Here is a 144,179-nt window from a genome sequence, read left to right on the forward strand (position 1 = left end):
CCCTAGCCCATTTCCACAGTTGGTAAACAGCTAAATCCCTCTCCCAATCAATGCAGCCTATTAACTTGCAGCTATTGACTCGGCTGCCTCTCAACAGACTTGAGAGGCTGAAAAAAATACAAACAAATTAGACGGGTGAGAAAGAACAACAGAAATGGTGGCACAGACTATGAAAAGTCACATTTTCAATAATGAGCTTTTGGCAGCAGGAGGGAACAAAGTGACAGAGTGGAGGCGAAGGAAGCGAAGGAGAGTAAGAAGCGAGGGAAAACAGAGGAGGAATCGATCGATACGAACAGATAATCACCAGGCTTTTGTCCCAATGTGTAAAGAGTGTGACATTGCAGTGGTGGGCACAGCAGGGAAGAGATCAATGGGCTGCTTTCTGTTGATCCGTAATCCTTAACTATCTATAAGTAATTAACCTTCAGAGGAGAATGCAGGGAAGAAATAAATGGAGAAATTAGAGGGGGAATAGCAATGAGCAGAAGTAAAAAACAGAAGCTACCTTGCACTCACCAGATAACAGCACAGGAAACCAAATTAATAGTTGTCTCCAGTGCTGCCTCTGCAGTTTGCAGCATCTGATTTGGTTTTGTTTCTGTCAGACTGCATTGGCTGCAAGTGACTGCGTCTCCCTGTGGTCTTCAGACAATGATTTAAAAAAATAAAATAAAATAAAATGGCTGCTTTTAGAAACGGAGAATCTAATCTCGATTTGAAAGCACATGCTTGAAAACCTAGTATTTTTTTTCCTGTTTTTGTTCTGGTTTAGGGAAGGATCTAGTGTGGTCTTATCCTCTCCGGCCTGATGAGTGAATCCTCTGCCAAAGCCTGTCTCCTAAAGAAGATGGAGGGGAGTGATCCTATTAGGAGTCAGAGTGCCCTCTGTCGGTGCTAGAAAAACAAAGACAGTGGCACCTCTTCTGAAATAAATAAATAAATATGTACGACACATTTTCATTTGGAGACCGAACATACTATTTTCCCATCATTTCTGCTCTACTTGATAGCAGGAAATGGGAAAGGCGAGGAAAACACATGCAGCAAAGTGTCTGGAAGGTTGGATTCAAACCCCAGACTCTGCAATACGTCTCAGCGCTGATACATGGCACGCTCTCTACCGGACGCCCTTACCCCTAGCTACTTTTAAACTGCTGTAGGTGTGACAATCTCAGTTTCATGAGCAATCGGTACAGTTCAATGAACACAGCACAGTCACAGTGGTATCTATTCAGGGTTTAATGGCACACGAAACTCAGTACATTGCAGTCCACTCAAATCAAATGAAATCAAATTCTTACTGATTTCTGCTCATCAGAAACCCCTTAAGAATGTTTAAGTTAGTAAAAGGCATATCATGTTGCTGAAATTTGTCACATTCATACACAATGATACAACAGACTGGTGGCTTTATGAGAAGAAAGCAGTATGTGGAGTAATAATCATTAGTGATTACAATATGGCCACTGTAGAAAGCTTTTAGTGAGTAAATATAATGGTAAAAATTACAAATTACAAGGTCATTATGAGCAATGACTGCAAAATTTGGTAAATTATGATAATCGGGTAAAAACAAAGCACTAAAGGTACTTTCTAATAAACGTAAATGGCAAACCATACAATTATACAACAACAAAGAAATCAAAACACAAAAAAAGAGGAAAAACTTTGTTTAGGCTCTGCAGTGTGGCTTGAGGACACATTCCAGTGGATACCAATCTGAGCTGAGAGCTCCTACTTCATCTATCAGTGTGCGAGAGAGTCAAGGGTAAATCCTGGCTGGAGGAGACGCTTCTTCACCAAAAGGGACACCTTAACATTTGGAGGAGAAAAGAAAATGTCAAATTAAAAGAAGAGAAAGAAAAAGAGATCAACCTGTGGCACAGTAATTGCATTTAAAACTGCCCAAGATAACTTTTCTGCTACAATCTTCACACATTCAAAGTCATGACTTCAGTTTGATTTAAGGTGGATTCCTGCAGCCAGGCAACACTGCTCCTGACTAACCCTGAAGCTGGAAAATGCAAGGCATACTGACCATCCGATGTAGCACTGGCACAGATTTTCATGTGAGGTGGCTTGTTTGATGAGGAGCTCTACTTGTGTCGGCACATCCAGCGTCTCTTCATTAGAGAAGTCACGACCTATAGGGAACAAACTGGTCACAGATCTGCTCCGGCAAAATCACTCTGCAAACACGGCTCAACTTTGTTCAGACAACCCAAAGGTGCTTTAGGATAGTGCAAGATCTGAAAGACCTCTTGTCTCTGTTATGTTCCTTTTGTTATTAAAGCTCTGCTGAGCTCATTTTTGATCAGACATTAATTGGAAATGTATGCGAGGGACTTGGGACTGGGTTTGGTTTTAGGAGGATGCTGATGGGCTGCAATTCCCTGCTTATCCAAGAAATTTAACTTTAAGTATTATGTTTTGTACCTCCAGTACAATGTGTTTAAATTAAAAATATTATTCATAAATCTTTATCATTTACTTTACTAGACGGGAGAGTGAAAGGTGCAGTAAAAAATGTCCCACTTACCTGTAAGTTTGTCTCGCACTCTGTTAATAATCTGAATAGGCCTTCTTGTTGATGTGCTCAGGTTGTACCCAAGCCATCTCCAACTAAAACACACACACACACACACCACACACCACACACACACACACACACACACACACACACAACACACACACACACACACACACACACACACACACAAATACTAGCATCAACAAACTATTGGCAGCTTTAAAAACAAATGATGCTGTGTCTATACCGAACCTGTTCGCAGCTAAAGGAAATCAAAGCAGATTTGTGTCCTGCCTTACCATAGCGCAGTGACTTGCAGCAATCATTATGACAGCAAGTGCTCAGTATTTTGATGGCAAAATAAGCAGAGCAGACCTAAAAAGCTGTAATACAACAAAATAAACTCACTGAAGGAGTGAATCGACTCGGGCACAGTGGTCCCTGCTTTCTTGTGCGTGGTCTCTCCAAGGTCAATTCCCTCAAGAGCCTCTGTAGATGATGCCACATAGTCAGAGATTAAAAAAATCAATTTTCCTTTATTAAATAGAAAATGAAACTAGTTATGGTTACAGCTTGTGTGGAAACTGACCCACTGACTGCCCCGGCAGTGTACGAGTCGGTCTGGTGCGGGAGCGTTTGGTTCCTTTTGTGTTTGCTGTGGGCGACCCGGGAAAAGTGTGCATTTAAAAACATACACAAACTCCTCTGTAGCATATTTCATTTGCCTCATTCACCACCTCTCTGACTGCTTTAAAGACAGAAACTCGGGTTTCTTCCACAGTTATGTGTACTATTCATTAAAAGTGGTCAGATTATAGGAAAGGCCTCTCTCTTTATGTTGTCCCCCAGATTTATTCTACCCATCTGTGACCTGAAAGTCATGTTTCCTGCTCCTTTGCATTAAATGGGTCCGGTTTGCGCTGGTGGCTATTCAGTAAATGGCTATAGTAACACACACTGTAGAGAATACACTAATGAGCGTTTAACTAATGCAGCTGTAAGTCCCTGTAAGGAGAAAGCGGTTTTATGCACAGATCCCTGGCTGCTTCTTATTTCTTAAACATACTAACCCCAAAATGCTGAACTCCTTTATAATCAAAGTGACATATTCCACTTTTTTTGATTAAATGTCTTGCTAAAGGCAACCATAACAGTATTAGTAGAGAAGGTGCCACAGAGATTTATTCACTGTGTACACTTGAGTTTAACCAGCGACCTTTAGATGTCTGAAGCACTTCATTAACCGTTTCTCTCGAAAACACAAGCTAAGCAGAAGTCCAGTTCAGCTTGATGCGAGTAGATTTAACGCTCCCCACTCTTCACCGCCACAAAAAGAAGTCTTTCAGCTTGAACAAGTGTAATCTGCTTTGACTTTAACCAAACTGTTACCGGTCTGAGCTGGTAAGCTGCTGTGGTTATGTGAGGCTGTAATATGTTGATCTAACATCTGTACTCAATTTAAACAGCTGGCATTTCCTTACTGTCCATAAGCCTCCAGTTGAGCAGTGGGTCATAGACGAAGGCCTCTAGCACAGCCATGACGCTGTCCCGGTGCTCCCTCAGCACCTCCATCACTGTGTGGCACGTGATCCTGTAGTTACCATCCAAGCCCGTCACCTGACACACATGACATTTGGGAATTAGGTTTCCATTCTGCGTGTGCACGTTACAGAAATATCAGTATACTTAGAACATGTTATTGGATCATTGTTTATGAGTTTAGTAGTAGAACAGCCTCTCTGTTTGTATTTAGAAGGCTGAAAATATATTTTAAGAAGATTTCATGTCAACAAACAAACAAAAAAAACAAAACAAAAAAAACCCCAACGTCCAAAAAACTTTTGCAGTAGCTTAAAAGGCAAAACTTAAACCTCTTACAATGCAGAATTTTATTTCTTGATGCTTTCATTTTTAATTCCTTTTCTTCCTTTGCTCATTAAATTCAAGGCACAGTGAGTCACAGCTTCTGATAAAACTCTGCACAGTCACAGAAGACTAATTATTATTTGGAATGAAATAAAGAAGACAAAGAAGAAGCAGCTCAGGCAGGATTCACTTCAGTAGAGGAATACTTGTCGTGTTTAAGGGTGGGGGCCTTTGACACCAGAATAAAATGAATGTACTAGAAAGACTTTTCTGTTGCAGAGTCTCCGACTGTCTAACCTAATTAAACGGGACTATAACTGCTTTAAGCTAGGCCATAGGGAGGAGTGAAAGAGGGATTTGGCAGGTGGGGAAACCCTAAGATCAGCCATAGCGGTGCAGCAGAGAAAAATGACTTGCCTTAAAATAACTCTGACACTGATTTGAACTGTGAGCTCTGGCAAATTTTTCTTTGTGCCCACAAAAGCTTTGATCAGCTGACCAAAGCCAATTCTCTTGGCTCTCAAGTTTAAGTCTTTGTGTTTAAGTCAACTACATGATTTTGCATCACGACTGCTTTCAAACCCCTGGCCACAATGAAGCTAGTATAAAGGTGGATGTTGCTAAGTGAAACGAATGAGCATCATGATCCTAAATTCAAACTTAGAAAGTAATCAATGACCTAACCTAACCGTGATAATGGACAAAACAGCAGCACCAGGCCAACACGGTCTGTGGCTAAAATTTACCACAAATACAGAATTACATTTTTTGTGGTCGTTCCTCTGCAAGCAGGAGAGATACTTAACCAGCTTTATTAATATCCGCCTGTGCGAACAAATGACAAGGAAAAGGTAAGAGCAGGGGTGACGCTGCTCTGTACTGTTGAGCAAATATCTCCATGACACCAGGCACAAGAAATGCCAATCTGTAGCACCTGGAAAATGAACTTTCTTCACAATATTATGTATTGAACTACCTATCATCTTGAATGACTCATGACCCCACATGGTGTTACCGTGAGCACACTTTACCACACTTCATAGAGTTTGTCACACGCCAGCATAGTCGTATACCTCCATAGCATTGGTTAGCATCCTAGTCAGTCGGAAGGGAATCTTTTCAGGGAACTTTTCTCTGGTCATGGCCACCTGTTAGAAATGTATACGAGGGTAAGTTTAACAAAACATATATATATATCAGAAAAGTTTGTAATATATTTAATACAAAATCTCTTCCCACCTCAAAACAGTCTCCAAAGTCGATGTGTAGGATCTTGCCGCTTAACCGGTCTAACATCAAATTGGATGGATGCCTAGAGAACAGAAACATCATCTCCTCAATAATGTTTTACCATTTTCTTTGTGGCCATTCTAACACTTTTTTACATTAATATAGGGTTTTTAGTGTTTTGTTTGAGAAGCTCACCTGTCACCCAGTCCGAGGATGTAGCCCACCATGGACATCACAGCCAGGGATCGAGTGTAGTTCGTCCTCCTGTCGAACCACACCTGTAGGAGAAATAACATTTGTGTTCTGAGTGCTCCTCTAGGTCATAATAAAAAAATATTGTGGGAAATGAAACAGAAATCTCTGGCAGGCTGCTGAACACATCTTTTCAGACACTTAAACACATGGAGCATCAGGTACACAGGGTACTAAAACTGATTCAATTTGATGGTCTCTTAGTGAAATCCTGCAGAGTCAGTGCTTTAAAAGTAGGACAGATAACCCAGAAAACACATTCTTTAGGGAAAACAACCATTTTATTTCACTACACCTGTATCCCCGCAGTAATCAGAAAAATGAGAAACTACAAAGACCTACTTTGCTTGGTCTGCATCCAATGAAAACCTTTCCCAAAGGAAGACCAGTTTTGAGGTGACGCGGTATTTTATTGAGGAAGAGATGTTAATTCAAGAAGTTATTGGATCTATAATTAGACTCTCTTGACATTTTATCCAAGGACCACTGAATACATAAAGATAGACAGTGAAAAGATCAAGTCCCCTCCTCTGCACTGCTGACAGAGTAAAGAAGTGAAGCATTTTACCTCAGAGCTGGGACTCTTGAGCCACAAGAGCTTGGCCAGGTCGTCTCCGGCTGTGTTATTGACAGCATGTTCAAACACCTCCACCTTCTCCATCAGCGTCAGGTGGTCGTAGTCTGGAGCCATCTGGAGTGAGAGTTGAAAGTCTTTAAAGTCTTTTGCTATTCAGTATTTACAAATTCAAACAATTAGCAAGAAGCACAGGTGATCGACAGAACATAGATATTCATAAAACTTGAGTTGTCACCCCCATGGTGTTCGATTGTGTTCAAAATGTAACTGCTCACCAGTATAAGGAAAGACATTTACAAGTGTTAATCAAATACTTTTGGAAATAAACCGCTGTTCTTCAATATCTGATATTTGGTTTCTTACTGTTTTTATTCAGACCACCGACAGACTGGGGGCCTGCAAGAAGCAGCTAGCATAGGCTGTTAATATGTTTAAAAGGGAAAAAAGTCAGGTTAATCTGACTGAAAATCATAAACTGGATGCAAATTGTGCAAATCTTTTTCTGGTTTTAAGGCCTTGTAAACGTCACACTATAAGCCACATTCACCCATTTGCTGTTTCTATCACAGACACACTCACACACAGCTGAAGTGAAGTGTTTGTCCTTCATGATTTTGCCCCAACGACATTTTGGCATGAAGACTGAAGGAGCCAGGCATCAAACCACTGACCTTCCCCCCTGATCCTGGTATTGGGTCAAGAGCTTTTACTTTCTGCAGTGATGTTTTAGCAAAGAAAATTATTCATTTTGTTGTTCTCCTTTGACTAATTAGGAATTCCGGGGGGGATCTGCAGTTAATTTGTGACAATTAAAAATCTGTAAATGTGTTTTCACAAAGAGTGATTGGTATTCATCAATATAATCACTGGAAACAGATGCTTCCTCAGCTCTGATGAATCTATTTAGTGTGTAGTTTTATATGAAAATGACAATTTCATAAACGAATGGGACCAGCTTGTTGGCACGAAACATAAACAACATGTGAGTACGTTCAGCCAATAACACATTAAAATGTATTTAGTAAGACAGGAAGTTAATTCATCGTGTGAATGCGTTTTTTGTGATATGCTAAAGTTCCAAAGGAAGCTAACTGGCTGAAAAAGTAACTAATGGGATCAAACAACGTAAATAAGCACACAGTTGGAGAGAAAACATCCTGAAACTGTTGTCACTTATTCAGACAGTGGAAATAGAAGCAGTTCCTCACCCTGAGCATGATGCGATGTTCAATGTTGAGCAAAATCTTTTTCTTCTCTCTGTAGTCTCTGATGAGGGCATGCAGGGTATCACAGTGGGGCACCCAGCCAATCAGGCCCGAGTTGGTGGACAGGGGGATCACTGCGTAGCGCTGAATGCTGATGAACACAACACACAGCCGGGATGAGCACAAACAACTTTGTCAGGTATGTGCCAGGTGAGTAAAACACAACTGTCTCTTGGAATTTGTGTGTGTGTGGTGACGCCAGAGTGTGTGTCTACCTGAGGTTCTTGCGCAAGGACGCAGGGTCGTTTGCCAGAAGCGTGTTAACCAGACCGAACAGCTGCATGACTCGCTCATCCTGCCTCAAGTCCTCATGGCCCTTCAACAGGAACATGAACTCGTGGCCATTACTACCTGCAGATGGGGCAATAAAATACAACAATGATGGACTGCTTGAACAATGGAAAGAAATGCATAAATAAACTCTTAATGGTTGGAAATGGCAGCGCTCGGTATTTTTGCAAGGGTCAACTCAGACTCCTCTGAGTATGAGAACAAATGAGAACAAAATTATCAGCTCACCCCCCATGACATTTGAAGCTTTGTCAAAAATTCTCCAGGAGTTTGTAAAATTAAGCTTAAACTGAGGTTTATCTTCCAATTTACACGCAGTAGAAAAACTTCGGCGAGTGAAATCATCGTGCCACGAACTAAAGAAATCAGTTTAGACTTGAGAAAAAGATTTGTTGATGCTCACAAAGTAGGAGATGGATACACAAAGTTGTCAAAGTGTTTCCAAAGTGTCAAGAACTGGAGTGAGAAGTATCGTCAAGAATTTTAAAGTGAGCCTAACAGTACAGAACAAGCCTGGCAGAGGTTTGAAGTTATGGAGAGATATTTACCTCAAAAGGGTTCCAAATGCCTACGATAACATCCACAGGCCTTTCCTAACATGCAAAATGATTTGTGTGCAACTTTTGAGGACTCACGTGGTCATACTTGTTTTAAAACCACGATCTAAAACATACGTTGCTCGTGGTGAAGAACTACCTCCGGGATATCAGAGTGACTGTTACTGTCTGGCCTGCACAAAGCCCTGACTTGAATCCCTTTGAAAATCTGTGGAGTGAACTAAAGACCAAGGTCCATGCCAGAAGACCATCAAATCTGGAGGAGCAATCCCATCGTATAATTGCTCAGCAGATGTGTGAGGGACTTGTTGAAAACCACAACAAATTCCAGCAAAAAGGATTCACAACTGACTATTAGCATCAGGACGCGAATAATTTTGACCAAATAAACAGCAGATATGCAATAAAGGATTAAAAAGACTCTACATAAATAAAGCCTATGATGCTTATGAAGTACCACGATACTTTCAGTATGTTAATAGCTGCTGGATGAACTATGATATTGACTCAGTCCTCTTGAGCAGAATGAAGTTTTCAGCATGACAGACAGGAAAACATATTTCACTTATCTGAATTACAGACGATGACACTTATCTAATTGCTCCACTATTTCACCAACACTGTACTACCTTTAATGGAGTAAACTGAAGCTTCCAGTGGAAAATAATGCCCCTGTTCTATCCCGAGTCTGCTTCTAATGACAACCCCAGTAAGTACATTGTACCAGATGAAGGAGCATCGAAAGTAAATCTAGGTTGCCTGCAGTGGCTGACAGGTCTTAATCTGAAGTCTTGCTCCAGAGGTCAGTTGATTTATTAGCCATCATCTTTTACAGAGTGTCTTATATAACACTGATGGAATACATCAGAAAAAAGTGCAGTAATGTCCAGAGAAGTAGAATTACCGCCTTGCAGTTGTAACCTCTCCCCAGCAGTAAAGCTGCAGCTGTCTGTGCAGACTTTGAAAGAATTAAACTAGGTCAATAACGCTGATTCTGAAGTCCTGTGATGACGGTTCAAACAGGGATGTCGCCCTGCGCTACAAATTCTAAATCATGTATGCTTCACACACACTATCAGCCCTGCTGCACAAAAAAAAAAAATCTATCACTGTAGTTTCAAGGTGGAAACCACACCTCAGTGTCACCAATTCAATATCCGACTACACGTGAAATATGGTCACAATCTCCCCTTGTGCTTCTGAGGTATGGTGTTGAATAATGGCCAGAAAAGTTTCTTTTGCAGAAAATTATGTCGTCACACTGAAGTCAAACTTTGACCTTTAGCCTACATTATCTCATCAATTTAGCATTTTTGATTATTAGACACGCATTATTATTATTATTATTATATCTTATATTATAGCTTATTAATTCAGTCCACCGAGACCTAGTGGATGTTTGTGGCAAAATGTCCCTGAAGGGCAATGAATCCCTACGATATCGTGACAATCAGATTTACCGACAGTGGGGTAGGACAACCCAAAAACATATTGCCTCCGGTCACGGCTGGCGCTGGTACAGGGGCATAAAATGTGTGAAGCAGAGTGAACAGTTTATGATTGATAATGTGTGGATTTGGCTTCAAGACAATGTGATATTACAGTGCTTTGCCATTTTAGAAGCACTTCGCTGTCATATTTCATATCACAAAACGGAGCAGAGGCAAGCATGTCAAAGTTATTTATTTCAGTATTCAATTTAATAACAAAGAACAGTGTTGGGAGGGTTTGTGACAAACCGTGGTGTGCCCCCGTATGTTCAATTGGAAGAGACTGGGAAAAAACCAAGACTCTTTTGGTAGAAAGTTAAATAGCCATCGAGTCTGGTCCACGTGTGGTGAGTGGAATTCATATTTGCTTATCACTTGTTTGATCTTGCTTCTGGTGGTATGAACGTTTTCTACGGTCATATTCTAGCCACACCACATGCCATGACCGATGAATTCAAAATAAACTGTGCCCTTGGAGCTGTTTATCGTTGGATTCGATTAATATTGAATTTTCTCTAATGTGACGGCCCATGCCTGCTGAAAGCATATGACTAGAAATATTCTTTAATCCATTTTCCTAATATAATGGGTTCAGAGCCACAAGGGCTGTGCAATTTTCTCCTAATCTTACCCATGATGGTGAGTTTGCGTGGGCGCTGCTTGGAGGTGATGACCTGCAGGGAGGGGGCGATGGACTGGATGCGAATGATAGGCTGGTTGGGGTCATAAGTGCCGGGTACAGCAAGCTCCAGGTCTCGACACATCAGCAGCTTCGGAGAAACATATTGGAGCTCCAGGGAGGTCAGCTGTGAGGAAAGTTGATGAGGTGGGGTGTAGCACAGGAAGAGACAATTAGTTTTAAGTCTTTTGTACAAAAACTTCACTGACAAAGCAGTGCCTGCCAAGCCAACAGTGCCTAAAGCAATATGCATATTGTAGCAGACACTGGCTCATATCCAAGTTAAAAGGCTTTATCCAGAGAAACTTGTTTATACGCAGCTTTTTATAAATCATCTGGAACATTTCACTTTCTTAATGCATTTGCTGCTTGTCTGCAACCATCAGTCATTTACACTGCATCAAATCTGAATGTGGCACACTATTTAAAGGCCTTTATGGTTCATTTCTGAATGCTGATGTATGGTTACTGTCCCGCCCTGCGCTGGAACTGCCGTTTGGATGCATTCTGGGAAGGGTTTATCTCTATGTTAATGCCCTGTGGGGGAATATTTGCACTGCTCCCAGCATGTCGTAATGCTGCAGTGTATTTCATGCTGCGTACTGTAATGTCACAGCAGGGTGCATCCTTGAGAGCAGGGCCATGCTACAGTGTCAAATAGCATCGCCATCTTCATTTATTATGTGCAGTACAAGCTGCTGACAGAACTATTTTTAATGTCACTCTTCAACAATGTGATGATAGCTGCTAGGAATGGCTTCTATCAATTCAATTTCATCTCTTCTCCTATAGCAACAAGCCCTGCTTTCTATTGAAGCATCTACCCATTATGTTGTACCAAAGTGGCTACAACAATCTGACAGATGCTGATAGTTAAAACCAAACAATTGACCACAGAAAATAAACTACCTGCAACTTGTAAAACATATCTCGAAAAATATTCTGCCTCTTGTGAAATTTTACATTAGGATATTATGCAATAATTTAATAGACAGAGTGGCGCCTGAGGGCGTGACAATAAAATGAGCAATGCTATCCACTGATGCTGTGCCATTCCTCTTCCTACATCATCACTCTCATCACCATCCTGCCGTCTTTCAACATCTTGCAACATTAGTTTTTTTTTCTTCCTGCTCAATGACTTTAAACAGAGATGGGGGAATGAAAGAAGTCGCTATCATTAGCTCCCATTCAGTGTTGTTTCTAATGTTGGTATGCTGGCAAAAAACACACAGGAGCCATTAGTGTTTTATGTCATATTACACGACTAAGAGACATTTACCATCTTAAGATCAAAGAATGAGTCAGGGCATGAAATGCAAAATCTATAATCTGATGAAACACTGGAATGGACACAGACGTGGTGAGATGTCAGCTCAGATTTTTCCAGGAGGCACAAAAGACGTACTCTGACGTACCATATGACACAGTACAAAAATGCTAATACTGTACATACACTACATATACTGTTGAATATTACCACATGAGGCACACTGCAGTGATCATTAGGATGGTGATTTATATATTATTAACAAAAAAAGTAGTGTAACTGTCTGACTGTAGGCTTCATATTTTCAATCACCTGTGGCAGCTGCTTGGAGATGCGTCTGAACACGTGGTAGTAGAGGTCCCAGGCCTGAGTCAGGTCTTTAACGTTTCCAGAGCGCATGTACTTCCTGCACCAGTCTTGTGCCTCCATCAGGTCCCTCCCATAAGCCTGTAGCATGAAGTAAGAGAAACACAAGTGTTTTCTTTTTATGTCCAATTTCTTTTCTCTCCTGAAAGCTATTCAATTTTTAATTTGGCTTATGATAAATCTATATTGTGCGGGATGGTATACATTTTAGATTTGTGGAAGCTAGGAAATATTTCTACCACTGCTGTTGCTGATGAGGATCCAAATAAAAAGTATATATATAATATGCACAGGCCACCAAGGCCCCTCTATAAGGTAGAATGATTTAACTTCAATTTTCTATCTTCCAGCCTCCATATCAGAACACATTTTGTTTTCAACAGTTTAGATGAAGCATGAATAGAATGTTTAATCATTAATCTTTAAGCCTTTTTTGACAGAAATGTAATAAAATAATGTGAAAGTCATCATTTAGATTTAGGAATAGAATCAGAAGCTAGTGCACACATGCTTGAGTACTGTTTCCAGTCCCTGTCATCATTGCTTGCACCGCGACAACAAATCAAACCGAGAAGATTCAAACCTGATTGAAAGAGGTCTCTTTGAGGGTCTGTGGTCCCCTCTCCATCATGGCATGTAGGGGTTCCAGTACAGCAAACATGCCCTTGACGTTGCGCTCACCGAAGTACAGACGTGATGCCTCTTCAAGGCCCTCGTGCCACATCTCATGCCACAAGATGGCCACTCGGATGAGCTCCTCACTCACCTGGATAAAGGAAAACGAAAGGAAAAGGTCAGTCTGTAGCATAATGAGGACCTGTTTTCACAGGTAAAATCTGGACAATTTAAAATTGTTTTATACAGAAAATATAAATTGCAAATATTTTAAAGAAAAAAGGAAATGCAAAGTTCACCTTCATCAAGCTTTTTCCTTTTACAGGGTGATGTACATTACAATTCAATTACGATTAGAAATGTTCACAATCACAACAAAAAAGGCTGAATTTCCTCCTCTGCTGCTAATTAGCCTTTCCCATTTAATTTTAAATGATACAACAAGTCATAACAAGAACCAGAAAACCTTATCTACATTGCTATAACTCATATTTGGAAATTAAATATTTTGTTAATTATATATATATATAGAAGAAGCTACTGTCAGCTCTGCTCCCTCATTAATATGGACTCGCCACAGCAGTTAGCTCTGTTTGACTTGGCAGGTTTAGTCTTAATTCATTTATTTAAATGCTGGATGTCCTTACGCAACCCCATAAAAACCTTGTGTCTTCTCCCGGGTTCAAACCAGGATCATCCACTTTTTAGCCAAATCTTTAGACCACTAGACTATAAAGTTCACATTTAACTCAATGGAACAAACCCACAACTTTTTACTATGCAATTTATAAAGATGTTTTAATTCAGTAGTGCAACAGAGATGTTTTACCATCATAGCTTGCTGAACTAAGGTGTTGCAGTGTTCACACATGTTCTTCAGGATCTTGTTGGCAGCATTGTGGCGGGCGGTAGTGGTGGACTTTGAAGCCACAGTCAGTGGGTAGATCAAAGCCTGCATGTGAACACAGAACAACCGCTGATCACTGAGGGTACAGCTTTTAACTTTTCATAAAAGAAATGTGGCTGTTCTGTGTTCTAAAATGTAGCCTCCAGTAGAATAAGCAGACTTACCTGGGGATGATATCGTCCAATGTCGGTTAGCAGCTGGTGGATCAGACGGCCCACCAGGGCTCGAGGGGTGTCGATTCGAGCTATAAGCTGCGGGATGACCTGCAAATATAAAAACATTGCACTATAAGTATGCACTCAAATCAGCCTTTTCTCTCACCCAAAAAATTTTTTTTCATATGATTTTATTTCTAGGCTAAAGCCTCTTTAAATTTGTATCTCTACATATATATTACCTGCAGCCAGGTGTCTATTGAATGGTCTTGATGCCTTCCACCAGAGCTTCATTCACTTCGGGCCAATGACCATAATCAAACCACAGAGTCAAACCCTGAGCAGTAGAAAACAAAATAAACTAGACTCTCTTTTCCTTTTTGACCATTGTGAATCAATCACAGTCATCACTAGAGGGACTCCTGTACTCACATAGCATGTATGGGTGCTCTTTGGGCTACTTGTCCAGTGTGTGTGTGTTACAGTCGGACACAAACTCACCTAAGTTGTGTCCTGCAAGTTATTTCCTCTGGACAGGGAAATGGAGCGGAAAAAACCTTGCACAGCAGGAACTGTGTACAGGAAGCAACGTCTTTGAGAGGTCCTAAAGCGAGAGAGTATAAAAATATGCTTTTCATGATTAAAAAACAACAGTCAGATGACAACCTGAACAAGTCAAGCTGCAGTTTTCAGCCATGTCAATCTTGACTTTTGACCATTTTGATGTAAATATTGCAGTTTTAGATTTATGTGGTGTATTATCAGTTGAACCTGAATTCTTATATGTTTAATGTGTTTTAGATGACAGTGAGACATTATAAAGATTCAGCACATACTGAACTATAGATGATGTCTCTTTGTGGGCATGCTAAGATATGGAGAGCCACTCCAGTTGAGAGTTTAGAAAAAGAAATAGGAAAACTGAGAGATTTTTACAAAGCTCTGTATAAACAGAGTGCAATAAGAAGATCATTTTAGGTTTTTGAGATGATTTTGTATAGGAAACAAAAATGCCCAAAAATATGCTTTTTGAGCAAGTATGTGCAGAGAGATCTCGACTGATGAGCAGTTTTGAAACATTTGGCGAAAATATGTGTATAAGGCTTACACACCAAGTCAGGTATGTTAAGTATCATAAAGCACTAGCTGAATTTAGACTCCTGCACACCGAATGCTCAGTGTTATTTCCGTAACTCACCTCATTGACCTTCTTCTGACCTGGTGAGGCACAGGTACTGGGATCAAGTGCTGTCAACCTCACTGTCGCTGTTGCTGGCTTCACTATTAGCACTGGCACCACTGGCGTGCCGCAGCTTCTTCTTTTCATCTCGCCCTTGGTTTTGGTGTTTGTAGTGCAGCACTGCCTCAAAATTCATCACAGCCCAGGCGTGCCAAGCCTGCCGAAAGATGGTTCAAACTGAGTGAAACTGGTGTTCGGAGCTATTAACTGGAAATAACTTCCACGTTTGTTCATGATGTCATTTTCCAGTTTGCTATGGGACAGATATCTCCCAGGGCGCTGTAATTTCTCTCATACAAACATATGAGTTTGATGTTTGCACTGTTATGCAACCTGCTATTAAAGGTTGAAGCTGAAGCGAGTTGGTGAAGATGGATGGGAGAGAGTCTGTAGAGACGTCTCTGTAGCCTGCAGCACAGGCAGAAAAAGCAGAGATGCTTTCAGCTCTTCCATCACCACATATCTTTGATGTGATGGAGCGCAGAAAACAATTGGAGAGTATCTACTGAGCAAAATAATAAGGGCGCAGGAATGGAGGTCTAAGGTTTTCGTAGTGGCATAACAGGGCTGAGACGTTTACTTACTGACACAGCTTTATTGCATTTTATTGCAGCCAGAGAGAGAAGTTAAATGTTAAAGGTCAGAGTTAAAAGAGAGGAGCTGACCTTGTACCAGTTGCGGTCATGCTCAGTTGAATTGCTATAATACTGCAGAACTTTGGGGATGGTGCTCTCATTGATGCCCTGCAGACTGAGCTGCCACTCCCCCAGCTTCAAGAAACACCTGAATGGAGAAAGAGAGAAGAGGAAAATTCACTCTAACATTAGTACTTAAATCACATGTAAATATACCATTTTGACTGGCAGAAAGAAGTTATTTGGTGCACCATATATTATAAGTCAGATTTAAGCCCTTGATATTTCTGGCATTAAGAATAAAAACCTCTTTTAGACCATGAGAAGGTAATAAAGATCAGCGCCATTAAGAGAAGCTCTGCAGAAGAAGATAATTCAGTGACTACATTAGTGACAAGGAAACAAATGTACTCCAGGGACAAGCCAAAAAGAAATATCTTCATGAGTTTATAAGCATGCTTATGTTGTCATTGCTTATAAAGACTTGGCAGTCACATTCAGGAAATCCAAGGGCAGTTTATATAAAAAGGTCCGATAATGATGCACAGCTTGGAAGTCTCATAGGCATATATCAAAAGTAGTAATACGTGAGGCAACAGTTCATTTATCTACTGAAAGGCTGGAGATTTTCAATTATCCAAACCAATTTTCCCCTAATTTAACCCAACGGTGAGCTTTGTGGCATCCCAGGAGGACTTTGCTCAATCCATCATCCAAAAAAACACAGATGCTTACAGGCAAAAGTCAAACTAGTTGTGCTTGGCAGGGCCAAGACACATAATTCAGATAAAACTACTCTAAACTGAGAAACTGGCAAGCACTGCTTTGTCAAACCATCTATCAGTACTGTGGATATGTCAGAGCCCCTCCAATAAATTGCCTTTTGGATTACATAATTTCGTACGAGTTCTTTTCCATGCAGATGTACAGCTCAAGTTCAGCATCTGTGCGGAACTGTGTCCGTAAACTGTTGACAGGTTCAACTTTTACTGAAGGAAGGAGTTAAGACGAGGCATCCAGTGACATTGGAACATGTTTCTTCTGGCTGCAGACCCCAGAGTTATTGATTAGTATCAGTGGAATTATACAGGATAGTTTGGGGGTGGAGGTGTCTATATTACTGTGTATATGTGAGTGTCTGAGCAGTCCAGGTGTTCTCCATACCATGTAGTCAGGCTGTATTAAGTGTGTCAGAATGTCTAGAGAGAACCCGTCCTGACTGACAGCGTACAGGTGTTTTTCCCCGTCATGCTTTTTTTTTTTTTTTACACAACCAGTCTGTGGAAGATGCAAAAGTGAGTGGAAAAAGCCCCTTCTACCCACGTTCACACTTATGTGTTGTCACGTTTGATTTATGAGATGGGAGGGTACACATGACTGCTCTGTGCACATGGCCAAATGACACTGTGTGATTTACTGTACATGGGATTATACCTGTTCCCATGCAACACCTCTTGCTTATTTTGACTTATTTGAGAGACAATGCAGCACATCCAAATTCTTAAAAAAGTAATCAGTCTCTTCTGCACAAAGAAAAGCAGCTAAACCATAAAAGAAGGAAGTCTTGGATATCTCTCCCAAATATTTTGATGAGCCCACAAGAGCGTGCATCTTTTTTAACAGTCTGAAGTCTTTCCCAGTCATTTTTGGGAACATGAAACCTTCCATTTTCTCAGCCAAAAAAGAAAAAAAATCACAATCTAAAACCACACAACAGCTACTGGAATGTAGAGTTTTCAAAAGACTTTACTGCATCTTTCTTCCACTGTGAGGTGAGGTGATGATAGGGTAAAGGTGCAAAACCAATGTGCCAGGACTATCAAATGAACAGCACAGCGCCTACTGGAAAAGGTGCAAACTAACAGCACTGTGGTGGTGATACCCATCAGCATGGTGCCACATTTCCTGCCAAAAGGATTTGTTTATTGAAAGCTTTGAGCCTTGGAAGAACAGAAAAACTAAAATCACACAGGATGCCAGTGGATTTGTAAAAGGTGCTATGCCAGAATGGGTCACGCTCGTGGAAATAAAACTGCACTGGACATGACCCTACGTGTTTAGAGCATGAGGGAGGAAATACATGAGGTTACTTTTTCCTTGCCTCAGCATGTTGCTTTGGGTTTTCTCTGCCATGCCAGAGTGGGTATACAGAGACTGGCAAAGGGGAATAAATTCTCAGCTTCTTAAATGATTTCTTTAAAACTAAAGCTACAACATTGCAGTTCTGAAAGTCCACTTCTATTTTTCCATCTTTAAAGAAAAAGGTCAGACCTGGCCATCAGCTTGTAGAGCTCCTGCTTCCGCTGATGGTCCTCAGCTGCAACGGCGTGTTGAGCTTGCTGTTGCACTCCTTGCACAAAATGCTGCATGTGCTGGAAAGCGTCGATCTGGAGAGATGCAAATAGCAATAGCAAATAAACTTTAGCATGACTTTAAAATATATTTGTGTACGGTTTGCATCCTAATAAAATCAGTTAAGTCAAACTACACAAACTGCACATTTATGATTAGTTTTTTATTTCTGGTTTGACAGGTTTGTGAGTGTTTTATCAACGCTGATCACTTTTTCAATTCGTGCATTCACGACAACCAACAGCAAACACTGTTTTCTGAACATATCAGTGTCGGTGGACTTACTGTTGGTTCTACAGGGGAAAACCTGCTACTCTGTTTTGCTAGCACACCTCTGCAGTCAAGGTTTTTGTTAGTCAAGCTGGTTAAGACCTCTATGACGTGATCTTAAAGCAAAGAAAAGTGTCCTATACACTATTCATCATCCCCAGATTTGCAATGCTGACCAGTAATCTGCATCTTTTTCACCTGATCATCTGCATGAATGCATATATATGAATGACTTTAAGATCACAATTTGAAACATGAGAAAACAGATAAAGCCATTATTTCAAAAACCATTGCCTTTAATGCTAATTTGACTATTACTGGTAGATGCCTTACTACTGTGTGATTCAGTCATCAGTGACAGGGCTAATGTCCCTAAACATTTTAAAACCCAGAAGCAGTAGGGTCCTGCCCCTGCTCTTGCTCTCTGTTTTTATATTATTTGTCAGTTGAGCAGAGCAGCTAGTCCTGGCAACAGCAGTGCTCACACTCACACTTACCTAAGTCCCCTAATGAGAATGCAGCCTGGAGCCACATATGCTATTTAACACCTAGAAATAAATCTGGACATGTTTAAGTGTGTTTGGGGGGGGGGGGGGGGGGGTGTATACTGTTTACGAATGGGTGCAAGTGTGCTTGCGTGTGTAAAATGGCACAGGGCAGGGCAGTTCAATCCCATGCTGCTCGGGTTGACACACACATTGAAACCTTGAGTCACTGCCGCCAGTAGTTGGCAGTTTGACCTGTGTTACTGTGCTGAATGCTGGAACACAGAAAGAACAAGTGTTTCTGAAGAAGTACTAACATTTATTAGCACTTTTTCCATTGTTGCCATGGATATTTAAGATTAATAACAACATTCATGTAAATGTAACAGCTGGGTTGTTTTACTGATCAATTCAGAGGCTCTGCTCTTTAAAAATTATATGAGACTGAGCTCCATTAGTCACTCGCTACAGGAACTGTAATTATTAAGGCCAATCCAATCAAACTCTTTAATATTTTCCATTTTCTGAAATATTGTAATTCTGTCAAATCTGCCACGTATCACAGCACTCTGGAAAATTATATATTTCCATCCACAGTTGCTGCTGGAAGCCCAAATTAAGTAAAAACTGAATAAAACTTCATTCGCAATTGAACAATATTGCATTGCAAATATGTTAACAATGGCTTTTTTTTTTCAATCCCCCAAAATGCTCTTCCAAATTGTATTTCAGGAAAAAAAAATCCCCTACCTCATACCTGTGATTATAATTATGGAGCCTGCTGAGGAAAGATTTACAGACGTATCTGAAGACAAGATTGCATAACAGATTTTTCCTCTGGCTGTCACTGACTGCCTGCACTGACTATTAGTGATACATGCCAATTAATGTAAGAACCAGTGCTCACTACATTGTTTAAACTTGTGGGCAGCAGACACAAGCACTGATGTCTCATCATGTATTAATTTAAAATGGTGAGTCTTCTGTCAGAATTACATATCCAGCAATAAATAAACAAGCAATTAACATTTTTCACATTATTTATGTTATTTCTGGCTCATTTAAACCTTTCAAAAGAATAAATCGGCTGTTTATGAAATTACTGTATGGTGACTAATATAAGCACTCCCTTTCTAGCCTCCACAAAACTTTGATGATTATTTCATTTATTCTCAAAACACGCATACAAGAGAGATAATTAGATCTCTAGTCATTTAGGAAACATTCATTTTGAACCTACAAAAACATTGTTGATGGTCCTACCTTGCGGCCGCTCTTCCACATGTACTTCATGTAAGCATAGGTAACGTGAGGGTGGGTTGTAGGCAATGGGTGATCAAGTTGCTTGGAGGGGTCAACACCTAGGAGGAGGACCAGGGTCTTATGGGCCAGTGCCTAGAGGGAGAAAGTAGCCAAGAAAAAGTACCCGAGTCAGAAGACTCACAGTTCAAAAAGAATTTGGAAGATGAAATCACAGATATTACCCCTGACTTTTAGGGACTTGCAAAACTACAGAAACATCAACCTGTATTTGTCTTTAGTTGAAAACAGGTTTTCAGAAAAGAGGAAGACAGATTAAGACATTAAGATGGTCTACTTTTAATGTTACAGTGAGTTATTTGAGATCCTGCTATCTTTTGTGTGCACTTAAATATAATAAGAGCAGATATGGAAAAATCTACCATCAATTATAAAAACGTTCAGGTCAAGGACAGAAAATTGCACAAATTTAATAGAGAAGATATGAACGATCAGGTTTCTAAACAGTGCTGATTGAAGGTGTGCAGCTGTTCTACTTTCATCAGTGCCAGCTAAAAACATTTCAAATGAAATATCATTTCATTTCAGGAGTTCATAGTTGCACTTTACTTTGTTAGAAATGACCTTCCTTTTTTCTTCCTGGAAAAACTGATCAGAATCAGCTCTGATTTTGTTCTGAGTGCTGTGTGACTAGAATTCATCTGTAGAATCATTTTCCTTGTACAAACATGTCACTGTACTCACCAGGCGTCCGCTCTTGCCACAAAGACTGGCATATTTCAACCAGGTCCTCATGTCTTCATGGGGGCTGATGACCAGAGATCTGACCATTAGGATCCTCTGCCAATCCTCTACAATGCGCTGGCAGCCCTGAAGGAAAACACATATTGTTGTTATGTTACATCGTTCAGAGAGAGAGGTGCCTACTAGTGAACCTTGAGAGAACAAACACACGTGAGGGAGATGTATGCTTCAATGACTTCACTATTATTTGTTTAAAATGCCCACAGTGAGTACAGGCTCACATGGCAGAAAAAGATACATATACAGGTCTCATATTTATATTTGCAAGACCACTGCCTCTATTAAACAAACATTTAACCTTTAGCAGTACAACAAATCATCTACAAAGATAATCATATCTTGAAGGAATTCTTTAATTTAATGTTTATGTTAACTGTATTTCCTTAAATGGTTAAACTATAATGGGACCTTTCAGTAAGCTGAAATGTTAGGGTAAAGTTCAACACTACATTTTTTGTAGTAAGCTTAACATGATGGGATAAAGAGCTACGTGCAGGTCACATCTGGCTTGAACTATGCTCAGTAACTATAATAGCTAACACAGTTTAGTTTGGATTAAACCACAAGAAATCATTGGCATTGTGCTTATGAGGTATGAAGCCACATTATCCAATTCATCCACGTTGACTGAAGGGAACAAATGCACCTGAATGTGCATCATGGTGGACAGATGGTCTTAAACGACATCGCTGCAGTGATGTAGCTGTCCTTCGAGACACAAGAATAAACCCATTTCATTTATTTAACTGAAATAAAAAATTCCAATATGTTTTAAAATATTATGGTTTTGATTGAAAATGAACTGTGAGCTGAAACAGCTGAAGAATGCAAGTAAACAACAAAGAGCTTTTATTGAGAGGCAATCTGCCTGAATTTGCCAAAAGAATCTGTTATATAAACGAGTTGGAAAAGGCTTAAAAATATCCCCTACAAAGACTGGAGGGGTGAGCTGTTTTAAAATATGTGAACAGAAGTACAGAGAAATACACAAATCCTGAAATCCTCAACCTTTTCTTAGAGGGATATTAAAATGTTTCACGACTTGCATTTGTTTGAGAAACAGAACACAAAAAAGGGGGGGGGGAAAGGACTGATCCTTTAACAGACACTTGGCCTTAGTCCGTGACTGAAACTGGGGTTTAAATGGACAGAAGTGCATGAAATCAATCTGATACACCGATGAACAAACATCAGGGGGCTGTGTTTTCTTGCACCTTTACCATACCTGCAAAACTTTGATGAGGGATAAGCTGTTTAAGGGAAAAAGCACTTAACAGCAGGACACTAACTCGTGGACAGATGTGTGGACTGTGTCAAATGACAAATACACAGTTTGATCCCCAACACAAGGTAAGATGACTGGGAAATATTATTTTATAAACTCGTGTGCAACGTTGAGTAGAAAAAGAGTCACAAGTGTTCTGTAATCAAGGGGGGAAATCTCCGAAACATAAAGCCAACTGGAAGTAGAGGAAACTGCCGTTACTCTACTTCCCAGTTGAGGCTGCTCCAACAGAGAGTAAATCTCCAGAGACTTCAACATTAAAATTAACACATTTAGAACATTCAGAAGCATATTCACAGCGTGGTACAATAACCATTTCAACCTCTGTCCAGAAACCCACTGTGAGTGGGGTCAGTTTGTTTTTTTGTTTTTTGTTATAACCTGGATAACTGAGTTAAACGCATTGCTGTGCTAAACAACTGCTGTGTGTTAGGCCTCGCTTCTATTTCTTCATGTCATTAACTTGGACCTCTTCACTGTTTGTGTGTGCTGTTGGTTGCCTTTTTCAGCAACTTTAATGGATTAACTACGGTGATACAGACAAACTGGCTGTGATTCAGCACATTTGTGCGTCAGTTTTGGTGAACGAAATACTAATGTTTTATTAGTCTGTCTTTTTTTTTGTTTCAGCAGATTAACTAGCATTTGCACTTGTGTCTTGAACCAATACAGTTAATGAATGTAACTAGATAATCAAACTTGCTATAAGTAGCCGATAACTAATTTTTTTCCCCATATAGGATAACTTCTAGCTCTAAATCCCACCCCCCCAAAAAAATGCAGAGTCCAGAACCAGTGTGTGACGATAGCAGCTTTTATACTGTCTGTGGATCTGATACTTTGGTTTAACAAAAGTGATAAAAATACAACAATCCAAAAATCACATATCACCCATATTGTTCATACACTCCACGTATTTCGGTTTTTGTTTTTGTTCAATCAAAGCCAGTGTCCTTTGTTGTATCTCGGGACACTACTGTGACCTTCTGGAGTGGGAGGAAAGTGATCCAATTGCATTAAGTGCTTGCATTTCCACGTCAGACTGTCCAAAAAAACCTAAAAAACAACATACTAAAAAAATCTGGGCAGGGACACAGTGTCTTCAGATGAGTACACGGTTCCTGGCACGTGGTAAAGGTGAAGGATGACACAGGTTTTTGCATTTCAATTCCGAAAATTTTCCAGAGCAGTGTCCGTAACATCTGAGCAGAAGAAGAGAAGCAGGAACTCCAAAAAGGGCTGATCTTAAGCCATATAATTAATGCTGCATTAGAACAACTAGACTGATATGATTTAAAGTGTGAGGAATGGTGCATCACAGATCAAAATTTTAACAGTCTTTCTCTCTGACTTAATATTCCTCCCCTCAGCGTGCACATAAAGGGGCGAAACACAGTTAATTAAGATGTCACGCAAAATGGAAAGGATGTACTTGAACTTCATTATTTTACACTGGATGACATTCGGCTCAAATACCAAAGACTTGGCAGGCTGTAAATATTTCCCAACCACTTGTGGAGTCAAGGTTGTTCCAAACATCCTTGTATTTCATTAACAACATATACAACACTGAAATTCACAATTAATAATGATTATAATCAGTCAAATGAGGAGTTAACAGTGTGGATTACATCAAACGAGCCACCCTTTTCATTCTGAAAATAAACTTTTTTTTCATGACACTAATGGTACGCAAAGCCACTATATGATCAAAATTAATCTTCTTTTCTTTATTAGTCTGTGCACATGTTTGAGGAGGTTAATTTACTCTAAAAAAAATATACGACTTATATCTGTGAATTGTTCCTTTAGGGCACGGGTAGGCAACACAGGCCTCGAGTGCCTGTGTCTTACAGGTTTTAGATGTGTCCTTGATGCAACACAGCTGATTCAAATGGCTAAATTACCTCCTCAACATGTCTTGAAGATCTCCAGAGGCTGGTAATGAACTAATCATTGATTTCAAGTGTGTTGACCCAGGGCAAGAGTACGTCAATTAAAAAGTAGAAGGCAGACAGTTTACGTCAACTTCCACAGGCCGGGGGTGACATGTGAATGGATGGGTGATGCGGTGCATTCACTGGGCATTTGGAACTGGAATACTACAGAGTAGGCACTGCGCTACAGTATCATATTTATTAAATAAACATCATAAAATAATATTGTGTGTGTTTGTGTCCACATATCGTGTGCTATTACCTGAAGCCTCTCCCACCATGTTTCCCTGATGATTTCCCTTCTCTCTGGCACCAGCTTATACTGGATTACCTCCTCTAGTTCTGACAACATCTGGCAAGACACCATGGCCTGAGAAAGAAAAAAAAAAAACATACTCATTTATTCTTACACAGATACTGAGTATAACAGTTGATTATAGCAGTTACATTGCTAAGATGGAGCTTCTGTGAATCATTAAAAGATCATAACAGCTTTTAAAATGCTCAGAAATTGCAAACAAATGCATTCATTAACCCACTGGACCCAACTGTGCAGCTTCAGTAAACATTGGTTATACCAATATCAATAGTTTGTTTTTTTCCCCATATCTACCATGTTACTGCTGCACTATGGATCAAAATCTACTATGATCAGATTTCATATTATGTTTTCTAGTTTCCGCTGTTAATGTGTTTGGATAATACCATTTAGATACACAATGAAACAGACACAGCTGTGGCATGACATTTAGGGTTTGAAACTTGGAAGTCAAATGAAAATTCAATTTTATAGCTGTTACGCAAGCTCACTGCATATGAATGCTATGAAAAAAAAATGGTAACATTTACCCCGTAGGCTCGACTGTAGCTCTCTCCCGCCATGGCAGTCAGCTCAGCATCCAGGAGGTCTCTTGCTTTGTCAATGCACTGCATTAAAAGCACATTCAAAGTATAGTGTTACATTTGAAACATCCATAGTTTATCACCACACATAAATGTAAATATGCTACATTCTCCCCCCCCCCCCCCCCCCCCCCCCCTTGTTTTCAAAAAACTTTCCTGAATACTCCAACTATTAGTTAGCAAACGAGGCCTTGAATTCTCTCTAAATACACCAGTGGTACTACTGGTTGCAGAGGGCATTTCCTCAAGCTTGGCCCCTGAATGTACCATAGCACAATGTCACACTCTCCTAAAAATTCCCTGCGTCAGGACTGGCTAGGTTTGGGTAACACTAGGAAATAAAAACACTTGGTATAAAAGCACAAAGTCATGCTACAGCCTCCGGTTCAAACCTTTCTTACTTAAGAGCTGCCAACAGTGACACATTAATGCAATTAGGACTAGAATGCCTGCTTGTATAGGAAAATGATCTGATGCACTGCTGAGTGCCAAACATTTTATAAGGACAAGTAAATGAACTGTTGAGAGCAACAGTACAAAAGTTATGTAACCACGCTTAAGGTTGTCAAATGTGTCTTAAAAATAACGTCAATTTTTACACAATTACAAAAAAAGAGGGTAAATGCAGGCTGACAAAGAACTCACATTGGAAGCTCTTAGTCAAGGTTCCTGCTATGAACAGAATACAAAAACCTTTTCTTTTCCATTCACTCTCCTCCCTCTTCCACTACATTTGGAGTTTTGGAGTGTATCACACACTCAGCAAGTCTCCAACTTTCCCTGTGAGACTTCTCCAAATTTAAGGATGCTGCAAACATTCCATTTCCGGTGAATGCGTACCCCGAGGGGCAGAAATACCGTAACTGAGACAAAGACCCGATCCAGAGTAGCTAAAGGGACAAACAAGGACACACGTATTCTAGCTGGAAGTCTGCTGACTTTTGAGCTTGTACAGTCAATGTTTTTGGGAACTGTTATTAGAGGGAAGGTAAAATGAGAGGATTACTGAGGAAGCGTCTAAGACCAGGACACACAGCTGTTTCAGACCAACTCCCACCAATTATTTTTTGTGGGGAGGGAAAGGAGCAACTGCATGCCAAAACAACTCCTCAGGCACGCACAACAAGATGGTGGTGGGGATGAGGTGACAATGAGGCTGCTTCTTTATAGTCTTCACTCTGTTATGGTCCTGTTTACTCCTGAATTACCACGCTGGGGCCTCATTGGAAATGTGCAGTCCAGACGACTCCTGATAAATGCAGTGTCTGGCTCCTGGCAGCACAACCAACCATCACCCAATGATTCTGTTCTTTTATGACAAGGTTGCATTTACGGTTTAAGTTCAGTGATATTAGCTTATGATTGCAGTTTAGTATAACAGCCTGTGTATGACTGTTTAGGCCCAAATAGGCCACTGCAGAAGAAAACACAAACAAAAAACATAACTAGGCCTTAAAACAACACTGAGATGTCAAAAAGAGGGATGTGACTTGTACAAATGTACAAATCAAACGCATTCAGAGAGCAGACGTATCATAAATCTTGTGCAAGTAGCATGACTAGTGTCTACACATCATCAGTTCAACAGACCAAACAGTGGGCTTTATAAAGCAAAGCAACCTGAAACCATTCACACAGATGCCGTCCAAGTTTCACGGAGCACATGTCTGGTTGTTGGGGGTATAGAGGAAAGAAAGCGTCAGCCAGCCTCTCAAGTGCGAGGATTACCAACGGCATCCGGAAAACTAGACTGAGCTCATGTCGATGTTCGAGCTTACTCCCTCTCTCCATCTGCTTCTCATTCCTCCTCTTTCATTGTGAGTGGCTTCTTGTCAGCAAAAAGTCAAAACTTCCCTTATTCTGAAGAATCCTGTGGGCCACACCTGGACCCAATCTCTAAATTGTGTGTGGTGTGGGAGGGCTGTGAAGGAAAAGAGAGGTCAGAGGAAGCAAGTCTCCAGGGCTTTTGATGGTGAGAAGGGGACACGGAGGATGAGTGGAAGGTAGCTGAAGAAGCAGGTGAGGCATGTGTGCGTGAGACGTTCCTCCATCCAGTTTGAACAAATGCATCTCCAGGGACCATGAACTCATCTACAATCTTCAAACGCGATCAGATGAGGAAAACACAAGCCACCTGACCTCCACCAGACCTTGTCAACATGCAGACAGGAGGACTAATAGACTCTTTATTTGTTTGAGGATAAATGCCGTAATGATTTCCAATTTGGGGAGTTACATAACATTTCCACACCAAGGAGGTACCACATCATAAAAGAAAAGAAAATACCCAAACCTTGTGTATTTTACTAGTTTTAATGAACAGCCGCAGCTGATGGGAGGAATTTGATCCCTTTTGGAGCTGTAAAACAATTTTATGTTTCTTTACAATGTTTGGTTTTTGGTGATTTGAACGTCTCATGCTTTGCTATAAAGACTAGGGAAAATTCCAGACGACATAAGACGGGGTAATTTCAAGTGAAGCATGTCTTTATGAGAGTGTATCTAAAAATACACACTTTAGTGTATTTGTATGAGCCGGGCCCATTTGTGAATGACGACTTAACCCACCTGTTGGGCCAATGAGAAGAGGTCCTGATGAAGGGCTAGCACTGCTCTATAAAAAGCCCCATCGTGCGTGTCTCTAGGGATCATACACGTGTACTCTTCCATGCTGTCCCAGTGTCCTGGACAACAATAACGCCACAAAAAAAGAAAAAAGACAGGAGTTACGCAAGAACTTTGTCATAATGAGTAAATATTTAAATGTGGTATCTACATATTACTTAGTGTGCAGTCACAGCTACTTTGATCAACGCTCCACCGCAGCGTAAATAACGATAACCTCGACATTATGTTTTTCAACATCATCTTCAGAAAGACAAGCCTGCCAGTTGGGTGTCACATCTGGTTTTACCACTTAGTTAGGAAAGTCAAAGCAACAGACCAGAAACCTCTGGGGTTGCTTTAGCAGTGTGTTCCCTGCTTTTCTCCACCATTGCACATTACGATATGTCAATGTTGTGACTGGATACTATTCCCATCTGGTTATGCGAGCAGGACTTGGCAAGAGCTGGTACTGTTTTCACTGCTGCATTATTTTACTGAGTCAGGCAGACAGTGGCTTAAGTGCCCAGCGATGGTATTTTCTGTACCCTGACTGCTAAATATATATATATATATATATATACATACATATACATATATATATATATATATATATATATATATATATATATATATATATATATATATATATATATATTCACATTTTCACCCCATTGACTATTTTGAATGAATATTTGCAGTCTCATATTAAGTATTTGAGCGATTACCTAGACCCCAGGCAGCAGCAGCAGCCATGCGCGCCATCTTGGCCTGCGTTTCTTCACTGACAAGTGTCCATTCTTCACAACACTGCTGGTGCAACTGGCCCCTGGAAAACATTAACAAAACAAACAAATGTATTTATTTATTTATTTTTTGCCTGTTGGTTCTTTAGCCGTCAGAATTGTTGTCTGAAGACCAACAAGGATACCCAATGGATTTACTTTGCCAAATGGATCATCACAGCCTTGCCGTATTGGTCCATTTGATCGACCTTTGTTGTTATTATTTATTTTATTTTATTTTCAGTTGTTACAGACAGGACAGACATGACTGAGGATAGGAAAGGGAGAAAGAAAGACCGACAAGAAAGCAGGACCGACAGCGCACAATGTGCTTGGAAGTAGCAGCCAATAAAGGTGTAGTTTGTGTCTGTGAACAGTGAACACCCGTGTGCACACCTCTGTGGATCAGCGCGCTTGTATTCAAAAGGTTTCCCCATGTAACGGTCACCCCATGTTGGGGTGAAGGGAGCGCCATGCATCGCAAAGGCCATAGTCGCTCATATACTGTTTGATTATATTTGTGGACTGCCAATTGCGCTAAGTTCCTCTTGTGTTGAACCTATCCATTTCTTCATTTAGTCCAAGGTTGAGGTCACCTCCAAGAATAAGTGTGCAATCAAGGTGTTCAGAGAGTGCACTAAAAAATCCGTGGAAGAATGAGGGTTCATCAACATTTGGACCATATATACTTACAATACATAGCTTTTTGTTAAATATTGATAATTTAATAATAAGGAATGGACCCCCTGGATCTATAACTGTATCGAGTACTGTAAAATTAACATTTTTATCTATTAAAATTGCTACTCCCCTTTGTCTAGAATTATAACAGGCTGCAAACACATTAGGAAACTCAGGTGTTTTAAGTTCGTTTAAACCTGTGAGAGGCCTGTGAGTTTCTTGTAATAAAACAACATCTGCCTGTAGTTTTTTAAGCTGGTTAAATATCTTTAACCTTTTTTCTCTGGTGCCAGCTCCATTTACATTCCATGTGACAAACCTTAGTGTGCCCATAATTGTGTGCGTATGTCTAAGGATGTACGCTGGGTGTTTCGTTTAGATGGGTGAAGAGAATGTGGAAACATCACTTGTTTGTAAATAGAAAGAGAGAAAAAATATGTGGTGAGAGGCTCCATAAGTCTGACTATGTGTGTGTATATTCACTAATATGAACAAGCGTGGCTTGCGTGTGTGTCCTATAAGTCTGTGTGCGCTGTGAGGCTGTTGTAAATGTGCTGCCGTTGAGCGCACGTGTTTGCGTGATCGTGGTGTGTGAATATGCAGAAATAGAGGGTGTTGTTTGTAGGTGAGTGGGGAAGTAGGTGATCACAGCAGTGAAAGAAAAGAGAAAGAAAAAAACACGAGAACGGTGAGCAACAACAACAAAAAAAGAAAAAAAAAGAAAGAAACTGAAACTGAAACATTCCAATTAAAGCAAACAAATTTAAAGTACTGGAGTGAGATCAACCCCACAGTATGTACAGCATTGAGGTGAAAAAACTGAACTTAACATGTCTTGTTAATCAGGTAACAAATAGAACTGAATACTAGAACGTTAAATAGACGGCCAAGATGACACTGAACTACAAAAGTCAAAGTAAGATGATGCACGGGAATGTTTTTTCATTGAACAGATACTGATTTGCATATCAGAGGTGTCTAATGAGGAAATTATGGTCCAAAAGTGGTAGCGTGTTTGCTTCTGACTGCTTATCTACCTTTAGACAGTATCTGTTGTCAAAGGGAGCAGTTTCAAAAATGTGTGGTACAACTGGTCTGTGGGTACTCTTCCTTGTGCTGCTGCTGGTCAATCAGCCACCGGCAGATAAGACAGAAATTACAATGTACAAACTTAGATGAAACTCAGTGTTAAAAACAGTGACAAGTGTCCACTGTAGTCACAGCCTGTATTTTTCATACTGTATATTGTTTAGTCTTTAATGGTTTTTTTCATATTTATCTTATCTTAACAGGTTTGACATTCAAAAACATTTAAATTAACTACGAGAAACTGTTTTAACTGGTACTTTTAAAGTATTGTAATATTATACTGGTCTTTCCTCACCACATATCAAAAGGATCTTCTCATTCTAATGACATCTCACACAAAATTACTTTCCTGCCAAGCACATCTGGACAAAATGAAAAGGAAACTGACCAAAGATAATGTTTCTGTGACATCTGCAATTATTTATACATTCATTTGTTCTTACAGATGAACATCATCAGTGTACTGTTCCATAACAATCTGATAACAGCGAGTATCCCACCAAACAGATGGATATTCCTGTTAGGGTCAGGTGCATCCAACCAAGACTGATTCTGCATTAACAACAATCAAAGAAATGTCCAGAAGGAAGTCAAACCAACCGCAGGTGCTTTAATGGCAGGGTGTTGGAAGAAGCTTAGATGAGAAAGAGAGGAAGGATAGGCAGAGAAAATGAGAGAGACGGGGCTGGATGGGGGTCAGTGAAATGAAGTTGTTTTCCATCTGCCTGGATATCACATAACAATGAAGGCAACAGGTACAACCTCAAGTAAACTAGCACATGTGTCTACAGTAGACAAATAGAAGTATATTTTGGCACTGTAAAATACTTTTAAAGGTGAAAACCAAATGAAATGAAAATGTGCACATGAAAAGTATGCCTAAAATTTGATAACTGGCTTTATTAGACAGGCAGACCTCTCCAAGAGGAACACATTCAGTGCCTTATATAGCTTTAAGTTCCAATTAACAATGAAAGCCACCTTAAAGCAGAGAAACAACATGCTAAAATGACTCTATATACACAGATTATTTGCTCGTGTTGCATTCAGTCATCCTGAAATAACAGACTTTCGCAAAACTGACTAATGTCTACAGAACACAGAAGGACTCATTACTGCAAAATTATGGCAGCAAGACTTTCCTAATCCTAAAGGCTCCTTCCTTCAAACTTTCTAGACTAAACATTTGCTTAAAAGGTGTCCAACTCTCTAATAAGACTGTCAAAAGCATGAACTGCGCAATCTTAAATCACTTTTTGATTAGTACTGAGACCTTCACAATGTCATTGTGTAACAAAACCTAACATTGGTCAACTGTTATATCATCTCTAAGCCCTACCCTGCCACACACAAACACAAATCTCTATTTCAGCTGAATCATTCTCTTGTGGAAAGAATCATAGTGTGCACCATAATGACAGCAGGTTATATAAGCTAATTAACATCTGCTTTGCTTTTTGAGCTCTGTGATGATCAACATATTTCTATCCATCTTGTGATTTTTTCCCCTAAGTATGTTCTATCAAAGTGGGCGGCTATTATGGCGCTGAGGCTTTGCTTCAATGGTGTAGCAACACCTCTGGCTTGTCCTGGGTGACTGTTCATGTGTTTTCTCGTAAAATGTCTTTAGTCAACTCAGAGGTATCAAATGAGAGACTTAATGCCAGGTCTCATTAGGAATATGGCTTCCTATGTACGTATGTGACCCAAGATAAAAAAAAAAAACAAAGACTAATAACATACCATTCTCCCAGAGCCTCTAAGCAGCGCATTCGCCCCAGGATGAGCTCTGGATCCTCTTTGTTCATGTCGATCTTCTTGTCATATGCTACCAAGGCATCTTCCCACTCATGTAGCTTCTCATACCAGGTGGCTTGGATTTCCTAAAAGATGAAAAAATACAGTAGGATAGCGATTACAGAAGACATATCAAACTATAACACTGTATCATAATATTTTTGGGTTATGTGGGTTTTTTCATGACCATTGGACAATGTAATAAAGAGTTTTGGAAGAGCAATCCTTTTTCCATCTACAGTACCTCACTGTGCTGTATGGCTGACATTTTCTACTTCAACAAGCAATCCTGGACCTGTTACATCTACCAATGATTTCCAGGACTTCTTTAGGGAGCCATGCATGAATGATTAAGCACACACTTTACTGTGAGGGTTCCTGAAGTGTATACTAATCAGGAAAACATTGCATTCTCCCACGGTAAAGCTTTCCACATGGTCAGCACATTAACAAAGGTCCAGAGTGAAACTCTTCTCACTGAGTCTTTACCAAGTTTTCACAGAGAAACAGAAAATCTGCTCTCTAAGGCATGGAAAAGTCATTTTATATACAAATCAGGGAGGGCTGGTATCTAGTGAGTGGTAGTGTGTTGATTAGTTATAAAATCAGGTGTGAATTCTTACAGGAGAGAAGACAGAGAAGCTGGGAGAAAGCGCAGTGAGAGGAAACGCACTCAGTGATCTCAAGTCAGAGTCTATCCCTAACCTCTGCATTAGCCTATGGTTCACCTGCTTAACTCACTGAGCTATACCGGCTGCCATTGTAATTTTAAATTTATACCAATATACATTGAAGTGACAGTTGTATGAATATAGGCTTAAAGCCCAGACTCTAAGCTTTGGTTTGAGGGCTTGAACAAAAATATTGCATTATGACTGAGCAATGGCAATACTTATATATAGATCGACTTTGATCAGTCTTGTCTTCATGTCCAAGTTAGTTTATTTTAGCGTAATTAATTATTGAAGTTTCTATTGTTTTCTCTTGGCGTGGAGATACTCATTCCCATTTATGATTTATGATGCTGCAAATATCCAATGACCTCAAAGGAAATATGATTTTGGGGACAGCGGATGCCAAGAAACTAATGTCAAATTACTCTAATGGGGGGAAAAAGGCTTATTATAAATTTTTGGTTATTTTGGAGACAGTTTCAGACTCTGTCCATGTTCACAACTGTTGCAATTAGTATAAATGAATGAGTAAATCATATCCCTCCAAAAAAAATAAAAAAATAAATCCAAAATAAAAACAGAATAACACCAGTCTACTCAACTGATTGTCAATGTACCTCAAGTGCCTGTCTGGCACATTCATTCGAGGAAAAAGGAAAAACCACAGTTAGTTAATGACGTAACTTTGGTAAAAGGGAGGGAGACCAATCCAAATAACCAAATGCTCTTTTCCTGTTATGTAACTTGTGTGGAAAATCAGTGTAATCATAGCCAAAGCATGTCCACTCTGAGTTATTTCATATATGGATCGAGTCCATGTACGGAGAACATGAAACAACAGAGTTTCTAGTAACATTTAGGAGGTGTGGTGCTCAATGTGAACAGAAAAAAATCTGAAAAACAAAACCAATATTTTTCTACAATGGTAGAGTGAAAACAAAAGAATACAAAGCAGTTCATTGAACTTTTATAATGACTCATCCCACACAGGAAAAGCTCGTCATTAAGAGAGAAATATTGCTCCTTTTTTGTTTAGATGAAAAATGACATTATTTTGCATCATAAAAAGGGCCCAGTGGGCCCAAGAGTCATGTACACCAGACAGACAAAGCAAGTAAAAATTTAAGAACATGCAAACCTCATCTTAATTAGACAAATGAGTCCATAATTCTGTCTCTTGCTGTAAACCCCTGATAAGTGTAGCAGATGGCTTTTCCATATGCAGCACATTAAGATCATGGTGTTCTGTGGATATCTGCCTCAAACAACCATCACCCCCACATTAAAATAAGGAAAGGAAGACGTGCAGACAGAATTCCTAATACAATGTAACTCACTAAAGACATATTCAGTCCAAAACTGCTTGAAGAAATAAAAGGGTCTGAGTGTATGTGAATACTGGCCAGTATGGTCCAATTGATTATCCAAGAATTCTTTAGACTTACCAGATGTAAAGAAAGCAGTGGAGTTTATAGCAAATCAAGGCATGGGTTTACATCTCTTATTATCGGAAAACCTGGGACACATTTTCCTTCTTTTTTCTTTTTTTTCTGGTTGGAAAATGGAAAAAGTACTCACCAGCTCACCAAAATGTTTCATGGCATATTCCAGAACCCCAGATGCTGCTTCTGGCTGCTGCAGTTTATTGTTGATGCTGAAAGAAATGACAAAACTGTTAGGCCAATCTGAACACAAAACAGGGGCTTTCAGAGCTTTACTGTTAAGCATGAAGACAACATGTAGATGCAGGTATTATCTAAAAAGAAAGACAAGGCAAAGGGACACCGTTTGGAAAACATGACATGGATGTATAAATCCCAATCACAGGAAGTGCCAGCAAAGACTTCTATGCTGCTTAATGAAGCTAATCAACACACTACCTCTCACTAAATCCCAGCTATCCTTAACACTGCTTCATCCATGATCCTAGAAGAAAAGCAGCTCACACAATGATGAGGCACTCTTATCCCAGCCAGCCATCAATGCATCCTTTCTCAATGCATTTTGGAAACGTTAAATAAATGTTTGATACTTTAATCAAAGTTGTTTATGCTTGTTTGACAAAGGATGATTTCCTGTCAAGACGTCACAATTCCCGTTTGTGCGCCCACCGCTGACCCGCACTGCCATCACATCTGGAAACACTCATATGAACCACGAGTCTATTATACTTCCTCAACTGTGAAACCTGTGTGCAGTCACAGCCAATACATCTGTAAAATGTAGCTTTCAAAAAGTGCTGGTATGCAGCGAAATTCCTGAGGACAGCAAGCAAAAGCTGATGACAGGCATTAGAGCATGCATGTCAGAAATCTCCTTAGACGAAGGGTAAAGGCCAGAAACTGTGATGAAACCGCACTGCGAGGGGTCATGCTAAAGCTTGAAAGGACCCGTTAGTGCAGACCTGTGTGATGATGGGTACAATTTTTAAAATAAATAAATAAATAAATAAATGTAGTAATCTGTTGCAGAAAATTACACTGATTGGATTTTAATGCACAACATTAATAAAACATTTCACTAAAAATGTTCATAAACATACCATAAGCATTGCATTATTAGATAATGAAGACCTGGCATTTATATGAAACATGTACAACAAGAACTGTAGTTTTAGCAAGTACTCGTCCTGTGTGATTCCGATTTATATTTTTTTTTCCTGACACTTGCAGCTGGGTTTGCAGTGAAACAGTGAAGGTCTCCCTTAGCATTAGTGCCTGCGCGGCAGTGATGAAGGCTGAGAGGTAACAGTTCTCTTTTATATAGCAAGCCTGCGTTTGTAGGTTGAAGAACTGCCACAAGACTAAAGCACAAGTTTGTCAGTCATGAGACTGCTGTTTATGTCACTTCTAGGGGCTTTGTACGCTATTCACTTTGACTTTAAGGTACCAAAAAGCCACTTGGATAACCCTGCACAATGAAAAATTATGCCTATTCTGTACATTTAAATGCATCACCAAGGGCATCTTCACAAGTGTCCATATTTCAAGGAATCAAGACCACAGGATAATTTATCCATATTTGTGACAAGCCAGGAACTTTGAGCAAACATCAGTTAAATCCCCCAGTAAATGAGAACAGGCTGGATTTAGAGAGGTAGGTCTATCACGAATCAAACCAAGCAATCCCAGCGATCTTGTAGAACAGTGATTATTGTTCTTTGACAGACATTAGCATTTTGGTGGTGTAATCAGATGACACAGGGAAGAAGAATTAATGACCTCAAGAAAATCCCATTAGACTATGATTGCATAATATGAAAATAAGCTTCTTTTAAGTAAATAACCGTTTGTCTGTGACTCTCACGGAGCTTGATAGGGTGCCAGGCACTGTTGCAGTATCCCACACTCTTAATTAGGCACAACTACCACCCAGTATTCTGAAGAATCCTGACATTATCACACAGGTATGTTGTATATACTTGTTGATTTTAAACCAAACCAAAAAATTACTTCTTCTGTTGTTAGTAATTTACTCTTAAACTCAAAATGAACAAAAAAAAACCCTCAAGTCTCCATGTCCTACCTAACAGAAACAGATATGTTAAAACTGCCCAGATGTGCCTTTATCTGGTATGGCAAATCAGAAGGAGGGCTTTCACTCCTGCAGACCCTGGAGATTTCACTGTCCCTCAGTTAAAGCCATATGGCTACCAGCTCCAAGCACATGCAGTCTAAATACATCCAGATGACAATGCTCACATAACATTCCTCTCAAGTAAAAAAAAAACTTATTAGCAAGCAGAAAATGTACTGATATCACTGTCAAACCCTCTCATGTGTGCAGGGCCCCAAGTACCACTTCCTAACGTTTTACACATTGCACCTTTGGTATATGGAGAGGTCACCAAAAAGTGCATGTGCTGAGGTTTGAGACTGTAAAGCTGTCAATATATTACATCTCACCAAGAAATTTTACCAATCTGGTGTGTAAAAATGAACAAGAAAGAAAGCTGATTGAAACTGTTGTTGTGTTGCTCTTCCACAAAAATGTACAAAGACATGTAAAACTAAGAATATACACCTACATCAAAGCCAAAAAGAGGTGCAAGTAATGAAAAAGATATTTTAAAAGAATCAAAGGATTATCATACAATCACTAAACACCAAGTAGTCCCATCTTAAATCACATGAAATACAGTTTTATTTTTGTCCAATCACAGATTCACTCATTTATGTTGGTACAATAACAAACATGTAAAAACAGTGGAGCCTGGCAGTTTGCAAGATGATAATGATTCTCTTCTTTCATATATCAGGACTGAAGAAAAGCAGTACCAACAGTTCTGCCGTTACGCCCACATGATGATTAGGAATTTTCAAAACCACTTGACTGTAAACAACAGAGCACTGTACCACCGCTAGAAATCTGGATAGCTAATATTAAAAATAAAGTGTCTCATGGTTTGGCTGATATGCTGACCAGATCTTTTCTTGGAGTTCATTTAATAAGTTAATCCAGTTATTAAAAACAATCTTTCTGATTATTAATATTGTCCAATTATTATTGAGCCTACAGTGGCTTTCAAAAGTATTCGGCCCCCTTGAACTTTCCCACATTTTTTCACATTACAGCCACAAACATGAATCAATTTTATTGGAATTCCATGTGAAAGACCAATACAAAGTGGTGCACACGTGAGAAGTGGAACAAAAATCATAGATGATTCCAAACATTTTTTACAAATAAATAACTGAAAAGTGGGGTGTGCGTAATTATTCAGCCCCCTGAGTCAATACTTTGTAGAACCACCTTTTGCTGCAGTTACAGCTGCCAGTCTATTAGGGATTGTCTCTACCAGCTTTGCACATCTAGAGACTGAAATCCTTGCCCATTCTTCTTTGCAAAACAGCTCCAGCTCACTCAGATTAGATGGGCAGCGTTTGTGAACAGCAGTTTTCAGATCTTGCCACAGATTCTCGATTGGATTTAGATCTGGACTTTGACTGGGCCATTCTAACACATGGATATGTTTTATTTTAAACCATTCAATTGTTGCCCTGGCTTTATGTTTAGGGTCGTTGTCCTGTTGGAAGGTGAACCGCTGTCCCAGTCTCAAGTCTTTTGCAGACTCCAAGAGGTTTTCTTCCAAGACTGCCCTGTATTTGGCTCCATCCATCTTCCCATCAACTCTGACCAGCTTCCCTGTAGCTTCCCTTTTAGTATTCAAATTGTATCAATTTAAAAGTCCTAGGTGACTTCCTTCTCGAGTTATCGCATTCACAAAGCTGGCCTGTTCAGGCTGCCACCCACCCAGCAGGGTGACGACAATATCCTATCAGCCTTTTTGGCTGAGGGGTAACAAAAAAAAAAATAATAATTTAACTCTAAAGTGGCCTGGCTTTTTGGTGATGAGAGAGAGAGCACGATCCTTGAATAAATTAATAAGTCTAAAAACACTGAAAACAAAGAGGACATTATTATGTAGTATTTGATTTAAAAATACTTTGTCTTTTACTTCTCTATTTAAAAAGTCTAACACATTCAGAACATTCAGCTTGGCTTGTTTGTTTGCTCATTTTCATTTTGACTACCACGTCTTCAAACAAAGGTCTTTGTCAAGAGAATGACAATTAAATAGGCCATTAAAGAGGACATAGAATTAGACCACCGACCAGTTTTGGTTGGGTTTAAAATGTTGAAGCATATTAAATATTTGAATCCTTCATGTGACTGATGCTAGCCAAACCAACAACTGCTACCACGACATGCACTGATGGAAAATGATACTGACTGACGGAGACTTTGTCTTGCCTTTGCGTCCAAACAACTGTTCATTTGTGGGGCAGCCAAAATGCAATCAATGCTCCCTGAAAGAAAGACCCTAACTATCGAGCATTATTGGTTGTGTTTTGGGGGGTTTCTCCATTGTGCAGATGAGAACACTACTTAAAAAATAAACATTTCCCATACAAAGGACATTTGAAAAATTAAATGGATATAAACAACCAAGATGAGCTAATTTCCTAAGAAAATGTGTCAGACAGTAGGCAATGCTGTGTAAAGCCTAAACTGAAAACAGGAAACAAAAGTAATTTCTGTATTAAGATGTACTAAGAAAGAAAAATATGAATATAAAGCACTTGCAAATGGCACAGTAGTTAACACTTGAAACCATAAAAGTTTGGAATTCAAGCCACACCTACAATGTTTATTGTCAGATCAAATACCTGCCCTTTATAAAAGTAGAATATTTAACAGGGCCATCCTAATAGTAGAAAATACTATTAACATGGCCAAACTTTGGACCATGAACTAATTTGTTTGTTTTGTCTTTCTACAAACCAACAGTCCCATTCACAGACCAGCCACAGGAAAACATGAAATGATTGACACTGAAAGCTATTTTTACAACTCTACATTTTTTATAGCAACATGATTGAATGTCAGAAAAAAAACTAACATTGTACTACTGAATCTTGACATCAGATGTTGACAAAGACAAGGGAAGAGGGCTTGTCTGAATAGCCACTTAGAAAAAGAACGACCCGTTACAAATGAAATATTCAAATAAACAGCGGGGAGGGAAAAAAGGGATTTGAAGGACGGCGTAGACCTCATTAGTCTGACTTCAAAGCCAAACAATAACACTACTATTGATAATATTTTGATAGACAATATAGAAACTGAAAGTCAAACTTGTAATACATACAGAATATAAATCTTTGAGCATTGCACAATGGAAGTGATGACCAGCATGGCAAAATTAAACAAAGGTCTTCTCATTCTCTGTGTTTGTTAAGCACCAGTGGTTGAGGTAAGCAAGGACGCAAACAAAGTGATTACATCATTCGCCAGTTTTTTGTTGTTGTTGTACATGTCCTGAGACATGTATACTTCAACTCATCCTTGACACCATCTGACTAGCCTATTGTCTCTGTTGTTTCTCCAAAAACATCAGGACAAAAGGGCGGTTGTTCCATCACCAAGCAGATGTTGCACCATAGGGAAACACTTAGTGTCCCTTGACTTTGAAACAATTTATCTGAAAAGACAAAATTCTGCTCTATCGCTGTAAAACTGAGGAGAAAGTTCAGGGCTCTGGAATGCAGCACTTAAAAAGAGGAAAGAAATATTTAATACTGGTTATTTAACAAATGCATAGCTTTAGATGACATCTGAATGTTGTTTTTCTCTCTCCCAAAGCAAGTTAGGCGTGTGAGGGGGTCACTGAGGCATCGCCCAGAGAAACCATTGCGCATATGTTTACGCCACATTATCACTACATTGGGACAATGATGCAGTATGCCTTCTCCTGGGTTTCTCACCTTCAGGTCAAAAGGCCAACAGAACGAGGCGTCTCCGGTGGCCCAAAACAGGCAAAAAAAAAAAAAAAAAAGCCTGACAGTTACCTCATTGGAATGCTGCTGTTGCTATGTAGACAAAGAGATTTGTAAACATTGATTTCTGCTGAACTACAAATTAAATTTTAATATATTTCCAATTAAATAAGCCAGGTCTTCTTCTACTTCTTTCTGTTCAGTTCAACTGAAACCAACTCATGCTGTAATTGATTTTTGTCCTAAACAATGAAAACAAGCATCGGGGGACAGTGATCTCATTTAAAGAGAAGGATTACACAACTTCTAAACAGCTAACTATTTATATACTTCATATGTACGCAAGTATGTACACAAAATCAGTACACGTTTAAGTAAGGAATCTATTATGAATAACAGATATGGTATTAATTATAGCCTATATAGCAAGTGACATTTTTGGCTTTTTTTTTTTTTTTTTTTTTTTTTTTACTCACTTGTATACCCAAAAGCCAAAAACACATAATAATTGGCAAAAGATGAAAGAAGGGAATCTCTATACATTGGCACAAGTGGTTTTTGTTTTCTGACCTGCGCCACAACTGTTTTACATTCCAGTGTCATGAAATGCTTCTCTGAAGCAATGCCACAAGGCCAACTGTGCATACACAAAGTACTATTCTTCCTAATCCAGCTTCGATCCCTCCAGTACTGTTTATCCTAGCTACTGGTTTTTGGGGTGGATGAGCAGACAGCCACTGCCTGGTCTGCATCCGCTGTATGACAACAGACTCCACCTGGTAGCCATCACTGGCTTAAGGCAGGGACCTCTTGATGGTCTGCCAGGGAATGAAGTCTGCCACTCTCAGAGCTGGAGGATACCCTGGTGCATACAGTGCCGCTCATTATGGAAAATATGGAAGAGTTTATTTTACTCCTATACGTGACCGGAGTTGGAGATCATTATCCACTGCATTATTTTGAAATTCAAATCTAGCTATAGCTCAGCTGCTTGCATTAGGTGTCCAGACATACCATTCATCTCATGATTTTATAGCAGCTGCACTGTCAGAGTTGTCATTTCAATTTCTTTGCCATTTTTAGATTGTACTACTAATTAAAGTAGACTGTAAGGAAACACTAAGAAGTACTAAATATTAATAAAAGAGTGAAGAAAAAGTACTATTAAAGCAAATTGAACCTGCACTGGTGGATCTTAAAAGCTAAGATCAGAAATTATTTTTAGGGCATGTCTAAAGATTGTTTTGTTAAAGACAACCTAGAGTGTGGAGCATACCCTGACTCTTATGATTTTCTCGACTCTCTGTGTTAACCTCCTAATCTATGCTTTCAGCTGTATACCAAGGCCTCAGCTATGAAGCATCAATATGAAGTCTGTTTTCAAATCTATAAATTTGGTCACAGACCCTACATTGATTAAACGTTTGTGGGGTTAAAACAAAGATATGATCCACTACAATATTTCAACATAATAAAAAAAAAATTTTAAAAAGTTTTTAAAAACCTATTTTGACAGGAACATTTGAGTATCTCAAGCAAATCAAATACTTTCAAAATGGACCAAACTCAAATCAAAATGTGGAGCTTCTGTGCTGACAGAGCCGACAAGTGGAAGGGGTTACTGTTCGTAAAGATTATGCAATTCAAAGTTTTGAGATAGACGCTCTGGAATCCACTGGCTCGTGCTTTCACCTCCTGCCTTTCCTGTAACTGAACACAGAGTGCTCTGCTGACAGCTTGGACCCTCTGGTCAATGTTTAACTGCAAACTGTTCTTCCAGTGTATGTAGGGACACAAAAAGCATCTGTGAGCATGTTATGACACCCACGTACTTCTCACTCATCAAAGTCAGATCACTGCTGCAATTAGCACAGCAGGGTGTCCAACGCTTCTTAAACACCAAAGGGAAAATATCTGCTTGACGGAATAGACGGGCTTCCCACAGTAGTTATATAAAGTGAACAGCTCTAATAGAGTAGAGGCTAAGAGGCTTGCATTTTTTACATAGACCCTAGAGAGACATGGTTAAAGGGGAAGTGTTAGAAAAGGGTAAATGTTAAAAAAAGAAGAAGAAGAAAGAAAGAAACAAAAGCCTCCAGCTGGATTTTCATTACTAACCCTGAATGACAAAGTCCAGGACCGAAGGAAAGTGATGCACTGCTGGAGTGAGAAATGACTCATGGAGCAGTTAGGGCAATGAGAAAATACAGGAAGGCAAATTATCCTAATTTTTCCAAAAGAGACTGACGCACATAAGTGTCTTAAGGTTAAAATTTACATGGAGGTCAAGAGGCACTATGCATCATCAAATGCCATACTAGAAAGAAAAACAGAAACAGAGCCACAGTGTTGCATTTAAAACAAATTGAATTTAACTATATAACTACAGCACAAGTATGTGGTAGCTCAATTTAACCACAATGTTCTAATATCTAACTATGTTGACCATTTTATACTGAAAGCAATTAGTGAAACAAGTGACTGATATACAAAAAATCTGGGCTGACTACAAAAATAATAGTTACAGAAAGTCGCTATTATTTATAAATGGGTGAAATTAAGAGAAAGATCATGTCTAGCATCTAATGAGTTCAGAATTTATGCAAAATTTTAAAACGTGCAGCAACTAAACATGAAGGCAATCTAATAACTCATTACTCTTCTATAAAGTGCCTTATTGCTCCCACGTGTTCCTTAAAAATCAAAGAAAGGCAGCAAACTAAAAGCACAAGTCGATATTCAACAGCAACATTGGGAGAATAGAAAAGAACAACCTAAAGAGAAAAATGCAAAGTTTTCTAAATAGCAGACAAAAAATACTGAGGTAAGAGAATGCCTGGGAAAAATAGTCAAAAAACATACATCACCCTTTGACACGTGAGAGCAACAGATGATTGCCTGACAATTATATCATATTTTGGAATTGGAAGAAAGGTTTTAAAAAAATTTATTTGTGGTCCAAACCACAGTCCGGCGTGATAACAAAGTTGACGATGAGCAGAACGAGCTAAACTGTTTCCTTATTTGATCGTCTGACCAAGTGAGAACTGGGAAAGGACACACGCCAAACATTTGGAGGCTTTCTCTGTCCCTCCTGAAGCAAGAAACGTTTTCAGTGTGGTGGTGCAAGATTATGTAATAAAACCTCGAACGCCACAAAGTGTCACATCTCATTTTAGCTCCATGTTTGTAATATTCCATTCACTCTATCTGCACCACAATTTGCAGCTTTATGCTTCTAGACTTTACAATTTATAAAATATGAATTGGTCTTTGGTATCAAGTAAATCTTCTGCCTGTCTGCGCTCTGTTTGCAATGCTAACGTCCAGACATGGAGACAGCATTAAGTCTGGGATCCCTAAACTTTGCTTTCCCCAATATATAGGTATGTTCTTCATTTACATGAAAATGAAAATAAAATAAAATCAACAGACCATCATTCTTAAGCATCATTGAGTCAAATAGTAGCACTTCAGCACTGATTTATTGCAGCACTCTACTTAGAGGTAGATGCCCAGATAATAAAATTATAATTTCCCTTTATAATAAAATTTAAGGCAAACACAAGGGTCCTTAGATGTACAAAAATTGTACTTTAACATTGGTAAAGTTCAAAGTAAGAACTCTCAGAATTGTCTCAGTTATTACAGCTCCTTCTATTTCAGCATAAAATACTTAATCTCTTTTGCCTGGTAATTATCATACATAACTATCACAGAAGGCATGCCTCATATACTATCTTAATGCCATACGATCTGGCACCTCAAGAAACCCCACAAATACTCTTGAGGCTGCTTCCCAACACCTGTGTGTCCTGTAGGTTGGCAGGGATGGCAGCACATCAGGGAAGAAAGAGAAATTCCACAGAAACGGGACATAAAAGCGCCTCCCTGAGAGGCATTATTTTCAGCCCCATCCAGTGACTGGAATGTTAGAAATTTTAAAAGACAAACCAGAAGCAGGATTTTGCGAACACTGTTATTAAGTCAGGCAAACACACCTCATTCAGCAGCAGGCTGTATCTAGTGGTTCAACCCGCAAAGCATGGGCAAGACTCGCTGAGTAAAGAGTTTGTACCTTCCACAAATGCACTGAAAATCCAACTCCCAACTGTAATGCTCATGTTAAGGTGTGTAATACTGTGACATCATCACAACCCAAAACTCGTTATACTCACGCATGATGCATTCAACTTGTCTTCAACAACAGGTATCAAAGAAAAAAATCAAAAGGAAAAAAAGAAATAAATCACTCTTTCCTGAAGAACTGATAACGACAAGCATAAACTGTAATCCTCCACTCATCCCTGGCAAGTCGCAACACATGGCTGCCTCTCCCTAAGCCCTGTTCTGCCAGAGGTTTCTTCCTGTTAAAAGGAGGTTTTTCCCTCCCACTGTTGCCAAGTGCTTATTCTTAGAGGCTCATCTTATTGTCTGGGTTTTCTCTCTATTATTGTAAAGATAAAGCACCTTGAGGCGACCATCGTAGTGATTTGGCGCTACATAAATAAAATTTAATTCAACTAAATTAATCCCTTAGGTAATTAACCCACATGCTACACTGTATGCATCTACATCTACCAGACTTTAACTGAGCTGAAATATGCTTTTAATTATTGTTTCTAATTTAATACAGAAACCTAATCCAGACTGCATGTTTGACTGATTGTAATGTTTCCTGTACTTTCTAATGCTTGATGAGTTTCCATATCTACAAGTTGAAAACATACCTAAAGGCATGGAATTGATTAGTGAAGTGAAAACACAAGCATGCTGCCCCTTCTGCTGATAATAAAAGCCATAACAGTATGACTTCATTTTTTTGTTCTGTTGTTCTTTAGTGGGTACACCATCTAAACTTATTTAAGAAATACGCTGCCTATGTGATGGCAAAATGTTAAGCATTTACACATGTAGAGACAAAATACTCCCACTAGTCCACCTGCCTTATCCTAAACATTTCTTCCAGCTTTTACTACAAACTGTATTTGATCAGATTTTATCCTGAAGGTTTTCCCCTGTATTAACACGCCTTTGAAATCTGACACTGAAACCCACTTGGCATTAACATCTGCCATGTGCCAAAAAGGGTAGCACGAACAGAACACTTAACCTACAATTAAGAATGCTTAGTGACTTCAACCCTCAAGGATATCGTAAAAACTGTCATTAACGTAAAGTGTTTTAAATGTGGGGAAGAAATTACCTACAGATGTACTAACGTTTAGAACAAGTATTCAAATGTTTTAATCTCATTAGTGTATATAGCTGAATAAATTAAAATCAAATGTAGTTAAATCTTTTAAACAGTCTGCATTTCCAGTTAAGCGCCGCAGGTTCAGACAGTAGCGTTGTTTGTTTGCCCAGGTCCTTATGTGGTTCTTCCAGGCAAAGGGAATAAAAAAATGACTTCCCAGAAACATTCAACACCTGACAAAGCAAGTAAAAATGTGGCAAAGCTTCCCCAGTATGAGTGAAAGTAAGATGAGGGGTGAAGTAGAAGGGTGCAGGGGGGAGGAGGAACGTGAAAGGTCCTCCACCCTGAAGGTTGGAGAGGGTCAGTGGAAGGGGGGAGAGGGGGAGGACCCATACAATATTTAAGATGCTCAAGCAGAGGAGGGCTTCACTGAGGTAATAAGACAGCCTGAGTGAGCAAGTGGTCAAAGGAGAGCTCCAACTCAACTAGACAAAACTTCAGATAGCTGCAGTGAGCTTGCATCTTTTTCGTATTCCAAGAGAGAACCATCTACAGAGAGAGATTCCTTTTTAACAGCAACCAATCAAAACACCCAGAGGCTGCAAGAAGATCCAAAACTTTGACTTTTAAAAATGGCAAAAATCAATTTGAGTATAGTTGTTTTAGAGGTTGCGCTGCTCTTGCTTGCAGAGACATGGGCTCAAAATCTCAGGAAGAGACAGGCGCTTCCAAAGCCTTCCAAGGGTCAGTGCTGCGACGAGGTACGCTCTCTCAAAGTTCAAGTGGCCAATCTCACCAGCCTCTTTGAGGAGCTGAGTCGCAAGCAGGAGACAGACATGAAGAAACTTGTGAAGCAAATACTAGATCTGGACCAGCAGACCCGACAGCAAGACGTCCGAGTCACAGAGGCAGAGAGCAAGTACTCTGAGATCAACAACCGTGTGGAGATCATGCAGCTGCAAACCGCACAGTCGGCTCCTAAGACTTCATCAGGTGAGTATTAACACTCCATCATCTGGAGAGTTTGACCATACTGTCTCTATACCCTAAAACAGATGCTATGAAAACGCTCATTCTTGCTCTTACTTCTTGTTTCAAACACCAAATTTTAAACAGACACCTTTCACCTCTCAACATTTCCAGACAGTATAAGTTTGGTTTTGAATAGTTTAGTATCATTTTAATATATCATAAAAGCTTCTTTTTATTGGGAAAGGTGCTCATATTTAAAAGTAGACAAAACAAAGTCACTTCACTATAAACTATTCTGCACACATTATCATCATGTATTTATTTTTGCTGCAAAACACTATAATCAGCCTTTCAGGATCTTAGACACCTGCTGTGAATTAGTCGTGAGGGAAATTACAGTGCCGCACTTCTCTGAGCTGCCCCACAGTACTAAAAACCAATCATTTAGAGCTGCGCAATCCCATCTGCAGGGTTGTCAGTAATGAGCTCCATCAAAGCCACATCATATCCACTGTTCAATTCGACTTCAACACACCACTAATCAGCACTGGCTGCCGCGGAGCGGTTAACCAGGCATTACGTCGTTTATTATTTCACGTTTTACTGTGTGGTCTAAAGGGACCGCATTCATGTCATTGGCAGAGAGAACACACAGACCTTTGTAAAGTAAATTAAACAAGAGAAACAAGAGAACAGAACAGGAAGGGCTGCAGTGATTAGAAGTGGAAGGTTTCCATATCTTTAAGTTTTGGCTTCTTTGCTCCACCGTAATCTTAAAGGCATCACTATACTGGGACAGGAGTAAAAGGTGCAGCTATGGAAAACTCTCAGCATGTTGTGCATGTCTCATTCTTCTTTGATCTATTTTTCTTTTGGGGCGAAAAAGAAAAGTCTCTTTTTTTCTCTGTCCAATTCCTCAGATACCCTGAAAACTGTAATTTATAGGTATCACATGTTTTTAAAACTATGAAAGCTCATGGATCTGCATATGGTTTTAGCATAACTTGGGATATTCCTTTTTCCAGAAGCCATATATGACTGTGCGTCACTCTACAGCAAGAACTACAAGATCTCTGGCGAGTACAAGCTGCCTAAAGATGAGTTTCTGGGAACACCTGAATTCACCGTAAGTTTCAGCACTCTTGCATGTGGGTTGTTTTTTCTTTTTCTTTTTTTTTTTTGGAGGGGGGGGGGGTTATCAGAGGCTTTTTTCAGCTTTTTGAAAAGCCAGCTAATTTACAGGCTTTGTTTTTTCCCAGCTCTTCTGTGATATGGAGACAAATGGAGGTGGCTGGACTGTGATTCAGAGGCGAAGTGTTGGCCTCACATCCTTTAACCGTGACTGGAAGCAGTACAAACAAGGATTTGGATCCATCCGTGGAGACTTCTGGCTGGGCAATGACAACATCTTCCGCCTAACAAGGCAGCCAAGTTCACTTAGGATTGATATGGAGGTAAGTGTTGGGACCATCACGCAGGAGAGCAAGAATACATAAACCATGTAAAAGCCACTTCATGGCTAAAAGCAAGAGGGCTTAAAAATCACTTTACACCATACTTGAACTAGCAATAAATCAAACTGATTCGAAAAGACATTAGGCAGACCACAAAAGCAAATATTCTGTTTCTGTAACTGTCATTCTCTAAATCGTGTTATATGTTTTCCAATGCAGGACTGGGAAGGAGAAAAACGCTATGCCGAGTATGGCTTTTTCACAGTCAGTAATGAGCTCAACAGCTACAAGCTCTTCCTTGCCAACTACAGTGGAAATGCTGGAGACTCTCTGCGGTACCACAACAACACCAACTTCAGCACCATGAACAAAGACAATGACAAATGTTTGGACGACTGTGCAGCCCGGCGCAAAGGTAAGACATATGAGAAAATCTTACAAAACCAATCCAGTCGTCTACAGCAGATAAGAAAGGCTGTTATGTGCTGCCATTAATCCAGTTCTTACTTCCAGGTGGGTACTGGTACAACTGCTGCACTGACTCAAATTTGAACGGTGTTTTTTATCGCTACGGTAACCACATAAAGAACCAAGATAAGAACCAAGATGGGATCACTTGGTACAGCTGGCATGGACCCACCTACTCCCTCAAGAAGGTGGAGATGAAGGTCCGACCAGTTAATTTTTAGTCATAAGTGTTTCGGCTGTTTTTTCTGGATCGAGATCATACGCATGAATAAAGAGAGCTCTCAATAATACCCGTTTAACTGTTCTACCAAACTGTGGCTTTTTCTGGACTGCGAACGAAGTGATAAGGTTGTTTGTAATGGTTTGGCTCAATTTCAGTCAGATGAATGTGTAATGTTTTTCTCGTGTTTTGATTGTAAATTGTAGTTAATTGTGTGTATTTATCAGATATAAGATATTTTATTTTTTAAAAGCTTTCCTAGATGCCTTTTCAACACTCTCCCCTGTGGGTAACTGGAATTTTATTCTTTCAGTCATTTGTCTTGAATGCACTTGGGATGTATTTTCAGTTATAACAAGCAAGGACCATTGGAAACTTCTAATTCATCTAAAAATCTTTAAAAACTGCCAGACTACCATTTCTTTGTGAGCTGTTGCGAGGGATCGGTCCTATCAATGATGCTCCATTTCTTTTTCTTCATTCACTTCAAACAATAAACTTTCATGATGGAAATGTGTGATTTGTAAAATGTGTACAGTTCTGTAATTATGTTCTTTTATGTGGTAGAAAATAAAAAATATTTTTTAAACATAGAATTCCATGTCAGCCTATTCATTCCTTCACTCAACAAACAGCATAGGTATTCTGACAAACTCGAAAAAGTCTCGGAACGAGTCATGGTCTTATGTCCACTCGTGTCCAATAATGGCTACATATTTGCCTTGAGCCACCGACCTCTGACATCCCAGCCAGAGGTCCCGTGCCACCTAACCCAAACAGATGAAAGAAGACTACACAACCACACACCCACGCTCCATTTAGTTAAATGCCTTTAGCTTTGTTACCATGACAACAATAACATCATTTGGTTAGGATAACAAAGATTTTTTTAGATTACACCGACTGAGAGCTAGCACGGCCTACACAAGCTCAGTCTTGTGATTACTCAGAATCACAACAATGGCATGACAGATTCCTTTAACAAGGTGAAATATTCGTCAGGGTAAACATCTAATTAAACCTGGACATTTATCTTTTCCCTTCAAATGAAATGGCCATACTAGAATAAAGGTCGCTTAAAACAAACAAGGTCTATCTATATTAAGGGTTAGATTGTGTTTAAGCATTTGGCTCCACCACAAAAGATAACCTCAAACAGTGGTTAACTATACCACAATAAGAGGCCAGTTACTATTGACATAAACATTGTTGCTCTTGGAGGAATTCTAATGTTTAGCACGTTCTATTTAAGAAAGTCGCTTCAATAAATAGATTTTTTTTTTCTATTTTCCTAGGGGATTTAAACTTCAGTGACAGGTCTGCCAAAAGTGTTGTTTAATATTTAGCGAAGACAGCTCCTTCAGCAAGATTTCACTCGATTTTTTTTTTTTTTTTTTTACCTGAAATGCAGATTTTATGTTAAGGTAGAACTACAGGCATTTCATTGTGTACTTCTCAATTGAAATATAGGGATTGTGCAATAAATACTACCTTTGGAAAAGCTGTGTTTTCATCTTTTGAATGTGATGGCAGTAAAACGTCTCAAAAATTTGGGCACAGCTATGTTTACCACTGTGTAAAATCCCTTTTCTTTTAACCAGTCAAGTTTATGGACTCTTAGGCGAGACATGTAGTCTCACTCATGTCTGATATAGGACTCAAGCTGCTCAACGGTCCTGGATCTTCTTTGGGGGATTTTTTTTAAATATCATCACACTCCAAACTGTTTGTAATTGGTGAAAGGTGTGGACTGCAGTCAGGCCAGTTCAGCACTTGGACTTCAACTATGAAGCCATACTATTGTAGGATCTCCTGTATGTGGTTCAGCATTGTCTTGCTGAAATATATATATATAAGGTCTTCCCTGAAAAATCTGTTGTCTGGATGGGAGCATATGTTGCTCTAAATCCTGTATGTACCTCTCAGTGTTGATTTGCTTTCCAAATGTGCAAGTTGCCAGTTTCCTAAACATTATTGCGCTCCCATATCATCAGAGATGCAGGCTTTTGAATTCTAAATGAGCTTTGACCCAGAGCAGACATAATTTCTGGATCATGTTCACATATGGTTTCTTTTCTTCATTATTGCAGCTTTAACCTGCATTTGTGGATGAGGTGAACTGTGATCACAGAGAATGATTCCTGGGCCTGAGCCCATACAGTGATTTCCATCACAGAATATTGATTTTCAGTTTTGTCCCTTGTGCACAGTTTTCTCTATCTTCTCTGGATCATTTCTAATGGAAATGATGAGATTGGTCTTTACAATTTCACATCAAGGAAGACAAATCTCAAATTGTTCTATAATTTGTAGAAACTGTTTGTTTTTTGCAGATTGTTAAACCTCTGCCCATCTTTAATTCTGAGGAACTTTGCCTCTCCAAGATTCATGCTACTGACCTGTTACCAATTAAACTCATTAGCTGCAAAATATTCCCCCAGCTCTTTTGCTCTAGTAACTCTTACTTTTCCAGCCTGTTGTTGCTCCCATCACAACTTTGAGACATGTTTATCAAATTAAAAACAAGCTAAGATTTTTAATCAAACAGTAAAATGTCTCAAAAGATTTGATATGTTTTCTATGTTCCATTACAAATAAAATAAGGGTTTGTGAGATTTGCAACTCACAGCATTCTGTTTTCGTGAGACTTTACATAGAATTCCGACATTCTGGAATTGGGGTTGTGCATTATACTCCATACTTTTATTATCGCCTTGGTTGGACCAGAACCCTAGAGGGTGAAAGCGCAGGGAGAGACAAGACAGGTAGATTAAAAGTTACCAACCTGAGATGATGACGACATCTCTTTATCCTAATCCATCAAAACTTCCCAGTGGAAGAAAAAAAAACTAGACCATCTTGCAGGGGGATCAAATGCATTGTCCCTGTCAATATTCCTGACTCAGGAATGTAATGCAGTACCATCTACAATATGACAATTATTTAAGAATTACTTCATTGTTACATGAGTATTTATTGCTCAAGAGTCAGCCCAAATGTATTTGTAAACTAACTATTATGCTGACACAATCTGTCTACAGAAATCCGGACAGACAAACATACCGTATAAACACCTGTCAAAGTACTCTAAACCAGTGTCATGGTTGTACCCCCTATAAGATACATGATACGCACGCAGACTCACAAGGTAAAAACAAACCCAGCTAAGCTAAGCTACTGCAGCTGGTATTAACAAACAAAAGCCACACTGGCTGGGTAGCATAAGATGATATTTTACCCAACATCGTGCAGTCTTTTGTGCATCTCAACAACATGCTACGTTTTATTCAAGACTCAATTTCCAAGCATTTCCATGGTACCCATAACACTAAGGCTACAGAAAAATTACCAACATATGGTTTAGATGCAAAAATGCCTGGCCTCTACTGTTACAACTATGACAGATCAACCAAATGTATATGTATTAGCACTTATTAAGCACTTATCTCCAAGATACACAGCTTTCTTTTACCCCATTCTACCAAATAATGACAAATTCAATATTTTTTAATACATAATATTAACAAATCCGAACCAAAGACTATCACATGATTCACATATATTAACACTGCATGATAGACTTCTACAAATAAATGCAAATTGCTAAATTAGCAGCATTCCTCTCCTGTTAGGAATAAAGGGGAAAATGTGACAAGTTTCCTGGCTATATTTGATACTTCTGTGCCTACTAAGAACATAGTCAAACCACAAATTAATTCGGTGGATTTTCTAAAAATCCCTCACACATCATTTGTAGCGGTCACAGATGTATTACCATAAACTAACTATTTTTTTTTTTTTTTTTTTTTTTTTTTTTTTTCCCCGCCTGTCCCATTTGGTTCTTTAGCCGTCAGAATTGTTGTCTGAAGACCAACAAGGATACCCAATGGATTTATTTTGCCAAATGGATCATCATGGCATTGCCGTATTGGTCCATTTGATCGACCTTTGTTTTTATTATTTATTTTATTTTCAGTTGTTACAGACGGGACAGACATGAGTGAGGGATAGGAAAGGGAGAAAGAAAGAGGAAGGAAAAGAAAAACAGAAGGGGAGAGGGACAGTGAGAAAGGGGGGAAGAAAAAATATCTCCGGGATCACCTGTTGAGAGAAAAAGAATAGAAAACAAGCAAAAAAAAACAAAAAAAAACAATGCAACATACTATACACAACACCATCGCATTAATCTAGCTAAGTGAAAACAGCAGTAAATACTAAATATTGAATGTTGTTGTGCAGCACGCAGGACAGACAGCGCACAATGTGCTTTGAAGTAGCAGCCAAGAAAGGTGTGATTTAAGTCTACGAATAGTGAACACCCATGTGCACACCTGTGTGGATCGGCGCGCTTGTATTCAAATGGTTTCCCCATGTAATGGTCTGCTAGAGGATGTAGAGAGCCATAGCCCCGTCCCCCAGGGCATGAAGCAGGCATGGAGGAGATCCAGGCCCCAGACATCCAGAGGCCCCAGAGTGCAAGAGCCCAAGGAGGACCACCGGAGGGGCATCCGTGCCACCTTCATGGGAAGGGCTGAGGATCCCCAGATGAGGGGTCACCCAGTAGCCACCGGGCAGAAGCTAGAGGGGGCTGCACCGGCGTGCCCGCCGGCTCTGCCGGCAGCCAGCTGTGCCAGAGTGAACCGAGCCGCAGGCACAGAGGCCGGAGGCCCGAGGGCCCCCCGGAAGAGGCCTGACCGAGCAGCAGGCGCCAGGCCCCGCCAAGTAGTCACCGGGAGTGAGCTGGTACATACCTGAGCGCCCAGCCCCGGACACCAAGAACCACCAACGCACCGACCCCTGAGGGCATCAGTCACCGGCAGGGAGTGTGGTGAGGGGAGATAGGCCTCCACACTTTGGAGGGCCTTGGAGTTCCCAGAGAGGTGAAGTCTAAGACCCGACCTGACATATAGACACAGACAAACAGGCACACACAGACACAGACATGCATTCCCACCCTCATGCACACATATACAAACACTCAGCACTCACCCAACGCAGGAATAAACGTAAATGGACATGTACACACAATCACACTCCCCAAACATACTCTATATCCCGGGTCCAGGTATCCTCACCCCCAGAGATGGAAACGGCACCCAGACCCAAGAGATGTTACCCTTCCCTCCGGGGTGGAGGCAAGCAGACCGCCCCAGGCTCCGCAGCAGCAGGGAGGCCAATCGGACAGCCAGCATCTCTTCCCAGCCCCCCCGCCCCGATGGCTAGCAGAGAACAGGGGTGTGTTAAGACCCCATACCTCCCTCCTCCCGCTCAAGTGTAGTGTTGCTGCGTGTTGCTCTAAAGTGTATTTAAAACAAGGGAGAGCATGGTGCTGCTGCCAGAGAGCAGCAGGTGTTAGCACGGCCCCTCCCGAGAACCCTCAATGTCTACATGGATTTAAAATTGAGAGGTGGGCACCGGCGCCAGAGGCAGGTTTGAATACACAGACCGTCTACTGGACGCCGTTAACGTGCCCACCCTCAAGGCCCTATATATATATATATGTGTGTGTTATGAGAGTGTAAGTAATGTGGATGTCTAAGTTGTGAGATAAAATTGAGGCACAGGTGGCCAGAAGAGGACAGAGGGGGGGGGGGAATGTCTCCCCTGCACCCTGGTGACACACCCGCACCCCAAAGCCCTACCTGTGTGGGTGGGTGTGGTGGAGCGTGAAGAGGGAGGCAGCCGGGGATGGGGAGGAAAAGAAGGGAGGGGAGGGTGTCCCTCCCTAGGGCCAGCTCCCCCGCTGACCCCAATATGCACCCCCGTCCCCTGGTATCCACCAAGGCAAGGGAGCCCAGGCCCATCCAGACCGGGGCCTACGGCAGCAACACCGCCAAGCCCCACAGGACCCGGGGCAGCCCACTCTACCCCACCGCAGAGGAAACTGTACCCACCCCAACATTCAATCATCTCCCAGACTACACAAGACACAGACACCCAGGTTAAGTTTATTCTCCACCTCTCCTATGTCTCTCCCCCACCTGCAGAGTGGACTCCTGCAAAGATGGAACAACCTCCCTGCCAGTTCAAGAGCCCCCCGGTTAGGCCGATGCACAAGAGGCCCCCTGCGCCAGGGCTGAGCCCCCGTGCACCCACCCGCCCACAACCTCGGCGACACACCGACGAGGACCGAAGCCCCCAAGGCCCAGCCAGAGCCCCAGCACGGAGGCGAAGCACCCCCGAACCCCAAACCCCCACGCCCGCCCCGGATCCACTCAGGGGCAGCCAGGCCACCAGGCCAGTAACCTACGTCCGCCAGCACAGACCATCCTCCAGCCCCGCTGCACGCGGCCACGAGGAGAACAACCTCTGAGAGCGACCAGAGCCACTAACCAGGTTATGAACACAACCCCCGGGTTAAGCCCTCCAGGGATAACGTCTCTAGGGGTCCTCCAGGTGCCCTAAGCCCATCCCAACCTCCACATCAACCACAATAGCCAAGGCGGGACCAAACCACGACCCCCCACCCCCGCTAGGTGATGGAGCCGATCAAAGGAGCCCAGAGGGATTGATCTAATGTGGTGGCAGAGGCTATATCGAGACTAATGTGATCTATTAGATAGTTTCTGTATTGGCTAGAATTAAGATTATTTTTATTTTTCCAGTTCATGAGGACCGTTTTCTTGGCGATGCATAGGGCAATAAAAACCATGTGGACTGTATTAATTTCTGTAGTGACATCATCCAAATTTCCCAACAAGCATACTAAAGGGGAGGTTGGAATTTTACATTTCAGACACTTTGATAAGTCCTCACATATCTCGTGCCAAAACTTCTGCACTGGTGGACAGAACCAAAGAGCGTGGATGTAACTGTCTGGTGTATTGCCTTGACAGTGTGAGCAGTTGTTGGCGGATGTAAAGCCCATCTTAAACATTCGATGACCTGTATAGTGCACTCTATGCAGTATTTTGTATTGTATTAATTGCAGATTGGGATTTTTAATAAATTTAAAGGTTTTTAAGCAAATCTGAGACCAGACGTTTTGGTCTAAGCTGACTGATAAATCTGCTTCCCACTTTGCAATAGGAAGGGATATTGATTCATCTATTTTAGAAAGTGTTCTGTATATTTTAGATAATAGTTTGGGGGATTTAAGAGTAAGAAATTGAACCACACTTGGTGGTGTTTGTAATTCAACTTGACTGAGGTTAAATTTCTTTTTTACTATGGATTTAATTTGTTGATATTCTAAAAATCTTTTCTTGTTGATCCCATATTGTGTAACTAGTCTGTCAAATGGAATAAATTCTGTTCCCTCTAATATATGTTCTAAGTATTTAATTCCTTTACAACTCCATTCTGGGAAATTAATCATATTTTTGTTTTGTAATATGTCAGGGTTATTCCAGATAGGTGTACGTTTGCATGGGATTAATGAAGACTCCGTTATTTTTAGAAACTCCCACCATGCTGACAGAGAAAAGCTGATGTTGATGCTTTTAAAGCATTCATGTCTTTTGATGTTTGAGCTAATAAATGGTAGGTCTGAAATCTCTAGATCATTGCATAGTGCCTGTTCAACATCTAGCCAGGGCTCATCTAAGAGGGTACATTTTAACCATTCTGAGATGAACTGAAGCCTGTTGGCTAAGAAGTATTGGTGAAAATTAGGCAGATCTAGTCCTCCTCTATCCTTGGTTCTTTGTAGCGTTTTTAAGCTGATGCGCGGGGGTTTATCTTTCCAAAGGAATTTAGAAATATGTGAATCCAGAGATCTGAACCAATCTTGTGATGGTTTGTTAGGGATCATTAAAAATAAGTAATTTATTTTTGGCAAGATCATCATTTTTATAGTGGCGACCCTTCCCATGAGTGATATGGGTAGAGATTTCCATCTAGTCAGATCGCCTTCTACTTTCTTTAGAAGTGGGATGTGGTTTAATTTAATTAAGTCTGAAAGCTTAGGAGAAACAATAATACCTAAATATTTAATATTTCCAGATTGTAGTGGGGCAGAAGATGAATTGTGGAAGGAGCAGTTAATGGGAAGAACTGTAGATTTTGGCCAGTTAATTGAATAGTCTGAAACTCTTGAAAACCAGTTTATTAGAGTAATTACCTCAGAGAGGTTGATTTGTGAGTTTTGCAGAAAAAGCAACACATCATCTGCATAGAGACTGATTTTATGTTCTACGTTATTACATTTTATGCCCTTAATTGTTGTAGCCTGTCTAAGTGCTGCTGCTAGAGGTTCGATAAAAATTGCAAAAAGTGAAGGGGAGAGTGGGCATCCCTGTCTGGTGCCCCTCAGGAGACAAAAGCTGGAGGATGTCTGGTCATTTGTTCTGATACGAGCTGTTGGGGAATTGTATAATATTCTTATCCAATTTATGAAAGAGTTTCCAAAACCAAATTTGTGTAAAGTTGCAAATAAAAATTTCCAGTTAACTCTGTCAAATGCTTTTTCTGCATCTAGAGATAATATTATGGTTTCAATGTTTTTATTGTATGAGTAGTCTATTAAATTAAGAAATCTACGAGTATTTGTTGAGGAGTGCCGACCTTTTATGAAACCAGTTTGGTCAGGATGAATTAAGAGGGGGGTTATTTTCTCTAATCTCTTTGAGAGAGCTTTGCAGATTATTTTAAGGTCTACATTTATAAGGGATATTGGACGATAACTTGAGGGAAATAAAGGGTCTTTTCCTGGTTTTAGCAGGAAAAAACTAACTATTTTAACTGAATATCCATATGAAAGAATGAAATGATCAGTTCCAATGTCACTTACAAACACAATGACTCAGGCACCGAAACGGCTATGACAAAACTCCTTGTCATCAAAAAGTGTGCATCAGATATGAAACATATTTTTCCCCTAATACAGCCGCGACTCAGTAAAAAGAGGTTTTCGCAGTGCTTTCTGCACACTAGCGTCTAGATCTTTTATGGGAAATCCTGGAGAGGTGAGAACCAGATGGGGATATTGAAAACACCAGAGTGCCGGCTTCCATCATTCATCATGATCAAGGCTTCTGAGAAATTGAAAACAGGCCCCAGAGAAACACAAGTCCAGACACTCACAGATGAAAAGGAGGCAAGCTTCCAATTAGATGCCTGCAAAACAGATTTTTCCATGCAATGCCAAAGGCGTAGAAATAAAGAAAGATGAGAAAAGGGGATGGAAAAGTTGACAGAAGATATCAAAGGCTTGTGGGAGAGGAGGATATGCTTAATATATTTTTTCTTTATTTATTAAATTGAAAAACTGACTCCTTGGGGGTGGTGTAATGTTTGTTCTAAGCGATAACCTACACTGCAGTAACTGGGCTGAGGACCTGTTAAATTACACAAATTAAAACAAGAAAGTTAAGTGGACCATGACATGCTTTTTTAATTACCCTATTCAGGTAAGCTGTGGCTGTTATTCATAAAAATAACACATTCACTTCTGAGCTTTTTCACACCTCCTACCTGATAAGAGACTCCAGGATAAGGGGGGTTGGTCCCTTCTGAAACTCCAGCTCTTTGTAATGCAGTGCCTTGGCATAGGCACGGCATTTGGCAGCTCTCTCACCGAGCAGCACAATGCCGTTATCGTCTCTGAGGGGCAGAGGGCCCTGGAAAAGGAAATTGTATATAATAAATAACTCTAAATGACAATCATTCCACTGGCTCTGATTATCCAACTATGAAGAATACCATCATTCTTCGACGGTGGGCTCGTTGCCGAGGAGCATATTGAAACTGAAATCACAGCCCAACCATAACATTCACAGTCCTTAATGTAACAGCATCATTATTATTATGCAAAGTCTAAAGTTCCTATTTTATCAAAAGGTTAACACATTTCCGTGTTTCTGGAGTTAATCTTTTTCTTACTGTTAATATAATGCTGCATGTGACTGTGCAAATAAGTAGATGAACAAATAACAGCAAATGAGTATCACGTCTCTACATCTATATCTGCTGTAGTTCTTGTCTTTTCTGGAAGAGACATAAACTGATAAAAAGCGAATTAAATTTTGTGATGTTGATGGCAGAAATAATTAAGTGAACCAAATAAAATATCTGTATTATTTTCACAAAGAAAATTAAGTTCTAAAAGGCTGTGAGAAGAATATTATCTCAACATCATAAACACGTGCAGTGGGACTGCAAAAGCATTTATTTTTTACACTTTGTGTTGTGGATTAATTTAAAACAGATGAATTTCCATTTATACTTCGCAATTTAGACCGATATACACTGACGCTATAAACATTTAAAATCAAATTAAGAATACGACTAATTATTTGAGCGAGAGTTAAAAACATTAAACCTATTTTGATTTTTGAGAGACATTTTTATTACAATCTTTAACAAAGCAAAACTTGATTGATGTAGAAAAAAATACTCTGGCTAATATAAAAATTTTGAGGATTAGAATTTAATTTTGAAAATGCTGTTTGAGAGTCAGTTCACATCTGCAAGGACCCTAAAACATGTATGTCTAAACAATAGCACAGCTATTAGTTTAATTAGGTTATCAGGTCACTGCTAACCTTATCGCTGTGCTCCATGAACTCTGCCAAGTTGAGCAAAGTCTGTGTGACCTCAGCAATGTCTTGAGATGTGAGCGCTAACTCAATGCTGCGGATCAGCTCATCCTGCTGGTCCTCACTCAGCTCAGACCAACATGAGAGGAAAGCTGCATTGAACAAGTCTCTGGGGTCAACAAAAACAACATATTGCCATTAAAACAACATTAAAATATTCAAATATTTTGCAGTAGCGAGATCATTCTAAAAGTTGTAAAAATGATCACAGAATAAACAGGTGTTTGTGCTTTTACACAGCTTTTTTTTTTTTTAGCATTTTAGTAACTCTGCTTTTCATACAGCTACATACAGTCACCTTTGACATTGTCAAGTTTGACCAGTTTTGCACTACTGATAACTGAGAATCTTTTGGCAGTAGTGACTGCCCAAAACTCTATGCAAAGACAGAGCTTCAGATTTTATGTACATTTTTCATAAGGAATTATGTTTGCATTTACCTGGCAAGAGGGATGTAGGTCTGAGCCAGTGACCAGCACGAGCGCAGAGCTGGGGAGGATGACTCTTTGAGCAGGACAACACTCAAGCGCCTCAGCCACTCCAGCCAGTCATCTTTGGACACCTTCCTGGCAGCTCCCCAAGCCTTTCCAGTGTCAGAAATCATCAATTTCAGAACAAATATGTGGACGCAAAGTTTTCACATGTAATGTGTATGGGATAATCTGACTATAATGTAAGCTGTGAGATTTTTTTTATTGTTATCTTGATGATGGTAGTGAAGAGCGCTGTGTAATTTATCGGTCCACAGGCCAGTCTGACACCACTCTGTAAACTATCATCAAATCAGCGGGTAATCCTTTGTTTTCTGCAGTCAAATATACGCACTGATTGTGGTGTTCTGCTCATATGACGATGTTGTTCCATTAATTTATCACCAGTTTGTTGACTCATGCATCCTCACCACAATTGAACTACGGCTTTCAGCACTGCTTGCTGTACACAAATGAAACACCTGCCACACTGCCACCGATATAAACATTGGACGTGTGCGTGTCTTTAATCATGGGGGGAAAAAAATGCCAACTGTTCCTTCCAACCTTCTGGAGTGCAGTAGTGCTGACGTGGAGCTTCTTCATAGGCCCCGCCTCTACTGGTCCGCTGACCAAAGCATCACCTTGGTTACCACGAACCTGGCGATGCTGGAAAATTAGAGGGTCTTCTTCCTCCTCTGCCAGAGTATAGCCCTGATAGGCACAAAAACAAACATAAACAAACACATGCAGGCCACACACATGCAGGCCACACACATTCAAACTGTTGAGCTGGGCCCCAAAACACGTTTTATGAAAGTTGAAGTGCATTTCCTTCCTGAGGGACTGTTGATAAACAAGACATGGTAATGACTTGCTTATGGTGCACTGAATATGAAATGTTTATTTATTGCCAGACCATGTGAGGTCATCATGTGCCATGTGAGGTTATGAAATAAAAGACTGGCAGTTCACAGATAATCGACAAGACATGTGTGAAAAATGTGTAGTAATAATCTGGATTTACTGGCGAGCCATACCTTGACAATCCGACATATGAGTATGTCGTAACGCTGGTGGTTGATCCTGTGCTTTAGCATCACTTTATTCACCATGGGGATGAAGATCTGGTACTGAAAATAAGAGGAGAGAGGAAGGATAAACATAAGGGTGTATGTGTGTCTGGAGACCGCTTTCCCTTCACCACAAAGTAAATAACTGGGTGTCCTGCACTTGTTTCTAACCTTCATGAACCTCAGATCAAAAGCTTCCCCTACACATTAACGACACGGGGTTTGAGGGATAAGGGAGGGGAAGGCTTGAGAGGACAGGCAGGGGTAAATGTGACCTCATCCGCTCCTGTAAACACCACCCCATGCTGCGTAATGGTCAATGACATCAGCAGTCTGGCAGGAAGTAATAAAACTAGGAGGGGGGGGGGGGGGGGCAGTGCATGTGAAGCCAACAGTAGGAAGACTGGAAAAGTACAGTTAATAGTATCTACAGCTAAAAGACAGCCCGGGGGACAGCTCTGGTTACCTTCTTGCCCAACTGGAATACAAGTGAGGACAGGGTGTCCATGGAAGTGGAACGCAGCTCTGGAGTAGTGTCAAGTGTCCGAACGATCGGGTGGATAATGCGTGAAGCGTAGTCTGTGAAGTCCAGGGACTCTGTCAGTCGGTCCAGTGTCTCCAAGGCAACCCTGAGCCACAGAGGAAAAACAAAGGAAGCTCAGCTTTACTCAAATGTTTGTAGGACACAGACTTAGAGACACAGCCTGCTCCGATAGCCAAGAAGTCATGTGAAAAATCTGACATCGCTGCCAGATGGATTCTTTAATAAAAAACATACACATAAAAATGTTTAGCTTTGTTCTTTTTCCCCCTCTTTTAACCACAGTGATGGTCTAATTTTAATTTCCCATTTCTGTGGTGACATCAGATTGATGCTAAATACATTTTTATTTGCAAAATTAAGTGAGAATTACTTTTATTATCACACTAGATTCCTCACTAAAACTACGGGTGTAGCGCTTACTTGCGTGCCTGCAGGGGCACATCAGGGGCATCAAAGAGCTTGACAATGGGAGGCAGCAACAAGTGGAGGTAGTCATCTAGGTTGGCACCAAACAGCTGGATGGCATTGAGTAGCTGAAAAGGACAGCACACATTCCTTAATTCCACATACTGCAGCACTTAAACATGAGCGGCTTTGATGAGCTTGTAAATGCTTTTCTTCAGGAGCTCTGAAGGGAAAGCCGAATGGCATTTTATTTCAGCAAGGTGCTGGCACACGAGCCAGCCATCCAGGAAATCTGTGTATAGCTGTTAGCGAATGAGTGAGCATGAATCTGTCACAGGATGCAAATCATAAAGTAAAATACGAACATTACATTAGTGGGTTTTGGGGTTTTTTTAAACATCAATTTTACCTTCCTTAAAATTGATGTTAGTTTCATGACGTACCTCTGCTTGGGGCTTTTTGTCAATTTTAGATTATTAATCTACATATCACCAATGACTGTATATCTTCTATTATTAGTGAGTACAGCCATGTTTACTGCATACAAATTCCAACATTAACTAAATGGCATTTTTTGAGAAAGCCTCACAGTGCCTTAAGGTAACAGTAAACATGGTGTTGTGTGGCGCATGTGCACACAGGCTTGGTGGCTACATGGTGGTCTTAAAGGATGACGTCTATTGAAAGCATCAAAATTACCCCAGCCCCCCAATACATACCATGACCGCCTCTGCTTTTTCCCCACTCTCCAACCCCATGTCTAAAGTGCACACGGCGAGACAGCAGGAAGTTGAGTTGGAGGTGTACAAGTGTGTGTATGTGTGAGCCTAGAAGGGTGGGGGGAGCTCAGGGGAGAAGGCTTCTTGAAATGATGGAAGTATGTTTTTCTTCACCTCTCCTGTAGACAAGCGGGAAATCTGATTCCCACTCCCCTCATTTCATGACCCCCATGCTGCGCTAAAGATCAGGCTCCAGACACAGACCTGAGTTACAGACAATCCAGATTGTGGGCTGCTGAATTATACTATACTACAGACTTTGAAACTAAACAGCACCAGAGGAGAGAAGACTAGATGACTGTGCTCTGCACGATTCTGTGTTTGTGGTCTCCCCGTAAATCGTGATTTAGGGTTTGAGGGAAAACCCTGACAACTACTGGCTGCCGCTGCTGAAACAGGAGAGTGTGTTACTTATAGGTCCGTTCTGTCTTTGAACTGCTGTATTACGAGCAAGTGGCTTAGACCTCAAAAAGTCCTGATGGATATTGATGGAAGCCACAAACATAAAACACCACCCCAATAAATCAACTGAAGGTTGAGCTCATGTACTTTCAGTATGAGTGTAGAGTGATGTGAGCTTAAATTATTAAATCTAAACTAATGCTAGCAAAATCAAGTCATCTCGTCATTCTGACACAGGCCCTTTTCAGTCTAGTTAATATAGTTTCTCCACTAGATTTATGACAAGTTTTACTTTGACTCAGTGCAACTCGCAAAGAAATCTATTACAAAACACAGATTCAGGGTTGTGCTACACTGAGACATTCATAATGGAGGTTTTTTTGTGGCCATTGCTAATTTTTGACAATAAACTTTCATTATTCTATCTTACAGGATCCTTATATCTTCATGTTTTCACATTTTCAGATCCATTTTTTAAGGACACAGCATGTGTTGAGTACAACTTTTAACCAGGCCATCATTATACATTTCTATGGTTTGAGCTGCTGGTAGACGTCAGCCTGAAATCTAAAAGTTAGTGTGTCGCTAAAAGCAGAGAAAACTGCAAACAGCCTGTTCAGACTGCTATTACCAAGGTATTATCTATTTCTTGTAACATTACAAGAAATGTAATGGTAAATTACTAGTTAGTGTTTCCTTGAGAGTATGAATGTGTATCAGGGAGTCTATGAAAGAAAGCTTTCTGCACAGCGCTAAAATGTTATTATTAATGAAGATTTTAGGGCTTTGATAATTCTCAATATACAATAAGTGAAACAACATAATTATTCTGTCTTAATATTTCTCTCGTGTTGTCTTATGCTATAAATTCTGCACAACACTTTCCTTCACTGTGGCACTCTTTTCCTATCATATAGCAGTATAAATCACCAGAGATGCTGAAATTCATTTGGAGAAAGGTGAAGGGATCCCAAAGCCTGCTGCTGTATTTCTTCCCTGCCCCCAAGTTAAGAGAACCCTCAGCATGTAATTCCACACAGGGTTCAAATTGTGCGTGGGAGGGTGTCAGACACAAAAATGAATAGGGCCAAAGAGGGCCCTTTGTCTGTGACGGTTCTCCCTGCTGGTTTGCGTGGCTGCTCTTTAAAGCACTTGAGGGGAAGTGTGGCTGATGATAATCAGCAGCACTGGCAAAACTTTGGCCCGGTGTGCCAATCCTCCTCCAAAAAAGTTTCCTGAAGATCAGTTGCTGGCGCGCTATCCTCTAGACATCCATTTTGCTTTTGGTTGGCATTTGGTTTTTATTACTGACTACACCACTCGTGCAATCACGCACTTCTCAAGTTTCTTTCTTCTGAAAGAAAATGTATTATGCGCTTTTGTTTATAACAAAAAACACCAATTATTTAGAAAATGTCATTTCTCAAGGAGTCCAAAGGGACAAGAAATACAAATACAATGTCTTTCCAACAAATGCATGATATCTCAAGAGTTTACTTAATTATTCTGTTTACTAATTACATCACAATATCTCGCATGATACCAAACTAATCATGATCAACCAGTTAGTCTTAATAAAGCAGCTGGCTTTAACCACTGATTTTATTCAGTTACAGAGTTTAACTTTAAATCTTTTGACTTACTTCAGTTAAACTAAGTATGATCATACTTATATATATTAAAAATTTTATTTTATATTTTATATTAAAAATTATATTAAAATTTCCAGCACCCTTTTTGCTTTAATATAACTTGAGGTTACTCTATTCCGTAACCCCCGTTCTCTGATAACATGAGTGAGGTGTCTCACTATGGGGAACGCTCTCTCAGCGTTGTCCTCAGAAGCCTCTATATCATTACTCCAGCCAGTATTGGCTGGCAGTCGTGACGCTTGCGTCAGGGAGGGGCCACCCTCCTCCCTATAAAAGGGTGTGACGCAGCGTCACCCGTCATTCAAGATAAGCTCACCTCTTCCTCGCTTCGTGCAAGGAGGGTGATCTGGTGAGACACCTCACTCATGTTATAAGAGAACGGGGGTTACGGAATAGAGTAACCTCAAGTTCTCTTTCAAACATTCGTTTCGGTGTCTCACTATGGGGATATGCAGACTCCCGTATTGCCAGATAAGCCCATCTGAACGACTGACTGCCAATTTAGGAGGTCTCGTGGGGACCCACACTTAACACAGTGTGGGCTAGAGACGGTGCAGTGACATCCAACCTGTAAAACCTTGCAAAGGTCAAAGGTGAAGCCCAGCTCGCAGCTGCACATATCTCTTCTATAGAGACACCCCTAAAAAGGGCCCAAGAGGTTGCCATCCCTCTGGTAGAATGAGCACGAAGTCCCTCCGGGGGGGGCAGACCCGTGCTGGAATAAGCCAATTGGATCGCCTCAACAATCCAGTGGGAAATGCGTTGTTTGCTAACGGGCTTGCCAAGATGTGGTTTAGCCCAGGAAACAAACAGCTGATCCGACCTCCTGAAAGCCTTCGTTCTCTCTATATAGGTACATAAAGCCCTAACTGGACAGAGAGCATGTAGGCGCTCCTGTTCAGGGGAGGAGAAAGGAGGAGGGCAAAAAGCTTCCAGCTCCAATGGGGTGCATTGGAGATAAGGAATTTTGGGCACAAAGGCCAGATTTGGCCTGAGTGTGACTCTAGAGTTATCCCGCGTGAATCGGGTGCACTCTTTGTGTATTGACAGCGCATGAATATCACTGACACGCTTCGCAGATGCGAGAGCCAGGAGCAATGCAGTCTTCAAAGACAGGATTTTTATTTCCACCTGGTTTAGTGGTTCAAATGGTGGCTGTGAAACTGCCCCCAGCACCAGGGATAAATCCCACGTGGGAACGAGAGGTTTAGACACCGGGTGGAGCCGTCGTGCCCCTTTCATGAAACGGCAGACTAGCGGGTGATGGCTCACCGGGCCATCCACGAAGCCCACATGGCAGGCTGAAATGGCTGCTAGATATACTTTAATTGTGGAAAAGGCCTTTCCTTTATCTAACAGTTCTTGGAGAAAGGAGAGAATTGTTGTCACAGAGCATTGAAAGGAGAGAGTGTGAGACTTTCCACACCATTCCTCAAATACCCTCCACTTGTTCTCATACAATGATCTTGTGGAGGGGGCTCTAGCACTCTGAATAGTGGCTATAACACCCTGGGGGAGTCCTGCCGTACTCAGATTCAACCTCTCACGGGCCAAGCCCACAGGGCAAGGCGCTCGGGGTGAGGGTGAAAAATCTCCCCCCTGGCTTGGGAGACTAGGTCTCGTCGGAGAGGGAGAGGCCAAGGTTCGCTCCACAAGAGGGGCACAATCTCCGCTAACCAGTGGGACCTCATCCACCTTGGGGCGATCAATATCATTGTTAGCCCTCTCTCTCTCACTCTGGTTAGAGTGGGAGAAATTAAGGCCAGCGGAGGGAACGCATAAAGCAGAGCATGTGGCCAGTTGTGAGCTAATGCGTCTACCCCTAGCAGAGCCTCCTGGTCCCTCAGGGAGAAATACAGTGGACACTGAGCGTTCTCCCTCGAGGCAAACAGATCGACCTGTGGCTGGCCAAAGCGGGTCCAGATTTGGGTCACCATATGTGGGTGCAGGGTCCAGTCCCCGTACTGCGGGTTTCCCCTGGACATTAAGTCTGCTCCCAAGTTCAGAGCTCCTGGAATGTGAGTAGCTCTCAGTGACAACAGATTGATGCTGCTCCACATGATCAGTCTGCGAGCCAGCATGTGCAAGGGACGGGAACGTAACCCGCCCTGTCTGTTGATGTATGCCACAACAGTGGTGTTGTCTGTTCTGATCAGAACATGGTGGTTTCTCAACAGGGGAAGGAAGTGTCTCAGTGCTAGAAATGCTGCTAGCAATTCTAGCCAATTTATGTGAGCACCCCTCTGTTGTGAGCCCCAGCTGCCGCTCACTGCTCTGCCCTCGTGAGTAGCACCCCAGCCCGTGAGACTCGCGTCCGTGGTCACCACCTTTCTGGCTGTGACAGCCCCCAGTGACACCCCCTGAGTGAGAAATGTGGGATTTCTCCAACAGTGGAGTGCTGCAGCGCAGTCTGCTGTCACTCTGATATAGCGGTAGGTATGGCGCTTTCGATTCAGTCTCAGTGATGCAACCCATCGCTGAAATTCCCTCATATGCAGTCTGCCTAGTGGAATGACTGCCAGTGAAGACGCCATTAATCCCAGCATCTGCAGGCATTTTCTGAATGGGAGATATCTTCCCAACTGAAAAATGCCGGCATGTGATAGCATTTTTTTTTTTTTTTTACTCTGTCCACAGAGAGACACGCTCTGTACGAGGCGGAGTTTAGAGCTATTCCTATGAAAGAGATGGCCTGAGCTGGCTGCAGGACACTCTTTTGGTAGTTTATGGTGAAACCCAGAGCCATCAGATGATCCACTGTCAACCTGGTGTGCTCTCTTCCCATTATTTCGGACTCTGATAGCAGCAGCCAATCGTCTATGTATGTTGCTATGCGGATGCCCCGCCTCTTCAGTGGGGCTATGGCTGCCTCTGTGCATTTCACAAATACCCGAGGGCTCAGTGAGAGACCAAACGGCAGGACCTGGTACTCGTACATTTTGCCCTGAAACGCAAAGCGCAGGAATTTTCTGTGAGGTGGGTAAATAGGGATGTGAAAGTATGCGTCCTTCAGGTCTATTGATGTAAACCAATCGCCTGGGCGCACTACATGCAGCAGAGTGGTGGTCGTCAACATCCTGAATTTGTATGACCTCAGATGCTGATTCAGAGCCCGTAGGTCCAGTATCGGACGCAGTCCCCCTCCCTTCTTGGGCACGAGAAAATACTTTGAGTAGAAGCCGCATTGGCTCTGCTCCTGGGGTATTTCTCGTACTGCTCCCTTTGATAGCAAGGTAGTTATTTCTTCTTGCAGGATCCTGGCTGATTCGCCTTTTGCAAGAGAGAAAATCACTTTGTGAAATCTGGGAGGGGTGGTTGCGAATTGCAAACGATAGCCTCGCTCTAATGTCCTCACAACCCATTCTGGCGCAGCGAGAGCTCGCCATCTCTCTATTCTTGCTGACAGCGGCCCCAAAGACAGGCACTCCACAGTAGACGGAGCTCTGGCTCCCTCTTGTGGCGGAAACTGGTCCTTCGGGCCAGACCCGACTGCGCATGCGCGGGTGGCCCGCGCTTGACCAGCGCTTATGGGGCCGGACACCACTGAGGGAATCAACCCCGGTGGTGTCTGGGTGCGTGGGGGCATTATGTTTTTCAACATGCTTTCCCGTGCCCTTGGCGACATGCCTGGATGCAACGGGTGAGTTTTTAATAAACAGTGTGTTTTGTGAGACAGACATGCTTGATTCAGCTGAACAGTGTCTCGCCGTCTCTTTGTTGAAATGCGCTCTGTGGGATCCAACTCGAGTCCCAGGCGCTGAAAGGTGGAGGCAGAACACACTTCTCCGAACGGGCTCCGGAACTGAGCCCTGGAGTGAACTTGGAGCCCGGGCTGGTCCGGCTCCGATCTCCCCGTGGGGGATGTTAGGCAGTCCGCTTCTTCTTGCGGTCCGACTGCTTGGCTGGTGGTGGGGCACCCTGAGCGGCAGCAGGCGGGAAGTGTTTCCTGGGCCAGTGGGTCTTAGGGTTCTGCGATCCTAGGGGACCCTGGGCCGCGACCTGCGGGGCTGGGCGGCGAGGGATTTTAAACGTCGGCACGCCGGCTGGACGGCTGGTGACCTGAGCGAACGTGCGGCGACTGGGTGGAGGCGCAGCCTGGGTCTTCCTAGGGAGACACAGCTGCAGGGCCTCTCCCTCTTTCTTTTTCTCCTCGCACCGTCTTTGCATGGTGGCAACGGCGGTCCCGAAAAGCCCAGCGGGGTCGATGCTTTCGTCCAGAATGTCACGTTTTTCTCTGTCCGAAAGCCCCGACAAGTTCAGCCATCTTGCCCTCTCCTGTAGGACGATGATGCTGAGGGCTCTGCCCGCCGCTTGTACTGCTGCTCTAGTGAGGTGGAGACACTGGTCCGTAACTACGCCCAGCTCTTCCCACAGCTCGCTAGCGTCCGGGTTCGCAGCAGCCTGGTCCTGGAGCTCCGCCGAGTAGGCTAGCAGGAGCGATGAGGCGTTCAATGCCCTCGCGGTGGTGGCAACCGATTTATACGCCTTGTCAGCCAGGGAGGACTGCAGGCGTTCGGCCTTGGAGGGCAGGGACGGACCAGATGACATGGAAAGTTTCTGGTTTGGGTGGAGATGAGAAGCCACCAGATTCTCCACTGTGGGAATTTGGTAGATGCCCTTCTCTTTCATTCCAGCGCAGTCAAACGCCGCCGCTCCCTGCACGGGGTTGGGTGACGAAAATGGCTTTGCCCAGCAGCGTGTGACCTCGTCCACGCATTCGGGGAAAAGCGGCAGTACCTGCTTAGTAGTGCGCTTTGCTACGGGGAGCCTTTTACCCTCGTATCGTGAGGTGGAGGTCTCCGTTGTCACCGCGGGCCATGGGATTGCCAGCTTTTCAGCTGCCCGTTTTGCAACGTCAAATAGCTCCATGCCGCGGGACTGTGTGCCGGGGTTATCACAATCGGCCCCTTGTGTCGCAGAATTTCGACCAGAGGGGGCAAAGAAAACGTCGTCATCCTCGTCCGAGACGAGATGTTCCGACGCTCCCTCAGAGGATTCGCTGAGTAGCTCGTCATTAGCCTCGAGAGAATCAAACATAGCTTCGCAGCTGACCTCGGCATCATGCACCAGCGGGAGGACGATATCCATCTCGTCGCCCCAGCTGGTGCCTGGTGTGGCGGACTCAGTGTGCTCCATCGGTGGGCCGACTGGAGACAGCATTGGGTCCTCCTTCGACAAGCTAGCCTGGCGGGCTAGCCTTCGGCGAAGGCTTTTGTGGGTGAAGCGAGCGCAGTGTTCGCATATACCCGGTGTGGAAACAGCTGCTTGGGCGTGTTGCAGCCCGAGGCACATCACACACGCGTCATGTGTATCTGAACCTGAGATTTTGCAACCGCAGGAGCAAATTCTGGGCAGCGGTTTGCGGTCTGCCATATTAAGGAAGCTTGGTGTAGCTAGCTTGGAATGGCTGGACGGCTAATGCTGAACTTCTTTTTCTTTTCTTCTCTCGGTCGGGTAGCTATGGTGAGCTAGTATGACCTAGCTAGTGTGGTGGCTAGCGCTTGCGCTACTTGGCTTGGTGGCCGTGTGTAGCAAAGACAGATAGCTTGGTCAGCTAACTGTTGAGCTAGATGCGTGGTGGCAGCTAACACACTCTCCGACCTGGCTCTGTGGTGAAGAGCAGGTGACACGAAACGCGAGCCGTGCTAGCGCCCGGTGACCAAGGTGTTAGCTTGCTCGTGTGGACAGTTAAGCTAGCACTCACGTTCACAGTCAGGAGAGATGAGGATTCTAAGAAGCGAGAAGAGGAAATTGAATGACGGGTGACGCTGCGTCACACCCTTTTATAGGGAGGAGGGTGGCCCCTCCCTGACGCAAGCGTCACGACTGCCAGCCAATACTGGCTGGAGTAATGATATAGAGGCTTCTGAGGACAACGCTGAGAGAGCGTTCCCCATAGTGAGACACCGAAACGAATGTTTGAAAGAGAACTGAGATTTATCAGGGTACTTTCCTGTTCTACATAAAAAGCTCACAAAGTTTATCCTCATCTGTGCTGGGCAAGTTACCCAGAACTGCATTAGTAACTACAGCCTTCAGAAATGGCTCTTTCGGACATTACAAAAGTCACTACAGGAGAAAGTAATAATGTTACAATGATGTTACTAAAAAGTAAATAATTTGTTACTGCTCAGCAGTAATCCTCAGGAATCAAAAGCCTACTAATAACTGATACAATAATGAGCACAATGGTGAAACAGACACTTAGCAAAGAGTGGGATTAATCAACTCTGTTATATAATTAACAAGAAAAGCAGTACTTCATAAGTATGACCAACATTATATTGTGATATAAAAGACCAAGAGTAGTATGTAGTGATAAAACGGGGTTTTTGGGGTTTTTTTTTTTTAAGAATTTACTCTCACATTCTCAAGATGAGATCAAGGTAGAGATAAAAGTTCTTAAAACATAACAGCCCTAAAGGGAAAACGTGAGACTTTTCAGAATCTTCTGAGCTTCTTAAGCAGACGAGAAAATGGCAGACATTAAGGTAGGAGAAATATTCTCCAAATACTGAGTTAGAAACGCAGTGAAGCGCTACAAATTAGATTTCCCAGGAGAATGTCTCTGGTTGACATCATCATATCTTCCAGTTTACACAAAAATGTTATTCCCCCTGTAAGTATCAAAAAGATTGGTATTGTAAATAAATATATGCAAATACAGCTACCAGTGTCGGCATTCTGTGAGTTGGCCTTTCAATTTCACTGTAGACTTGTTTTTCTTACATATTTATTTTTGAGTAAACAATCACCAATCAGAATACGTACATCCTATTGATCATCTGGGTCACCCACAGTTTACTTTCTATTCGACGGTCAGTAGGTTTGTGAATACATTCCCACATTTGCAAACGGAAAAAAATATGTATGACAAAATACTTAACAGTCTCTTAAACTGTTACAGATTTTCTAATCACCTGTAGGTTAGAGTGTAGATGAAACTGGGATAGAATACAAAACTGCTTTCATTTAAACAAAAAAAAAAAAAAAAAAAAAAGGAAAGTGACAGCAACAGTGCTGGAAATAAGCTCTGGACTGCCAGTTAGAGAATGCAGAGCTCCACTGGAGGGATTAACAAGTACACAAACCACCATTTCTCTGATAACGACGCCCAAGGCACCACAGCAGGCATTTTGGTCTGTTTTTATAATTAAGGGTACTCAATTTAATTTTTATTTCACCAACAGAGCAAGCATTCATGGCAACATTAACATAAGAAAACAGTACATTCTCTTGCTGCAACTACTAAATCATAATCCCTCGTACCAAAATGTAATCTCAACTACAGCTTTTAAACATCTATGTGTCACGGGGAATGCCGCGGCCTATAATTCTGGCATGGTAAGCTGCACGTGATTTCAGACACAAACCTGAAAAATGTTCTCGAAGATGCCAAGAAAAGCAAAAACAATATATTGGTTTGTGATCCAGAATCTAAACAACTTTTGCAGAATTGGAAAAGTAATTAAAAGCTTTTTGTGAAATAAAAACACTGAAAATCTATCTCCAGCTGACTTTTTTCTCTTCTGTGTTATTAATTCCAGCTGTTGGACACTCCGCTACCCTTCAGTGTATGCACAGTAACTGTAAGCTCATAAAAATATGAGACCCAATGAACTACACAGCTTTAGTCTATTGCTGGCAAATCAGATACTGACATCGCATGTCGTCTGCAATTGCACCGCAGTGAACTCACCTTGATGGTAACACTGCGCCCGGTGCTGTTGTCGTGCATGAAGACACGTAGCATGTGTGGAATGAGCTGAGGGAGATAGAGCTTGAACTCTCCACCCAGCGCCACCACAATCTGCTCAATCAAGAGGATGATGGTGTTCTGCATGGGGTTGTTTGGTGTCCAGTATTCCTAAGGCACAGATAATGAAATGTTGGTATTCATTACATTAACTTGACACCCATTTTTGCTCATTATTATCAAAGCCAACATAAGTTACAAGATTGTACATTCTGATAAAGCCCTAATGGAGAGTATATTCAAACACACATTACAGAAATTCTAATTACTCTTAGACAATCAAATGCCAACGCTTTCTAATACTAATAGTATGTAATAACAAAATTACTACAGTACTAAACATCCACCTAAAAAAAGTTTTGATGCTTTGTAAAACGTAAATAAAAAACAAAAACACAAGTCAAATATTTTATAACTCATTTAGATGAACACAGTGCAAAGACCACTGTGTGTTTGATTTGGTTGGCTCTTATTATTTATATTATATAAATAAATTTTATTAATTTTAATTAATTTGATTATTTTTTTATATTACAAAAAAATTGGGACAGGAGGAGCAACAGTGTGGAAAAAAAGGAAAAATGCTGTATTGTAATGCTAAAGTTTTTGTGTAGGTATACAGAAGTAGGTCAAAATGTGCTTTATCAATAAGCTGAGTGAGAGACAAATGTCTGGATCAGTGTTCCCTCTGGAAATGCAAACGTTCACGTGCTAGAGACACAAAGCGGGGGTCACAATACTGGATGGCAAGGAATGGAGACAGTTTCCTGTCAGCTGGGACTTACATCATGCCTCTGCGTGGATTTTGACAGTGTTTTGGAAAATCTAGGTTTGACCACTGTGCACATTAAAAATATTAATAGCTGGAGTAGAGAAGACCTGAAGTCACACAATATATCAATCAGTCAATGGGCTTCAGCTGTGAGATTTGGCAAAGGCGCTTTGTCAGGGACGAGAGGTCTCAAGCAACCCCCAACTTCCTGCTTTCCCTGCCTGTGGCTGCTAACTAGAAAGGAAGTGAGAGTACGTCCTGAATGGCTATTCCAGCCCCCTCATCTGGATGCAAGAGCAGAACTGGAGCAAAAATGAATAGATTCTTTGTTTTACTTGCCATTTATTAACTCATAGGGACTGGAGGCGCAGTGGCCTACTTCTCTCAATTACTTTCGACCAGGTGGAGTTGCGGCCATTGCAAAAGTTTCGGTAACAGTGTTACCAAGATTCCGACGCAAGGACAGTCATATGATATTTTGTGACTCTTTAAATGATTATGTGCTTGACATTGTGTTTGTGCAAGTGCAGGCAGGGCTATGGCTTTAGCAGTTGTTCCACATCATGGGATAAGTGTGAGCATCATGAGTCATCGGCAGTTTTTCTCCTAAATATTATTTGAATAACGTGAGTGGAAACGTACATTGGAGCCACATGCAGTGCTACAGTTAGAAGGTGAACAGTGAGTGACAATAAAAGGAAGAGTAAAAAGAACATCTCTAAATATACATAACTTCTTATTTTCTCTGACTCACAGTTTCTTTAATCTTGTTAAGTACCTCACTACACACAATGCATACTGCTGTGTGACATGGGGCAAGACTTCATGCAGAGGCCCTAAACACATTACTTCTAATGAGGAAAGTAGAAAGCACAACTGAGTGCAATTAAGAGTTCTTAGCTGTCAGCCTAACTCAAAGGAAAATAAAGAAGGGCTGCATAACGAGTGTTTAGAGATTGGGTTGAAACAGTTACTCACTCTGATGAGGGTGAAGATGTCATCCATATAGGGACGGATGTGAATCTTCACAAAGCACACGACCATTCCCATCTGCTGAAAGAGGAACTGGAGGAAGACAGAAGACAGAGTCTAAGATTTGCTTTGTGAACAGCTGACAAAATAAGAGAAATGCCATAATGAATCTGTCAGGCAGTCTCTTTCCTCTTAATCCACACAACAGCTTACCTCTCGGATACTGGCATCACAGACCCGGATGACATTGAGAAAAGTGGGCATGACCTGAGGCAGGAACTGGACGCACTTTAGGCCCAAAGATTTGAAGATGAAGGTGACTGCCTGGACTACCATAGTGTGGTGGTTGGAGAGTGATGGGTCTCTCAGGATGCGCATCAAAGTGACGATTGCCACAGCAGGGTAAAACTCATCCAGGGGCAGGTTACCCATGTTCACCAGCATTTCACTGGTGCTATAGTCAGCTACAAAAAGAGGAGAGTGAGGTTGGTTAGTTTGAATGATGCTGTCATATAAACTATATAAACTATAAAATAAAAAAATAATGATGCAAGAATCTTTTGTGCCATCTCTCTTTCAGTCATACTGATGGAGCAGTTGATGAATGTGACAGTTGTGAGTGGCCATGCTTAAACCCTAGAAATATTTAGTAACTTGCCAAATATAAATCTGATGAGGACATTCTTTTGTCGTAATCACATAATATAATTTCAGCCTGTTGTACAACTTTCAGTCAGATGCAATAAATTGCTCAAATTAACTGCAGTGACTGCAGGATCTAGTTAGCGCTTTAGTCACGGTTTTACCATTAAGGTAAAAGAAAAAGATGGAATCTCTTCAGCATTTAGTAAGTCCGCTCATTCAGGTTAATGAGATCTTAGATTTGCTGGAGACAGTAGGAAACCTAATACTTAAAGTTCTTCCAAAAAATAATCTAAATTTTGTCACAACATAAAGTAACATTCAGCACCTAGGCACTGCCATCACCAGTAAAATATGTACCACTTTCCATTCCTAATAGACCCAAGAGCACAAGGAGCTGTGTGAGGGTTGCTGAGAATAAAAGATCACGGGGTTTGGGGGTTTTATTAGTGCATTAGTTCCATTAATACTTTTGTAATAGGGAATACAAAGCAGCTCTCGTCGTCCATTTATCTTTGCGGGGCTATTAAATTTTACAAGGCACCTGAGAATACAAATGTGTGGCATTCAGCCTTTTACTACAGTTTCAGCTGCTTGAATGTCTCCCCTTAGACGCCGAGGACTAAAAGTTAGTTTTTTAATATTTCAGTATTCACCAAGTCAAGATTCACGATGGTGATAAATGATAACAATCTGTATTTTATCGGCAAACAAACAGGCATTAGTGTAGCCAAGTGAAGCAAGAGTAGTGTAATAATTCAGGTGAATGGGACGAATAGGAACTGTTAACTATTCCTAATAGCATGTAAAAAATATAGCAACTCCCAAGGGGACATCAAGCGTTTCATCACTTTTATGACTGTTGTGTTCTGTAATGATCTGACTGGTCTAATTTAAAGTCAGGTGAGGAGATGGAACTAGACAGTCAACTCCCAGAAACCTACAAAAAAAAAAAAAAAAAGTGGTCCGAGATACTAGTGTTTCAGACAGTGACCCTAACAAATCAAATTCGCCAACAGATATACGACCTCCAGTTCTGGTCACAGTCTATTTAGCTGGAGAACAAACTGGTAAAACCATTACCATACTGTCCAAGGTCATTCTGAGACACATGACTGGATCTGACGAGTGGAGATCTGCATTTTCCACACACGAGGCGTGTGACCGAAGACAGATGTGCATTATTAGAGAAATTCACAATATCCAGACCGTTTATGATGCACAACCACCAAGTCGTGTTCTGAGAGTTTTATCATACTCGGAGAAATAATCCAAGAGTTTAAAGTAAAACCCACTACAAGCAAGAAAAACATTTTTACATCTTTTGTTACTTCTAACAGATAACATAGGGTATATTAAGATCCACCCACATTGTGTTTAGCACTGTTATTCAAAAATCTGTCAACTGGGTTAAGATCAATGTCATTAATCCTGTTTTGGACATATTGTTTATTACAACAAACATATTGACCAAAAAGCCTTTTAACAGGCAATGCTGAGTTATTCAGCTGATATGGTAATACGTTTACGCAAATTCGGACTGCACCAGTAATCCGTGCACCCCGTAAAGAAAAAGAGTGACGTATATCACTGATATTATATTAAACAGATGCTTGAAATCTGTCTAAAGTGGGTCACATTAAATTTAATATCAGCACTTCAAAAAGTCCTACTCCAGTTGTGGTGCTTATATTTCCCTCCAAACTGGCAGACTCTTTTTCTGAAGGATTTTTAGTTGGGTTTAGATCAGACAGCAGCCAGATATAAGATCCCAAAGAATGAAAACTCCCACAAAAGGCAAACCCAAAGCCGCTGATGCTGTTGACTTTTCAAATACAAGGGCAAGACCTTAAAAGATTGTGTTTTGTCTTGTCGGCGTAGACATATCTCCTCCCTGCACTCCATTTTAAATGATTTGTAGATTTATTAAATGTAAAACAGCCAATGAGTAAAGCATAATCTTCAGTGTTTTTTCAAAAGACACAGTTTCACTGGCTTTATGTGGGCCCCAGGGCAGCTGTGGCTACAACTGTAGCTTGCCTCCACCAGTGTGTGAATGTGAGAGTGAATGAATAGTGGAATTGTAAAGCGCTTTGAGGGTTCCCGAAAAGCGCTATATAAATGCAATCCATGATTATTATTATTATTATTTATGGGAGCCAGATTCGGCAATTCCTAAAACTGAAGATGAAATCGGTTCCTCACTCGAGTGATCACATTCTGACCTAAGAAAAACTGCTGCGTGGCGTATTTAACTCACTGCAATTTCTGGAGCACTGACCTATAACTACATCGAGATGATGATTTTACGTGCACACATGATTGCATGGTGTCACCTCCCAGCAAGAAGGTGCCTGACTGGGGCCTTTCTGTTTTAATTCAAAGTCATCATCAACTTGGTACTGTGAGGTAAAGATCCTACAAAATTAGAAAGAAAAAGCCAACCATCAGACAATCCCATATGAGCACAGAGTTGGTGATGATGGAAAGAAAGGGGGTTGTCTAACACAACCAGCTGTGACGCAAAGGGCACAACACCAACAATGAGAGAGAGCCCACAAATAAAGATCATAATGTCTCATCAATACGAACAACTCTGCGATTAAAAGTAAATGACTAGAGCGCAATCTGGAAGAAAATACCCTAAACTCTGACTGAAGAGTCAAACAACATTATGATAAATGCAGTAAACGCAGCACAAAGCTACAATAACATCAAGTCTATATACAAACTCTTGACAACACTATTCATCAGGCTCATAATGCAGACTCACTAAAATTACAGCAACAGTCCCAAGTTCCACTGTGAGATGTGAAAATGGGTTCGTGCTCATTTAGAGACTTTCCAGCTGTTGTACTGAAAACTGCTGTAAGTCTGAGGAATGCAAATAAAAAGTTAATCTAATCCACACTGTGACTCTTGGTGAAAAAAAACTGTCTGTATTAACAGTAATCTGAGACCTACCCGAGTCCTGACTGGACTTGGACTCTGAGAGACTGACAGCAGAGGCATCTCGGGACTGGTCGATCATGCCAATATTCACCTTGTGTTTGTAGGGATCCAGGGCTCCAAGAAGCCCCAGAACACGTATAGCCTGTTGGAAAGACAGAGTTAGTGGTCCCTCACAGGAACACAAAATTGAGTATATACCTGGTCATTTTACATAATCTATGTCAAAAGTTCACCAAATTTGGTACCTTAGCTGAGTTTCAAATACAGTGGGGCAAAAAAGTATTTAGTCAGCCACCGATTGTGCAAGTTCCCCCACTTAAAATGATGACAGAGGTCAGTAATTTGCACCAGAGGTACACTTCAACTGTGAGAGACAGAAAGTGAAAAAAAAATCCATGAATTCACATGGTACGATTTGTAAAGAATTTATTCGTAAATCAGGGTGGAAAATAAGTATTTGGTCAATAACAAAAATACAACTCAATACTTTGTAACATAACCTTTGTTGGCAATAACAGAGGTCAAACGTTTACTATAGGTCTTTACCAGGTTTGCACACACAGTAGCTGGTATTTTGGCCCATTCCTCCATGCAGATCTTCTCAAGAGCAGTGATGTTTTGGGGCTGTCGCCGAGCAACACGGACTTTCAACTCCCGCCACAGATTTTCTATGGGGTTGAGGTCTGGAGACTGGCTAGGCCACTCCAGGACTTTCAAATGCTTCTTACGGAGCCACTCCTTTGTTGCCCGGGCGGTGTGTTTTGGATCATTGTCATGTTGGAAGACCCAGCCTCGTTTCATCTTCAAAGTTCTCACTGATGGAAGGAGGTTTTGGCTCAAAATCTCACGATACTTGGCCCCATTCATTCTGTCCTTAACACGGATCAGTCGTCCTGTCCCCTTGGCAGAAAAACAGCCCCATAGCATGATGTTTCCACCCCCATGCTTCACAGTAGGTATGGTGTTCTTGGGATGCAACTCAGTATTCTTCTTCCTCCAAACACGACGAGTTGAGTTTATACCAAAAAGTTCTACTTTGGTTTCATCTGACCACATGACATTCTCCCAATCCTCTGCTGTATCATCCATGTGCTCTCTGGCAAACTTCAGACGGGCCTGGACATGCACTGGCTTCAGCAGCGGAACACGTCTGGCACTGCGGGATTTGATTCCCTGCCGTTGTAGTGTGTTACTGATGGTGACCTTTGTTACTTTGGTCCCAGCTCTCTGCAGGTCATTCACCAGGTCCCCCCGTGTGGTTCTGGGATCTTTGCTCACCGTTCTCATGATCATTTTGACCCCACGGGATCGAGGGAGATTATCAGTGGTCTTGTATGTCTTCCATTTTCTGATGATTGCTCCCACAGTTGATTTTTTCACACCAAGCTGCTTGCCTATTGTAGATTCACTCTTCCCAGTCTGGTGCAGGTCTACAATTCTTTTCCTGGTGTCCTTCGAAAGCTCTTTGGTCTTGGCCATGGCGGAGTTTGGAGTCTGACTGGTTGAGGCTGTGGACAGGTGTCTTTTATACAGATGATGAGGTCAAACAGGTGCCATTCATACAGGTAACGAGTGGGGGACAGAAAAGCTTCTTACAGAAGACGTTACAGGTCTGTGAGAGCCAGGGATTTTCCTTGTTTGAGGTGACCAAATACTTATTTTCCACCCTGATTTACGAATAAATTCTTTACAAATCCTACCATGTGAATTCATGGATTTTTTTTTCACATTCTGTCTCTCACAGTTGAAGTGTACCTCTGGTGCAAATTACTGACCTCTGTCATCATTTTAAGTGGGGGAACTTGCACAATCGGTGGCTGACTAAATACTTTTTTGCCCCACTGTATATAAGGAAGCTATAGAAAACTAAGTATTCATGGAAAATGGACACTAACAAAAAGTGCTACAGCCAAAAAGTAAGAGTGGTTTGAGAAGCTTCTCACCATATAAAGTGAGGGAAGTGCATTCCCTGCACTTTTAACAATATCGTATGTAAGAAATTAAACAATGACAATTTCCACTCAAACTTTTCACATCAAAATGTCCATATATTTATGGAAAATGTGCTTTGCTTCATGCTACATGTCCATATCATTGTAATTCACCAAATTCAATGCATCTACAGTGATCTACACATTAACTCAATGCATGCTGTAAAGTGGTTTCAAGCCTTGCTGGCCTATGAGGTTCCCATTACTACGGTGGGGGAAACGTAGGGTGATCGGCCCAGATGGCACGACATTTATTCATACCTCTCTCCTGATGCCCTGGTTTTGTTCAGTCTTGAGGAAGTTAAGCAGCACCTCTAGAAGGGACGGGTACTTGCGGTAGGGCTCCACCACATAGCCTGTACTAGCTACTTGCTGGCCCAGTGTCCACAGAGCCACCTGGTGGAAAGTCAGAGACAGTCATTAACTAATCATCAACAAGAAAAGAGTATACCGTCTGTATTTATTTTTTAAGTTGTTCCTTGTGTACCTGTCGCTTGGCCAGTGATGATGAGTCCTGCAGCATGTCCATAATAATTGGGAAAAGCTCATCCATCCACTTCCTCATCTCTAGGCCACTCACCTGACGGGACAGAGAAAGAATCAATCAAAACTACAGAAATTTTATAAATTAGCCATTTTCTGTAGAATCACCTAAAGCCAAAAGGGCACTGTTATAAGAACTCGTAACATTTTATAGATAAACTGAAGTGCACAAAACTCAAGGAAGCTACAGTGAAAAATAATAGAAGCTAATATTAAAGCTATTAAATAAATTATTTGTCAGAGAATCCATGTGAATTTCTCAAGTCCATGTATATTAGGAACCACCATCACTTACCAAATGTACAATTTATTTTTTTAAATGTGCTTTCAGGCTGCAGACAGATTGTTTTCAAAGTAACATTTAGTTTCTGTTATCTGTACTCCCTACATTCTCATGCATCTTTGCTTTGTCTGGGTTCCCGAACAGCTGGGCTTCTGTCTCATCCTGCACTGAGTCTCCCTGAGCACCTCCCGCACTCTGTCTGAACTTCAAAGGCCCTTTAACTGTGACTCCCTGACTGCTTTCAGGGGACCATTCAAGCACCTGGTCAGGGTAAAGCAAGGCAAACATCTAAGGGTAAGAGCCTGCAATTACCTTCAACCTCAAGACAAGCTTGGATTTACATTAAAACTACCCAGATTAAAGATGTACATTTTTTTTATAATTAATTGTGTACAACGGACAATAAATTATGCTAAGATTTATCTAGTTGCAGTACAGCCGATTTATAATTACAAACAGAGTAAAAACAGCCTTACCTGAGCCAACTCGCCAATGGTTGCAAGGACACTAATGACTACTCCAGGGTTAGGGTCTGGGTCTTTAAGCTTGAGGATGAGAGCCTAGAAAAATTAAAAGCAATGTGGTCATTTCCTCATATACTTTGAAATCATTACTTATTTGAAGGCCCATGGAAATGAGGATGTAATGGACCTCAGCTTTTACTTATTAGCATAGGCCTACTGGGAACATGAAGCCCCTTTCAGTCTGGTTTAGATTCATACACACTTATCCACCATTACAACGGAGAACTTGAAAAGCAGTACCTTGAGGATGGGTTCCATATAAGGACGTATAAGTCGGGGCGCATTGGAGACCAGGTGACCAAGCATACGAGCACTCTGCTCTTTGTTCCTGCCGACACCGCTGTGCTCCAATTCTGTTAAGATCTGCAGAAAAATGATAATGTTAGCACAGCACATGCACTCATCTTCATCTGGAATACATTTAATAAGCTTAAGTCGTGGAAAACACAAAGGCATTTAGACAAAAATCAATTGTGACTTTGTACTACAGGTGTGTGTGTGTTTTGAGTTTTCAGCCTAGCATAATATCATGGCCTTTGCTGCCCCCTAAAGGTATCCAACTGAAACGCAAGCAGGTAATCGTCACAAGAAAAATAACAAATGTAGAAGCCAAGCGTTTGGAAAACTGTTGAATACTTGCATGCCATCTTTGGCACATGAACCTAAGGTTCATGTGGGAATCCTAATGAACAAATTTAATGGTTTAAATAAATCAAAACATTATGTCTAATGCAATAAATAAAACTCGTATTGAGCCATTACTGTGCCTCTCATACCTGGATGAGCATCTTGCGTAGGAAGGGCATAACAAAGGCAGGGTTCATGCTGCTCAGGCGTCCGATCGTGCAGATTGCCAGCTCTCTGATCTCAAACACCTCATCATTCAGGGCAACAAACAACGCCTGCAAGTTTTCAGCCTGGGCAAGGTGAGCATCAAAGCGTTCATCAAGTGACGCCAGCACACAGTATCGGATATCTGGATCTACAGGAAATCAGGGACAAAAATCAGACTGGCTTTCTTTATCACTTTTATTTTTTATTACTTGCCATAATGGATCACTGTAGCTGTTAACAGTTCTGAAGCCTCACACGTAAAAGCAACAAAACAAAATAAATCTGCATAGTAATGCCGTCTTCCTTTTCTGTGCATTTGTTACCTGGATCAGTGATGCCAACAACTAGCAGCTTGCTGAGAACATCTGCAACAACCTGCACAGCGGTCTGGCTGACAACATGGCCGCTGATCAGGTGGATGGAGGGAGTAAGCAGGCGTGAGCAAGTCCGAGCTGCCTCCATTCGGATTTCTTTGTGTTCGCTGTTCAAGAAGTGATCAGCACAGTGGCGCACAAACTGGGTGAGGGAATGTCCTGGGGAAAGACGTTCATGTAGAATAATCACAATACAACTGCTTTTATTTTATTTTTTTTAGTAGCATTAATATCCTGGTAGATAATAACAGCATTTTTGTTGCTTATTTTATGTAAAACAAACAACACTGACTTGATTTATCCTATAATGGCGTTTCTTCTTCATTTGTCTATTTGGGATTCTAAAACTCAATACCAAGGAAGTCAGGTGGTTTGTTTCAGTGGAGACTGAATTACTTAACTAAATATCCAATGTTACCCCAGCTTTTACGCTAAAATGCAAACCCATCCAGCAGTCTGCTGAGGAATGACACCAAAGACTGATCATTTTTCTCCCCAGTTTCTCTGCTGGAGAACAAAAAACTAGTCCTCTCGGTGACAGACTGAAGAGACACTATTTATATCGACCACTGAAAGATGGGCGCAGTCATCAGCACAACTACCCCGGCCATTTCTGCAGTTCACATAATCATTTCTTTTGGTCCACATTTTTGTCACCGCTGGCAGCTCCAATGACTTACGAGTGACAGTTTAAGCCTAGTTTAAAAACATATTTCATTTTCAACATCACTGCATGTGATATAGAGTGCATAGACAGCAAAACTGCACCACTTATTTCTTATGATCATTCAGGACAGTAATGCCACTACTCTTTAAATAATTTCTTCAGCAAGCCCAACTTATCACTGCACCCTTGCCCATTAGAACAGTATAATAAAAAAATGGCTAGCTACAAAATGCAAAGGATTGTTGGGTGAGGAAAGCAACAGCCATTCGGTATCGAGTTTAAATTCTTAACCTCTGTCTTTTGTTGTTGTTTTAATTTATATACCATTTCTAATTCCACTGTAATTTCATGTTGTTCCTTTGGATTCACCGTTTTTTGCATTTTTGTGTTGCTTTAAATTCCATTGCTCTATTTTGCTTCTTCTAATTCTAACCTGGTTTTAATCCCATTGTTGTAAAGCACTTTGTAATTCTGTTATAAGTGCTAACGAAAAAACATTTGCTTGCTTGCTTGTGTATTACAATGCAACACTGTGCTGCAAAACACTGGGTCCTGGACTTTGACACATGCTACTGACCTAAAGTTTTATGCAGGAAAAGAATCCATCACACAGATGTACTTTTTTTTTAAGGTTCTTACCTTCAAATTCAAAGCTTCCCAGGGTTCGCAGGGCCAGGGTGATGCTGCCAACATCACTAGCCTCTGGAATGTTAGTGAGGCTTGGTGAGGCTAGCTGGTGAGCCAGGCCTTTGGGCATGCCAGGGTGACGCAATGGTTTGTGCATTAATACCAAAGAGAGCATCTTCAGCAAACCATCCTGTATATCTTTCTTCAGCTGGGGGATTTGACGGCTCAGATCGTACAGCACTGCAGTAAGTGCAGGACTAGACCAGAACAACAGACAAACAATCCAATCAAACCCAAGCATTCATTTGAAAATTACATGATTCAGATCAGAAACTGAATTGCTAAAAAAGTTCTTTGAAGATGTCCTACCTGAGGCCCACAGCAAGCATAGGCTCAAGCAGTTCTTTGATGTCTGGCTGGATGCTGGGACCCATGGCTCTAGAAAGCATGCTAATGCACGTAAACACTGTAGCATCCACCTGCATGGTCTTCTGCCTCCTGCACAGATGAAAGATGAAATGAAAGTAAAACTGTGCATAGACAGCAACATGTTTTTTTTTTTAATTCACAACACCACTGAGCAAATTCTACCCATAATATAATTTTAGACTTTTTCAGCCTTTAGGTTTAAGGGACACTGTAATGTAACGTGTAATATGTCACTATTTAATAAATGATACATTTTTTTTTTTAAAAATTGTTAGAAACAATAACTGACTTGTGTGCAAAGTCCTTGGGTGGCAGGGCAGCCTTGATGATCTCAAGGATCTTGGAGAGGTACGGCTGGATTTCTGTCCTCACAGCCACAACCAGCAGCCCCAAAGCCTGGAAAGCTGCCGTCCTCTCCTTCTCCTTCTTCAGGCAGCCCAGCAGGTAGCCCATAGTGTCTGACAAATACTGGTCTGCACAGCAAATGAACATCCACATGGCACATAATCTTTTTTTCCTATTAGCTACAACACATTCATTTGAGCAAGCGGTAGAAACCCTGGTAGTGACATTTCAAAAGGTAGCCTGAAAAGTACTAACCATGACCTACTTACATCGCAATAGTAACCATATATAGACCAAATGTGCGTAGTGATTGAAAACAATACATGGTTTCAAGTTCTCACATAAAATTTGCACCAAACTGATAATCACATATATGTTAATTAAACCCACCTGTAAAGGTATGCGGCTGGAAGGCAGCCAAGCGTGGAAGCAGGTTGAGGATGGTCATCTGGATCAGAGGATTTTTGCTGGTCCTGTATTTCAGCACCCACCGACACACCTGGATATTTACACAAAAGCTTCCTCAATTATTCAGTCAGATGACTACCACAGGTATGACTTCAACTGCCTAACCTCAAGCAAACTCACAAACACATTTTCCAACACACTATCCAAGTTAGTGCATAGAGAAAACATCAAAGACTGATACCAGCACTCTGACTGTCAAAACAAAACGTGAAAATTTTCATATTTTCATACGTTTAACTCTTTCCCCCATAAAGACAACATTTGATGACATCCCCTGTACCCTTAATGATGACTTTTGACATCAGTATGTATTAAGAAAGCCATGATTTGACAACAATTACAATAGTTTCCATGTTTTTCCAAAGGGGAGCTGCATATGCAGAGACCACCCTCACTAACATCTGATTCCAAACTCAGTCAACAGTATGCACGAAACTATATGTCTAAACACTGTTCAGTGCATTTATCATGGCAGCTAAAGTCCTTGAGTGCCAATGATTTTAGTCCAAGGTATTTACACATTACATTAATATACAATTACACTTTTACAATGCATTTTGTCTGTAGTTAAAACCTACCTGGTCAAATCGCTCCTCCATCAACTCACGGCAGTAGCGACTCTCCACCAGAGAGCTCTTGGCGGGTACCGGTGTGGCCCCAAAGCTGGGGAAGCCTTGAGGTGTGCTGTAGCCCAACAAGCCTAAGAGGGCATTGGACTGCTGCGGCTGCACCGACTGGAAGCTGGTGAAGGGTGTGATGTGGCGGGGCTTTGTTCCAAACCCCATCAGTTCCTTGCAGTACTTATCGTGGACCAGCTGCTGCTGTGTGATCTCCTCCATCTCCTCGCGCATACGCTTGGTGGGAAATAAGACTGTGAGCAGACTGGATTTTACCACTAATAATGTGTCCAAGCTGATATCCGACCTCACCTCTCCCTCCATGCTGCTGATGCGAACCAGCTCATTCAGGATCAGAAGAGCGCCGTGGACCCTGTCGTCACGATTCATCCCTTTCTCTTTGGCCAAAGTCTCATCAAAGCCTTTTTCTGCCTCTTCAAAGGTTTGCTGTCACAGAAAAAAAAAACACTCATGTCACCGCTTTAAAAAAAACAAACAAACTCTCCAATACTTTAATTAGAATAACACATGATTTGCCGGTGTACAGTTACATGTCTTACTTTGTACCACTGTGGTTTCTGCATTTCCTTTGTCTCTCTCTGAGTGGTGAGGATGAGACAGGCTCGCAGGGCAGACACAGCACCTTCTCGGATGGCCTGCTTAGGATCCCATACTGCGTAAAAGATGTTGTCAAAGAACGGCTGGACTTGCTGGAAGAAGAAGGTGGGTGCACTCACAGCCAGCTCCCTCAACACCAAAACCTGGAAGAGATTGCAAACGAAAGTAATGCAGGCGTGCACTGCTCCACATTTTTTATTTTACCAAAATACACCTGAGAAACCTCAAATCTTCTTTTTCAACGATCTGTTCGCCAAAACAAAATCCACATATGATCCTAAAATAGCTTGACATAAAATTTTGACTGTCGCTGTTTGAATTCTGAAGCAACTATGAGCTGTGAATGTCCTGTATGTAGTTATGTTACGTTGCTTGTTTAAATGTGTAGGTGTGCCCTGCTTTCTCTCCTTGTTTTAGGTACTGTCCCTTTCATTTGACTCCACTGCAGTGACTATGGTGTGTACCATTTGAAGCTGCAAATCGAAATTTCAGATTTCCCAAATGGTGTTTTCAACTGGAATGCCCTCTGAAGCTGGACTTCCAACTCAGCTGTAGCCAGACGGGCGGGGCTGAGATAGATTTTGGTCGCCCGACCGGAGATATTTTTGCGAGCCCTGGAAAGTCTGCACAGCCTCACCAACCCCGACTTCACAATCCAGGATAGCGACAGTGCATGTAAATAATAGTAAAACTGTAAATCTTGTCAGCTGTACTGCCACTGCAATGTATTTGTGACTCGTTAGATAAGCGGAGCACTGACCACGCTGTGTTGCTACTGATATATGGATGGCTCCATCTTGCTAAGGAGCTAAACAGATCCCGTTATTCCTTACTTTTTCAATTTTACTGCTGGAACACATTCCACTTGGGAGTGAAATCACCGATCTTTTCACACAACCAATCCTATGTGTGTTCTTCTGACCATTTACTCCTGCTTAGTGCATTTTGATCACTTAATTTTTTTTAGCTTTTAGGATTTGCTGTTTTTTTTTTCTTTCGTTTTGGCACAGCTCAACTATGAATTTTAGGGTTTTTTTATTGCCAATTTGGTTTTCATCTCCCCGTACTCTTTTACAGTTATTTCCCAACAACATCATGTGGACATTCTGGGGAAAGTAACAAGGTTTAATATTCTACAGCCACTAGAAATGGGAAAATGGTAATTGCATAATAAGCTAAATAAAACATAGAAAAAGGGAAGCACATTCTCTCATTTTCTAATTTTGCAGCGTTCAGAATTTTTCTGGACTACAAGTGTGATGCCCCAGCCAATAATAACAGTGTCTGGGGTCGGTACTCTATAAAAACATAGTGACCGGGTTGCATCAACATCTTGTCAAGCTTCTCTGCTTTCAGGTTTTGCTGACGCCACAGCTGGGCGACACCCACCCACACGCACACAGAACAGAGCAAAGAGGAAATCAGAACAAGAATGTGCTGATATTTGGGGTATGAGAGTGCATATGAAGTAGTACTTGTGCCTTCAACCCAAAACACACTAGAGGAACTTTCAACACTGCCTTCACTACAGCAATAGATAAAGTTATTACAGCTCCCAACGTGCCCACATTTCCAGCAAATGTAAACACCACCAATATGTGGTTTTATTTGAACAGCAAACACCACAGTGACTGTTGTCTGCTAGTGACTTACTGCAGCATGGCGTCTCCCTTCATTTCTGTCGGCTCCCAACCACTCCAGGGCTCTCTTCACCTCAAACTCCACATACTCAGCCGTAAAGGTGTCCCCCGCCATAGAAAGGTGGCCCATAGCTTTAGAGGCCATCTCCATCACCACGGGGTCGCTGGAAGGGAGCAGGTTGCGGAGGTAGTTGGCGAATCGACTGATCCTGGTGGCATTGCCTCCTTCAACTCCAATTAGACTCACTGATGAAAACAATAATCATTTTATAGTGATAGAAACTAAGAGATCTTAAATAAGTCCAAAATTGACAGCACTTAAAAACATAACAATTTTAACAACGTTTTATTAATGCTTACCTATGGCAAGAATCCCTCCTTTCTTTTCATTCACATCAGAGCTGGACACCAGCTCAAATATGTGGTGGTTCAACTCATCGTAGAACGTAGTAGCTTCATCTTGGCTTAACTGTGGGACAAGACCAGTGTCAAAAAGTATGAAAACAGGAAGGAATTGATGACATGAATTTGTACCATGATATGACAAAGAGGGGGGAAAAGGAGAGGAACATGCTTCCTAATATTGTTTCATAAGTCACTACATAACATTTACAACTGAACTGATTTGGGGATTCATGTCTACTTGTGAAACTCTCCAACTAGTGGGCAACAATCTTGATTAAGTATCCAGTATACTAAGTGGTTGTCCAATGACAGGTTTCAATTATGCACATATAGCTTATTGCTGTTACCTCTCTGAGTTCTGTAGTCACATAGTGCTGCAGGTCTTTGGCAGATTTTGCTCGAGTGTCTTCATTTCGACTCTTCAGTCCACTGACAAACTGCTGCAGCACAGTGGCTGTGCCTGATATGATCACCATTTGGACGGCCTAATCTGCATGGGGGAGGGCGACATATGTGGTTTCAATGCAACATTCCGGGTTATTAAACAACCAGTATCTAAAAACAACAACAAGGTAAACAGTACACATGGAAAGCAGGAATGCAAGCGCTAATCTGATAAAACACCAGGTTAATGTTAACTGACATTGGTCCCAGCTAGCTAACGTGCCTGGTTAGCTAATAAAACAAGCTGCAAGGCTTGCTAGTTATTAGGAAATATACATCAGACTTCTTTACGCAACTAATACAAAACCGGAGACGCCCGGGTAGTTGCAGTGTAATAGGTGAAATCAGAGCCTCATGAGTGTTTCGTGCTTGTTTTGATTAGCTCGAGCTAGTGCTAATGTTAAGCTATTTCCCGTGACAACCCAATAGCAAGGAGGCAAAGTCGCTTTGTAGCACTTACGTGTTTGTGTTACAATGCCGAACACTTAACTGCTATTCGATTTATCCGGAATATCTCTCATTGTACGTCTACCTGGCCAACACTGCGCAAGGTTGGCTAGCTGAGGTATCTGTGATGAATTAGCTCGAGTTAGCGATACACACGGAACTTCACAAGCGTCAAGTTGCGCAGTCTGCGCTGAGCTGAACGCAACTCACACGTCCTTGAGTGTAGTTTCCAGAGCCTGTCGTCTTTTTATGTTGTTTTTTGAGGCCCAGTACTCTAGTTACCTCAACATTTTTACTCCAGTATACTTTTAAAATTATGGTGGACGAATGTTACTTATAATTTTACAGTTTTATAGTTTGTGCTCTTCCCCTGACTAAATGCAATTAATCTGGTGTACTACAGGCAGACATAATCTCATGGTGTAGCTACTTAATAACAATAATGAGATATATATATATGTACAAAAACACCCAGCACACCCAGCATGTATATATGTATGTGTATATATATATATATATATATATATATATATATATATATATATATATATATATATATATATATGTATGTATATATATATGTTTGAACTATCTATCGCTTTTGATCTGGTGGAGGAAATGAGCCCAACACTGTTGAGAATTTAGATAATTTAATAAGATATACAGTATAAACATATCAGAACGTCTAGAAACAAGAGGTACACAAACTATAAAGCTTTGATCTCCTTGTCAGGACATGAATGAAAACACACTTTGAATACAGATAATAATAAGATATTTAAGTGTACAAAAAGCGTCCACTACACGCAGCAGCCTGTGTGACTGTTTTTTATTTTGCTGTTCAACTTACAACCTCTTGGGGGAGACATTGACCAGGCATACAGACACCTTGCAGTATTAAAGAAACATATCTGGCTCTACGTGATTCTACATGAGCGGTGACATTTACCATAGTGCAGCACACCAATTAAGCGAGTACCCTCTTATTTCCCACTCGTAGGAAATTGGAGCCTAAATGTCAAATTAATTTTCCTCACCAAAATGAACCACAGCTACTGTCTTTCTCCCCATGAGATCATAATAGGAGATAATTTCTCACTAGCAAACAATGTACTGTATGCCCATTGTTCCCACCCTGGGGTTTTGGGGCCCAAGAGTGTTCCTTTAGAAGTGTCAGGAGGTCCCACCATCCAACACAACCACAAATTCTTCTAACTTATCAATGAATTTTACTCCTGCAAAACAAAAAAGGACTAAGCCTGGAGTTTTTACTTTATGTATTTCATCATACATGTGTGCAGCTATTGCACACCTGGCATTAAAACATGCAAGGAGACACCTACATTTTTTCAAGTTCAGAAAAACAGCAGTAGCAAGTTTGTGTAATGACAGAGAAAAACACACCTTTTATAAAACCCACAAATTTATAATGGATTATAACAGTAGAACTGAGAGCACTGGATAAGTAGTCAATATCACTGTGAGCCATCCTGTCATTTTGAAATGCTGAATTAATTTCAGTCATTACTGACAGTGAACCTTTCATTTAGAATTACAGCTATAGTTGAAAGGTTTCTCTTTAACAGCTTTAAAAGAATAAAGATCATCACTTAACATGAAAAGCAATGCCACACTTTAAAAGGATATCTTCAGGTTTACTAAATGAAACAACCACTTCTTTCTTTCATTCTAATGGATGGATCCTTCTTGCACATTTCTCTTGTGCCAAATTAAATGCAATTGAGGTCATGTGACACATGAAGTCAATCAAACACTGATCAGTTTATTGCTGTAATCAGCAGAGCTGCAACTTCTGTGAGCATGCGTGCATCATGTATGTGCAAATGTGTGGTGCAAATACAAATGTGCATGTTAATGTGTAAATGCTGTGTAAATGCAGCTATGGATTTATGGTTTTGCAGAGGGAGGAGAACCAGAAAGAGAGCTTTTACAGCCTTAAAGCACTGGAGAAAATGAAGCGTATAACAACACAGGAAAGAGGAATGGATTCCTACTTATGTACCCAAGGCCCTCCTCCTTCCCTATCTTAGGTCTAGCTGGGCCAGACATATTTCATCCATGTGACACCAATTCATTCAATCTGGAAGACTCATCTTTCTGTCAAACATGTGCTTTCACTGAAAAGTTCTTGTGCACGAGACAGAGGGAAAAAAAGATTTTTAGATGGTGCTTAAATGGTATTAAAAAAACACATACATGCAGTCACTTGACTTCAACACGCACATATAAAGCCACTTGAGCGCCTCAAATGTATGTACACTCACAGCTGCAGAGGCTCTTGTCCTAACAAGCAGCCGGCCTCCTCTGCTAAGTGACAGACAGGATATTGGGTGCACTTTCATCAGTACAAGGCTTTGATTCGTCTGCCATCCGTCCTGTTTATTTTTTTGCTTTGCCTCTTCACTCAACCGTGCTTTTGAAATATTTCCCCCACGATGAAGCCTGTCATTCCATTTACACTGAAGGATGGAGAGAGTCAGGTGGGGAAGGGGGGAAAAAAGCACTCGCTTTTGCACTAGCTCCTTCACCTACCTTATTCATCTGCCATCCATCCATCTGTTAATCCTTCCCACCTTCATCCTTCCCTCCCCCTGTCAAAATGCTTCATGATTTATCCCCCACCACTTCTCCATACTCTTTCCCTTTTCTTTTTGCAGTATCCACAAGTTCTCTGTGGGGGGGGGGGGGGGGGGGGGTGGTTGGGCGGTGTAGTATGAGTCACAGATTCCTGGACAAGAATTCATGAGGTAACATCTGGTTCTAAATGCTAGAGCTGGCTCTTATCCCCTACCTGGCTGCAGCCCAACAGTGTATCCTTGTCTGAATGTGTTGTGTCTTACCCACCTGCCTGGGCAACACATCTTTTGATACCTTCACTACCTACTATGCCTGTGTTAGAGGGAGACATCTGGGTAACCACAAAGCCTTATTTCCAACATAGGGATAGGGGTTTTGCTCTTCTCACTGTGTGTAAAAGCACCGTAAAGCCCAGCAAAGCTATGATGGAGTAATATGGCAGTCAAGCAAAAACAATACAAACAGCACTCTGTGCTGATAGACTTAACTTATTACTAGGAAAGCAAAGAATTAGAGATCTCTAAATCTTTAGATCAGTATCTTTCATGTACTTTTGATGAATACAGGTAAGTCTAAATTTAGTCACTGCAGGAGATTTAAATGATTCTGAAGTGAATCAGCAAAGCTGATTAGATGTGGAAAAAAAGTGCAAAGTAGCTCAGAGACAATGTAGAGGGCAATTACCTAATGAAACCTGACAGGCATTTTAGATCAAATAGAGTCTGCAGAGGAGGAATCCATGATGATGCTGCACTTTCTTGTCACAGTTTGTCTTCTGGCACACTGCTCAGCTCCCTGAAGGGCAGCTACACATACACCCACAGAGTCAGTCTATTGATCAAGTTTCCTTCCCCTGGCAAGTCATATAGATCAAACACTATTGCTAATCCATGAATCACATTGCAGGGGAAACCTAAGACCAGCTTATGGAAATGAGGATCCTCTTTGACATTGAGTTCCTGTACATCAAAAAGTCCTTAATCAGGAGGTATAACAGTGTTTGCTGGTGCCGTTGGCTGAAAATAGTATTAGTGTTTACATAAAGGCATTACTCATAATATCCACTACAGGCCTGTGTCTTGTTCTTTGGTAATCATTTTATTATGGTGGGATTCAATATGTCAAACAGAGGGAAGATGGCACGGTTCTCTAATAGTGAATCCGAGTAGCCAATTTCACATCAAAATGGTGTCATTACCGATCGAGCAACTGAAGTATAGCCGACAGACACCGAATACAAAATCAGCTCTATGGCAGTGACTCAATCACCGGGAGTCAGACAGGTTTTGATCTTGCCGTTCATCTCCAATGGCGTCCACGTTCGCAGTGGACTAATTTCCTAATGGACTCTGGTGAGCGTCTGCCAAAGAGCACACTGGGAATGAATGAATGGTATCCATTAGACAAAATGGCCTTCTGTAAATTGTGGCCACTCTGCATAAGTGAGCGGGAGCTGGGCGGGAGCAGGAGCAGATGGATGGAGAGGTCCCGCAACAAACTAATGGAAGCAGACCTGCGATCATTCACTGCTGCCCTGCTGTCAGCACGGTCAGTGAACAGTTTACAGCTGGTTTTAAACATAATGACTTGCAGAAACTTAGACTGCCTTGCATGTCGCTTTTTCAAGTTGGCGTTTACTGACCCTACTTTGAGAGAATTTGTCAACTAAGGTCCATATCACCTTGGTACTGATGTCTATCAAGTTTGTGTGGAGATGTCACAGATAAAATCCGCCCTAAGTAGTCAATACAGTAGGTATGTGTGACATGACTTAGTAGGGGGATTTTATCTGGCTGGCTATCTATGAGGTGGATAGACAGTCTACATGGTGTTCCTCACTGACACTCTCTTCTCTTGTCCCCACTTAGCCTTATCTCAGATAAGACAGATGATAATGGTGGTGGAAAACCTCAAGGAGCACAAGGTTATCATTTATATTTAAAATGAGAATTAGAATTAGCTCACGGGTACGTCACTGCAACCCCCTCTGGCTTCTGCTCCACGGCTGCTGAGTGACCCCTCGTCTGGGGCTCTCCTCAGCTCTTTCCGGGAGGGTTGCACGGTTGCCCCTCTGTTGGTCTTCTTTGGACTCTTGTGCTCTTGGGGTCTTTGGATGTCTGGAGCCTGGATCTCCTCCATACCTGCTTCATGCCATGGGGGACGGGACTATTGCTCCCCACACCCTCTAGCAGATCGTTACACGAAGGAACCTTTTGAATACAAGCGCACTCATGCTGACAGGTGTACACACGGGTGCTCACAGACACAAACTACACCTTTCTTGGCTGCTACCTCAAAGCACACTGTGCGCTGTCGATCTTACGTGCTGCACAATAATATTCAATATATACTAAATATTCATTTAGTATTTACTGTTATATACACATAGATTATCGCGATGATGTTGTTTATTATATTGCTCTTTTTTCTGCTTGTTTTCTCTTTTTTTCTCAACAGGTGATCCAGGTGATATTGATATGTATATGTATGTATATATATGTGTGTATGTATGTATATCTATAGTGTTGTGGGGCGTGGTCAATCACGCCTGCCGTGTTAAAACACGGGGACTCAGGGATTGGTGTGGGGTTGTGGTGGTGTTCTTTCTCCCATCCCTTTCCCCCAGTCATGTCTCGCCCATATGTAACAACTGAAAATAAAATAAAAATAAATAAATAATAAAAACAAAGGTCAATCAAATGGACCTATACGGCTAGGCTGAGATGGTCCACTTGGTATAGTAAATCCGTTGGGCATCTTTCTTGGCCTTCAGACAATAATTCTGATGGCAAAAGAACCAAACGGAACAGGCGGCAAGGAAAAAATAAAATAATAAATAAAAATAAAATAAAATTAGAATTAGAATTAGAAGATGCTTGCTTGTTTGGGTGTGCATAGGTCCACAATAATGTACCCAGATTATAGTTGACATTTCTGTGTGACTAATTTGTAGACACCAACAAAAAACACATCAATTTTGACCAAGTAAAACCGAAAGAGCTAGAACAGGCTTCACGGGGCAATGAACTCTCTGGCATTCCAGCTACATACCCAGGGATGAAACCAGGTGTGAAACCACCATTCCTGTTTTGACTTGACGCTGCAAAGCAGAGGGCCATCTGGCAAACTGTCAGACAGATAAACAAAATGTTTTTTGCTACAGCTCTTGGAAAACTGGAAATGCTTGGGAATGGACGTAAGGTAAAGAAATATCATTCAGAGATTAAAAGTTTAATAATTTCAGTCCTTTCGAATGATGCAGACATCAACAAGTCTAACTGCAACAATACCTAATTTACACCATAAACGGGTCTGCAGTGAAGAGGTGTAATAAACAATTTGCATTGCAGAAAACAAAGCAATTTAATGCTGTCGGCAACATGCTACACATTTTTGGGAAACCAATTATCTGTGAATGAACCTTGTACCGGATGGTGTAATGACTCAAATAGATTTAAACTGTGCAGAAATGCAAAATTGAAAAAGCAATTTTCTTATGGAAATGCAATCAGCCACTATAGGCATTTCATATATGATGGTTCAACAAGTACTCAATGAAACTGCCTCGGTTTTGAGGTCACCTTACTAAATCTAAATGTCTACCCTAATGGCAAAAATTATATTTAAAAAAACAGATGTAAAAACTAACAATTGTCTCTTGCTGCAAAATAATTGGTATGGAAATCAACCTGTACAGACTTTGTAGCCTCTGTGCATGCACGCTATTCAAATAGAACCCTTATTGCTCCATTTCAGAAAAACTGAGCAGGGCTCCAGGCACATTTTGCATATTCATATTTTTTGTTCTTGCTCTTCTTTTTATAGAACTTCTCTCATACAAACTCTGTGCATAATGAATAACAATGGAAATGCCAGAGTGTAGTTCCACACACAGTCCTTGTAAGCCACCATAAAGGATTATCTCCTGTAGGTCTGTCAATCATGTTGTTTTACATTCAACATGATAGACAATTCAATAGTTATGCTTTTTTTTTTTTATCAGCATGACAATTATCATCACCACACTGAGACTCCGCCTCTCAGTTCTAATCATTTAGTTATTTCAGTGGGATTCAGTGTTCATGAGCCTTAGTTTTATTTACATTACCTGTTGTAGCTTCGCCTCTTCACCAGTCAACCAGCCCTTTGTCGAGGTCAACCTGGCCTCCTTATGGGCACACTGTGAGAAAATTGGCTTTTTACCCCTAATCCACACAGGGTTGATGGGGTATTGTTGTCACCCTGCTGGGCAGTGAGGCAGCTTGGAACACATAAGTTTGTGAATGTGATAACTTGAGAATGAGTAAACATAGGAGTTTGAAACTGATACCATATGCATGTCTGCTAAAAAATCTCAGAGTTTGACTCCCGGTGACCTTGACCTAAAGGTCAGAGGTCACGTTTTCACAGAGTTTTGTGAATGTGATAACTCGGGTAGCTTTTGTGACATAGTGAGTTATCCTACTGGAAGTAGCCAATAAAGGATGGGTATATAAAGGGATGGACAGGGACAGCAACAATACTCCGGTTGGCTGTGATGTTTAAACAATTCTCAGTTGGTACTAAGAGGTCCAAAGTGTAAAAAAACAGGGAATCTTTTCCTTCTTTTGTCTAATTTGAATGAATTGTATCCCCAATTTCATTATTTTAGCTTTTTAATCATCTTCTGCTGCTGTATGCAATCTGCTAGAAGATCCAGTGTGTTGTACATCGGATGGTTGTTTGAATTACCATTGTTTTTATATCAGCTCGAAGCAGTCTGGCTAGTCTCTTCTGACCTCTGGCATCAGCTAAGCACTTTAACCCAGAGAACTGCTGCTAGCTGAATATTTTCTCTTATCAGACCATTCTCGGTCAACACTAGCAATGATTGCATTGGAAAATCCCACTATCTCAGCAGTTTCTGAAATAGTCAGACCAAATTGTTGTTTTACTGACACCAAAACTTAAAATACTATATTTTTGCATCCTTACAAAATGACAAGTCCATCCATAAGACATAAATGGTAAACACATCATTAGAGCATTTCTCTGCTTTTGACTGTTGCACCATTAGACAGCAGAAAGAGGGCAGGCTGCACTGTAGGAAACTGAACACCTTATCTGTAGTCTGAGTCAGATAGATGCCAGGAAGCTGAGCCTCGCTCCTCTGTTGTCATGCACATACCTGATAATGGCGAGTGGGCCTGTCCTCTAGAAAAACAAAAGAGCTACAGTAGCCTCATTTGATAATACTGGAATGTGTGAGTGTGTGAGATTATATGTGTGATGCATACTGGTGAATGCTAAGTGGGACTGCACCCACACATTATCTATAAAAGCAACATACAACATGACACAGTCAGCAGAGGTAACAAGTGCACAATCAGTATAAAGGATGGTGAAACTGAGCACAATGCGAATGCCGAGACATAGAGAATAACTTCAGCAGGGGTGGTGCATTATTTATGTGACACACAATATAAGATATCGCTTACACGACTAGAACACAAGCCCGAAGGTTGGATTGGTTTTCAGCGCTGCATTGCACTGTGATTGTCCGACTGACCGTGATGCAGTGATACAGCAGCTCCTCAGCAAATTTCAGTCCCCGGGTTTCGCATATAATTTGGCTGCTAATGTTGCTTCTCGGGTTACACTTCTTTCTTTCCAGTGACACACGCCTGACACGGTCATCTCTTTCCAGCAGTGGTGGTTCTTCTGTGTAAGCCATCAACATAAGTACAACTTATCAAAATAGACTGTAATAAAAGCCTTCATCTGTGTCTATACTCGTCACAACTGTGAAAAAATACATATTGACGGCAATGTGTTTTTATAAAAAGGTTTAAGGCCAGGCATGCATCATTCACGCTAAAGTCATTCTAACCAGACCCGCTAGTTTTGAAAAACTGTAAAAAAGCACAGCAAAAAAGGTGCCACTTACTGTTCCAGACTGCAAAGTAAGTGGCTTTGTGCTATAAATACTGTTTTCTGCATCTGTATAAAACTGACATATGTGGCTACGGGAAAATGTTCAAGCAAAATAACACACCAGTTTTTTCCTATACAGTCTCCTCACGCCGGCTGGTAGTGCCACTCTGAGGGAATAGAGCTCGCCTTTATCTGCTGCAACTGCATCTGCCTACAATTTTATTCACAAAAGATCCTATTAAAAGTCTTCCTTCAGTAAGATGCTTGTTAAAGCTTGTTTACTTTTCGGGGCTTTTGTGTTGAAATATTTGTGGGAGGATGAAGGCTGTCAGGATGTAAGTGGAGAGGAGGGATGAGGTGGGGGATGCTCTGTTAAGTTTCACCATGAGGGATGTTGTGTTCTGTGTCCACAAACAAAGGATTAATAATCAACAGCAGCTCTGATTTTTTTTTCCAGATACAGAAAATTATTAAATGCTTAAACTTTTAAAATTTTCACAAAATACATGCTGACGTTTAAACTGAGCATCAGGATGAAGAAGAAAGGTCATTTAAGTGACTTTGAATGTGGCAAGGTTGTATGTGCCAGATGGGCTGGTCTGAGTATTCCAGAAACTCTTGATCTACATGCATTTTCCCTAAAATACAATTTCTGGGGTTCACAATGATATCCAAATATCCAATGAGAGACAAAATGTATTGTTTTGCCTTCCTATCGCTTTCTTCGAGGTGATAGGAAGGCTACAGAGACTCAAATAGGTGTGTGTTACAACCAAGGTACACAGAAGACAGCACAATTTGGGCCTCTTAGCACCAAATGAGCATTATTTAAATGCCACAGCCTATCTGAGTATTGTTGCTGTCCATGTCCCTTGATGACCATGTTGTACCCATCCTTTACAGGATAACGCTCTATAACACAAAACTCAATCTGAATCTCAAGCAGGTTTCTTGAACCTGACAATGACTTCCCTTCACTACACTCAAATGGCCTCCACAGTCTCCAGATCTCATTCCAACAGAGCACCTTTGAGATGTGGTCAAACTGCAGATTCACATCTTGAATGTTTAAGTGAGAAATCTGCAGCAACTGTGTGACGTGGGCCAAAATCTCAGAGGAATGTTTCCAGCACCTTGTTAAATCTGTGCTAGAAGGAACAAGGCAGTTTTAAAGGCAGAAGGGGGTCCAGTCTAGTACTAGCAAGGTGTACCTAATGAAGTGGCTGGCAAGTGAATATTTTGTCCATTGCCACTGCGACGCAGGAGGCCAAACTGTAAACAAAATTCTGACAGAGAGTTTTTACAGTTGGAGACACATTTCTCTTTGTGTAGCATCCTGTAATCTTGAGCAGGAAATACCACTGCACAGCACTTTTAATTTACACTTATTACTGTTTACTAAAACCAGAAAACAAAGAGAGAATATTTTTGTCTCCAAATTATAGCGATGATTGCTGTCTGACACTAAGATAAAGCTACATTAGGAATAATTTATAATGCATAATAACCTGCAGAGGAGATGTTTTTGTATTTGCATAGGCTTTCTGGTTAAAACCGGTCATTAGTGCTATAAAATGAAACTCATTTCCATGTGGAAGCCAATGAAAATGTTCTTTAAGACCACAAAGTCAGTCTGCCATTTACTCTGGAGTAAGTGGAGCGGCCCTGCGATTTCTGTTCAGATGAAATTATGCATTATGTGATTTGTGGATTTTGGAAGATTACTTGCATTTTAAAATTGCTGAATCAAATTCAACTTGGTAGATAATGTGATAATAGTGTATTGTTTCATTTCTGGTTCTTATTTTTGATTTTCATTATTTTTATTTTGTTTACATTCGTCATTCAACAGACAGTTGTGTTTCCTTCATCTAACTGTCACATTTGAGACCTGCTTGAACAAATTTCTGCAAATATCCTCTCAAGCAACTGTGCATAACCAAGCCTGTCATTTTCCCAGGAATAGAAGGGTAGTTAAAATTACAGCTTCTGAGGAGTGGAAATTTACGCACTGTCTGTTCTGAAAAAGGACCTCTAACAAAATAGCCATATGGTTGCATTTACAGATTTAATCATGGGAAGTTTTAAGATATAAGGGGAATCTTTAATGATACATGACACGGAGTGATCCGCCTATTTTGTGGTAGGGTCCAACTTCACGTGGATGTTCAGTCACTGAGGTAGCTTTTCAGCGGGAGTTCATAATATTTATGGTTCTACAGTCTATCATTTCCATATCTTCCTAAGAGTTAACGCCTAAACGAAACACGATTACAGCTTTAAGGCTGTGGGCCAGGGTATGTCCAGTCATTCTGTACCATTTCTGTTCTCTATATAGCTTCTATCTCTTTGTTGGCATTCACCTCTTTTTAGAAAATAAATGCCTCTCTAGCTGATAGCTGCTCTATTGCGACTGTCAGCTGGCTGCTAACATTGTCTGCTGGCCACTCAGACGTCTGACAAAGGCTACCTGTTAGACATGGGAAACAAGTGAACAGTAAAGTTATGGTCTGTCAAACCGAATAAGTGAATTAGTTGCTACAACTAAGAGTTTGACTTGAATTAAAACAAAACTGAATATATGTAACAATATATATAACAACACACTTACCTGCTATGTTGTTAGGTAAATAGAGATATCTGATAAGCTCATTTCATTTAAGCACATAAACATGGTAAAGATGTCCTGCTAAATGGTGAAGAAAGGTGATTTAAGTGACTCTGAAGTGTTTGTGGGTGCTTGAGTGTTTTAAAAAATTGCTGATGTGCTGTGGGTTTACGGCAAATGGATTGTAAAAGAAAAAAATGTCCAGCACCTCTGTGGGTGAAAAAGCCTTTTTGAAGTCAGCAATCAGAGAGACTGGGCAGACTGCTTTGAGATGATATGAAGGCAAAAGGAGTTCAACAAAGTACAATCAAGGTTTGCAGAAGAGCATCTCCTAATGCACAGCAGCAGTAGACCACACTGTGTGCCAATCCTGTCAACTAGTAACAGCAAATTGAGACTATAATTCACACGGACTCATCAAAATTGGTCAGTAGAAGGTTACCTTGCCTCGTCTGATGAGTCTTGATTTATGCTGTGACTTTTAGATGAACTTGGCGTAAACAAGGGTCCAGGCTAGTGTTGAGGAGTGTGGGGGATATGGCACAGTTTATGGTTGTGATGGCATCAGCCACACAGGGGTAAATTAGTCCATTTTTCACTTTATTAGTTTGCTTTGCAGTTTTCTTCATTAATATAATTCATTAATCATTTGGTTAAACCTAACACTGATATTGTGAGGCGCGCACATAATAACATTGTGTGGTTTTTCTAAAATGTTTTGTTATATTAATTATGTTTCTCTGTCTTTGAGTTACCTGGGTTTGGGCGGTGGCTGTTTCCTGTCTGGGCAAAAGGCGTGGCTGAGGACTCTGTGAACAAAATGCCTGCTCAGCAGGACCAACCATGGGCTTACCAGGAGCAGGGGTGTTTTAGGTTTAGTTAGGTTATTCTGTGCTTAGTTAATATTAGTGTGTTTTTGTTTCCCCCCTATTGTGTTCAAATGGTTTGGCCAAATCATTATAAAAGCTATCCTCATGTGTCTTTGTAATTAGGTCAGTTTGTGAGTTAAGTTGTGTCTCATTTAGTTTTGTTTAAGTTTCTGGAAATTACTTTTCGTAGAGTTATATTTAGTTGACCTCTTTTATGGGCCTGCTAAGTATGTTTTTGAATTTTGTTAATTTTGAACTTTTTGAGGGTTAAAATAAAGGAAACCCTTTTTGAAGATATTTTTTGCCTGTGTCCTCTTTGCTTTGGCTGCTTGGTCCCTCACAATTGGTGGCAGCAGTGGGATCTGCCAGTTGAGGACACAGTTTTTTTTTGTTTGTTTGTTTTCTTTCTTTCTTTGAGGTTTTTTCACCCCCAGAAAAAAAGAAAAATGCATCGGGGAGGAAAGGTGGAAAAGAAGAAAGGAGTAACTGTTCAGAAGGAAGCTGATGCTGAGGAGGAAATTGGAGTCTCTGAAATGGTGGAGAGCACTGAGGTTGAAGAAAGGGAGCCATCTCTGTCAGATCTGATGTCAATATTGCAAGCTCATATGGGTCAACAGGAGGCTCGGGAAGCAAGGCAAGAAGAGGTAACTGCACGACAAGAACAAAAATTCAAAGCATTGCAACATCAGTTTCAGCTTTTACAGTTAGAGGTGCAGTCCCGGACATCACCAGTACCAGAGCTACCATTACCTACCACAGAGTCACCAGAGTCAAGGGAGCTACCTCACATTTCTAGTTCTCCTCAAGCTCAAGCTGAATCCAGTCAGTCATTATCAGGTCAGTTTTCATTGCATGAACCCAGACTGGAAAAGTTGACTGATAGTGATGATATTGAGCATTTTTTGACTACATTTGAACGCATTGCCTTAGCATATCGTTGGGAAAAAACAGACTGGGTTTTTCGATTAATACCACTGCTAACGGGCAAGGCAAGAGGGGCATACGTTCATATGGATATTGATGACTCTCTCAGCTATGACAAAGTTAAAGCTGCAATTTTGTCCAAGTATGATGTTAACCCTGAGACCTACAGGCAGCGATTCCGTTCACTGGAAGTCAGGCTTGATGAGAACCCTAAGGAGTTGTATGCTCGACTTAAAGATCTGTACGGGAAATGGATTCAGCCAAAAGGTAAAACGAACCAAGAAATTGGTGAAATAATCATCCTTGAACAATATTTGAGAATGTTGTCCTCTGAGCTACAGGTTTGGATTCGAGAGCACAACCCGTCTTCTGCAGCGAAGGCAGCTGAGCTGGCAGAAGTATTTGTAGCTGCCAGGAGGAAAGGGCAACCTTGGGCCTGTAATGCAAATAAAATGCCAAAGGAAGGCCCCAAATCAGCCCAGATGTATCATCAAAGGCCATTTTCAGCAGATAAAACTCCTGTGGGTGAGAACCAGTTTGCTGGTAGACCATTAAAAAATTCAAAAAAGATCATTTGTTACCTCTGTGGGTTAGAGGGCCACACAAAGCCAATGTGCCCAAAAACCTCAGCTAAGATGGTTCATATGTGTTTCATGCCACGTTCACATGCTGAACATGGGCTCCAGTGTGACCAGACTGTTAAAATGATAAAAATTGAAGCTAATGGAACAACTTTAAGAGCTTTACTGGATTCGGGCAGTTCACGTACACTGATACACAGAGATTTTGTGCCCCCCAATATTGTCCGTGTCAGTGATACCATCCCCATTTGTTGTGTGCACGGAGATGAGAAGATGTACTCAACAGCTGACATGTACATTAAGGTGAATGGACAGACTTACCTTCTAAATGTTGGGGTGGTTGATAACCTGCCTTATTCAGCTATTCTGGGACGAGATTTTCCAGTGCTTTTTGATTTGTTGGAGTTAGACCAGAATCATCAATGCAATGTGGCTGTTACTAGAGCTCAAGCTCAAAAATCTAGTGAAACCTCAGAAGTTTTCAGTGCCTTGCCATTTTTTAATGAGGAATGGGAAGTTGCACCTGGGAAGCCTCGGAAAAGTCGCAGACAGAGGAGACAGGAGAAGTTCCAGCATACTATAGTACACCCAGAAATGCATACTGACCCAGACTTGCCTTTGGGACTTCAAATTCCTGGCAATATAATAGAGTTGCAAAAAACTGATCCTAGTTTAGCTTCCTGTTTTCAGCGAGCGATAGACAAGGACCAAGTAGAGGAGGCAGGCATTAACAAAAGTGACTATGTCTTGCAAAATGGCATACTTTACCATCAGATGGGCTCACTTCTGAAGCTAGTGGTCCCCCAAGAAGTTAGAGAAACCGTGCTTAATTTGGGACACTCTATTCCCTGGTCTGGCCACCTTGGTAAGCACAAAACCACAGCTCATATTAAACAACATTTTTTCTGGCCTGGCCTCCATAGAGATGTAGCCTACTTCTGTAAGAGCTGTCCTCAGTGCCAGATGACATCCTCCAAAGCTCCCCTCCAACCACTGCCTATTATTGGTACCCCATTTGAGCGCCTCGGAATGGATATTGTTGGACCCGTTGAGAAGAGTAAGTCAGGGAATCGCTATATGCTTGTAATCACTGATTATGCAACTAAATATCCAGAGGTCTTCCCACTGAAATCCATCAAGGCAAAATCAGTAGCTTTCTGCCTTGTACAGCTCTTCGCAAGAGTAGGGTTCCCACAGGAAATACTGACTGATCAGGGGAGTAACTTTATGTCCAACTTACTAAAACAGGTGTACAAGCTGCTGGGCATTAGAAGCCTGAGAACCACCCCATACCATCCTCAGACTGATGGGCTAACAGAACGGTTCAATCAGACTCTGAAGCAGATGTTCCAGAAGGTGGTAGATAAGAATGGTGCTGATTGGGATCAGTGGCTTCCTTATCTTCTCTTTGCCTACAGGGAAGTGCCACAAGCCTCCACTGGTTTCTCTCCTTTTGAACTTTTGTATGGGTATGAGGTACAAGGACCTCTAGCCCTGTTAAGAAACATCTGGGAGGGAGGCAAGGAAAAGATGGACTCTGTTAACATTGTTTCCTATGTTGTGCAGATGAGGGAGCGACTGCAGAAAATGAGTGAGCTTGCTCAGTCAAATATGACCAAAATCCAGCAGAAGCAGAAGTTTTGGTATGACCGAGCAGCTCGTCAGAGGTCTTTTAGTCCTGGACAAAAGGTGTTGGTGCTCCTCCCCACTGACAACAACAAGCTATTGGCTAAGTGGCAAGGGCCCTTTGAGGTTCAGAAGAAATTGGGGTCCACTACTTACCAAGTGTTCATCCCTGGAAAGCCACGCTCCAGCAGGGTTCTGCACATAAATCTTTTGAAGGAATGGGCGCAGCGCCCTGAAAAGACAGCAGAGGTGATGCTCATAAGGGGTGTGCCAGAGGAAGAAGAGGTCGGTGAGCAATACTTGCCTTCTGCTGATGTGGTAGATTTTGACCTTAGTCATCTGCCAGATGATAAACAGCTTCAGGTGAGGGCTGCATGCAACTCTGAGGTGCTTCAAGTGAATCCTGGCCGAACAGATATTGTTGAGCATGACATTGTCATTAAAGAGGGCGTCTCAGTAAAGCGTTTGAGCTACAGGATCCCTGAACGTCTGCTGATATCCCTGAAGAAGGAAATTGACCTCATGTTGTCCTTGGGGATAATCGAGCCATCAAAGAGTGAGTGGTGTAATCCGGTGGTCCTGGTGCCAAAGAAGGATGAAAGCATGAGGTTCTGTATAGACTTCAGGTACCTAAACTCAATATCACTGTTTGATTCATACCCCACGCCACGCATCGATGATTTGCTGGAACGGCTGGGGAAGGCAAAGTACTTGACCACACTTGACCTGTGCAAGGGATATTGGCAGGTGCCACTCACGGAGCAATCAAAGAAGTTGACTGCCTTTCGAACACCTTGGGGTCTCTTCCAGTTTACAGTGATGCCATTCGGGCTGCACGGGGCTCCAGCAACCTTTCAGAGATTAATGGACCAAGTACTATGTGGTTTCTCAGATTTTGCATCTGCATATCTTGATGATATTGTCATCTACAGCACCACATGGGAGGAACACTTGGAACATCTGCATGCTGTCTTCGATCGTCTTGGCACTGCTGGGTTGACGGTGAACCCCTCTAAGTGTGTTTTTGCCTCTGCTGAGACTGCGTACCTGGGCCATGTGATCGGGAATGGGGTGATCAAGCCTCAGGTCAGTAAGATTCAAGCCATTGAGTCTTGTCCTCTCCCACAGACAAGGAAGCAACTAAGATCCTTTTTGGGCATGGCAGGCTTTTATCGTCGGTTCATACCACGATTCTCCACCAGGGCAGCTCTACTAACAGACTTGACAGGCATCAAGTGTCCTAATCAGATTAACTGGACAGAGGAGGCTATAGCAGCTTTCAAGGACATCAGTCAATCACTGAGTAGTGAACCAGTTTTGTACAGTCCAGACTTTAATGAGCCCTTTTTCCTTCAAACCGATGCATCTCATAGGGGTCTGGGAGCAGTGCTACTTCAAGGTTTGGAAGGAGAACGTCATCCTGTTGCTTATATCAGCCGAAAGCTGTTCCCAAGAGGTTCGATATTCAACAGTGGAAAAGGAGGCCCTTGCCATCAAGTGGGCCCTTGATTCCTTCAGGTACTACCTTCTTGGAAGAGAATTCACCCTGGAGACGGATCACAGTGCACTTCAGTGGATGGAAAAGATGAAAGATAAGAACGGAAGGATCACAAGATGGTACCTTGCTCTGCAACCTTTCCGGTTTGTCATCAAGCACATTCCTGGGAAGAACAACGTTACTGCCGACTTCCTCTCTCGCTGTACCAGCGAGAGTCCTGAAGAGGGGGGGTGTGTGATGGCATCAGCCACACAGGGGTAAATTAGTCCATTTTTCACTTTATTAGTTTGCTCTGCAGTTTTCTTCATTAATATAATTCATTAATCATTTGGTTAAACCTAACACTGATATTGTGAGGCGTGCACATAATAACATTGTGTGGTTTTTCTAAAATGTTTTGTTATATTAATTATGTTTCTCTGTCTTTGAGTTATCTGGGTTTGGGCGGTGGCTGTTTCCTGTCTGGGCAAAAGGCGTGGCTGAGGACTCTGTGAACAAAATGCCTGCTCAGCAGGACCAACCATGGGCTTACCAGGAGCAGGGGTGTTTTTGTTTTAGGTTAGGTTATTCTGTGCTTAGTTAATATTAGTGTGTTTTTGTTTCCCCCCTATTGTGTTCAAATGGTTTGGCCAAATCATTATAAAAGCTATCCTCATGTGTCTTTGTAATTAGGTCAGTTTGTGAGTTAAGTTGTGTCTCATTTAGTTTTGTTTAAGTTTCTGGAAATTACTTTTCGTAGAGTTATATTTAGTTGACCTCTTTTATGGGCCTGCTAAGTATGTTTTTGAATTTTGTTAATTTTGAACTTTTTGAGGGTTAAAATAAAGGAAACCCTTTTTGAAGATATTTTTTGCCTGTGTCCTCTTTGCTTTGGCTGCTTGGTCCCTCACAATGGTCCCTAAGTACCAAATGATCATCATTCAACAGCCACAGCCTACCTGAGTTCTGTTTTCCACAGAGTCCATCCATTTATAACCACAATGTATTTATCTTCTGATGGCTTCATCCAACATCTCAAACTGGCCTCATCAAGTCTCCATTTACCAAAAATGAACCATGAACCAAAATTTCTTAGCAATGTTTCCAGCACCTTGTTGAATTTATACCAACTATAATTAAGGCAGTTCTGAAGGCAAAAGGAGGTCGAAGGTTTGCCTAAAAGTGGCCAGTGATTGTATTATAAAAAAAACAAGTATTAATTCTACAATTATTTTATATAATCACTGAATCACTGAAAGTTTAAAACCTTAAGTTTAAACCCGAGTGGGAGTTAAGGCTTAAAAATTTGACCAAAATGCGTGTCCTGAAAACTGGGATTGGTTCAATTTTTTAACTCACCATTTAAATTCAATGGAGATTTAAAGTTGTGGTAAGGACAGCTGCTGTGACTGAGTGAATGAAGCAGACATACCACAGTAGAGCTATCTGGAAGCTCCATGTCAGCGAATTCAGGTCAGTGAACTGGACCTCTTGTCAATTTGTTCGTGTTGACGCTTTTTTAAAAATATAATTCTGAAAATATCTGATTAATAACGTGGCTTTACTTCTGTGTAGCTACTATAAATGAAGTCTTTGCTACAGTATGTGAGTTACTTAGCAGAAATTAGCAAGCATCTGTGCTCAGGCTAGTGTTAGCTAATGTGCTATATTATTATTATTAGTAGTAGTAGTAGTAATAATAACTTTGTCTAAAAAATAGTAATTTGGTTAAATGTAAATGGCCTGGTCATTTACATTTAATGTCATTCATAACTGTTGTGTCAATTTCATCTATACGACACATTTGTGCCATATAAATATAAGAAAATATGTAGGCCTGCCATGACGCCCCCCCCCCCCCCCCCAAACAAACCAAAAACAAACCAAATTCAATATAAGTTAACATAAACACAAATACACACAGTTATGATGGTAGGCTTATATGGCAGGCTTATATGTAGTCACAAGATGACGACTGCCGCAAAGCAATGGGTGATGTCTAGTTTGTCTAGTTTTAAATTCAATTCAATTCAATTCAATTCAATTTTATTTATATAGCGCCAAATCACAACAAATGTCGCCTCAAGGCGCTTCATAAATGCAGTCTGAGTTGAACCAGATAACTTAGAAATCACTTCTAGTGTGCTGTAAAAGTCAAATTTAACTTATTTCACTGGTTAAAAAAATGGCTCCTAGAACCTTTGAGATAAACGAAAATCTCCTTTAGTTTCCTTACACGTCTGTGCGCCATCAAAACCAGTCACCCGGATAATCACTTTGAACAAACCAAGCCCCTCTGCGTGGAACACTATATCATTACATACGATGACAATAAACAGGATCATGTTATCAGTTATAGAACAAGAGAAGTTACTACTCATAGTTAATTACCTATGTTATATAAATTTGACTTATTTATGGTTAGTTATGAAAATCTGCAAAACTGTAGCCTAGAAGTTTCCCATTTTGCTGGTGGGGATTCAGCGTGTCATCCCTGGTTGCTCCTGCTTTGCAATGCAGGGTTTGCGGGGCTGCTGGGGGGCACCAGCGGTAGAGACACTGTCTGTCCGACTGGGGGCGGCGTTGGACAATCACTTTCTACATGCGTCCCGGCGTGCAACCCTCCTGCCACCCTTCACCACCTACTCCATCCTCACTTGTGGGATCAGCAATTCAGATTGCATGCAAATCCGGGAGCGTCACTGTGGACGTGTGTGTGTGTGTGTCTGTGTGTGTGTGTGTGTGTGTGTGTGAGAGAGTGAGTGAGCGAGAGAGAGAGAGAGAGGAAAAGAGAGGGGGAGAGGAGAGAAGTGTGGTTGCATTCCTGGAGAGAGATCCCTGCCCCTTCCTCCTTCTTCCTCCTAGTTCCTCTCTTCCCTCCTGGTCTCCCAGCCGGCGGCGGCAGAGAGGGATTTTGAACCCGGGCTGCAGATGCGAAGAGCAGGGCTGCATGGTTAAAGCGTAGAGAAGTTGTGGCAAAGGCGGCTGGAGCAACCTTTAGCGCACTCGAGAGAGTTTGGAGTTTGCATTTGGACGCACCGTGCGGTCAAATCCAATCAGAGAAAAGTTTACTTTTCGGGTTACATCCGTGGTCATGGGCTCCCAGCGGACACTCAGGGCCGGCCGGACGGGGCTGCTCCTGGCGGGGCTGCTCGTGGCTGTGTGGCAGCTTTGCGCCGCAAATTGCCCGGAGAAAGAGTTGGAGGACAGAGAAGAGGAAGCCAACATAGTTCTGACCGGTACCGTGGACGAGATAATTAACAAGGACCCGGTGCATAACAACTATTCCTGCAAGGTAGGACTTTTCGTGTGCTTTCCGAAACGACTGCGCCCGAGTGCATGTACACCTGCTGATGGGCTTTAATAATATCTAATAGGCTATCTTTACCCTTGTGTAGATGATGGAAGCCATTACCTTCCAGTTCCAACTCTCTAAAAGGCAGCTTGCCTGAAAAACATTTTACAAACTCATTCATTCAGAAGCATTTGGCAGCGGTTACATGGACAGTGCGAGTGAATCCACATTGCTTTCAGAAATAGATGGATGGTGTTTTTTTCTCTCTCTCCCCTCTTGCCAATTACATAGCCATAAAGCAGGCCTAACCGACCATGTAATCATCCCAAACATGTTGTAGCAGGAAACCTGACAGGTAGCGTGTACTTGATGTCCCCTCATAAATGCTGAAAACATGCAACATGCCATTTCCAGTGGATGCAAGGATAACATCGTGAATCTAGTACTTTATAGTTTCTCTGACAATTGGCATTGGCCTAAACTAGGGCTTTGTGACTTGTGGATAACAGGTCATATACAAAGATCACACACACACACACACACACACACACACACACACACACACACACACACACACACACAAACAAACAACTTTAAGTCACTGCTATGTATAGTTATTCAGTACATTGTCACCATTCATTAATGAGCAACCTGGAGCTGTAATATTTTCAGCAACATAGAGATATGATCTACAATTAATTGCCTTTATTTAATGATTTATTTAATTTAAATTATAGCCTAAAGCGCTAAAAGGAAAAATTTCAGTCACCCTTCCTTCATCTCCGACTTGTGGTAGACCACTCTATAATCTGTGAAAACTAAACAAGTTTTATTTGGTCAGCTTTCCCGCTGCGCTTTTCCTGCGCCCACTTGCTTCCCGTTTCCCCGTGAATGAATGGAGTAGATTAGAGGCGCACAGCTCTCCTTCTTGAAGCAGAAACCACCACCAAATTCTGAAATGAGACAAGAGAGCACACACGTAAGAAAGGAGTGAGCTTTCCCATGACGTATGAAGCAGCGTTTGCTGCACTTGATGGGCACAGTGCGCACTGGTGCGTGCAGTATCATGGGCAACTTTTCCAGCGGCTGGGCAAATTCTGCATCTGGAAGAGTTGGCTGGGTTTTATGTAAGTTGCAAGAATCTGTTTAGGATTTGAAAATTGGGGTTACAGAAGCATCGGTGCCCTTGGGTGTTTCAGGGAAACCTTGATTATGTTTGAGTTCAAAATTTCCCACATGCACCCCTGTGCGTATGCATAAATGCAAATCTCTCTTTTGTCGTTCTGTAAAGGTCAGAGTTTGGCGTTATTTGAAAGGGAAGTCCAGCGTGAACCGTGAAATTCTCCTGGATGGCGGCAACAAGGTGATGATCGGTGGATTCGGCAACCCCGGGATCTGTGACAATCAGGTGTCCGTGGGCGACACTCGCATATTCTTCCTCAACCCTGCCCCTGACTACATGAGGCCGGAACACAGGAACGAACTTATGCTCAACTCAAGTCTGATGAGGATTACCCTGCGTAACCTGGAGGCTGTGGAGCACTGTGTGGAAGGTAAGCAGCCAGTTTGAAGGGAATAAGATCTGGACTCTACCTTACGTAGTAATTCTTATAATGATAAACACACAGGAGCTCCTGATAAGTTTATCAGTACGTATCCTTGCTGTTTTGTAAGTCAATTTGCTGTGACGGTGTTTCCTTAAAGTGTGTGACATATAAGGAATTTAGTGCAGGATCTATGCTGTGGTTTGAGGGCTCACAGAAGTTGTAAATCACTTAAAGCAGGCAGGATTTCATACTCCTGTGGCTTCTGAAATTCTACAGCCCCAGGCTCAGAGTGTCGAAGTTTCCCTGAACTCCATGAAACAAGGACACCTGAGTCATTGTAGGAGCTGTGTTGCTATGGTGAGGCTCCGGTCTTTCCCAATAAAGCCTTGAGGTGGGTGTGTCTGATAAACACCTTAAGGACAGAAGTTGAGGGATGATCCCCGACCTTTGCACCTTGAAGCTGGGCAGTTTTATTAAGTCTGAGGTGAAACTCTTGAACTCTTACATACACATAATGCATGACGTGGGAGCATTCCGGAGCAATGCACATTCCCACCGCTTAATGGCGGGAGAAAGGGAAAATGACTCTCAGCTCACACGCGTTCTCAAAAAAGTTGGAATAGGTGACGTGTTTTAAATATTGTTGTTTATTCAACTGATTTGCTTCAGCCCACAACAAGCCGATTAAAAACCGTTCCTCTTCGTCCGAGAAGTAATTTGTCAGGCTCTTATGAGATAAACTGTGCAGCCATGACTAATAAATCTCAGCATCTACCATGACTGTAAGACTGCAGCACCCTGTGCCCTCCCCCCCCTCCCCCCCTCCCCCACTCATGCCAGTGAGCTGTGAGCTTGCTGCTGTTTAACTTTTACTGGTGCTTGACAATGCTGGCAGCGGTTCAAAGTTTGACTGTAACACTTACACAAGCCGGGAGCAAAAGAGCGAGGAAATGAATCAGAGCGCGAATCACCTTGCTGAAGGCATTCTGGGGCAATCACTGGTTCCGAGTTGCGGGGGTCTATATTCTGGGTACTTTCCTCTAAGCAGTTCTGGGTGGCAGGATGTTCCAGTGGATGGAGCTTGTTTGCAGTGTTAAGTTGCATTTGGCACTCACATAAAACTTCTTCTGTTTGTCTGTCTAGGCACGAAACACTGCACTGCTAACCTTTTTTATTCAGCCCCCTTTTCTTCTCTTCGGACTCCTGTTGTGGAAAGGGGAGTTTCTTGGCTCTGACAAACTGTCTAGAATGTGCCCTTTTTGTTACGGGGCTTTGTGTTTGAAGAGGGTTTACGTCGCATTACCTGGTTTTCTCATATCGATTTACAGCTGAAGGAATAGCAGTAAGGAAATACTAGTCATTATGAAAAAGTCGGTTTATTAAGCACTTTGCTGGGAAGCTTCTGGAGCTTCTTATGCAATGATCATCCTGTAAGTAACAGCCTGCAGGACAACTGTCAGGTGCAGCCCCGCCGTGAAATCTTTATTTTGTTTTCGGGCCCTGATAATTAGCTTGAATGCCTTCATCCAGAAGAGAATGAGCTGTGAGGCTTGTTCCAGTGAAGGGTTTTAATTAAGAGAGTCAAGTCAGATCCCATCCATTCTTATGCAGCCAGTACCCCCGGAGACTGTGGGATGTTAGCACAGCGGGACAAGACTGTACCTGCCGCAGCAACTCATTGTACCCTCCTCTGCTCTCTCCTCATTCTTGACATTTTCGATAGCTAGGATAGACTCAGGAATGCCTGGCAGAGTGCTGGGTGGGGAGGTGCATTGTCTGAGGCGGAAGAAAAAAGGCTTTGTGTGTGCTCCTTGCCACCAGAGTTTTTTTTTTCTTTTTGGACACAGTCATAAAAGAAATAGGATGAGTGATGTAGAATGAAGGCAAAACAGAGGATTATTATTTTTCTTCCTTGTTGTTGTTGCGCATGTGAGGACGTGGTTTGTGAGGGATGTTTTGTTTGCCGTGGCTTATTCGTTGGATCGGGGCCCCGCGAGAAGATAGATACCCTCAGGCGTTATGTTTCACCGTTTTTCTTCGCACTGGGTGGTGCCACTTTAGTGCCGCTTAGTCCATGCGTGCGCTCACTTGACTGCAGGCTCTAATACAAGATTTAGCAAACATTTGCAATGTCAGTTATGTCTTAAAACGCTGTCCGCCACATTTAAGATGAATAAGCAAGGCCTTCTCGGTGTTCTTTTGTGCCCCGCTTTTGTATGTTGAGGTCTTATTGCCACCTACCGAAGCCCTTGCAGGCATTTCTGTTACTTAAAGGAAGGAACTGAAAATCCAGCTCTTTAATACAAATGCAGCTCCTCTCCCACATAGTTGAATTTGCACCCTGTCAGGGCAGATAAGCAGAAGGCCCTAAGGACACGCAGAATGTCTTCCTCTGTTCAACTCTCTAGCTACCAGTTAAATGTTAGCCCTGTCATTTGTGCTGTGCAGAGAGTTGACAGATAGTGTGTCAAGCAGGATCCAGCAGTCATTTGCTGTGTCTTTGGAAACAAATTGAGTTGTGGATTGCAAGAGGGGATAAAGAAGGCAATTTTAGGGGTGAACTGAACTCTTTCTCCAGATATTGTGAAGAGTTTAGAAGATAAAAATAAATAAATGCCTGTGCTGTATGCGCGCCCCCCCCCCCCCCCCCCCCCCCCCCACACACGTAATGACGTAACAAAAACAGAAGGCAAACTGAAGACAAAAGTGTTTGGCGGAGGGGGGGGGGGGGGGATGTTGGAAGAGAGGAAGCTGCTTGATGGAGAAGTGTTGAGTATGCAGGGAGATTGTATCTGTCTTGCTCTGTTTATCAGCTGCTTTTGTTTCAGCTCTTGATGACTTGATGCCAAAGTCTTTCCCTTAAGGCCCTGACAAAGACAAAGAGCTGTTTCTTCCTTCTGTCTTGATCTTTTCCTCTCTCTCCTCCCCCCTCCCGTCTTCTTTATTTTGTTTCTCTCTTTAGGGGAGGGGGAACGAGCCAGTCAGAACTCAGCGCATAGTCATGCAACAGCTGCATCAAAGATCATTTCTTTGCCCTTTTGTGTTGCATCTATTTCAATCCATAATGCTGACTGTGTGCATGCTGTCCTTCTGGGGTGATAATGAGCAGCATTTTACCACTCAACTTCCTACTGATGCTTTATGATCTGTGTGTACAGCAATCCAGAGGCTTGCAGGTTAGCCGGGCTTGTTGAGAACATGATGGGGGTTCTGGTGTGCCAGCAGGTGGTCTTGCTTAATGATGGTCGAGCAGACAGTCTTGCGGGGTGGGTGGGATGTGGGATGACTGTTTAAGCCCCCCCCCCCCCCCCCCCTTCTCCTCAAGGGGCTGCTTGGAGTGAATGAAGCTGGGTCTTGCGGAAAGCTTTTTTTCCCTCCACTGTTTGTGCAAGGAGGAGGCTTGGAATGGACTGGAATTCCTAACCTGGCTGCCCTCTCCCTCCTTCTTTATTGATATGTGAGGAGATAATGATGAAATGGGGAGGAGTGAACATTTCAGTTTTTACCTGCAGCTCTTCATAACGCACATGCCAATCATATGGATCCCCAGAAGAGTTAAAGACTTTCCAAAAAAGGACCAGTCATTTCGCTCAATCAGTTAATCAGTTACTAAAGGCCGTGGAAAATACTCATGCTTCAGCAGCTCAGGTTTTCAGGAATTTTACAGCATTTTATGTGAGGTTCAAGTCCTAATTATGTTAAATTTTGACACTACATGTTGTGTACACAGGATCCTCTTGCATTAAATGACTTCTGTGAGTTTTCCCTGAAGGTTCATTTCACTTCAGGTGTAATAATTGCCTCTAAGCTTAGTGGAGTCTGCCTTTAGTTCTGGTAAAAAGGCCAGTCTCTGCTATTAAACACTCTGGGAAAACTTGCACCAAGTTTGCTGCCTTATAATTAAAATATTAGGCTCCGTTTCCACCTGTTCCTGTGCAAGGAACTGTACGGGTAGATTAAAACATCACAGTTGCACAGTGAAACATGACAACCTACCAGTTTCCCAGGTAGAAAAACATATGGCTTATGGGTAATTCCAAAGGGGGAGATGGAATTTATTTCGTTGTAAAGTGTGTGAGAACACTACACAGCCGCACCCAGATGACTGAACTAAAGCACCAGGGTCTTTACCCAGTCCATGTCTACACAAGCAGCCTTTTGTCTTCAGGGAGTCATGGGAAGTCAAAAAGAGTGACTTTGAGGATTGGATTTTTCTCAGGGGCCTTGAATGGATTAGGCTAAGAGTGAGACTTCATTCGTTTGCTGTAGAGTTTTTCCACAAAGGTGTACCCTTGATAAATCTGTGTACCCTGTGTCGCTTATGTCAAAGCATTTATGCAGTGAAGTGAACTGAATTGGGCAAATGGAAAAGGCTAGATGGATGGCTTTGATGAAATAAGCAACAAAGGCAAGGAGGGAGTGACAAGACCAGTGGACCTGTGTGCCATCTAGCCCAGAGTCTCCGGAGTTATTGCGCATTTTACATTTTAATTAAAAATGCAGGAGTGGAGTGCCTGCTTGGCATAGCGATAAAGGGGGCTGAAAATGAAAAAGCCATGAAAGACGGGAGCGAGCAAAGGAGGAACGGACCACTTAACCGCAGTCTGCTCATCTTGGCTTGTTTCCCGGCTCAAAGCAGGAGTGTATCACTCCGCTGCTGATTAGAATCACAGATGGCAGTATGTGATAGCGATAGTAAGCAAAAACACCTACATGTAGTGACATGCCTGTCACTACCTGTGAGATGTTGACACACTCAAAGAGTACACGCAGACATACTGTGTAACATCAGGGCTGTACTGATATACTACGTTTTGTGTAAAAAAGCCGTCAGAGCCTGGCTTCATGCAACAACACGCGATTGCATCTTCTGATATGTAAAGTTCGTCATCTTTCTTTAATTGTGACAAAGAGAAAGACATTTAAAAGATCTCAGCACTCGATGTAGGACTTCATTCCAGTCACGGCTGTCTTCGGCTAAATACAACATGATCAAATGATTTAGTAAGTCTTTTGATAGTAAAGATGACGGTTTTTACCATACAGCGATTGTTTTAAGGCTAATGGAACTGAAAAGGAGATGTAAAGTTAGCTCATGTCAAAGTCCCAGTTAAGCTCTTCTTTAGTCCAGGACCAGGCAAGTGAAATTGACTCTGGAGGTTCTGAGCAGGGTCTTGGATGTACAGTGACCCGGAAACTTTTCTCTTCTGTCCTCAACATAAAGAGTTCAGAGCAGCAGTCTGCATGAGATCTGGGCTCCCTCCAAGGAACTGGATCCGTGACAAAATTCTTGCTACCAAGGCCACATTTCTGGAGCCGGGCAGCTGCTGTGGCAAGTGCTGCTACTTACTGTCATGCCAAAAACATCAGGTTTAAAGAAAAGAGTTTCGGTGAGACACGGGGAGGGAAGGGGGGATAGCAGGAGCCGTAATGTGATTTGTATTTAGGTCAGGTCAGCTGTCACTCCAAAACTTCTTAGATCAAGAAAAACGGAGAAGAAAAAGCTTTTTTTTTAACCCTGTGAATTTTTTTGTTTGAAGCTACAGAGGCTTTGTTTCCTAATGTTTCTTCCAGAGAAAAAGTTTGACATGGAGAGATCTCTGGGGTGAGAAATAAAGCCTTACTTCACTTGTGGCAGATGTACAGAATAAGTGGGGGATTTTTCATTTGACTTACACCACGGCTGGATTAAAGCAGGAAGAAACGAGTTCAGGGTTTAATTAGATTTCGGCCCCTCTGGATGCCTGATGCAGATGCACTGACCCAGTGCTTTTAATTACAACTATCATGCTCCTTGTTGTCTCGTGGCGCACACCTGCTATATACTGTCATCCATATATCTGCCAAGTGCAGCTAGTTTTGTGTTATCTTTGTAGGCTTCTCTGTAGTGCCAAAGCAGCTTCCTGTCTTTGGGGAAACCTCCCTCAACTTTTTGAGGAAGGTTTTTGTGTCTAATCCTATGCATCTCTGAACTGAACACCGACTTCCTTAGGACGATACACTTACAGGAAGCAGGGTAGACTTGACAATATGGGGCCCACTGTTCACAAAACAAATCTTAGGATTTACACAAGCTTTTCCCAGTGTTGTCTTGCTCCTCAGACAACAGTTTAGTCTGCTTTACTTCCTTTCTTCCCCTTCATCCATCTCTCTGTGGAAGGATAGTCAGGGTGAACCCAGGATGAACACCTCTCCTTCCCTTGTGACTTGTCCTTCACAGTTTCCTTCTGTGTTTGCCATCATGTTTATTTTGCTTCCGACTTTCAGTTCGCATCTTCAATCATGTTCTCACTTCTGGATGACGACCTGTACGCGTGTCTGTCTGTCACTGTGTATGTGTGTGTGTGCCTTTGTCATACCTTTGTGGCTGGTTTATACATTTGAGCTTGCTGACCAACCACAATTTGGATTTTATGCCTCTGCTCTTACCTTTAACACATGTTAAAGTATTTTGTTGCCTGATCTCACTCTTCTGTACTCTCACAGTCATCATCTTCCTCCTTCCAGTGTTCCCATATTACTGCACTTCCACCTGTAATTAGACTGGAATCCCATGCCCCATAAAGCTGTCAGTCCTAACAACCTGGTGCCTCTGACCTAATTCTGTATGCTTCTCTCAGCGTGTCTCTCTGCCAGTTTACTCACAAAAAGTCAGTTAAATTATAACCCTGGACAATCAGAAATTGTTTACAGGCGTAGAAAAGTACTATTGCATACGTGTGATAAAAGTTTGCTGTGAGGCCTTCTCTCACATCTGTGAAATTGCCTCAAGCTATGACATTGGAGGCACTAATGGCTGGAACTCAATGCTGTAAGCTGGAAAGAGAAAAACAGGTCTAGAGTCCGAAAGAAGTGAGCTCACCTTTTGTGCATGCACTGGAGTAACCCACTTCTTACTGTTGATGGATGAGTTTCATCGTGCGTAATTTTAGCACCATGTTTTGACAAAAAAAATCAAATAAATACCCACTGCATCGGTGTTGATGTGTTTGAACTTGCTGCTATCAAACACATGAACAGAGTGTTGCTGCATGTATTGATGAAGAAACCTGATACTGGCTGTAGGTAACAATGTCATGATGGATGAGAGATTAGACTTTTCAAGTCAGTGCCATCAAAGATGCTCAAGTTTCCTTTATTTTTACTGAGTTATGGAATTTATGATATGTATTATCTTGACAAACCACTTGAGATTACTCCCCTGAGGAGTAAAACCTCTTGGGACACCCGAACCTCCTCTTTCCTTTTTGCTTTGCCCTTCAGGCTTACAGATTTGTCTGGCTGGAAGAAGGCACCGGTCTGCCCCTGTTGTTTCAGCCAACAATGACAAGGACGTGATGGTTTTCAGAGACATCTGGGAGATATCTGGCAGAGGATGTCTCACTAGCTTAAGCTTGTATCTGTATACACACATTCACATAAACACAGACACAGACTTTACTGTCTCCAAATCCGAATGAAACATAAACATAATCCAGCGCGTTTCTGACCCAGCCTGTGCACTGTGATTATTTTCAACAATTTGTCAAAGAAATGCACGACCAACTATGTCGTGACGTAGTGAGTACACACAGATAAGACGGGTCCACGTGAGTTTTAGGGTTGTTAAAGTTATATGTCTGCATATAAAGGATACACATATAGAAAAAAAGATTTTCAACACTGAAAAGAAAACAACACCAAAATTGACCATATAACTAAGAACATAGTACTTTAAAACCTTTGCAATCCAATAGTAAAACGGGTCTCTCATGTAAATGAAACATTGAATTTCAGTGGGATTGCCTGCATAACTAAAAGTTCTGTAAAATAAAAAATAAATAAATGAATACAGTTCATTTTATTTTTTTATATTGTTTTATTCTGTACAACTATACAACACAATTAGGAGGTTGGACGCGTGAGGAGAATCTTCCCCTGGATAGAAGCAAATATTTAAATGCAAATAAGCATGAAACCTGATTGCAACTGAATGAAATTCTGATTTAATGCAGTTCTTTACTACAGCAGTGTGTGTTAAAGAGAGAAAATGTGACTGGTAATCTAGAACAGAAAGGAAGAAGTGAAGTCCAAGATTAAAGAGCACGAGTGATGGGGAGAGACAGCAGATGGAGAAGGGCAAACAGAACAAGAATGGGAATGAAGGGAAGGGATAAAAAGAACAAATAGTACAGGGAATGCAGAATAGAAGAAGAAAGAAACACAAAGTCAGCTCAAAGTTAGAGCTATTGAACTGCGAAGAAAAGGATGAAGACAGACATTATTGATTAAGTTTCTCAAAGATTTAGCACATACAGCAGAAATTATGGCATTTTAGTCCAAATTTAGCCATTAGGACTATTGGCTGCTGAACACAGCCTTTAACAGATAGCTTCCCTCTGAAATCCCTTAAAACCCATCTTAAAAAAATAATAGTTAAGATGCTTACAATATCATCCGCATCGTCTCTTCCACTTCTACTGCTACCACTTTGTTAGCTGTTCTTGAACCCACACAAAAAAAGAAGAAGCCTTGAAGTCATTGCCAAGAGGCAGCTCTTGGCGTTTTCCAGCAGAAGCATAGTGCCTGAGAGAGGCTTGGCCTGAGGTAACAAGTTCTATCACAGACTGCAAGTTGTTGCCAGAAGTATGCCCGGATCAGCCTCTCCAAATCTCTCCTTGTTGTCACTCTGAAGCCCCTTGTGCTGGATAACCCAGCCATTTTTTAATGTCCCTAGATCGTGACCATGAGAGCTAGAGAACATACTACAAAAAAAGTTTGTAAAGCCATCTTTCTCAGTGATGATTTTCCTCCTCTGTGAGTGGGTAGAGGCATGCTCTGGAAGAGCACTTGAAACAGACATGTTCGAGAGGGCTCTTAGAGAAATATATTAGCATTGAGATGGATGGAGGCGTTGAGTGCGGCGAGTTTGGGTTTGCGGTGTTCTAGTCTTCAGCAGGCTACGTGGCCAGCTTGGACAAGTTGTCAGAAAGAGGACTGTCTGTAAATCACACTTTCCTTTTTAGGCTGTGCTCCACAGGACAAACATCTACCTGCCTGCAGTGTTCAGTGCAATGTTTTTTTTTTGTGAATGACAAAAACTGTGAATTCTTACAGCCAGATATTAGTTCTGTCAAGATCAAAGAGTTAAAAGCTGCCTAAAAAATCATTAGGAGGAAGCTGGGATGGATGGTTAGGCAGGTAAAGCACAAGATTGTCCCTAGCTAAAAGACAAAGTCTTCACCAGCTGATAACTGATTGGTCTGGTTGTATATCAGGTTGCATTTCAGCAAATGTGTTCCATTACTTGTAGTTCACATGGACCGTTTACCTACATGGAACCAAAGTGTAGTCATATGTTATATGTCATAGCTACTCAGACTACAGACACAAACCAGAAAGCCTATCTCTTGTCTAAAGATTTCAGAATGTAATGCACATGTAAAACAATAAAAATTGCTCTGCAGGAAGGGAAATGGTTGTGACCCAAATTCAAGCAACATGTAACCGAACAGCTTTCTAAAGTATAGTTGTTGTAGTTGGGATATTTACTCCCCTGCACTCACAGAGTCCTTGCTGCAGGATTCGGTTAGCTCCTGCTATAGTATAAAGATTAAAAAAAAAAGTGGAGCATCTGGTTATAGTAAGGTAAATACATTTGTATAGCACCTTTCAGCAACAAGACAAGGGTGCTACATGAGACATAAAAGGCATTGATTGTTGAGGGATACAGAGGAACATATAATACAATAAGGAGAAATTGAAAATACTTCATCAGTGCAGCATTGCTCATCAGGAACAGGACAAGTTTGAGCCTGTGAGCTCAGTGTATTCAGCAAATGAGAAGATATAAAACGCCATGTCTTTTACTGGCTGCCTTAAATCTTGTGCTTTATCTTCAGTCAATATTAAATTAAGTCCTTTAATTGCTGTTTAACTGCGTAGTGCTTTATGTGCAGGTTCAGGTAATTTTGCCAACACAGTATTCTCCTTCCTCATCTGCACATCAGCGACCTTGATCTAGCACTTGATACAAAGTTCCCACTGGAATTTCCCTGAGGTCCTTTTTAACTGGTTAACTTCCAGGGTCTTGTTTCGGCTCAGAACAGGCTCAGAGCATTGTAGCCTCCACACATCCTGTTCCATTTAAACAAGGGAAGAGTTAAAGGCATCAGGTCATCCTCCAGTTAACCTTTACCTGAGGCCAAAAGGGACTTTGAATTGGTTATGGGATGAGAGGTTAAAACAGGGTCAGGCGTCTTCACAGCGCCAATGTGACACATTCCCAGGACGAGCATGAGGCTGAACTCTGCATTGTTTGAACTAAGTGACTGCTGCACAGAGTTTTTTTTGATAAAAATGTCTTCACCTTACTTTATTTATGATGATGTGACATTGAAACTCTTACTTTTAAAGGAAATCTGATCACTTGGCTTCCTGAATGAACTAGACCCAGCTGGCTGTACAGAATGTATATTGCTCTTGCTCTAAAGACCATCCACCCCCTTCCTCTTCTTTTCAGTGCATTATTTGTTCTAAAGCAGTGCATTTGTTGCACACCACTGAAGCCGATCTCTCCCTTTGTCCCTGTATGTGTTTCTGCACGTCTGTCTGTATGTGAGTCACTCTGCTGTTCCCTATCTATGTACCTCTCTCTCTCTCTCTCTCTCTCTCTCTCTCTCTCTCTCTCTCTCTCTCTCTCTCTCTCTCTCTGTGTGTGTCTCTTGGTCTGGCTCTCTCTTCTTCGGTTGGGTCTGTGGTGATTGAATTTGCTGGTTAGGATGCTTCTGGAATCTTGATCAGCTCTAATTTACATCTAGACAATGGTACGAGTTGAGAGGCAATTTCTCTCCTCCTCTTCTTCCTCTGTGTTCCCCTCCTTGAACCTCCTATTCCTCCTTTTTGTCCTCCCTTTCGCTTCTGTGTCTTTGCCAGCGGCCCCCATCCCTCCTCCTTCATTGTGTTTTTCGGAAGATGGGAACTAAAGGACAGAGAGGGAGTCACCTCAGCAGTAGACTAAACTGAATGCTTCTGGAGTTCATCTGGGCTTCTAGAGAACACCGCTCTCCTGATAATGAACTCTACACACTTGTCAGAGCACATACGTGCACAAACACACACACAAACCCCTTCTGTTAGCTTTAAGCAAGCTTTGAACAGCACAGTCAGCCTTATGTTGTACTGTGTGCCCTTAATATCTGAATGATATTATGCATACATGACATGACACCGCACAGTACTGTCAATTAGCATACGCTTCATTTGGCACCAGCTCTGGTGTCATTGTCAGTGATTGCAATTCAAATACTGATCCCCTTTGACAGAATTCACCATCACAAATAACAGGCCACGCTGTGCAGAAGCATAAAGCATCTCCAATTTTGACTAAGTGCTCTAAACTAAAACTGACTTGGCATAATAATTGCTGTTTAGACTAATTTTGTGTAAGCAGACAGCTAGGTGGAGAAGCCTGTCAGGTTGCACTTAGAGGGAAAACTAATCTATACTCCACGTCAGTTTAGTTTATATCTTTAAATATGATTTTGTTCGAACAAAAGTCATGGATACTCTTTTTAGTGTAAGGTGTAAGGGTTGAGATTTGAAATGTAGTTGTTATCTAAAAGTTGCTGAAGTTGTAGCTGTCATTTTAAAGGCCACGCACCCTATTACTCTCTTTTCCAGCTTCATTTTTTCTTCTCGGACTCGACTAGAGTTGCTTTACATTTTCAGTCTGTGTTTATATCATACTGGACTGTGGTGCAGCCCCTTTAGGTCCAATTTATTCCGAAACAAACACGTTAAGCTCCTCTCCCGAGCCAGAGCCCAGGAGTTTCAAACAAAGCATTTAGAAAGTGTTTTAGCTCGCAGAAATTACTTGCACGTATGCTGACCTCAGGATTTGGAGAAAAAAAATGTCCATGTTTAATATAAGCAATCACCCTATTAACAGTACATATGATTAAAAAAAACAAGAAGCAGTTCACAAAGCAGTATATTTTACAGTCATAACATCCATATTTTTTGATTTGTTTACTATCTCATTAGCTACAGGCGAAATATGAGTTTTGTCTCCTGTGTACAGAGAATGGTTTTGAATGTGTTAGTTTGACATAAGAGATGGAAGTCGCTTTAGTCTGTGCTCAGAGAGGAGCCATAGCCTAGAACCGCTCAATCTGTTTCAATGGAGCGATAGAGCTTCTGCTGAACAATTGTGTGCAATATGTTGGGCCAAGTCACAATCGTTCAGCTGGCAATTATCAGTCCTACAACCACCTGTTCACAACGTATTTGCAAATATACACACATGCATACTAATTTACTGCAAAAACGAGTAAGAGTATTTGAGATAGATTACTTTTTTTGCACAGGTGATTTGAGGGAACTAAAGGAAGCTTTGACACAAAGGACGCCTTGCAGCTTCTAAACGCCCGAGGTGTACATGATGTACCGTGTCGTTCATGGTGTCATCTACTTTATCTACCATGAGCTTTTTGATAGTTTGTTACCCTGGAATTGATTGTTTGGTTCCCCATCTCTGAGGCACTGGGTTCGGTTGTCATGTTGATCTCTGTCACTATCTCTATATAACTCTTCATTCTCGCTTACGGCAGCTTAACAGAGTTGCGCTGTTTGCAAGTTAATTATTTCATGGTGTGAATACTCAAGAATGCAGACTACTGATTTTAGCAAAGTCCCTAATGTTATGATCATCGACAGCGTTTCTCTTCTTTACTTTTTAAGTTTTCATATCTAGGCTGTTATAAACGTAGATACCAACAGATTTGCGAATAGCTAATGTCACCCCACCGATAAATCAATTGTGCTCTGTGTAGCAATCAAAAAGACAAAAATAAGACATAAATTAACCACCCCTCCACCGATCCACCCAAACACACCCAAACAAACAAGAAGCACCTGTGCAGTGGCCGATCGTTGATAGCTAATAAGTTCATCTCCTCACTCAACCTGTGAAGTTAGCTGTCGAGAGTCTAAAACAATTTCCAAACAGTTCTGTCTCTACTTGTTAAATACAAATTAAAGTAACAAATGACTTCTGCTGTCACATAATATATCGAACAAAGAAAGTAGGTTTTTTTCAGTGAGTAATAAGAAAGGAGTGATTGATTACATTTTTCAGGACTCCGTTGAATGATTGAATGATTAACTATAGGTGTTATGCACAGCTGTTGGGCCTGTTGAAACTGATACAATGCTCAGGACTCACTTAGCAAATTGCAGCTGAATTCCAAAATAAATGTCTTATGAAGGACTGATATTACTATTCAAAACACTAAGAAAACAGTTTTGGTTTGGTATTTGCTTTATTTGGCTTCAGAATGAGACTTTTCAGCTGCTCATTTTGAAATATTTGGTCCCCAGGATAGAAAGTGATCCATTAAAATTATTGCATCCACCTTACTAATGAACACCAACAGTTGTTCTACATACTTTCCCTGCACAAACAGTTGTTCTACATACTTTCCCTGGTGTAGTTTTGCCTTGGGAGACTCAGGTTCATACTGATTGCACCTGAATTAACAAATGAAGCAATGGCAATGATCATTCTACTTAATTCAGCACAGTATTGTTTTGAAAGGAGGATATATTCCAAATCCTTGCTGCCTTCACCTGATCTTATCACTGTGACATTTATAAAAGAACTGATGCAGTTGAAAATCACAACAAATAGGAAGGGTGGACATGAAATCATGGGGGGGGGCCTGTCTGTCTGCCAAGATATGTTCCTCCAAAGGTTTAAAGTTGGTGGATTACCTGCAGTCAGTCATGGCTGCAGTGTTTTGGATTCGCTCGCTTTAGCCCTGCCATCATTCCTTTGAAGAAGCCGAAATGAGATCCCCCTCCATGCAAATCACTTGGCTGGTTTGAGATGAAGCGCCGACAGTCCTGATAAAGGGCGACGCTCCATCACCTCCACTCTCAGAAAACCGATAGCGTATGAAGTTTATTAAAAAAGTCCCTTTCCCAAGAGCACCCCCTTTCCTCCCCATTTTTAGCTTTAATAGTAGAGATTTTTTTGAGTGTGATGATGCTGAAAGTTTGGTGCAACGCATCATCCTAGTTTTATGTGCAAATGTCTTTACATTATGCGTACATTTACATTTCTGTGTGTATTTGCATACGCGCATGGATGGATTCTTGATATGCAGAATATGAAACCTACTGAGAGCAAACTTTTTAATTTCATTCCTCTCCGCCGCCAGTCTGCCAAATTAAGGGGGATTGAAATGTGTTTTTTTCATCAACAGCAGACTTTAAGACCAAACTGTTATCAGCTTATTCATTTACTGAGCCCTGAAAGGGAGTTTGAGCTCAGCTAGTTAGGGGAGGGATGGGAACTTAATTATTGTGTGTGCGGGTATGGTGAGAGACCAGAGGAATACACACTCAGCGTTGGAGCAGATTGTAAATGATCACCCTCAGGCTACCACCAGAGCTTCTCCTCTTTAGATCTGTGTTGACAAAGGCTCGGAGGCCAGCTTTTGGTAGGGTGTGGAGGCTTGGAGGGGGGGTAGCCTTTGTTGTTGACTTCTTGTCTTTTTGAACTCTCTCCTCCCAACCACCTGTCTCCCATCGTGTCTGATTATCAAAGCTCTAAAGCTGAAAAGAGTGCATGCTTCAGACTTTGAATATCATATTTGCCGTTCTCCCCTTGGGGAACAAAAATAAAGCTTTTTGGTGGGAGGGGTTTGGTGAAATAGCCTGAATCATGGTCATAGACCATCTTAGGGCTACAAACTCAAGTTCACAGAACGAGGAATTGTTGGAAGCAGAAGGGATTAAGGAGAAGGGTTGCTCTAAAGAATCAGGGTATTGTTGCAGCCTGCTCATCAAAGCGCAAAGATTTTTGAAAGAACGAATGGGGCTTTTATGGAGATACACTGCTGACCTCCCGCTCGATCGCACGCACACAGAGAAATATAATTACATTTGAACTAAGCATTTTGCTCCCCTGAACTTTCCCCCACAGTTTTTTCCACAGTTTTCTTCTGCTCCGTGTTTACATCTGACGGAATGCTTATAAATAATTAACAGATTTAATGCGTTAACTCTGAAGTAATGAACTGTAACCCTCTTATCTTTGTGACATTAGCGGTAACAATTTGGTTTCTTTGTTTTCAGAGCCAACTGTTTCCTCAATTTCTCCTGCGCTTTTCTTAGATCGTTTGCCAGTAAAGCATGGTGGGCAGTGTTTCGGTAATTTGATTTGCAGCTTTTAATTCACACGCTGCGCCTGTGCTGATATAACCATTGAGATCCTAAAAAGTCATCAGCCCTGCTATGTTTGTTGAGGATCCACACACACGCACGCACTCAAGCAAACTTTATCCTGCCCATTTCTGTTTAGGCGCGCAGGTTCTTGTGTCTGCAGATTATTCACGGGGATTTCATTCTAAATGAGGTGAAATTATTGCTCTCTGTGAACCGGGTCTTTCAGAAGTCACTGCCAGAGCTTGAGCTACTTTTTATTGTTCTGCTTCCCTTTTGTTGGTGTGCATGGCAGAGTAACCTGACCCTGGATGTGGCAGGCGCTCAGCTGAAAGAAAAAGCCATTTTTAGCAGTGATTTTAAAGTGCATGTGTGTGTATGTGTGTTAATGATTGTCACAGACTTGGTTTAAGGTAGAAAATCTGCATATGTTCTTATTCTGGATTCTTTTTGCAAACACTTGGCTTCCTTATAGATGTTTCATATTGACAAAATGAGAGCCAGACTGATTCTGGATTTTAGAGACCATTGTCGATGATTAGACTAATAAATTTCGACATTAATATATTGGTTGATTGTCTTTGTGTACAATACAGTTAGGCCTATTATGGGTTAACTTTCTTTAAACTATTCCAAACAGCCATTTTTAGTCCAATACTTCCTGCAAAACATAAAAGAAAATCAGCTATTTGAATGAAGCAATCAGATGACGATCACCTCACTGCCTCTAATTTAGCAGGTGAGAGCACAAATGTAACAGGTGGTTATGCTGCTGTAAAACTAGCAACACAAGTTCCTGGATAGCTTGTTAGTTAATTTGCTGTCGCTAATTATACCCGTACCGGTAGCCACATGTTAATTTACAGCAGTGTCTCTCACAGTCATAGTTTACAGTGCAGGACTCACTTTCTACAGCCTCTGAGGAAGAGTTTGCATGCTCCTGTTGTGTAACTCTGAATATTTGTGCTTTCCAGGCCTGGCTTTCTCCCTTGCTGTGAGTGTGTGAAAGTATTTTGTGTGGTCACTCAATAGTGCTGTAAATGCCTGCATGCACAAACACCAACACACTTTGATGTCTTTGACCACAGGTTTATTCAGCATTTGAAGACAGTCAAGTGAGACAGGACTCTGCTGTGTGTGTGTGTGTGTATATGTGCAGGGCTTTGTGTACATGTGCTGCATGTCAATGAGAAATGCACATAAACTCAGCTCCGGGTCCGCTCCTTTCAAACACTCCTACTCGGTTGTCCTTCTCGGTCCTCTCCTGGCCTCCAAGTCATCTGCAAACATCGTTAACATACTTGGTGTGATGACTGTCAGCCTCTCCCAGATGGCAGTGGTGGATGTTTGCGCAGGACTATTATCAGCTTCAGCACACGCTCAGTCATTCAGATCACTTCAGCTGAACAACAGCCAAATTCAAACATCCCAGTTCATTTTTTCATTCCAGATTTATCCTCTCTCTTCAGTCCTTTCCGACTTGGGAGTGTCCTGTTCTGCTCTGTCGCTTGCAGAAGACTGAAGTGTGATGAAAAATTATGGTGAGATGAGTGCTTGTGGGGCAGAGAGGGGCTACATTTGGAGTTTCTCTGATGTTGGGGGAAAGGGAGCGTGTAGCTGGTGGCTGGGGAGAGTGTACTTCTGCTGTTTGGGCAGCCCTTTTGTCTCCTTAATGACCCGGCCACGTAAAGTTAGCTACTCTATTCAGAAGGCATTAAGGGTCATTTTACCTGATGACGGCTGTTTCCCCAGTCACTTGCCTGGGGGAGGGGAGAAGCGTGTGGGAGATTTGTGTCCACTGGGAAACCATGATGCTTTTTGGAGATGGTTGTTTGCCATTTTTGCAACATTTTACTTTGTAGTTAAAGAAAAATTGCTTACACCTCCGTATTTGCTCACTTAATGTGATGATGTTGTACTTTACTGAACATTTGGAGAATTTTCTTTTCACTTGCCTTCCCCCGCTACACAAAGGTCAGAGGTCAGGGTTTAGCTGCGCCACAGAAATCCAGAATTTGGTAGGGATTTATTTCACTTAATCTTGCTGAAATTAATGCTTGAACCTGGATCCTTCTGTTGAATGCCGACGTCGTATAAGTTGCTTCCAAGTTCAGAAGCATACATTGCTGTAGTTCCTGCACAGATTCACTTAAAGCATCTGTTGTTCCACTGTGTCCTTCATCAATCATGCTAAATCAAGTTACAGAGACATTTATAGGACAAAGGGACAGGAATAGGAAAAACTAAGCTTTCTACGTTGTGGCAGAAGCCCAGAAAGACATTACATTTGTTTAAGTGGGCTACTTAGACATTGATTCACCCTCCATAAAATGTCCCAGATACTTTTTGAAGTTACACACATTAAACTAGAAAGCTGAGGTCCAGTCTTGTAAAGACCAGCCAGATTTTTGCCTGTCAAGTAAAATCTCACTGAGAGAGTTGTTTCTTTAGTTGTCTTGTTTAAATTACTGTAGTACGTTGTGTTTTGATGCTATGCAAGTACCAGATGGGCCGCAAAGTCTGAGAACATACAAGTGCAAATGCATGGTTGGCACACTTGTTCATTTTGACATCTCTCAGTTTTTCATTCTCAGACCTCACAAGCATCATGTGAGTCCAGGCAGACTGAGTTTCAGAACTCATCCGTGTCTTCTCTAGTAACATGATCACATGACCGTTCAGATACACTGGGCATGGCTGTGTTAGTCGTGTCAGAGTAAACAGGAAGCAGAGGGTAGGTTTCTCAGTTGTGATTAATCAGGAAAGGACCCGCAGTGACTAATGAAACCCAATCACTTTAGCGATTTTCAGTTTCTACCTGTCAAAAGTGCAAATTGACTGTCTGAGTATCCTCATCGTTGCGGGAGATTTTTCAAAAGGTCGATTTTCATTGACCTAAAACTGCTTTGCATGCTGACTGAAGGCCAAAACAGCGTCAAAAAAAACTTTGTTTAAAAACCGCCCATTTAAGTGTCGACAAGTCCTATTTTATACAAATAAATAAATAAACTGAAATAAAACTGCTTTAACCTGGGTATTTCTGGGGAGCATTTTGTACACCTCACATGGATGTAGTAAGTAAGGCACGATGAGCCTTCTCATTAGCATTCAGATTCCAGCTTGTGGTTAAGTGCTCCACTACCTGCTCCGTGGCTGAGAAATTGGCACTTAGGTAATGAAATGCCCATCGCTGACGGGGGTACTTGATTGTGCTGAGACTGCGAGAGGGGGGCCAAGTGAGAGGGGAATGGGAACTAGCGCAGGGGGGCAGAGCTGGGGATGAGCCCAAGTGAACATTAAGCACACAGCAGAGAGTTGGAGGAGAATAAGTTGCGAGGCTGCTGCTGCTGCTGGCACAGATACATTACCAGAGGAAGGGTCTGACAAGTCTACTTACAAAGTATGCTCTCTCAAGGATGAAACTAGGTGTAGGTTGGAAGCTCTGCACAACGCCAGGAGCTGGATCTGTGAAGCAGATGTCATATTTATTTATTGCTAAATTACTGACAGCAAACTCATTCCCAGCTTTGATATTTTTTTTCATCTGTTAACGACTAGCAGTGCTAGGTTCAGTTGATAATTGCAAATAACACAGCAGTGCAGGTGCTAGAATGGTGTAGGAAGACTTTACAGGTGTTTAGTTCATCAAGGCAAAATAGATACAGTCCAAGAATGTGGGTGTCACGGCTGGTGTGATCCTATTACAACACGGTCATGGTTTTTACCGCCTACTACTCATCATCTGCCTATTTGTTATTTCTTTCTCCTTCACCTACGGATGGCCCAACCCCTTCCTCAACTTCCAAACCAAACACAGTTACCTGAGTATGAAAAGCAGCACGTTCATTATCTTTACAGCTTCCGCACTACTTTGGTTCCAGTTCCAAAAGGTATTGGAAACTGTGACCTTTGCTCCTGCTTTTGACCCTTGTCAGTTCTCCCCAGCATTGTCTGCCTCTGTTACATTCATGCTTCAAAAACTAAGCAGGCATTTCTGTAAGTAAAATGACAGTTTATTTATTACTAAGCGCTTCAGTGGATAGTGAAGGGCAATCTTTGATTAAAGTCCCTCTAATAAGTAACAGCTCAAGTTAACAATGAAACCTCAGTTGGCCCATTTAGTTGGGTATTTGCACTTCTGCAGTCATGTCGTCATGTGTTGGTGCATCACATCTTAGTTTTGAATAAAACAATGCCGAATACTCGGCAATCAGTTTTAAGTGGGATTGCAGATGAAAATTCTTGGATTTCATTCATATTGTTTTTGTGACCAAGTGTCTCAAATTATCAAAGTATCAAATATATCAAAAGGCAAATGAGAAAAAGTCTCACTAGAAAAAGCCTAAAACAGATGGTGTCTGACGTATTTGGGTTTTCTTTGTTGATCAGCTGCTGCCATATGAGCAGGCTGAGGATCTTTATTGTTGTGCAGTTAGCCAAAATTGTAATTAATATTTTGAAGCTGCCACAGATTTATAAAGCTCCATTTCTCCAAAATGCCATTGCTAGATTTAGGTTAATTTCTTTCTTTAAGTCCTAGATTCTCTAAACTACAGCTGCTGTAATCTTGACTTTGACTGTTAGTATTACTTTTTGTTCTCTGGTACTGCAACATTAGCCCTCATGCCCAGTGCGCTATTGTTCTCCCAATTTCAAACGCCAGGGGTGAAATTGATTGAAGCAAGCATTCGACTCACTAAATTGCTACCTGTAGGGTGGAGGTTTAAAAATCCTGTGTTTTGGACACAGGTGTTTTCTTAGCAACAGATGGGAGAGGGACTTAGATAAGAAAGGGACATCACGGAGCCTGGAGATCACTGACTACAAGGTTGTGTTTCCAGGCCATCGTGTTCAGGAAAAAGAAACTCCCTTAGCTCTTCCGTGTGGAATAACACATACGGTTTGAAGGGATGTGTGAGGATGAATCTCAAGGATATTTCACAAATTATACTGGAAATACAGAATAAACTCATCCCTTAAAGGCCACTTGATGCTATTTGCTTTGCCTATGCAAAATATGTGGACATGCCTCAAACCACACATGTACCTTAAATATCCTTGTATTTTGCAGCATTTTGAAGATGATTTGAAGTAGAGCTGATGAAGCTCTGAAACTGCTACACATGTATTGGAAACTTAAGAAAATGCAGTGTTAAGTTTGACTTTGTTTGGATGAGCCAACATCTTTGCTGATGCCAGCATGTTTGTGACAGTGCATTGGTTAAACCGATACAGCAATACAGATTTACTGTCTGCGTAAGATCCAGATATCTGCTGTCAATGAACCATGCGCTCAGGCTTAATGGCAGGACCTCTCAGTTCATTTGTTTCCTCTCATGCTTGCTCACTGCTTGCAGTGGGAGGCAGCTTTTGAACTGAGACTTGGCGATAAGTCGCCATGATTGAAGGGCGGAAACACAGGTGCAGTGACTCAGTGTTTGTTCATTTGGATTTGTCAGTCGGTGGCGATAAGAAGCAAGGAGGGTTGGAGCGAGAGAGAAGGAGAGAGGCAGAGAGGTGGACAACATGTTCATTAAAGCAGCTTGCTAATGATTTACAGACACTTGAGAAATGCAGTCAGTGGAGTTAGTGAGCCAAAAATAGGAACAGAGGGTGAATCAGAACGGCTCTGTTTGTCTTGATTCCTGGATCTCCATCCACTGTACCAATTAGCGTAATTAAACGTCCAGAATTTCAAACAGCCATTATGGCTCTAAAAGCTGTGCATTGTTATTATTTCTGCAGCTCAACATCAAACAGAGGTACCGCGAGGTGCCATACTTTTAAAGTAAAACATCAAAAGTAGTCTCATTATAGTCATGCATTCGCCCTTTAAAGGACACCCGGCTTCAATGAACAATTGCTTTCACACCATGACCCTTTCTTGGGCAAGTTCAGGAGGGTGGTGCATGTGTGAAAATGGCTTATGTAACAACAGCTAGAACAAAGATTGCACAGGCAGAATTCTAATTTAAGGCCAAAATTAACTTATGATGCAGTCTGCTTTCAATCTTGACTGACCATTTAACTTCAATATTTAAACAGCAGGTCCAAACATACTATTGGGTAGTTGCACTGCAATATCTGCAACCATAACACAAATAGACTAGAATGTAAAGCATCTGCAACACATGTTGTTGAGACACACCCTAGTATTCACAAAGTACTGGACATGTTAACATTCTCATATTCCCAGTATTGATAGAAGGTATTAAATTCTTGCTATTTTTTTTTATTTAAACAAAAGAGCGTAGTGGGATTGGAGAAATTTAATGGAGCGGTATTATTTCCCAATATTTTCTCTCTGTCATTTATTAATTCAGGAAATATAATGCAATGCATATCCCCCAAAAGGATATTTTATACACTGAAAACTTTTAAAATGAATGTTCCTGATTTTCAACTCAAATTTTTAATAACCGAGTACCTTTGCTTGCAGCTTCACTCAGATAACTATCTCTATGTGTAATGAAAAATCACTTGTGGAATTATTGTCTTGGAACTGCAGAGAGCTCATAACCCCAACAGGTTAATTCAATCAGACCACTTGGGAGGATAGGTCTCATTTCTAATGTCTTCCATAACCTCCTTTGCTGTACTGCCCACTGGACTGTAAGGCAGAAACATGAGCCTTTGACATCTGGTTATCATTTCTCAACATTTTAAATTGGATATTGGGATTAGCCTGGGCTAGCCATGTGTCCCTGGGCTCACAACTGATGTAACTGGATTGCTTAGCTTGTAGTGGGCAGAGAATCCCTCCTGACTCCTCCAGGGCTTATAAAGCAATCCCTGCACTTTCACTGCACAATAATGAGCAGCTGCAAGGCTCAGGTTCAACCATGGGGGTTAAAGCCCAAAGCTGAAGCATCCACAACCACCACCAGCCTGGACTGTTGCCCAGACAGTAGAGCGGACTGCTGTCCAGTAAGCCCCTGGGCTACAAACACAAATGGTTCAGAAGAATAAAAGACAAAAACCAACACAATTAAACCTCAAAAACCCCTTCAGTATCCCTCGGGTTTAGTCTTGCTTTTTATTAAAGCAAGGCATCTCATTTGCTGTCAGATTAGCCATGCCAGTTATAGATCATTCCACATGAATTTCTTTACAGGACCAGAAGGAGCGCCTCAGCGCGAGCGTCATTATTTCATTGCAGTCTTCATCTTCTTGCTAAAACAATCTCTTTTTGGCATGTTTTTCTCAAAGCTCTATTTCTTTACAAACTGTTTTCGGCAGTTTGCAGATAATCTCTGAGCTTGAAGGATCTGTTGTACTGAGTCATAATACACAACGCTCAAAGATAGCGAGGCAGAGACTCTGCTTTTATACTTTTTCAACAGGCTGTAAAGCTCCGGGAACGACTAAAATCTGCTTCTGATGTTAGTTTGTGTTGAAGTGTTCTAATTTGCTTTACATGTTTACCATTTTTCCCTTAAATTGCTTTATCTTCCGTGTCTTCATTTCAGTAAAGGCCTTACCTCATCCGTCAAAAGAAAATGTACTCGAATTTACAGCATTCGGCTTCGGAAAAGATTGATCGTGGCAACGGCAAGAGCAAGAGTTTCTCAGATGAGATGAGGATAAATCGCAGCAATGGTGATACGGAGACTAAATGCAAACAAGCCTTCTCTGTTTTGACTGTAATAGTCTATCATCAGTGTTGATGTAAAACATTTCTTCTACTGAACTCCCTTATCACCATGCAGCATGTGACATTATGACATTATGTTGTTTAGTCATCCAGAAAAAACAGACTACTTCATACAAATGATCTAACTTGTTTTCCAAACCCTGGCTCCTAGAATTATGTAAAATATGAAAGAAATATGTGAAGTAATTTGCAACAGCAAACAGTATTTGAAAGAACTATAAAAATAAAAAAAAACAGACAAAAAATAAAGTTTGCATGTTAAAGTTTGCCATCCATATCTTCCCCTTATCCTAGTCAGCATTGGAGGGGGTTGGATGCTATTCCAGCTGCAGAGGGCGAGAGGTGGGGTACACCCTGGACAGGTCACCGTTCTGTTGCAGGGTTAAACAGACAGACATTTATGAGCAGCTAACTTAACCCCAATAACTGCAGTTCTTTGGACTGTGGGAGGAAACCGGATTAACCAGAGAGATCCCAGGCAAACACGGGGAAACATGCAAACTCCACACAGAAAGACCCCATGACGGATGATGGATTTGTGAGGCCGCAGTGCTAACCAACGCATTGCTGCCCCTGTATAGCTACATTTCTACTAAAAATGTCCACACTGAACATATCAGCATTGTTTAAGTGTTAACAGCATACCTGTGTACACAACAGTGGTTCAATAAAATATGCCCTTGTACTTCTGCATATTAAACACTTTTATGGTTTTGTTAAGGTAACTGCAGCATTTAGTTAAAGCTGGTTTAACTTGGGAAGAGTTTGCAGGCATGTATTTAAAAAGGGAAGGTCATTTGGAAGAATTAAACTTGATTTATTGAGATCTGACGATTAGACTCCAATGACCAATCATGGAAGAACAGAATCCCACCAGACTCTAGACCAGGAGCGGGCAACTCCAGGCCTTGATGGCTGGTGTCCTGCAGGTTTTAGATGTGTCCTTGAGCCAACACAGCTGATTTAAATGTCTAAATGACCTCCTCAACATGTCTTGGAGTTCTCCTGAGACTTGGTAATGAGCTAATCATTTGATTCAGGTGTGTTGACCCAGGGTGATATCTAAAACCTGCAGGACACCGGCTCTCGAGGCCTGGAGTTAAGATGGAGTTTTGGATGGAGCTCTGAGGTGCAGATGGGGAGGAGGTGGGTTGCACGAATGAGAATCTGAATAAATGACCCAGAGCACAGATTTAAACCACATGGAGTCGAGCCTGACAAAGAAGGTGAGCAAGAAGATGATTGGACTAGAGTAATGACGGCAGTATTGAGATTGACAGTAACAAATAGACTAGTAGCCAAACTCAGCTGATGAGTAATTACAGATCTTTATTCGTAAGTGTAATTTAATCTCGCTAAAACCTTGAACTTAACCTACCTTAGGTTAACCTTAGGTCCTTAGCATGATCGCCATCAACCCTGCTGCTGTTAACAATGACAGCGTCTTAGTCATACAGAAAAAAAAATGTTCCCACTGATTATGTTTGGCACCCAAACATAATTGAAAAAAACAGTTTGGTAATATAGGGGCATAATTTCTCAGAGACTGTCAGGTTATTGTTGGTTTTTGTTGTGTAAATAGGAATCTACAAATCCTACATGACCGAAGAATCATCTGCACTTTCATAAATACACGTGTACTTCTAGATTGTGACTCTTCATTCAAGTTCCCTTAGAGTGAAACATTTCCACCCTGTGCCAACTTGAAAATGCCACAGTCACTTTTTTATGAGTAACCCTTGTTAGTAGTGTTGTGCTGCTTTTGCTCCTTCAACTGCGGGTATCTATTACCACAGCTCCTCATAGGGTAAACTTTAATTTTGTTTTCTGTAGTTGAAATAATGCCCCACGGCTCAGCAGCACCAGATCACAAAGACTACTGAAGCCCTCCACAGTAGCAAGGATCTAATTGCCTGTAAAGTTTATGATGTCTCTTAGTCCATCGGTCTTACCTTCTCTTCATCATCTCCCATGATCCATTTGTCAATCTCCCCTGCAGAGAACCCTTAGCTGAGGCCTTGGGTAACCATAAGAACACTGCTGTCAAACTTTATTAACCCCCGGCTGGTCACGATCCTGTTTTTAACAGCTGCTGCATAGTGACTCACTCCCACTACATCCTTTCCAGCTGACCCTTTCTGTTGGTGACCTAAAAAGGTTTCTTCTGAACATCCCATCCAGTGTTTCCATAACTTTTAAACTTCTTTACAACTGGTTCACTTGCAAAAGTAGGAAAGAAAAACCAAAAAGAATAAGATTTGGATTGTTGTTGCAAAGGGCCAGAGAGTAGTGCTGTAGCTCAGCTGGTATCAACTTAAATAGCCTATGGCATTTGCTTCCCCTGTGTATTTCAACCATCCAGTATCTGGAAACACTACAAACCAGAGCCAAGTATAGGCTGGCAGCACTGTTACCTAATACGATGCAGATTCGGAAAACATATGGTCCCACTGGGTAAAACCTCCAGAGCTCAGAGAGGAAATCTTTTATTTTCAACTCATGAAAGTGGTCTAACAGCACCTGTTAGCTTGTTAGTTTTCCATTTCAACTGCTGTTATTACATTACACTGAAGTTCTGTGAAGACGGACAGCTGTTTAGTTTGCACTTCAATCTGTTTGCTTTTCCTTTACCTTTTAATGCTGCCGTATGTTTCTAATCATGTGGAGGTAACCTACATGCATGAAATCATGTAACTCCCATGTGACCTTAATCACAGCACTCCCAGTGAGCTTAAGCCAATGAGATTTTGTCTGACCGTGTTGAAATGAGGAATAAAAACTATAATTTTCAAACTGTTTTCACTGGATTATTAGCTTAAGCAACTAGTCATACATGTTTACTGAGAAGAAAACTCATCACCTTTCTCATTCCAGCTTTGCTTATCTTAGGACTTTGACTGAGGTTTATAAATCCAGACTAAGATGTTTGTTTTAAGGGAGCCTCTATAGTCAAAGTGTGACTCAGTCATGGTATCTGTTGGTGTCTCCTGTTAGTCGTGTCTCAATTCAGGAAACTTTCCAACAGCTCGGGGGTCAAACAGACAGATAAGAGACGACAGTGGCCATAGTAATGAAGATGCAGGTATCTTTGACCTCTTAAATGCTTTGTTATTGTGAATGCCTTTTTGTTTTACAGCAACATTCTGACCTCTTTATCTGAGTTCAAGTGTTTCTGAAAAGGTTTCTGAAACATGTTGGCCTTGGTTGATTGCCAAGATCTACAACGGTGCAGTTCTTCTCATTTGCATTATTCATTTCCCTTATTGCAGTTTTGATATGCTAATCCAATTAGATTCATCTGGAACGGTTTGTTAATTAAACATACAACGAAGAACGAAATGTAGAGCCCGTTCTGCTCTGTGGGAATCTTTTTGAGGCTGCAAGCACCTTTCCTCGCTAGAAACAAACCCGTGACAGGCGTAATGCTGGAGATCACGGTAAAGTCCTGATACGCAGCTCATGCTGTGTAATTATACGAGTGCTGCATTTCCCTCGGCTGCTCATTTAGAAAACTTCATTGTCATGTTAAACCCTCATTAGCATGACACTGACTGACGTGATGCTAATGATATTAGAAATTAGCAGCAATTCAGCCATCTGGGAGCCATTGTTTCAGGCTGCAAATAAGTGAGATCAACCTGCTCGCCTTGTAGCCTCTCTCCTCTGCTGGCTGCTCGTTTCTCTTCCCACTTCTTTGCAGGGAAGGTTTTTATGTCTAGTCTTAAAGAGTGAAGGATAGAGATAGAAGATGTACCTATTGTTTAGGTTTGATTTGCACTGTGAAGCACAGTTTGTGTCATCACTTGAATGCCCAAACATGGTCAAAATACAGCTTCTGTACAAGGGAACATCCTTGATTTGTCTGGTTTAAGTCATTTTGGGTGTTACTTTCTAAACAAAGTTGAGAACTCTTCAAGCTGTAATGAAAATGGTACTGTGGCTTGCCAAATATGTGACCGCAGTGTCTAAGATAAGCACTACAAGATGAAGCCAACACTCGGGGACTCTGCAGTGTCACTCCATGATATATTCCGACAGGCACTGTCAGTTGCATGCCGCCACTTGAATCACTGCTTAAATGCTGCAGTGTTAAAAATAAAAAATAAATTTCCTGATGGATTCATCCACCCATTTATTTTGTGGAAATGATCTTCACAGAAGTGTCTCTTCACACTGGGGGAAACATAATACAAGCTGACAGATTCATCATAGGTTTGATTATTAAGACAAAAGTGGTGCGTTGTGTCTGACGAAAGGATTAGAAGCATTTTACATGCCTGTCTTGATTCAAACGCGTTTGGATCCCCTTTCATAATCCCTTTCATTTAAATAACTAATGAGAGGGATTCTGTCTGGACTCTCATGCATAATGTTTTTAAGAAGCCTTCATAATTATTGCAACTGGAATTGTACCTGAATGTTCATTATCTCACAACAGCAGTGAGGAAATGCGGCAATAACTCAGGCTGACAGCGTATCAGAGGTGCTCTCTTCCAAACGCTGGCTTTACCTACAAACACCCTGGTGCTGTTCCTAGTAAACTTCAATCCAGTGCAGCGCTATTATCAGCATTATTGGCTGGTCCGACAGAGCTTATTCATTAGCTTTAAACAACTCTGGCCATCCCCTGTCCTTCATGCTGCTATTTCAAAGGCACCTTGGGAGTCATGTGAACAATACCAGCGCTGGTCATGGCCAGTCAGCACATGTGTGGTCCTGTTCTAGTTGTAAAAGTTGCCAGACAAAGCTCTTCACATGCACAGACTTTGCCTTGAGCAGGTCAAGCTATTTTATAAGTTGGATGGATCTGTTTGTTTATGGTTGAGAGAGAGGAATGCAGTCACAGTGACTGTGAAGTGTTTTGTGTGACATGGATTTGGACAGGGTTTGTTTATAGTAAGCCTTGTTACTGTCTGATTGACGTGTGAGGCATGTTTAAGCTTTGGCACTCGCCTAGCCGCCTAGCTATTGGCTGTATTTCTTCAATCTAGTTCTAGTAGGAAGATGTCAATAGGCTGTGCTGTGAAAAATCTTTAATGTTGTTTTTCTGGGGAAAAATTCAATAAATGAGCAAGGTTTGAAAGGAAGCCTTTTAATAAGCTTTCTTTGTTTCCTCTAACTATGTGAGGGTGACTTTCATCCTCCAGAGGAGAAGAAGAGACCGCATCAATCCAGCTGCTGCTTTTCTCCAACACTGATGGAGATCGACGTAGGCTCATCGTTTAGGCAGCTCAGGCGATGGTCCTTGGGTTTCTCTGTTACTGATGCGCTCCTCTCATAAAGTCAGCTCCTCTCACTTGATGTGACCGTCAGCCATCTTTTCTATTCAGAAGAAGAATGGTCCCTTCAGCTATGCTTGGGGAGACAACTTCATCTTCTCACTGGTAATTAGATAACAGGCACTGCTTGCTGAGGAGCCAGAGAAAAGCACATTGGACCCACAATAAATGAATCAATGCCACTGTATCTCCATTTGCTGGGCACTGCGGGGACAACGAGGTGAATGGAATGCTTTAATGGTAATGCAATGGCAACCTGGGTAGTGAAGGCAGGGGGCAGTTTCAGATTTTTCCTTTGAGAGTCTTTTTCTGCTTACAAGTTCTTTTGTGCCTCCACCAGTTGTAAAATATGCAATGAGAAGGTTAATTTTTTTGCGTTTCTTTGGGACACGGACACACAGGAAGTACTCTGTATGTGGCTCAAGATTCCTACTGGGAATGGGAAACTCTGCCCTGGGCTGTCCATTCACTCAGTTTTATAATTGCTGATGGATTGCTCTGGCTATGTCTCTCCAACAAATGAATAACACCAATCTGTCAGTGTCAAGATCCACAAAATGGAGAAATAAAGAGAGAAAAGTGATTGATACGCAAAATAATCCACATTTTATCAAGTTAACATAAAAACAACCTAAAAACACTAAATCCTGACAGTTAGCTGTCTGACTTTTTTTTATCTGGCCTTTAAGTGATGACGTGATGAATCCTGCTTCCGACACAAACTACTCTGCGTTTAATAAGGCTGTGGTGTATTTAACATGTTTTAATGCTTTGTATCTTGTTCTATTTAATCTCAACAAGCCCCTAAAAACAGTCAGTGATCACTGTCGGCCTCTCTCGGCTTGTTTTACCGCTAATCATTTTAAAGCTCAGTTTTTAAAACCTTACGATGTAACTACAGCCATGCAGCAGTATATTAATGACTAACCTCGTATTGTGGATGGATGGTCCATTTACAGCATCCTGCCATGCGATTGCATCTGTCCATAACCATCGGGAACCCTCACGTTAACTTTTATCGAGTGGAAAAAAGTTAGCGCTCATCCTCCAGCTTCACTGTTTATATTATGCTAACATAGCTGTGTTGCTAGCGATCATGTAGCACATCATTATTTACCAGCTAGCCAAACTTCAGTAACCCTACAAATGTCACTGCTGTTTACTTTCCTGTCTTCATTTATGTCGGAAGTGATAGCAGAGCTGTACGTCTTAATTTGATTCAGAAATCCCTCAGTCAGAACATGGTGTATTATATTTAAATGGAAACTAGCGAGCTAACTCCCTGCTAACTTCTAACTCCATTAAATTTCATAAATTCGGTTTTCCTGGATGCCTAACACTTAATTGTTACACCTGGTAGAGCAGCGACGCTGATCATTTTATTACAGATGAAAGGATTTAGACAGTTTTTAACTCTCAGTGATGCTGCAGTGATCGTTTGACTTTGGGACCTGAAGCGGAGTTTGGGCCCAGGCACAGCCAATGACGTCATGAAAAACACGAAAAGCACACATATGTTCCATTTTCTGGACAAAAGTGACTTTCTGGTGGTGAATATCGGCAGACTTTTACAAAGTCAGAATCGAAACAGCTTTCTGAAGCCTCTCCTTGTCGTTATTTGTGCCAGCTTTCTCTGTACAATGCGGGCCTTATTTAACAGAATACCTGTGTCAGGGTTCCTCTGCACTCTTATTCCTTTGCAACAATGGGATCCTTTCTCATTGCACTCCTCCCTTCTTCACTCTGTTTCCCTGCCGGGCTGGCTTTTTTGTAGAAACGTTCAGGAAAACCTCTCAGGTCTGCCATGTTTCATTCCTGTAGGTCAGTGTCATTTGCTACAAGCGCAAATTCAGAACTGCTTGCTGAACCGATGCTGCCATCAGCACAAGATATGGCCTATAAAGAAATGCGAACATGCAGTTGCTGTGCGTGAATTGTGATTTAAGGATGCTTTTTTGGCTCTCGGATTGATTTGTGGCTTGTTACCGGTTATTCCCCTGGGAGAGCTTATTGGCATTGCCACAAACACCCGCTGGAGCACAGATATGCACATAATCAGCAGGGACACGCACAGGAAATCATCCTGATTCATCTGTAAAGTATTTGAGTTAGCTGTCAGTGAGGTTTCAGCTGCCAGTAAAGTTCGCTCATGTTTCCTCTGTTTGGTCTTTTGTTGTATCTGTGTAAACTCAGTATGTTTTCACTGTCTGAAACTCAGCCCTGAAGGCTAAAAACTCTAAGGTAGATGCAAATACACTCTTGTTCTTCACGGCGTTGCACTGTAACGACAAACATGTTCTCTCATGAGTGCAAGAAATAATGAACAGAGCTCTAGATTCAGTTTTTGATAACCTTAAACTAAAATCGCACTGCCTCTGGGAAAATTAAACAAGGACTTACACAGATCGCTAAAAGCACGAGTGCACATTAGGGATTTTAAGAAAGCACGGCAATAGAGGAATAGTTCAGTCAACACCAGCAAATTAAACACTTCAACGTATAATTAAGACTACAATAAGAAGAATATGGCTTTGCTTTTGCCATGATAAAATGTTCAGTTCCCACAGACACAAAGCCCAACCATATCAAAAGAAAGCTGTATAGCTATAAGGTTTTGACAGTCTAGGTAACTAAGAAGAACTGACAGTTACTTAAAAGTTGAAGCTTTGGGTTTTTCCGTCACCCAAGAATTCAGAAACAGAAATATTGGGGAGAGCCTGTGGCTAATACAAGATCTGACCCCAATTTCAATTATTCCTCTGCCTGACTGAGAAAGTCTTTGTTTGATGAACCTTCTTTATCTCATTGAGTTTCCAAGAGGCTCGTGGCTGCTCTGATGAGCCACTCTCTGCTGTGTGTATAGGGGAGGGAAATGTATTTTGAATAATGCATAGGGTTTTGTGTGTGTGTGAGAATTCGTGAAGAAGGCATACTATTCTACTAACTTGACCCAATTTGGGCTGGTCACATGACCTCAGATTGTGCACACATCACAGTGACTGGTGGGTGTCAACCAAATTTATATTCTATAATGAAAAAGAACCCCTCTCACACTTGGTCTTATGGCTTTAAATGTTTTCCTAGGGTTTGTCTGCTCTCACAAAAGTATTAGGAGGCCAGATACAAACTGATCAGAACAATTAAAGACTTTACCTGACGATTTGGGAAACTTTGTCCATTAACACATAGTTATGTCAGACACTGACATAAAGGTAGAGAAAGTATGTGCAAAAAAAAGAAAAGAAAAATGTGGGGATTGAGCAAGATGGACGCAACATCACAGAGGCACGAAAGTTCTCATCGGCAGAGGTCAAAGGTGAATGTCCTGAAATTGTAGGGAGAGTTTGAAGGTTTTGGGCCCTGAGGTTAGGTAGTCCCTGAGGCTGGCAGTCTGTAGTTACCATAGATCACACATAAAAACATGCATGCTCACACACAGGCACACACCACTAATAAGTAGGTAACAGAACCACAGGCACAGAAACAGGCCCACAGGTGCAAAAGCTCTCACTACTTTGCATTTTGTACTGAGATTTCGTACTTGTTATTATGTGATTTTTCATGCACAGCTTGTTTATATAGAAAACTTTCAGGTACAATTTTGAACTTAGAAAATCTTTGAATCACTTTCTCCCTGTGTTGAAATGTTTACATGTATTTTTATGATTATTTGATGTAGGAGAGGGACATGAAGCATGTTTACATTCTTTTCTTTTCTGCATATTCTGTTCTCTGCTTTTTTAACTTGTGAGCACTTGACATGTTCATACCTAGTACTAGATTAGTAGTAAGATTAGTACTCAAACTCACGCCAGTAGGAGTTACATATAACATACTAGGGCAGGGCAATATTGCCAAAAATATTTATCACCATATATATTTGAAAATTTGAGATAACAATATAACTGACAATATAATTGATGTGAGACAAAATACTTTACAACTCCACAACTTTATATATGTATTTTAACTTAAACAAGCAGCTGTTTTTTATGTGCATTAAAGCTACATAAAAAGTTTACGGTGCAAATGCAAATTCCCTGCTGACAGTTTAACCAAAAGGCATTTCCAGTGGAAATGGGCTGACATATCCTGAGCATAACCATGTGTAATAATCACAAACCTTAAAAAGAACACAAATAAACACAACCAGAATTCATACATAAGAATTATAAGGGGCGCTGTCGATTTTTCAGAAAATCAAAGGGTTTTAAGAGCAACTTATTTTCCGAAAAACACGGTAATAACGACGGCCCGCTAGCATGCTCTACCAAAAATAGTGCTTTGTTGTGTATCTGACGGACGAAAGCTAAACCAGTTGCACACCACTGAAGTTGCAGCATTTTTACAAACCAATTCTGGTTCATCTGTCATTCAGCAATCCACTTTCCCCCTTTCTCCGTTGCCGCCATGCTTTTTCTGCCATGTGCGTATGAAAACAAAGGCACTGCACATGCGCGTTTTACCCATATTCTATCGGGATATTTCCTTTTCTTATCATTGCCCAACATTATACCAGTATTACCGTGAACGGAATGATATGGCCCAGCCCAGGGGTCGGCTCTTTAGTCCTTATAGTGCGGCTCCGTGTGGTTTGGGAAAATAAATTAGAAGTATTTAGCTGAAGTGTATTTTATTTATATTAGTTCTTTTTTAACTTGTAGTTCTAAATTGGAAGATTATTGTGATATTGAAATATAAAAATACAATTGTATTCTATTATTTTTTCCATCGCTCAAAATAAGCGTAAAACTCGCGGAAGCTGATATACCCGCCGAAACGCTGTGCATTTATCGAGACTTTCGACCCCAGGTAGGCCAATTATGGATCTTCGGATCCACATTATGTCGGCAGCTATTCTCCACCGTGAACTATGTTAAAAACAAACACCGCTCACGCCTCACAGATGGCAGCTTACAGTCCTGCGTAAAGATGAAAGCGACTTCGTACAGCCCCGATTTGCAGATGCTGTGCGCAGAGGTTCAGGAGCAGAAGTCCTATTGTAAACATATCACGGCAGACCCAACAATGTTTCCATGAACACGCTTTTCAGCATCTCTTTATTGACCACTTTTCACACACGGTTGCTGTATGCATACTGCAGACCACGCCCCGCCACACACATTAACCAGGTAAAATACATATTTAGGCAGAATTTTGCAAATATCTATTTTTAAAAAAAATAAATAAATTTTAGCAGCATAGTGCTTTTTGCCCAGTTATTTTTTAGAAGTCAGGTCTAGGCTCCAAAAGCACAAAGGCGATATGAGGGTGGCGGCTCACAACAGTTTTTGTTTGCTACATGGATCAATGCCAGCAAATTTGTAAGACATGAAGCTGTTACTGTAGATTTCATTAATTGGAGTCAATTAAATGCAGTCAAACATCTTAATGAAATAAATCAAATTTATTGTTTACTCTTTATTCCAGTCAATACACCAAATTTAGCTTCATGTTTGAGCGTGTTTGTGCTTTTTGTATTAAACACCTGCTCTAAGTCTGAAGTCATTTAGAGTACAGGACTGCTTTCTAAACAGCAAAGCTGAACTGAATCCTAATACACTTTGCTGCTGTGTTTTCTTCCCTGCACTTAGGCTAAATGAGACATAGTTCATTGTTCTACCCACACTGCAACTGTTAGCTTCCTGTGTGCAATGTAGGCCAAGCTGCGCTTTAGTTAATTGTATGGAGTTGAATGGCATGCACTGTTTAAGAAGAGGAACGGCTTGTTATATTATTTCTGTAATGGATCTTGGCATTTGGTCTTCTTAAAAGTAGGGCTTCAGCCTACGTTAATTTTACTTATTGTATACAAGAAATTGGGTCCAATTAAGATGTCTGTTTTTTGAAGCAAGGCGAGCTTTATTGCCTGCAATCAGATTTTCAGCTCTGGTACTTGGAACGTATAAACATTCCTTGATTTCTTGATTCTGTTTATTAACC

At 41.4% G+C, this 144,179-nt stretch overlaps 3 protein-coding genes across 10 annotated transcripts in view; 2 read left to right on the plus strand and 1 right to left on the minus strand.

Annotated features, from left to right (window-relative positions):
- Positions 1-1,224: 1,224 nt before the first annotated feature.
- mtor (mechanistic target of rapamycin kinase) lies at positions 1,225-88,853 on the minus strand. Its single transcript, XM_085145220.1, is given in 64 exon segments — positions 1,225-1,815; positions 2,042-2,147; positions 2,543-2,579; positions 2,581-2,610; positions 2,612-2,625; positions 2,942-3,022; positions 3,123-3,188; positions 4,015-4,150; positions 5,473-5,547; positions 5,639-5,711; positions 5,825-5,907; positions 6,450-6,572; positions 7,667-7,814; positions 7,939-8,074; positions 10,693-10,867; positions 12,323-12,457; positions 12,960-13,142; positions 13,821-13,943; positions 14,063-14,161; positions 14,296-14,312; positions 14,315-14,390; positions 14,555-14,635; positions 14,637-14,657; positions 15,252-15,299; positions 15,301-15,450; positions 15,959-16,076; positions 18,200-18,315; positions 20,299-20,430; positions 21,040-21,165; positions 24,584-24,691; positions 25,171-25,248; positions 27,793-27,908; positions 28,557-28,657; positions 32,127-32,266; positions 34,433-34,508; positions 57,860-58,005; positions 58,930-59,092; positions 59,424-59,566; positions 60,021-60,167; positions 60,494-60,586; positions 60,993-61,155; positions 61,491-61,603; positions 72,008-72,175; positions 73,815-73,901; positions 74,022-74,272; positions 77,415-77,544; positions 79,655-79,789; positions 79,881-79,973; positions 80,325-80,480; positions 80,696-80,779; positions 80,984-81,106; positions 81,520-81,725; positions 81,901-82,110; positions 83,258-83,502; positions 83,615-83,743; positions 83,964-84,147; positions 84,410-84,518; positions 85,066-85,341; positions 85,417-85,551; positions 85,665-85,865; positions 87,376-87,608; positions 87,723-87,831; positions 88,115-88,257; positions 88,672-88,853. Coding segments are annotated over 63 exon segments (7,704 nt in total). The 5' UTR covers positions 88,244-88,257; positions 88,672-88,853; the 3' UTR covers positions 1,225-1,799.
- On the plus strand, positions 45,720-49,041 carry angptl7 (angiopoietin-like 7). Its single transcript, XM_085145221.1, has 5 exons — positions 45,720-46,324; positions 47,329-47,429; positions 47,563-47,757; positions 47,977-48,172; positions 48,271-49,041. The coding sequence occupies exons 1-5, from the start codon at positions 45,964-45,966 to the stop codon at positions 48,444-48,446; spliced, it is 1,029 nt and encodes a 342-aa protein (XP_085001347.1). The 5' UTR covers positions 45,720-45,963; the 3' UTR covers positions 48,447-49,041.
- A 19,058-nt stretch (positions 88,854-107,911) lies between the features above and the next one.
- The window catches only part of agrn (agrin), a 257,822-nt gene continuing 221,554 nt past the window's right edge, over positions 107,912-144,179 (plus strand). For 4 of the 8 annotated variants that reach the window (XM_085147100.1, XM_085147104.1, XM_085147102.1 and 1 more), the window contains exons 1-2: positions 107,912-108,549; positions 109,841-110,102. In XM_085147100.1, the coding sequence (XP_085003226.1) occupies positions 108,349-108,549; positions 109,841-110,102 (463 nt within the window). In that variant the 5' untranslated portion in view covers positions 107,912-108,348. The remainder of the gene's footprint in view (positions 108,550-109,840; positions 110,103-144,179) is intronic. The other 4 variants (XM_085147106.1, XM_085147101.1, XM_085147107.1 and 1 more) reach the window with 2 other exon arrangements.

The sequence above is a fragment of the Neolamprologus multifasciatus genome, chromosome 20 (assembly GCF_963576455.1).
Source record: "Neolamprologus multifasciatus chromosome 20, fNeoMul1.2, whole genome shotgun sequence".
NCBI classification, from domain to species: Eukaryota; Metazoa; Chordata; class Actinopteri; order Cichliformes; family Cichlidae; genus Neolamprologus; species Neolamprologus multifasciatus.

What these genes read in the sequence shown, in the direction of transcription:
- angptl7 (XM_085145221.1), top strand. Translation starts at nt 45,964, where the DNA reads ATGGCAAAAATCAATTTGAGTATAGTTGTTTTAGAGGTTGCGCTGCTC. An exon ending in TGGGAACACCTGAATTCACC is followed by an intron (nt 47,430 to 47,562) that starts GTAAGTTTCAGC and finishes GTTTTTTCCCAG; the next exon opens with CTCTTCTGTGATATGGAGAC. An exon ending in CTGTGCAGCCCGGCGCAAAG is followed by an intron (nt 48,173 to 48,270) that starts GTAAGACATATG and finishes TCTTACTTCCAG; the next exon opens with GTGGGTACTGGTACAACTGC.